Source organism: Camellia sinensis, chromosome 7 (assembly GCF_055761805.1).
Source record: "Camellia sinensis isolate YWXY chromosome 7, ASM5576180v1, whole genome shotgun sequence".
NCBI lineage: Eukaryota > Viridiplantae > Streptophyta > Magnoliopsida > Ericales > Theaceae > Camellia > Camellia sinensis.
The window spans coordinates 174,764,294-174,908,472 of NC_138967.1; the positions used below are offsets into that span (position 1 = coordinate 174,764,294).

At 39.5% G+C, this 144,179-nt stretch overlaps 3 protein-coding genes across 3 annotated transcripts; 1 reads left to right on the forward strand and 2 right to left on the reverse strand.

The window, feature by feature from the left end:
• Positions 1-21,791: 21,791 nt before the first annotated feature.
• Positions 21,792-32,243, forward strand: LOC114299702 (putative bifunctional methylthioribulose-1-phosphate dehydratase/enolase-phosphatase E1 1). Its single transcript, XM_028244504.2, has 12 exons — positions 21,792-22,133; positions 22,879-23,015; positions 25,335-25,430; positions 25,958-26,077; positions 27,705-27,794; positions 28,853-29,029; positions 29,149-29,304; positions 29,707-29,856; positions 29,935-30,036; positions 30,784-30,893; positions 30,996-31,114; positions 31,930-32,243. The coding sequence occupies exons 1-12, from the start codon at positions 21,899-21,901 to the stop codon at positions 32,019-32,021; spliced, it is 1,584 nt and encodes a 527-aa protein (XP_028100305.2). The 5' UTR covers positions 21,792-21,898; the 3' UTR covers positions 32,022-32,243.
• A 3,908-nt stretch (positions 32,244-36,151) lies between these two features.
• On the reverse strand, positions 36,152-37,178 carry LOC114299696 (VQ motif-containing protein 4). The gene has a single exon (XM_028244493.2). It carries the CDS (start codon positions 37,024-37,026, stop codon positions 36,334-36,336), a length of 693 nt encoding a protein of 230 aa, XP_028100294.2. The 5' UTR covers positions 37,027-37,178; the 3' UTR covers positions 36,152-36,333.
• A 33,017-nt stretch (positions 37,179-70,195) lies between these two features.
• Positions 70,196-77,663, reverse strand: LOC114299684 (dynamin-related protein 5A). Its single transcript, XM_082879887.1, has 9 exons — positions 77,283-77,663; positions 76,099-76,290; positions 75,786-75,992; positions 73,863-74,291; positions 73,498-73,725; positions 73,226-73,421; positions 72,006-72,708; positions 70,529-70,835; positions 70,196-70,436 (listed from the first exon to the last, which is right to left on the reverse strand). The coding sequence occupies exons 1-8, from the start codon at positions 77,622-77,624 to the stop codon at positions 70,649-70,651; spliced, it is 2,484 nt and encodes an 827-aa protein (XP_082736013.1). The 5' UTR covers positions 77,625-77,663; the 3' UTR covers positions 70,196-70,436; positions 70,529-70,648.
• Positions 77,664-144,179: the final 66,516 nt, after the last annotated feature.

Consider the following 144,179-nt stretch of genomic DNA (forward strand, 5'->3'; position numbering starts at 1 on the left):
TTCAGAAAAAAAATATTTTGATACAAATGGAATTCATGATTTTTGATAAACTTGATTAACACAAATGATGATTTAACTTCAAGTTGAGAATGCAACTCCTTTTTTTTTTATAATAACTTTGAAAGAAATTGCTTTTTTGAGCTTTTTACATAAAATCACACACAGTGACAAAAAAATTCATCAACCATTAACAAATTTGTTTATATTTGGTTTTCAATCGTTAAAATTTTTTACGCATAAAATATTAAGACTCAAAATCATTTTTTCATTTTAAAAATCAATTCCCGTGAATCACACAGGTCACGTACTAGTATATATATAAAAGTATTGTTTTTCTTTTTCTTAGATGACACATTCTAAGGCTTACTTTTTTATAACAAAATCACATCAGCATGCATTTTTTATTTCAAAAATGCTTCATAGCTCGAAATTGTTGAGGCTTGAAAGGACTGAAATGTTAAAACGACGTCGTTTTAACACTTTTTTTTTCCCCTCTATTTTCTCTCTGAAACTAAAAAAAGGAGAAAGATAGTAGAAGAAAAAAAGAGAAAGAGCGGACGCTGAGAGAAAAATAGAGAATAAAAAGGAACAGAAGCAGAAGAAAGGATGCCGAAGATGGGAAGCCAATGGGGGAACAAATTTGAAGCAAACCCACTTTCTCTCTCTAAAATTCAAGCCATAAATTCACAGTGTTGAATCTCCATAGAAAAGAAATAAATCAGCTTCTAGTTTCTCTCTCTCATATCTCTAATTTCTTTTTCTTTCTTAGCCTTTAGTTTCTACGTAGCTTTTTGAACATTACACTACCCAAATGTTTTGCATTTTCTTTATGGTTTTGTTGCTTTTGTGAAAATTCTTGCTTCATATATCTGGATTTAGGTTTGAGGTAAATAATTTGATGATTTGTGGCTTCAGTGTTCATGGGCATTCTTTGGAAAAAGAGGATGACCCAAATTCATGTGTTGTGAAATTTTTAGAAACCTCACTTTGATTGTCTCAGTCTCTCCTTGAATTTTCTTCAATACCCAAAATGGAGACTACAACTTCATTGTTACCCACCTTCTATGGAAACTACTCTGTAACTGTTAGCATCAAATTGAACACTGGGGTTTGTTAGTCACCTCTGTTAGTCAAAACCACAAACACTTGGAGTGCAAAAGGTTGAAACTTTGAAATATTCCTGCAAAAATGGACAACTGAGTTGGGAAGTAGAAAGGAAATGAAATTGAGTTGGAAAAGTTGCCAGTAAGCTTGAAAACCTTGCAATAATTACTCAAATCTGTAGTTTTTCTGGGCAACCAAACACAACGATCTCTCTCTCGCTCGCTCGGTGCTCTTTTCTCTCTATTCTCTATTTTATTTTATTTTTTTTAAATGAAATGTATGGGTTCAATCGAGCAGAGAAGATGAGTTGAAAAGTGATTTCGAGCCATTCAAGCCTCACTTATTTCAGCTACCTAGCGGCGTTGTTTTTATTTATAGTTACGATTCAGATCACTAATAGACGAGCTCTAAACGCAGCATTACTTACGTGGCAGCCAACAAGGGATGTAAAACCATACCTTCATATTACAGTGCGTGTGTTTCATGCATTGGACAAAAAAAAAAAGACAGATGTAAAACCACACCTTCGTCACTGAGAGGGTAATGTATAAGTAAATTGAGTCAAGCTAAGGGATTGACTTCTTTGTAAATTGGGCTGCATGTTGGGGCGGAGTAAGAGATGATATAGCCAGGTCTCAGTGCTAATTAAGTGGGGCTTAGCTGAGGTTTGGACCGAGCTAAACATCACACATAGTCGCGCCACGATAATGACGCCGTTCTGTATAGTTAGCTCAGTCCTCATTTTTTAGCCTAGTTGGAGTATGTCAAACTAGTGTGTGAGCAATGAAGGGAAGAACCGAGCTAGTTGGAGCTCAATCATTTTTGCCGATTTAGCATGGCCATGTTAGCCCGGTCATTTTGTCATACTACCGAGGTAAAACCATCTCACTTGGTTTAAGCAGTGAGGGGGTTGTTGAAGGGTAAGCATTATCTTTGAAAAGTGTGATTCCTAGGAGGACTCTACATGGAAGAATAAGAGTCCTACTAGGATTGTGCCACACGGAACCTATAAAAGCTCACAACATCACCTAGGGAGAGGTAACACAACTTTGATTCTCGAATACACAGAGCTTTTGTCTATTTGTTTATTTTGCTGACTTAGGCATCGGAGAGATATCCGGCACACACCCGCTGGCTAGCTCACGTTTGTGTTTTTAGGGAGTAAAGCGACGACATTTGGAAGAGCGCAAACTTGATCAACAGGATTATACGAGAACATTATTTATTGCTCGTACAATTGGCACCGTCTGTGGGAATTCCAGAAAGAACAAAACCTCTTGATCGAGTTTTCCTCGCTAGTTGAAGTAATGGCGCACAATGAAGACTTACTGCAATCTGCCATTAATGGGCAAACCCCGGAGGGGGGTGAGAGGCGCGAAGGTCTGCCCTTTATCCCTCATGTGGCAGATTTAGAGCCCCAGCGATAGAACCCCCGGAGGGAAGCAAGGGGGAGGCAGGCTAACAGCCCTCGTCGCTCTCAAAATCCTGAACGACAGAGGCGGACGTTAGACCCTCAAGCCTTGGAGGATCGCGTAAAGGAATATGACGAGTTAATAAGGAAGATGGCGGCAGACATGGAGTTCATGAAGTGCCAGATAAAAGGAAAAGGGTTGGCGACAGAAGAGGGGTGCAAAAGCAACACGCCCCCTCGCCACTCGAAAGATCGCGGTAAGCATACCACACTATCGCAAGCAGGGAGTAGGAGCCTTAGAACAGGCGACGCTCAAACAAGGACGTCCAGGACTCGTTACTCCAGGTCTGAGAGAACGAGAACTGAGAGGTCATATACTGAAGGAAGCACCTATCGGCCCTCGCGCACACACCAGACGTCATCCAGGCAGACGGAGTTGCTTAGATCATCCGATTTGCAAACTGTGCTTGAAGAAAGGGCACGATGGAAGGAGGACACCAGGGCACGTGACCCGCGCAGAGTTTTAGCCTTTCAGTGGTTGGCTCATCGGACGCATGAGAGCGTCGAGGTAGGAATGCCAATACCGCGCCTTACTTACGAACCAACAGACAAAGCATTAGCAAGGCTACAGACCTCGCCGTTCATTCCGACAATTGAGAACGCACCACTACCTTCGGGCTTTCACCAGCCCAAATTCACCACTTATGAGGGGAAGACGGACCCCTACATGCACTTGAGCCACTTTCACCAGGTTATGACAGTATACCGGCGAAGCGAGGCTTTAATGTGCATCATGTTTCCATCCAGCCTAGGTGACCTAGGTCTAACTTGGTTCGAAAGGCTACCAGAAGGTAGCATCGCCTCCTAGGCACAATTGGCAGAGGCGTTCGTAACAAGGTTTAGAACGAACATCAAGACACCAGTGGAGATCGATCAACTACTCTCCATTGACATGGGTGACAAAGAAACATTGAGGTCTTACAACAGTCGCTACTGGAAAACTTTCAACCAAATAGGAGATTGTCCTACAAACCTCGCCATCGCACAATACAAACGGGGCCTGTCAGTCGGTAAAAAATTGAGGGATTCAATTACTATGACGCCACCTCTCACGATGGAGGCCTTAATAGAGAGAGTGCACCAACATATTCATGTGAAAGAGGATGGCGCCCGTGCTAAAGCAAAATCTGGCACAACAGCAATACTAAATAAAAAGACTTCGGCAAAAGTCAACACGGTAGAACGACCAAGCAGGAATGGGCGAGGCAGACGGGCCAACAAAGAGGATCCAGACAAAAGGTGGCTAAGAGTTCGCACTGTTATTACCACAGTGTTCAAAAAACCAATCTACCGAATTCTCAGTGAGATATGCGATGAACCTTTCGTCCGATGGCCAGCTAAGTTGGGAGAAGCACAAAAAGACTATGACGAAGGATCCCGGTGCACCTTCCATAATGAAAAGGGGCACCGCACAGAGAATTGCACGCTGTTGAGACAACATTTGGAGGAGTTAGCGGTAGCCGGGCACCTAGACCAGTACATAGAAGAAGGAACACAACCAGTCCCCTAGAACCACGACAACCCAAACGGAATGCCGATCGACACCCCACCTCAAGGCGTGATTAACATAATACATGGGGTATTCGAACCTGAGCGGGTATGTGAACTCAGTGGAATGATCAAGAAGACTGAACACTTAAGGGAGGTATTAAGTGCACAACCTGCCATCAAAAGGGGGAGAACAGAGGCTACGAATGTCATATCTTTTTCAGACAGAGACTTGGCAAGGATATATTACCCTCACAATGATGCACTGGTTATCACTCTCTGCGTTAAGAATTTCAACATCAAGCGGATTTTGATTGACCAGGGAAGCTCATGTGAGATAATGTATTACGAAACCTTCAAACAATTAAAATTGGAGGACAAAGACTTGGCACCTGCAACATCTCCCCTAATCGGATTCAACTCAATGCCAGAGTGCCAAATAGGCAAAATAATCCTTCCAGTCAGAGCAGGAAGCGTGACGAAACAGGTAGAATTTTGAGTATTGAAAGTCCCTTCCACTTACAACATAATCTTGGAAAGGACATGGTTGCACGCCATGCGATCGGTAGCCTCAACCTACCATCAAGTATTGCAGTTCCCCAACGAAGTCGGAGTAATTAAAAAGGTTTTGGGAGACCAGATTATGTCCAAACAATGTTTCGTCACAGTAAATGACAGCCGCGCTGCCAAAGGATATGTACAGATGGTGAAAGAACCTGAGAGCAATGAATTGTTTGCGGATGTTGGCAAGGCCGCTGAACAGAAGGCAATGGAAGACTTGGTACAGGTAAGGATAGATGAAAAGAACCCGGAAAAGTTCTTTTTGCTCGGCTCATCTATGTTTAGCACTGAGAGAATAGAGGTCATGGAATTCTTAACCTCTAATATCGAAATATTCGCTTAGACGCCGTATGACATGCCTGGCATTGACCCAAACTTCATCTATCACCAACTAAACGTCCACCCAACTGCCAGACCAATTATACAGTGCACTCGTAGATCAGCACTCCACCGCGCCGAGATAGTAGCGGAAGAAGTGAGAAACCTTCTAGAGGCAAGAACCATCAGAAAAGTGTACTATCCCAAGTGGATATCCAATACAGTAGTGGTACCAAAGAAGAATGGAAAATGGCGTGTCTGCGTGGACTACAAAACAGTCAACAGGGCATGCCCAAAAGATAGCTTTCCCCTACCACGGATAGACCAACTGGTAGACCTGACGGCAGGACACAATCGACTTAGTTTTCTCGATTCGTACAGAGGTTACCATCAGATCGCTATGTATGAACCAGACCAGGAGGTCACATCCTTTACAACGCCTAGAGGATTGTACTGTTACAAGGTCATGCCCTTTGGCCTAAAGAACGCAGGGGCAATATTCCAACGGATGGTCACCAAGATGTTCGAACCATTGTTAGGCAAAACAATGGAGGCTTACATCGACGGCATAGCGGTCAAGAGTAAGGATGAGAAGGACCATCTTAGGGACCTAGATGAAATGTTCCAGATTCTGAAGAAGAACAAGTTGCGCCTAAATGCATCCAAGTGTGCGTTCGGCGTAGGATCAGGCAAATTTCTAGGCTTCCTGGTGACCAACTGAGGTATTGAGGCAGACCCCTCTCAGATCAAAGCAATCCAGGATCTAGAGAGGCCCAACTCAGTAAAAAAAGTACAGTATCTCACTGGCATGGCAGCTGCACTCAACCGGTTCATAAGTCGGTTGTCAGACAGATGTCGACCATTCTTCTAAGCACTAAAGGCCAAGTTTGATTGGGATGAAGAATGCGACCGCGCCCTAGAAAGCCTGAAAGAATACATGTCTTCTCCACCGTTGCTAGTAATCCCAATACCTGGAGAAGAGCTCTTTTTGTACCTGACAGTTTCACAGCACGCAGTCAGCGCAGTGTTGGTCAGAGCAGAAGGAACCCAACACCTACCCATCTTCTATGTTAGCAAGACTTTGCTGGGAGCAGAAACCAGGTACTTACCATTGAAAAAACTGGCCTTAGCCTTGATGATGGCCTCAAGGAAGCTGTCGCATTACTTCCATGCCCACACTATAATCGTCCTAACAGCTTTTTCCCTAAAAGCTTTGTTTGAGAGGGCGAACTTTTCTGGGCGAATCTTGAAATGGGCGGTGGAATTGAGACAGTTTGATATCAAGTTTCAGCCCAAAACTACAATAAAAGCCCAAGCTTTGGTAGACTTTGTGGCAGAGTTCACACCAGGAAGTCATCACATATGCCCAGTTGACTTGACTGATACAATTGAAGTAGGGACGGAAAGTGCCGCAAGAAATGCGCAACCCTTAATACAAGACACCCCGCCACATTGCAAACATTATAGGCTTGAGGATCAGAAGGAAGGAATAAACCATGCCATTCCTAGTGAGGATTCATCCGTAAGTAAAAACTTGGGGCAGTCAGACAGTGAAAAACAAACCCCAACAGCAGGCAGGGACTTGGAAGAAAACATAAGCAGCATGCATGACCCCAAGACATCATCCCACTTGCTGGAAGCTATTCGTTGGAGAGATGTGGAAGCTCTTTGTGGACGGAGCATCCAACAGGCACGGTACAGGACTTGGCATAGTCCTCATCTCACCAGATGGCTTAGTAATGGAACAAGCAGTCAACCTTGGCTTCCCAACATCAAACAATGAGGCGGAGTATGAAGCACTTTTAGTAGGCCTAAAATCAGCACTCTTCATACAGGTCACCGAGCTAATGGTTTACAGTGACTCCCAGATGGTAGTAAACCAAATTTCAGGCGACTGCGAAGCAAAAGATGAGAAGATGGCTAAGTACCGAGAGTTAGTCAGAAAGGAGATCATGAAATTCAAAGTAGTACGGATAGAGCAGATCGGCCGAGAAGAAAATAGTAGAGCAGACGAACTAGCAAGCTTCGCTTCGATGGCAGATACATCCATTCCACATCTATTATTGATCGACTTCCTACCAAGAGTAAGCATTGAAGAACCCGAAGCAGCTGAGGTATGTTGTGTCGAACTAGGCCATTTATGGATGGATCCCATTATAGTGTTCTTGAAAGACGGCACCTTAGCTGAAGAGAAGAAAGAGGCCAACAAAATAAGAGCAAAGTCACAGCGATTTTGACTTTCCCCATCGATGGCCTTGTACAAAAAATCATTCACAGGACCTTACTTGAAATGTGTCCATCCTAGCAAAGTCGAGGCATTCTTGTTTGAGATACACGAAGGCGTATGCGGAAGCCACCAAGGGGGAAGATCATTGGCTTACAGAGCAATTTCACAAGGATATTGGTGGCCTTACATGCAAGCAGATTCAGAGAAGCATGTCAAGAAGTGCGAGAAATGTCAGAAGTTCGCACACCAAATACATCAACCAGCTAGAGAGCTTCTACCATTAACTAGCCCATGGCCCTTCGCAAAGTGGGGCTTGGACATAGTAGGACCACTTCCAATGGCACCCGACAACAAAAAGTTCTTTCTTGTAGCAACAGACTACTTTACGAAATGGTAGAAGCAGAAGCACTCGCCTCAATAAAAGAGAAAGATGTAAAGAAGTTCGTCTGGAAGAATATTATCATTCGGTTCGGCATACCCAAGGCCCTAATATCGGACAACGGCACTTAGTTCGATGGCAAAATTTTCAGAGGCTTTTGTGAAGAATACAAGATAAAATTCTACAACTCTACGCCAGCATACCCCCAAGCAAATGGCCAAGCAGAAGCATCAAACAAAGTTGTCTTGGATGGATTGAAGAAAAGGTCAGAGAAAGCAAAAGGAAAGTGGACTGAAGAGCTTCCTAATGTTTTATGGGCTTACCGTACCACACCTCGGCGATCAACTGGAGAAACGCCATTCTCCTTAAACTACGGCATGGAAGCAATAATCCTATTGGAAATTGGCCTCCCTACCATCAGAAGCGAAAACTTTGACCCAGAATTAAATGGAGAAGCCATAGCCTTGGAACTCGACCTTGCAGAAGAATTAAGAAAAAGAGCACTGGTTCACATCGCCTCATACCAACAAGAGTTATCCAGAAAATATAATAAGACAGTACATCCGAGGCAATTTAAGATTGGAGATTGGGTGCTGCGCAAAGTAATGGGAAACACCCTGGTACCCGGAGATGGCAAGTTAGGGCCTAATTGGGAAGGACCTTACAAAGTGGTTGGATTAGCAGGAAAAGGGGCATACCACTTGGAGGATGGAGACAGCAAGGCCATTCTCAGGTCGTGGAACACTGCCAATCTCAAACTATTTTATTTTTAGCTTTTCTTTAAACATACTTGTAGTTTTTCTTTTTCTCAATAAAACAAGTAGTCTCTTTTTCAGCATAATATGTTTTCCTCTGTAAAAATAGTTTTAGTGAACTAGGGGCAATGAAATCAGAGTTGACCGAAATAACCAACTTTGACCTCTCTTCAGCTAAGATCAGGATATGGATTGAAGAGGTTGGCTGGAAAAATCAACACTTCTCCTAAGCCAAGATAAGGATCGAGGCTGCAGGAAGTTTGGTAGGAATAACCAAACACTTCGCTCTAGGTTGGCAGGACTAACCAACTTTGAGCTCTCTTCAGCTAAGATCAGGATCTGGGCTGAAGAGATTAGCTGGAAAAACCAACACTTCTCGTAAGCCAAGATAAGGATCGAGACTGCAGGAAGTTTGGCAGGAGTAACCAAACACTTCGCTCTAAGTTGGTAGGACTAACCAACTTTGAGCTCTTTTCAGCTAAGATCAGGATCTGGGCTGACGCGGTTGGCTGGAAAAACCAACACTTCTCCTAAACCAAGATAAGGATCGAGACTGCAGGAAGTTTGGCAGGAATAACCAAACACTTTGCTCTAGGTTGGTAGGAATAACCAACTTTGAGCTCCCTTCAGCTAAGATCAGGATCTGGGCTGAAGAGGTTGGCTGGAAAAATCAATGCTTAGTACTCTTCAGCAGAGATAACGATCCAGGCTGAAGAGTGGTTGGCTGGAAAAATCAACACTTAGTACTCTTCAGCCGAGATAAGGATCCAGGCTAAAGAGTGGTTGGCTGGAAAAACCAACACTTAGTACTTTTCAGCTGAGACAAGGATCTAAGCTGAAGAGTGATTGACTGGAAAAACCAACACTTATTACTCCTTAGCCGGGATCAAGATCCAGGCTGAAGAGTGGTTGGTTGGAATAACAACTTTTTGTAATCTTCAGCCGAGGTAAAAACCTAGGCTGAAGAGGTTGACAGGTATGACCAGATAGGTCTCAAGGTTAAGACCAAGATAGGTATATCGGCTAAAAAATGTTATACTGCATTGGTATTACAATTGGAAAGTAAATGCAAGCATGAAAGTAAACTAAACAAACAGTTGAACAAAAGAAGATTTCATTGAAAATTCAAATCAAAGGTACAAAAGATGGGGCCTTAGCCCGGTTACAGGTTCTCTCCAAGAAATAAAAAAAATAAAAAAAAGTACATGGTCAAGCAAAGAGATCATCTAAATCAGCATCCAAGTCAACCCGGGCCTCACCAATAGGTAGCTCGGTATTGACGGGTAGGTCGGTCTCCACCACGTCGTCAACTACAATGGGCACCGATGGCTCTACCCGAGCTGATTGGACAGCTTGAAGACCGGGATCAGTAGTGGCGGCAGGGGTTTCTTCTTTTTCTTCCTCAACTTGAAGAAATTTTTGTTGAATGGCGTGGGCATACTTCGCTATGAAGCTCGGTATGAAGTGCGGAGGAGGGTTCAGGAAGACCTCGATTTCTGAACCGTAGCCGAGTTGTGCCACGGTCGCTTTCCACCCACACATAAAAAATATATCCTTCGCAGCCTTACACTGTTGGATATAGGTGACTTCGCCCTCCTTGTAACCGCGGTCTTCCGCGTCGTCTATCTTCTTCTCCAGCTTGGTTATTTCGTCGTTCTTTTTTTTCTCGAGCTTGGCCAGCTTGCGCAAATATTTGTCTTTCAGCACGGCCGCAGCCTTTTACTTATCCGCTTCAGCCGAGCTGACAAGACCGGTCAGGCGGGCCACCTCGGTATGTAGCCCGGTCATTTTCTTCTTGGCATCTTCTAGCTCGGCCGATTTAGCATTGGCCTCTACCACGGCCTGCCTTGTGGTTTTTCGAAGCTCCAACGCGTGCTTATAAGCGACGTGGTTCTTCTGTAAGGCCTACAAAAGGAGAGAAACAATTTTGAGATGAACCGAGCGAAAAGATGAAGAAATTTGGAGAAGGAAAAGAAGAACTTACCAAGACCATTGATTTTGTTGCCGAGCGAATGGCCTTCAGCTCGGTGAGGTGATCGTGGTGCTCCATATTGGCTGGAAGGCAGACGCTCTTGGCAAGATTAAAGGCCAACGAATGGTCTTTTTCTGCGACCACTGAGTCGGAGTCAGTGATAGCACGGTTCTTGTAGGTGATCTTTGGCACCCACCCAGAGGAGGTAACTCGGTCAGAGCACTCCGATTGTGGGCTTGGTGGTAGGGTTTGGAGAAGGATGGTTTCATCTTCGTCGATAAGGCGTGGCTCGGTTGTGGAAGTCCGAGCACGCTTGCTTGGCCGAGATGATGACGGCTAAGAGGTGGGAAGCGCTACCACGGCCTCGTTTGCCTGGCCAGCTTGTGGTACCTCGGGCTGGTTTGTTTTGGTGATAAGAGCTCTTATTGCTCTCTTTTTGGCCATCTCTTGTTCTGCAGTCAATGAGATAAGATTGATTCGTGGAAGGGTTGGATCAGGTTCAGGAGAGGGCTTCAAGAGGAAGTCTGTCACCCTGGTCTTTCTCCTGCTACTGTATTTGTAGGTCAGCTCGAAGTTGAGTAGCTCAGCCCAACTTTGATTGGGATATCTTAGTGCGGCGCGGAGGGCTTCAAGATTGGGATAGTTGTACAGCGACTTTAGACGGTTCAAGTCTGTATAAAGGAAAAAGACAACGGTTAGTATGGTTGAAAATAAGAACAATGAAGTAAAGAAAGCACAACACAGAGTCGAGGTATTTATACCAGCAACTCCTTTGTTCCAGTTAATTCGGTCGCCCGGGATCTGGGCCTCCCGGTCTTCAAAATTCCCAGATACCCAGAAAAAATCGTCATTGTTTACATCTTTATCTGGGGTGTTTTTTATTATTTTTTCTCGGCGGCATCTTATTCTTAAATAATATACCCAACCGTCTTCGTTCTGGCCTAATGAATATTGGCGGAATAGTTCGGCTAAACCGAGGTTAAGGCCAAGCCGGTGGTTTAGCTCGGTGATACCGTTTATTATTCGGTATGAATTGGTGCTAAGTTGGGTTGGACGTATCCTAGTTTGCCTAAGAAATTCGTAAAGAAGGGGTTGAACTGGGAATCGGAGTCCGGCTTCTACAATAGATATGACATTGAAAGGGACAAAGCCCGTTTTTCCCCAGGGAATCGTGTCTAGTTTGGCTAAACTAAGGTGGACATCATCAGGGATGTTGTAGTCCTTACGGAATTCGGCGATAGCCCCTGGGGAATTTACTAAAAATCTATACTTCCCCATGTGGACTTAAATTATGTATAATTTAGCTGGAGTATTGGCTTGGTGGTGAGATAACGCTAAGTAGCTCAGTTGAGAGTTCAAGGGAGTGCCTAGCCAACCTAAGTCTGCAAAGTGAAAAAGAAAGGTGTTAAGCACAGATCGTTGGACCGTGCTAAAAGTAACAAAGGTAAAATAAGTAGAGTCCTAGCTCGACTACGTGGGATACTATCCGTTCTTAGCCCGGTTGGAGCTAAAGACTTTAGCTCAGTTAAGTGGAACGAGAAGTTCATAGCCCGGTTGAAGCTTATGGTGCAGCATTCTTAGTTCGGTTTTGACTAAGTGAGAGAGCTGGTTTGGCCCCATGTTATAGCTCGGTCGGTGGTTGAAGCTTTCTAGCACGGTATTGCGCAAACCTAATACAGCTCGCTAGCTCGGCTAAATAAAACAGAAGGTACTTAAACCTATTGAAACTACAAGTATGGCGTGAAGTTTTAGTTCGATTGTTTAGTTTGGCTAGGGTCGCACCTAATTCAAACAACTTTCTAGTTCGGTTGAAGTATTATTTTGGATCAAAAGCATTGTTTCCCAGATTGTTCGTCAATCTAGTGGTTCTATTACACGATTTTTTCCCAGAAAAGTAAAAGCTAAAAAAGTATGTTTTGAGAAACATATGAATAATATGCTATGTATTGCAAAACAAGTGCGAAATCAACGGAGAGGAAACAGATTTGAGTTATATACCAGTTCAAGATGAAGGAACTGAAGATGGAAACAATATCAGCAAAAACATGAGCTTTGCAGATGCGGTGTTGAGGAGAAATGGAAGCTCAGAGAGTGTGAGAGTGAGGGTGAACAGGAGTGTCTTTGATTCAAAAAAGAGGTTTTTCGTATAAGGCAGAGAAAAGGCGGGTCTGTTCAAAAATTTCAGAGTACGAGGGCGGCGTTGATAGTTGTGCTCAACTAGTAAGGGTCAGCCACGTGTCTGCAAATAGCAAGCGATTCAGATGGCAGCGTGCCTGAAGGGACGTTTCTTGACTGAACCAGTGGTAGCCTGGCTGCATTTTAGCTCGGTTGAAAGGCTAAAGTTTGTAGCTCAGCTGGTAACAGGTAATCCCAATCATGCTGCGTAGATGGAATTAAGGGACAATTGAGAGGGTAATTTATAAGTGAGTTGGGCTAAGCTAAGGGATTGCCTTCTTTGTAAATTGGGCCGTATGTTGGGTCAGAGTAAGAGACGATATAGCCCAGTCTCAGTGCTAACTAAGTGGGGCTTAGCTGAGGTTTGGACCGAGATAAACATCACGCATAGTCGCGCCGCGATAATGACGTCGTTCTGTATAGTTAGTTCGGTCCTCCTTTTTTAGCCTAGTTGGAGTATGTCAAACCGGTGTGTGAGCAATGAAGGGAAGAACCGAGCTAGTTGGAGCTCAGTCATTTTTTGCCGATTTAGCATAGCCATGTTAGCCCAGTTGTTTTGTCATACTACCAAGGTAAAACCATATCACTTGGTTTAAGCAGTGAGGGGGTGTTGAAGGGTAAACATTATCTTTTGGGAGTGTGATTCCTAGGAGGACTCTACATGGAGGAATAAGAGTCCTACTAGGATTGTGTCACACGGAACCTATAAAAGCTCACAACATCACTTAGGGAGAGGTAACACAACTTTGATTCTCGAATACACAGAGCTTTTGTCTATTTGTCTATTTTGCTGACTTAGGCATCGGAGAGGTATCCGGCACACACCCGCCGGCTAGCTCACGTTTGTGTTTTCAGAGAGTAAAGCGATGACGTTTGGAGGAGCGCAAAGTTGATCAACAGGATTATACGAGAACATTATTTCTTGCTCGTACAGTCACCGTCTTCTTCTCCCTCTCTGTCTTCCTTCTTTTCCTCTTAAAGCATTTGCAGATTTGTACCAAGAGCAATATACAGAACAGAGAGAGAGAGACAGATTCTTTTTTTTTGTAAGCCAATTGCAATTTCTTCTAACCAACAAAACGTGCAGCAGATAGAGACAAATATATATATATATATATATATATAGAGAGAGAGAGAAAATAATGGATAGAGAGAGTGAAATGAAGCAATCCAAGTTCAAGAGGGTTTGTGTCTTCTGTGGGAGTAGCCAAGGGAAGAAAAGTAGCTACCAAGATGCTGTTATTGAGCTTGGCAAGGAATTGGTATATTATTGCTTTCATGCCATTAATGCCTCTGTTTCTTTTATGGGAGTTTCATGGTGTTCTTTCTTTGGGACCTTTATTCACTTGGGTTGTTGACAAATGTTGTTTTGTCTCATGGGTTTTGTTTGAAATGCGTTTCTCACACTTTTTATCTATTGGATTTGATGTGGGTTTCTCTTGAAATCATGTAAATCTGTTTGTAAGTTGGTTCATAGGTCTTTTTTCATTTAGAAATTTTGATTGATACCTTCAAATGAGACATTTTGGTACAGCTTTGGAAGTTTTCAGGCAAAACCTTTCATGTTAATCAATGTTTTCAGCTCTGTTTCTAAACAACGCTCTCTTTTTCTCTCTCCGTGTGTACCTCTTTCTTTTTAACAGAGCTCTCTCTCTCTCTCTTTTACAGTTGTGATGTGTCGACGCCGATCTCTCACTGTCGAGTGTGAGCGAAGAAAAATGATGAAAGAGAGAGGTCAGAGAGAGAATCAAAAATGAGAAAAAAGAGAGAAAATGACGAGTTAGCAATAGTGGGCGCAATGGGTGCCGCGTCATTTGTGCTTGCTCTAGAGCTCTCGCTCTAGTACTCCAAAGCATTTTTGTTTTATTTATATATAGAGTTTTATACAAATTCAAATCTAATTTAAATTATATTAACTTTACTTATTTTATATGGATTCTATAAAATAGTCGTTGAATTTATTTTATATAATTGATATTTTAATTTAATTGAGAGTGTTTATTTTATAATATTATAATTTAATATATATCATATAAAATCATTATATGATAACCCAATTATAACATATTTTTACATATTTTTATTTTCCAAATAAATATAAAAGAAAATTAAATAGTTAGAATTACTTTTAATTTTTCTATTACTTATTCTTCTTATAATTTAACTATTATTTTTAATATCAAAATAAGTATTTATTTTACTATCTTATAATTTAATATATATTATGCAAAAATATTATATGATAATTACACTTTTATAATACAATAGAACTAAATTTATTTATATAAAAAAATAATTTAACTAAAATTAATATATATATATATATATATGTATTCAAGTAACACTTTTATAGAATGATATCGCCAATATTATCAAAATAAATAATTAAAATTATACCTAAATTTTAATTTTAATTTTAAATTGAAATTGAAATTATTTTTTAATAATGCCCATCGTACCATCAAATATTTTTTTTGCACGTGCATTGTATAGATCAACCGCTAATTATATACAATAAAGTGTTAGTGATACATTTTGTAAGACTTCTAATACATTATTTTGAGAAGTTGGTTAAAAGTTGACCTTTTAACTTTTTTCTAGATTTTTTTTAAAATATATATAAAAAAATAGAAAGATAATATGATTCAAAATAAGTTAAAAGATTTGGCTTTTAGCCACCTTCCCAAAAAAGTGAATTATTCATTTGATGTCACTCATTTTTTCATTCAAAAACCATTTAATAAAAAAAATTGTTGTAAGATTCTCACTATTCAAAACAAACAAAAATTAATAGTCAATTGTATATAAAATATATTTGTGACACTATTATAATATTTTTATTTTAAACCAATAACATTGAGCATGAGATTTGATTAAATTGATTCTAACATAGTTCTAGTGACATAGTTATGAAATTAAATAGATGAAAGTTTGAACTTTGACTGAATTAATTGAAAAGTTTTTCGTGGAGTTGTTTTTTGAAGTCTTATAATTATTTTCAAAACATGACTATAAATTAAAAGCATGTCTTTAATATCATAATTTTTTATTTTCAAAATACCATTTAGAGTTTGAAGTCATGTTTAAAACACAACTTAAAAAAGAGAAATAGTTTCAAAACAATTCATATTTTAAAACTAGACATATTACATTGATCTCCTTTGAGATTTTTAGAACTTATATTACATCTTTCAAATTTAACATGATTATATTAAATTTTACTAATATCTTAATTTATACAACACGTAGTTAAATTTTTATTCGTAGTTCATTAATCATGTTAAAAAACAATGTTATCAAATAATTTATATTTAAGAATATGTATCTTACTTAATTTATTTGATTAAATTACAAATGCATAAGTTGAAATTTATTTAAAATATGAATTGTTTTCAGTAGTTTTAGAAATTATTGTTTGGTTTGTCTCTTAAGAGACAAATTTGAAGAAAAAATATCAAAAATTGTTTGATTGAAAGTTTTTGAAAAAAAATCCAAAATCAATCTTCTCTCTATTATACACCAATTAATCATTTTTTCTCTCTCTCCTCGCATTTTCTTGCATCCTACATATCAATCAATCAATTTTTCTCTCACACTCATCTATTAAACTACAAAAAAAAAAATCTCAAACTCCAAAACTATTTTCAAAATATACAACCAAATAAAATTTTAAATTTTATAAATATTTAAAAAATTTAATTTTCAAAATTGTTTCACAAATACAAACTAAACATGATCCATTTCATTAATAAATCAAATTCAATTAATACTTTTAATAACGTCATAAATATATTTTATTAAAAATTCAAGTAATTTTATTATCTTATACTCCCTCCGTCCCAAAATAATGGTCCTTTTTGGGGAATCCAACTTTTTTTTATAGTACAATTATTGCATTTGAAAAAAGTTAATTTTTTAAAATTATCCTTTTGATAGTACATTTTTTGAGAATATCAATGCATAATTGTACTTTTTATGTTGTTTATTAATTTAAAAGAAGGGTAAAATAGGAAATTTATATTATTTTTGTACTTGATTTTTGAAAAGGGACTAATATTTTGGGACAATGAAAAATAGAATAAGGGACTAATATTTTGGGACGGAGGGAGTAGAAGATTAGTTATTAATTTTGTTAAATAAAATTTTTTAATAAAAAAATATTTATAATTTCTAAAATTATAGAAGATAATCTATATTTTGAACAAATTTATGGATGCATTTATAATTTATCCTAATTTAGAAATCGTTTAAAAATTAACTATTTTAATTAATTTTTAAATTTTTTAGAAAAAAACTTATAAAAAGTAATAAAAATTGTGATTGAATGTTTTGATTGTATTGGACCGCGTATTTGGATGGAGGTTGTTCCACCAATGTTGGCCCCTTTAATTTTGTCTGAAGTTGCTGTGGAATAATATATTCCTTCAACCTTCTAAAACCATCTCCAATTCAGACTTAAATTTTCCATCAAATTCAAATTTAATAAAAATTTAACAAAAACGATATTTTAACTATTTTATGAAATTGATATTAAATGAAGAAAACTTAACTTTTTTTTATCAAATCAAATGAACGTTTAACTTTTTATCAAATCTCGCAAATGATTGTTGGTGGATAACCGGATAAATGATCGGCTAGACATCCTCCCGGTTGGCCGATTGTTTGATAAAAATTTAAAATTTAACATTGAAACACTTGGTATCAAATAAAATTTTTAACCAAAATCTTTATTCTAATTTGATAAAAAAAAAATTAAACATAGTCTAAAAAAAATTATTTTAACAAAAAAATTAACTTCCCAAACTGTCACGATCCGCTCCCCGTACTCAAGGGTTAAGTATCGTGATGGCCAGTAACTGAAGTTGCCTACGGCCAATTTTAAACAAATCAATAAACGTGAGCGGAAGTAGTATTTAAATGGGGGTACCAAAATAATTATCGGAACTTCTATTTTTATTACAAAATTTATTGACCAAAAAGGCCGATATTTACATATAAAAATATCATAAAAGTGTTGTGTGTGTCTACTCCGCAACCCAATTTTCCCAAAGCTAATTCTGAATTGCATTGGTTCCTGAAAATTAGTAAACAACTATAAGCACATGGCAGTGTGAGAAATATTATACCAAGAGTATAAGGGACACAAAATAACCATGGATAGTTAATTAGGCCAAAACATTTAAGATAACTTAGTCTGAACAAATAATCCTTTTTTTTTTTGATCAGCAAAGGAAAATTTCATTAAAAGCATGAAATTAAAGGTACAGGAAGATGACATGCATCGAGAGAAATTCAGAAGTACAAAATACCCCTACTATTGCTACTCGCATCCATACAACCAACCCCTTGGCCTCACGAATTTTTTTTCTTTGAACAAAAAAGTTAAGAAGAACTTAACCAGAAAAAAATACAATAAAAATACAATAATCCCCACAAATCAACCCACAAAACCCAAAGACAAAGCCAAAACCCAAGAGCAAAAAAAAAAAAAAAAAAAAAACACTAAACTATGCCGCCCACCTGCAAATTTTGAAATCTAAATCATACACCTATGCAGCTTCAACTCCCAACGTCCACAGCTACGCCCCACGGCTGACAACGTCCACAGCTTCAACTAAATCATACACCTATGCACGCAAGCTGCTACTGCTACTGCTAAACCTTACCCCAACCTGCTGCACGCACTTCTGCACCTACCGAGGAAGATCGCTGGCCGAAAAAACTCCATAGCCACCATCTCCATGGCTGGAAAAACTCCATTACCTGTCATCACCAAGCTGCTAAACTCCCAAAGCCTCCCAATGCCCAGCAGAAACCCACATGCGACTAGACTCTCAACACCCAGCCAAGACCCACTCCGGACAACATTCTGCTACACCAAACCGAGAAAACACCATGACCACCCATCTGAACACAGCTTGGTCACCATGCCAAGACCCACTTCCAGGGACGGAAACTTGTTTTCAGATTCAAAACTCCGAACAACACCTAAACAGCTTACTCCTCTTATCAACAAACCACACATACTAATCAACCCGATTAATTTAATCACCCATGCTGCTGCCCACCAAACCCAAGACACCCGCCACCGAAACCACAACATCGAAACACCGCCGAGACACCACCATTCAACTGGATGAAGTTCACCCCTCAAACTCCCACTCGAAAGGAGCGCTCGAATGAAAACTTAGACAGATCTGGATCAACTACAACACCCTCGTTCTCTCCAAACAAAAGCACCGAAGCAACTCCAAAGATCCGAAACCGAGCTCATCCCTCAAACTCCTACTCGCAAAAGAGCGCCCGAATGAAGCTCCAACCAGGTCTGGCCATCCTCTATTCCGGTCCAAAACCGTCCTCCTTCTACTCTGTTTTGACCCTAAAAATAAGCACCCCTGTTGAAACAAAAACGAGCAACCCCATAATAAGCACCCTTGATGAAACAAAAAAGAACACCAAAGTGGAAAGAAAATGTGGGAATCAAGTTTATTGAAGGCATAAAACCGCACACAAACACAAAAGAGAGCTGGGCCAGCCGACCGCCATAGCCAATGGCGGCGGTTGGCCGGCCAAAAGTGAGGCCCGGGGGTGGAGGTTTTTAGAGAGAGAGAATTTGTGATGACTTTTAAACTGAGATTATGTAAATAAATCATTGGTAAACAAATCATTTAAGTGGCAGAAACTGAAATACAGAATTAATGTAAATATATAACCATAACCATGGTACAGAACAGAACAGAGGTCACAGAAGTGACAGTCAGAACAGAGGTACGGATTTAAAAGGTGGCTCGTACGGATTCTAGAGGTGGTTCCCGCAATAGTGTAGCACTTTGCTCTGCACAGCACTTTACTCCGCACAGAATAGAGGTACGGATTCAAGAGGTGGCTCCCACAATAGTATAGCACTTAGCTCCGCACAGAACAGAGGTCAATGGATTCAAGACAGACAGAGGACTACAAAGTGGTCAAACAGAGACCGATGGTTATTTAGGTCCCCCAAGGCATGGGACTCCCGTGGTGGTACTTACAAAACATAATTGTATATAAGGTCATAGTCAAATATTCTTTAAAATATAGACAAACACATCCATGGGTTTCCTTTTCAAAAATAGGTTTAGAAATTAAACCATGTAACTGAAATATTAATATAGTTTAATATAATTTATAAAACATAATTTATATAAAATAAGTATGGTAAGTCAAAACATACGTAAAATACATTTTGAAGACTCAATGTATAATATAACTCTATCTTAATTTTAATATCTCACTCTTTCTTTTTATTAGTAAAGATATTTTTAACATCCATTATTTTTTTTCCCTTGCTTCTTTCTTTTCTTCACCCAGAAACGCCTCCCTATTTATAGGGAGGTGAGGCCATCCACAGGCAACACGTGGCTAGGCGACGTTTTCTCTACGATTTAATTATAATTATATAAATTTATTTTTATCCTTAATAGATATTTAAGATAATTATCTTTTAACTTAATATTTTAATATAATTATATAAATAAATTAATTCTTAATTAAATTACACTCTATCGTATATTAACATAAATTAATTATTTATTTTACTATCACATCTATTATTATTATTATTTATTTATACTTGGACTCCTAAATTTATAATAATTACATTATTTTACAAAATTACACATAATAATATATAATAAATTATATATTTTCCTAACTGTAATTAAATAATATTAGTATAAATTCTACAGAATAATTAAAAATCTGGATTGTTACACAAACAACCATTCAGTGTGTTTGGTTTCAATTTTTCGGATTCAATTTTATGAAAATTGAGTTTTTTTTTGTTTTTTCGTGTTTTTTTTTGTTTTTAATGAATATTTTTAAAATTTTAAGTAATTTTTTTATATTTTTTTAGATGTATATTACCTAAATGTATCTCAAAATAAAATATTTATAAAAAAATATTTTAAAAAATCAATAAATACATAAGCAAACAAAAAATATATTGAATTCTTTTTTTTTATTTATATTTTTGATATTTAATGAATTTTTAATTTTTTTTACAAATATTATACTTTTTAAATGTATTTATGTTAGATATATTTAAAAATTAAAAAATTACTTAAAATATTAAAAAATTTAATAAATTTTTTTAAAAATTGAATTCAAACCAAACGTTGATTAGTACTTGTGAGTTGTAATGTAACATCACGATTCACAAGGGCATTCCTTAGATGCCACGTGTTTCAATCAACTTCTAAGTTTCATCACGATTCCATGTCACTTCTTTTAATTTTTATAAAAAAATAATAATTATAAATTAAATATCACTTCTTATTTTATTTAACTAAAATATTCTATCTCCAGCCTTCATTCCAAACGGGACTAAGGTCTAGTTTGGGAAGACTAAATAAGTGTACTTTTTGATTTTTTATGAAATATGGGTTGAGTTTGGGTGGGTTTGAAGTGATGTGTTAGAGAGATGATGTGACTTAAATAAGATGAGATGACTTAAATAGGATAGTAATTTTTGACTTTTTATTTTTTTTCAATCATGCCAAACTTGGCCTAAATTTATGTACCTTTGGCGACATTTGAAAAGATGGTTAAGTTGGGTTTGGAGTTATTTTGAGGCAGTGACTTTGGTCCAGTTTAAGATCGGACTTGCTTATGTTGTTGGATTCGTGAGAGTCCACCACGGGTCCCGTTTTGATAATCTGAATCGTTGAATGTGTAGAACTCGTCGAGTACTATATGCTTGTAAAAAATCACGTTAATAGGATATCGATAGCTATGTGAACAAAACAGTTTTTTATCAACCGTTAATTTTTTCACCGTCTATTCTTTTTATACAAAACTGATTTGATCATATAGCTATTGATATTTGATCAACGTGATTTTTTACAAGCATATAGTACTCGACGAGTTGTATACACTGAACGATTCATATTATCAAAACGGGTCCAAAAAATGGACCCCATAGGCCGGACTAGACGGGTCAGTCTTGATCTCAACTTTAGACAAGTTGGACCCTTATTTTAATTATAAAAAGATAAAATAAATTTTTTAATTTAATAAAATAAACAGTAGTATTATATGTATCAATTAGTATATTAATTAATATACTAATATTAAGTCACATTATTAATTGATATATTAGTTAGTATATCAATTGATATATATAATATTATTTTAAAATAAAATATTATATCTAATTTATAATTATCATATTTTTTCACACAAAAAATTAATTTTTTTTTTCTAAACGAAAATTTTTAACTCCAAATTACAATTATTATATTTTTTCGCACAAAAAATAAAAAAAATCTTTTTTAAACGATAATTTTTAACACCAAATTAAAATAGTATCGAAGTGAACCCTGTGCTCACTCTCCAAACGCAGCCCCCGTTTTCTCTGTCTCTGTCTCTGTCTCTGTCTCTCTCTCTCTCTCTCTCTCTCTCTCAACCAGAGATGGCAGCAGCTTCAGCAGCAGCATCGATGGCTGTGAACGGAGCAAAAATGGCGACAAGTTCGCAGGCGTATATAGAAAGCAATCCGGTGAGAGAAACAAAGGCCTTGATATCAGAGCTCTGTCGTCAATTCTACAATCTGGGTTGGGTCTCCGGGACTGGCGGTAGCATCACAATTAAGGTCCACGACGATTCCATCCCCAAACCCCACCAACTCATCGTCATGTCCCCTTCCGGTACACCCTCCTCTCTATCTTCACTTGTATATACTTTATATATATGTATATGCACATGTGGGTATCTCTATGTTGTGTTGTGTGTAAATCTGTTTAGATTTTTTGATTCAGGATCATATTCATGTTGTTTATTCTTTGAATTTATCTGGGTTGTTTGTTATTGTTGTAGTGGCTTCAGTTCTTATCTTCACTTGTGTACTTATATATTTGTATATGCACATGTGGGTATCTATGTGTTGTGTGTAAATCTGTTTTGATTTTTTGATTCACGATCATATTCATGTTATTTCTCATTTGATTTCATCTGGGTTTTGTTTGTTATTGTTGTAGAGGCCTCAGTTCTTATCTTCACTTCTATACTTATATATATGTATATGTACATGTGGGTATTTCTATGTTGTGTTGTGTGTAAATCTCGTTTGATTTTTGAGTCAGGATCATATTCATGGTATTTATTGTTTCATTTCATCTGGGCTTTGTTCGTTATTGTTGTAGTGGCTTCAATTGTTTTTGTTTGTGGACAGGCGTACAAAAGGAAAGAATACTTATACATATATATATGTATATGTATATGTATATGTATATGCACATGTAGGTATTTATGTGTTGTGTCTAAATCTGTTTTTATTTTTTATTCAGGATCATATTTTTATGTTATTTCTTGTTTGATTTCATTTGAGTTTTTTTTGCTTTTTATTTTTGTAGTGGCTTTAGTTGTATTTGTTTGTTTTGTGTGTGTGGATAGGTGTGCAAAAGGAAAGAATGGTTCCAGAGGACATGTACGTGCTATCTCCAAGTGGGTCTACACTGTCTTCGCCCTTGTCGAAGCCATACCCTTATAAGCCTCCTAAATGCTCTGATTGTGCTTCTCTCTTCTTGAAGGTATGCTCTTACTAATGCTATATGTTGCTAAAATCATTTACCCACAGATGGTTATGTATGTTTTATCTGTTTTTTGGGTTATCATTAGGTCTCTCTAATTTCATTTTTATATTTTTGTTGGTCTTGTTGAAGGGGATTTGTATTATTGCTGCGCACAATAATTTTATGATTTCAGTTATTCTCTATTATGGTATAAAATTTCATTGTGTTTTGAATAGTTAAACCAGTCTATAATTTTGGAGTTCTTCTAAAGGATAGGTTATTTTCAAATAGATTACTGGCTAAAATTTCCATTCAATGGTTGAACTTGTTTATTTTAGAATGAAAAGGGACTATTTTTGGGTAATTTGAGTAGTCTCTTGTGTCTAACATTGCATATATATATTTAGAATATTGTTAAATGTGGTGCTTTGCAAAATTTAGTATTATGGTGGTAAATCTACTTTAGAGTATAGGAGCAACAGGTCACTAATGACTGGTAGGTAATGGAGAAATCACTATTACAAGGAGTTAGATCACCCATATAATATTTGATTATGGTATAGTATAGCTGGAGGTTTTATTTTTGAATGCTTTTGTATTTCTTTCACTTATTGTCCAAACAAAACTACCAGAGTATAAGAATTCTGAATGTTAATGACTATTGGATTGCTATTAAAATATATTTTTAATGTAATTGGCTTGTAAAGGTAAATGGTTGAAAAGGAAAGGAAAGGAAAGAAATAAATCTGGAATGTGCCTATCCTTAAATGTTTCTTCCTTATGGATTTGTGAAAGAGAGGACCAATTAGAACCTAGCATTCTATGAAGTATTACAACCCATGCATGAAGGTATTTGTTGGGAACTATTTTACATGGACTCTTCAAAATAAATCATATACCCACCTCACACTTGGACAAAGGTGTGGGATATGTGTGTGGTATTTTCCATTGGACACTTTTTATATGTTTTGTATATAACACTATCATTATATGTGTATATTATTGTATAGTAACTATCAAATGAGTAAAATGTCTTTTTGACACCATATGTTACATATGACATCATATTATCTTACAAAATAGATTAAAAAAAATGACCATTTTTTACCGAGTTTGCATACTTTTGAATTTGAGGTTTGATAGGTCCAATCTCTACATACGTATCCACACCCAAAACTTGCAACCCAAGTCCATGGTGCTTTACATGACATAGGTTGGGAACTTGGGAGGTTGCCATAGTGATTTATTCCTTTTTAATTGTAATTTTTCTCTTTCCTTAGGCCTTGTTTGGGAAGTTGGCTATTTTAGTAGGCTATTTTAGTTTTAGGCTATTTTAGTAGGCTAATAATTTTGTGTTTGGGAAGATAGTTGGATTTTTTGTAGTTAAATGTGATGTTTGTGAGAGAAAAAGTGAAATAATTATGGGTTTGATATGATATTTTGTCTTATTGGCTATTTTAGCCTATTTTGTCTTTTTGTGGATTTTAATCTAAAAAGCCAATTAATAGCCTTTCCCAAACAAGGCCTTAATCTCGTATCTTTTTCATTGTATTGGAGACTGTCTCCTTTATCATTTGTGTCTATTTGAGGAAAATTCAGAACTAAGTTGGTGACAATAGTTAAAATTTGAAATTGAGTAATGCTTTATGACATGCTCTTTCTCAAAATTAAGTTTCATAATTTTCATTTTTTAAGCTTGAATTTTATAGCTTTTATATGACACAGGAAATCAGGTTGAGTTATTTCTTTTTTTTCCATGTTATTGCCAAATCACTTCACTATCAATATTAATAAATTTTAAAATTTGTAGTCTCATTGGTTTTGTTGTGCTTCCATGGAGGTGACCAGAGAGAGAGTTTCAACAGCTTAGAGGCTTAGAGCTGTATGTGCACTAGGGATTGAGAATGCATTGTCTAATTGTTAAGGAAACAGGGTCAATATTATCATGCATGCAGATTAAAGCAACATTTATTTTTACATTTTATATAATTAAAAAAATACCATTTGCTTGATCTCAAAAAGAATTAAGTGTATGTCTTCCATCTGTTGCTTTTTTTTTTTTTTTTGGTTTCTCAACTTCCTATATGTTATCATGTTTGAGCCATCTTAAATTATTTGAAATATTGCAATTGGTGCATGTGAATGTCCTCTGCATCATGATCCCTAGTATTACAACCTTAGCATTGCCAAGCCCTCAATGCCCAAGGTGTGGGAAACAGAGTTTTGATGTTTCAGGGGGTGTAGCCATTCAATAAATCTAGGTTCATTTAGGTTTTTTCTTTCATTTTTATGATTTTCTTTTGCCAAGTAAAATAACACCTTTGCTTTGTTTTGCAGGCATACGATATGCGTAATGCTGGTGCTGTTATTCACAGTCATGGAATGGAATCTTGTCTCGTGACAATGATAAATCCTTTAGCAAAGGAGTTTCGAGTAAATTTTTGAACTTTAGCTCTTGTACTTGAGTATAAACAATTAAAATAACTTTTCCACAATCTATTTTTTCATATGTAATCCCCAATCTAACTCGATTATTGCTCTTAATCAAGGAATCCAGGTTCTAGAGTAGAAATGTCAACCCCTGTAGGGGATTCCTGCACCTAAGATGGGATTTATGTGCCACTAAAAAAAGAAAAAAATTCAATTCGTACCACTCCTGGGAACATTTCTCCCCAAAAATTTAGAGCATCTACAAGAGTTTTATGGAAAATGGAAAAGAATTTTCTCCCTGTAATATATATTAATTTTTGGGTTTTAGAAATGGGCATCTTCTTTCATTGCAAGAGAGTTATTCTGATAACTGTGGTTGGGGAATTATCTCATTACCAAATAATAATCGAGGCTATTTTGACAACAGCCAGCGTTAACAGATGGTTCCATCAACGTGTTGAAAATTGACTTTTGTTTGGTCTTGATTGGGTCTTCCATCTCATTATTGTGCATTTTTTGTTTGATTACAGATTACTCATATGGAAATGATAAAAGGAATTCAAGGGCATGGCTATTATGATGAGCTTGTTGTCCCAATAATAGAAAACACCGCTCATGAGCGGGAGCTGACAGATTCTCTTGCTGAAGCTGTATGTTCTGTTTATTCATTTAACTTAGCAAATGCATTACTTTTTGAGTTGAAATGCGGATTTTGCATGATGTTGAGTAAAGAAAAAGAAAAGAAAAGAAAAAGATATCTGCATGGGTTTCAATTTGATTGATGGACTTAGATCTGAACAAGAATGACATGTGATTGCATGGGTTTGTAACTTTGTATCTCAGAATACTATCAGCTTCTTTAAAAAGCTCGCTTTGCTTACTTAGCTTTGCTGAATTTTTGATATCTGTGCAGACTAGAAACTATGAACAATTACAAACGATTGTGTAAATGTGTATGTATCTGACAATTATATCAGCTTCTTTTCAAGTGTTGGTTTGTTTACATAATTTTTAAGAATTTTATTGCTTTGGTAGTTTATTGCGAAATATTAAACAATTCTACATATTGAAAATTGAAGTGCAAACAATTGATAATAAGAATCATTTTTTAGAATTGTTTAACATAGGCGTTGGCCATATGCATATAAGCCTCTTGGGCACCCTCCCTTTGCAAGCCGATTTTCAAGGGTGAGTTCTACCCAAGGGGTACGCATCATTTGGTATCGGGGCCAGCCACCACGTCAAGTATGGGATCGGACGCACCTATGCCAGTGTGGGATCGAATGGGTGCGGCTTTCCGGTTCAAACCGTGGAGGGGGCGACCTATAGGCTGGATTAAGACACCTAAAAAGGTGTCGAATGCTGATAGTTGAGTGAAGCTACCAGAAGGGAAAAGGCTACCACCAGGTTAGTGTTGATAGAGTGGGCTGCCGTGGACGTTGACTGTGGAGTGTTGTGGTATGCTACGATCCCATATCGGCAAGGGCTGCAAAATGAGCCGAGCTGAGCCGAGCCGAGCTTTAGTATGTTTGGGTTTGTTTATTAAGATTTTAATGAGTTTGACCTTGAGCTTAATAAAAACTTAACGTACCGAGCTCAAGCCGAGTTGGCTTAGGCTTGACTCGAGCTCGAGCCTGTTCACGAGCCTTAACGAGCCAAAAAAATTTATAAATTCATACTTGCGTATGAGATTAAAGTTACAATTAAAACTTTGATTATACAATTATATATACAATATATATAAATATACTAAAAAAGTCAATATTTTACCAAAATAATAATATATACTGCCACTATTATATAAATGTACTATTTATAATTAACTATTATTTACATTTATATTTTTTCAAGGGTGAGTTCTACCCAAGGGGTTTGTATCAAACTATTGCTTCTATGATCCCTTTATGTTATGCTTTTAATGCATGTTGCCAATTCTTGTTGTTTCCTTCTTACCAAAACTGTTCTGTTGCGGTGAAGAAACTTCAAAATGTCATGATTGCTCTTTCCTGTGTTCATTTGCTAGTGTCCAGAAAACATTGTATGTTTTATGCGGTGAGATCTTTTGGTTGTTTTCTAGTTGTATATGTATGCGAGTATTCGCTAGACTTCCTTTTTAATTTTGAAGCACAGAATTGTACTCAAAACTAAGAGGTGAAAAAATGACGCCAAACATGAACCTCTGGACCATTAAAATGATGTAGAGAATTTCTGATTCTATGTTGTTGTTCTGAGTGAATATTGCTTCAGACTGATTGAGCTTTTCCCATTGTGGTATAGATTGAAGCTTATCCAAAAACAACAGCTGTGCTGGTTCGGAACCATGGCATATATATATGGGGGGATTCTTGGATCAGTGCTAAAACCCAGGTTTGTTTTATCTAGGGGAAGATATGAACAATATTGATCAGTTGCAAAGAACTTCATTTCAGTTCCTATATTTTCTTGAATATCATTTAAATACTGGCTTTTAATCACATTTTTTATACTGATCAAATGATTTAGTGTTCTTAAAATATTTCTCTTCTTGTAAGCTTAAAAAATATAATATGGTCTCAAACAACAACACCGCCTTCTTTCTATGTTTCCCCCCCTTCTTTACATCCCTTTTTCCTGCCATGGATTGAAAAGTGTTAGCAGGCAGAAAATTAGGTCCCCATAATATTATCATTATATTTATAGGCTGATTTACTGTGGGTTTAATTTGGTATTGATGACTTTTGCATTTGCAAGTTCTGATGAAGTTAACTCGCATTCCATTCTGAAATCACAACATGTATACAACTTGTAGATGCAAGAATTAGGAAAAGAATGCAGATAGGAGCATTCATTTGAATGGGATGTTCCCAAATTTTGAAAAATTAATTGTATATGTATAAGAAAATATTGTATTGCAAAAATGAAAAAACCCCAAAAGGGGCACACCCTTTGTACAAAAACTAACAGGGATTAAAAAAAAAATAAATGACACAAAAATTGAGCTCAACTAAAAATACTATGGGAAGAAAAGAGAACTCACAAAAAATAATTATGCAGAAGACTCATCTCAAGTTTTTGTATCTGTAACTCAGATTCTTCATAAGTGTGTCTATTTTTTCCCTCCACAATATAACACAAAATGGAGCAACCACGAAGGCTTTCTTCTTTCTCTTCCATTGAAAACTGTTTCCCCAACACTCCAACAAATCCCACACTGAACTCAAAATTTATTGGGACTGTATTTGTATAATTTAGATAACATGGAACTGATGTGTGCATACTTGTACAATTTTTTCCCCTTACATTATATTTTAAAACCAAATCTCCATGAATTGACTTGTTTGTCCTTCTATAAGGAATGCTCTTCTGTCATGAAGATGAAGGCACTTGTCATGGCTTTAAAGTTTATTTGATATGCTTTATCTCCAATTGACAACTTAGTCTTCCAGGCTGAATGTTACCACTATCTCTTTGATGCTGCTATTAAACTTCATCAATTGGGCCTGGACTGGTCTACCCCTAATCATGGTCCCATTTCCAGAGGAGTTTTAGGTGGTCACCAGAATGTAGCCATGTCTGTGAAGGCAGGGTCTCTTGTATCAAATAATGGCATTGAGCCATCACGAGTAAGTTGTTGATGATTGTCAATATTCTCCCTTTCGCTAGAAAGGTCATGACTGATGACATTCTTCAATTCTGGTTCAAATTCTAACTTGTATTGTTTATTTACTAAATTTTACTGCAGCGTTGCATTGTTCTGGACATTGAAGGGACCACTACTCCCATATCATTTGTTACTGATGTTCTCTTTCCATATGCCTGTGACAATGTGGGGAGGCATTTAGATGCAACATATGACACTGCAGAGACCAAAGATGACATTAACTTGTTACGATCTCAAGTGAGGCCTTTTCCTTTCCTTTTTCTTTCGAGGGAGGTTGGGGTGTCGAGGATGCTCCAAATAAAAAGAGTTAACTTTCATTTATCTTCAAAATGTGCAAAAGAATATTCTGAGAAATTTTTCACGCAACCTTTTGGTGAATTGTTGTTTTTCTTCATTATTTTACTGTAAATGATAATTGGACATTTAGAATTCAGACATGAAAGTCGGGTATTTAGTAGTATATTCACCAACATGCACATATCTTTGTTCCTGTGGATTTTGGGAAGCTATCATGAGCATTATTTTATTTTATTTTATTGGGTTGGAGTCTGAAAGTCATCTCTCATACATTTCACTGGAGTCCAAATTTACTTATTCAAACAAAGATAATGAAGTGTATGAAATTCTATGTTCTTGCAGGTACAGGATGACTTAGAACGAGGAATTGCTGGTGCTGTGCCCATCCCCTCTGATGATGCAGGGAAAGAGAAGGTCATTACAGCTTTGATTGCCAACGTGGAAGCAATGATAAAAGCTGACAGGAAGATTACTTCCTTAAAACAATTGCAGGTAAGCAAAATGGAAATTACAGCAAAAATACTCTCTGGGAATTATTTCCACAATCTGGCTAACATTTGAAGGATTCAGGGTCATATGTGGAAGACTGGATTCCAGAATAATGATCTAGAGGGTATAGTTTTTGATGATGTGCCTGAAGCTCTTGAGAAGTGGCATGCTTGTGGCATCAAGGTCATTTTTATGTTCTTCTTTTCCTTTCCTTTTGTTACTGGTTTTCCCCTTGGATATACCTCGAACCTGTTTTATTTTATCCAGCATTGTTTTCTCGTGTGGTTCTGTGCACATGGAAAATCTGGTACGGTTTTGCAATTATTAATTTCCAAAGATAAAAGAATACTACTTGAAATGCTTTTGTTTTCTGTAATATTTGGAATTGGTGATGCTATGATAGGAATGAAGCCTTCACTGATATAGTTTGTAATTATTTGTCAAAACTTGACACTAGGTGCTATTTGGTGCAGTTTATTGCGCTACTTATAGTTTTTTATTTTTAATTTGAGCGTGTGTGACAGCTTGTTTGCTTATGAAGCAAAAATAGCTTAAATTTGAAAATAAAGCTGATAATCTGGAAGCTGGGGAAGGAGTGCTTTTAGTTTTTGCTTTCTAATTATCAACTTTCAGCTTGAGAAAAGCTGCCCCCAAACAGGCCCTTAGAAGGCATCTGTTACTGCCATATGGAACTGTGGAAATCTTTAGATTTGCTGATTGATACTATGAAAAGGAGATGGTTTGATGATCAACATACTTATTATTATCTCCTCCTACGCTCCCTCTTGATTCTATTATTGAAGGACTCTCCAATACAGATCCCCTTTCCATTAATTTTGTGGGATAATTAGCTGGGAGCGGCATATAATCTTGTCATGTGAAGGTTCTTAAATGATCTTGTCTGATTCTCAACTTCTTCCCTTTCCTCAGGTGTACATATATTCCAGTGGTAGCAGATTGGCACAGAGGCTCTTATTTGGCTACTCAAATTATGGGGACTTAAGAAAATACTTGTGTGGATTTTTTGATACCACAGTGGGGTATGTTATACAATCTTTAAATGCAATTCTCTGCTTTAAAATGATTTTTTCTACTACCATTTGATTCTAAATAAACCGTCATTTAACTTCTATTACTTGCAGGAACAAGAAAGAAACAAGAAGTTACATTGAAATCTCAGAATCAGTGGGCGTAGATAAGCCATCACAGATCTTATTTGTGACCGATGTCTATCAAGAAGCTGTAGCTGCCAAGGCAGCAGGTAATGTGCATGTGATTTCCATTTTAAACCTTGAATTCTTTTGATTTTTTTTGGCAAAGGGAAGAACATCATTTCATCCATTAGATAAAAATGTACAGTAGATAGTTCAAAGAAGAGAGGCATAAGAAAATACATACCTGAGCACCAGACCAACCTAAGAACTAGCAAAACCTAAACCTTAGTAGCCGGGCCTTGCCCCATAATCCCAGACTTCACTCCCACCTTCAGCGCCCGCTTCTGCTCCCATCCTTAAACTCTTCTATTGGGCCCTTGCTCCCCCATCCATGTCCCCACTCCTGTTTTGTGCATCTATGACCTAATCCAAATCACACAAAAACAAGTATTGAAACAAAGGTGTTCATTTTTTCAAAACTGTTTTATTATTGGGTCTTTAGTTAACTTTTTTCATACACCTAATCTAGATGTATCTAAAAGTAAAAAAATAAAAAATAAAAAATTGAACAAAATATGAAAAAACTTCACCATAAACAATAGAAAACCAAAAGTAAAAATAAGAAAAGCCAGCACATTTCTGTGTTTTTTTTGTTTTTTTTTTTTTGTCTTTTCTGAATTTTTTTCCAGATTTCTTCACATATACTTCACTTGTTAGGTGTATCAATTTTTTTTTTAAAAATAACAAAAAGAGACTAAAATATGGAGAAAAAAATTCACCAAATACAAAAAAATGCGATTAAAAAGAAGTGAGGAGAACATAGTTTTTGAAAACCAAACAGTGACTAGGCTGAATAATTGAAATCTGAACATGGAGAGCTCAGTTTTGAAATTTGATATTTGAATTGGGATAAATGTTTCAGGTTTGGAGGTGATAATTTCTGTGCGGCTGGGAAATGGACCTCTACCAGAGAATCATGGGTTCAAGACAATCAATTCTTTCTCAGAAATCTAACGCTGGATGTGTTGTTCCTCTGTAATCTTGCAGAACATGACATAAATTCATGAAGATAAATAAAATCTCTTCCTAATGGAACTTGACAGTGAATTCATGTTTTGTTGCAGTCTGTCTCTCTTGGTTTCCTTTGCAGTTAATGACTTGTCTGAAAGTGTTTATCCTTGATATTGCTCGCATGAGCTTGTTTACCCGATTGAATGCATGTTCTGTTTACTGGCACTGATGTGAGTAAACATGTCAGGTACAAATTAACAAAGTAACAAATTACTGAAGTGTTCTTATTATTAGGGTAACCTTGGCTTTTGCAGGGGTAAATTATGGTGAATGGGCAAAAATGGCTTGCTGAGAGAAGTTATTTGGTCGTATTGGAGCATTACTTCACACCACATATGTTAGGACAACTGTTCTCTTATCTCCTAAAAAATGACAAAACAAAAAAGTGGTCTGGTTCATTGTTTTAGACAATAAAATTCAAATTGGGATGCCAATTGAATTTATCCCATCACCAAACCATAATTTTGTCATGTTGAGATACTCTGAGGAATTGTGAAATTGGAACCTTTTGTCTTGTCTTGTCTACCACACCACCAAAAAAAAAGCAAAAAAAAAAAAAGAAGAAAGGGCCATACAGGAGCTTTGGGTGATTTTAATAGAAAAATGCTTGGGAGTACTAATTAGTGCTCCCACTAATTAGGTGGCAGTGGGTCCCGCCATTAATGATGTGATGTTTTGGTCTTGGAGTTATATTTTTTTTTTTTTTTTTAACTTTTTTAATGCATTAGTGCTATTAGTGGTGATGTTTTTAGTGGGATGAATCATTATTAATTTTAATAATCTTTTTACACTCACCATAATGCTGAGTATGCCCCCATCTGGATGTCCATCACTTTTCAAGCCATAACTCTATCCCACCCCCAACCACCACCTTTGGTTGCCACTGTTACTATCGCCACCATCTCCACTTTTGACTGCCAACCCCTAGCCATTTTCCATTGTGACCCTCTCCCTAGCCCACCCGACCCGCTACAACCCTACTCCCTAGCCCCTCCAATAAAATCCCCCTCTCTATGCTCTACACTGGTGCGACAGCCGGTTTAGTCTGTATTTTTTTTTCCTTTCATTTTTTTCTCAATTTATTAAAAAGAAAAAAGAAGTTATGTTTAATTTTGTAATCAAATTATGTGCACAGGAAAAAATTGATATATGCACTGTGACAAGATTACATTTTCATATAAAAAAAAAAGAAAAAAGAAAAAGAAAAGGTGTCCCCATTTCTCTTTAGGCTAAATTTGATCATACTCTCTTTTACTTCTTTTTCAATCACCATCATAATAAGTCCCACTTTCTTTTTCTCTCTTTTTCTCTCTCCTGGATACCCTCTCAAGTCAGAAAGACACTTCATTACAACTTAAAAGCTCTAATATAGAAAAATATCTTGAATGAATTTATTTTATTTCACAATTAAATTTAAGAAAATAATCAATTATTGGAAAAATGATATGTATATTAATTAGTCATAACTGCTCTTACAACCGTTGATGGTCAAAGAATTGAAACTCTATTTTTTATGGTTTTGTTGGGTTATTAATGTCTTTCACGCATGGTTCAATAACTACCTCATTAGAGCATCCAGCTGTTACTTTGAAATTTTATTTTTATTTTATTTTTGGATTTAGAATCTAAAAAAATATTTGGTGATTTCTAATTAGTTATTTTTTGTTACTGAAAATGTGATTTTTTAAAAGTTTTTTTAGTTATTTTTTCAGCTTAAGACAAATAAATTTTTGATTTTTGACCTATTATTTAAAAATAATAATTTTTTTAACCCTTGCCAAATGGCGCCTCGAATAAGGCCAAGTTTGACAAGTTAAAAATAAGTAAAAAAAATCAAAAAATTATTCAAAAAGTTAAAAAGTTATCACTATTTACCAAAAGTCAAAAATTACGGCTGCACAACTTCCAATCCTAATTTTTCCCTACACACTAATTTATACAATTTTTTAATACACATTTTTCCATAAAAAGTCAAAAAGTTAATCCAAACATTCATATTTTTTTCTCAATTTTTTAGTCTAAAAAGATAAAAAGTGTTCTTATTTAGGACACCCTAAACAACCCCTAAATCTTGTTTGCACATTTTATTTTTTTTAATCATTTTTTTTTAATTATTGTTTTTCCTCCATAACATTGTTGTTGTGAGAGGACTTGAATCCTCCACCATTCCTTTTTTGCAATGATGTAAACTTGAAATATTATCTTTTTATTTTAAATTACATGCTCAAAATGATGTCATTTTACTTTAAATTTAAGTTTGAGCTATTCGATTACCATAATAAGATCATCATGGTTGTGGGTTTAAATGAACCCACTGAAATTTTATAGATAAGTGGGGTTTATTTAATACTTTAACTAATACTTTGTAATATCATGAAATAAATTTAAAAAATCACTTGATATTTTGGAATTTCATCAAAATGACCCCCACTAAATTATATATTATTGAAGAGGATGCCAAGTTTTAACATGAAAAAGTTCCTTAAAATGTTATTATTACTGGAAATTTAATTCAAAATAAAAATGAAATAGCATGTTTTTAGCTTTTTTGTATTTTTAAATATATATATATTTAAAAATAAGTTGATTCTTATATAATGTATTGATTGCTAATTGAACCCATTGTTAATAAATTCTGGCTCTGCCACTAAAAATCATTACAAAAAAAAATAAAAATAGAGGATTCTGATTAGTGTTATGAGAAACAACACTGACTTTGTTACATCCGCCTATTAAATTATTAATTTTTTTACCAACTACACAACACATGTAATTAGTAGAAAATTGGTAATTTACAACTAGTTTGGCTTTGGCTAAATAAATTATTTTTGGGTAAAATTTTGGCTTTACTAAAAAAGGTAACATTTTTACAAGGAAAAAAATAACTTTTTTAACAATTATTAAACACATCAAATTTAAAAATAAAAATAAAAAGCAACTAGAAAGAAATTGGCAAACCTATATCTTTTTCCCATACACAAACTTCCTTTGCTAGTTGTGTGTAATATACTAATATGTGGTGTGAATATGAATTGGATACCCTACCCATTAACATTTTCATGTTTATCAATTGTGTATGTGAATATATGCAAAGCATATGAATTTAATAATTCCACCCATTAGGTAACCAATGGCAATGATACTTTAATGACCTTTTTTCTTGGTTGTTGAAAACACAACAAACAAAGCAATGCAACATAAAGGCAAAAACATTTCTCCTAAAGTCCATGTTCCACAAAATTTCATTCATATGCTATTGTTGCCAAGAGAAGAGAAGAGAAGAGAGAAACACAAAAAATCAGGTGATGTTAAAAGAAGAAAAAGAAAAGACAATTCATTACACGAAATTTCCACAAAGGTCAGATTGAGTAAGGCAAAATGTACATGATGTTATCCCTATTTATGCTGTGTTTAGTTGGGGGATTTGGAGAGGGATTTGGAAAGAGAAATGGAAAAGGTAGGTGAAATGTGAATAAATCATGCCTATATTTCACAGTTTCACACACCTTTTCCCTTTCCCTTCTCCTTTCCAAATCCCTCTCCAAATCCCTCAACCAAACACACCATTAAGAAAATGCCATTTTCATGACTTCAACTTATCGATCAGAGTTGTTAATAAGAAATCGAGCAACACTGGCTCAACAAAAAACTTACACACCACTCATGCTAAACAGATATAGAGAGAACAAAATGTAGGAAGTCTTACTTGTATTTAGAGAGACTATTTTTGTGGCCACCAAGATGCCCAAAATGCCTTTTTGAATCCAAGCCACTTATGATAAACCCTAATGACAAGTAAGGCCAAATACACAAAAAAGAGAACTTACACGTGACTCTTACTTAAAACAGGTATAGAAAAAAATACAATGTATATTCTTTTTTACCCGTTAGAGAGATTGTTTTCATAACTTTAACCCATCCACCAAGATCACTAACACAAGTCAGACCAAACCAACATCTTTCCATTTTTTTTTTTTTTTGGAACAATGGAAGAAGAAAGATCAAATTGTACCATTGAACCAAATATGGGGAATACGTAAGTGAGAGTTGAGGAAAAAAATTACAAATACATGGAATGGAAGGGGTGCAAGAGACACTTACACCCTACCGTCTTTCATTTGCATCTCATCACAGATACATTTACATCCTCATATATTTGTAAATTTTTTTCCTAATTCCCACCTCCCAACCAAATATCTACCCCTCTCCCCAAACTATCCAACATAAAATTACACGCAAATTAACAATTTTCTCATCAAGTAGTAGTGTCTGAGACTCTTGGAGATGTCAATGGAAACAGTGGCAAGAGCTGCGGCTCCGACCCTCTCGGAGTCGCAGTTCTCGGCGATGGATGCAAATAAAACCCTTTCTCCGCAATCGCTTTCTCTTCCTCCGCCAACGACGAAGAAGAACTCCCCATCGACCTGTCAAACGGGTCTTCGATCAATGGCGTCACCGGACTCAGAACCAGCGCCGGAAAATTGAGTATACTCGGTGACAAGCTCTCCATCGCCGTCGTCTTCATCGGCGAAAACCCAGAATTCTGACCCAAATTAGGGATCAGAGGGCTGATCATGAGGCCATTTTTGAGGCTGTTCCTTCTCTCATAAAGCTTGAATCCCTGTTTTTTTTGACCTGTGCTTTTGATTGGTGGGATGTAGGATTTGGAGGGCGGCGGATCTGCGGCGGAGGACGGTGGTTTGGAGGCTTGCTTGGCAGTTTCCGACGACCCGGTGAGCATTTGGACGACTTGTTTGAATGTGGTGGTGTCGGCTTGGACGAAGGTTGTTGGGTAGGGGTTGGATTCAGATCTGGAGAGAGGGGGTTTTGGGGTGAGAGGAGGGGTTTGAGAGTGGAGGACTCCATTGCTGTTGGTGCTGCTGGTATTGGGGGAGTTTGTGGGAGATGGGTTTTCTCTCTCTTGAGGTCTAGAGGTGATGATCTCCATTGATAGGCTTGTGACTCTCCACCAATGGAGAGAGAGAGAGAGAGAGAGAGAGGGTTGGGTTAGTTTTTTGGGTGGAGAAGAAGAGATGGATGAGTGAAAAACAAGGCTTTGATGATGAGAAGGGGATTGCTTATTTGCTTTTGTTTTGTTGTTACACTTGTGTTTTGCCACTCCCTCCCTCTCTAGACTTTAGTTTTCTCTCTCCTCTTTTTTTTTTTTGTACAAATACATTAGTTGAGGTGGAGTTTTTTTTTGTCAAAAAAATATGAATTGTTTTATATAGTTTACAAAATTAAAAATACTTTCTTGTTAATATTTTTTTAATAAAAATAATTAAAAAAATAAATTTTTTAGCTATTTTCCTATATAATGATAAAATCACTTGAATTATTAACTGAAATAAAATTTTAATATCATCAAAAACTATTAATTAACTGATGATTTATTAATAAAATGAGTCATTTGTTATAAAATTAGAAACTTCAAAGGGCGAAATGTAATTTTTAAAATCACATGAAATAAATCGTATTTTAAACAAATCTAATGAGGGTGTTATTATAATTTATCTTTTTTTTTTTTTAAGAGTCAAGTAATTTAATTAGAGAGTTATTGTTTAGAAAAAATGATATATTGAATAGAATTTTATACATAATTTAAAATAATATGGTAATGACAACTTATAGTTATATTCATAATGATGAATCTTGTGTTTTTAAATGAAACAATCACAAGAAAAGGCACATCATTATGTATAATTTTTATGTTTGTAAACATTATTCTATTATTTTTGTATATTGACTCCACTTTAATGATTTTAACCATTTATTTCAAATTCATCCAATATTGATATAATCAAATCACATTTATTTACAAAAAAAAATAGTGATTATATTTTTAAAATTTTACTGGTCAACTTTTAAAAATAAATTATTCAAGTGGGTCTAAGATGGGCTCATCCAACCCTAACAAAATACTTCTCCAGTTTGATTGCCAACTAAAAAGAAACTCCTCTTTTTAAAAGACAACTTAAACACAATGACAAGATTTAATGAAAACAAACTCAATGAAAATAAAAAATAAAATTGCTAAGAATTTCAAATAAATTATTAAATTTTTTATTAAACCTTTTATATAGGTGTTGACTCACACAAATCACACGTGTGTGGATTCCACACCCATATGAGAGATTTGATAAAAAAATTGATAATTTATTTAGGATCCATAATATTTTCCTTTTCCAATTGCATATATCTTACTCTTTCAGCCTAATTAATTGCTTTTATTTTGTATTAATTGCATTTATTTTGTGAATATTGTTAATAAATATCTTAAAATATTAATTAATAAAGTTTAAAATTAATATAGACATATATATGTGTATTATTTTTTTTTGACAAAATATAAGAAATTCATATATAAAGGAGGAAAAACATAACGAGAAATATTGAAAGTTTTTTTATTTTTTTATTTTGAACGGAATATTGAAAGATTAACATAGGTTAAAAACCTAAAGATGGAACATTAAGCACCACCACCAATCACCAATCACTTTTTCAATTATTTTCAACAAGTACAATTACAACACTTATTAATTAATAAAAAATCCTTTTTCTCATCTTTTTGGTGGGGTTGGGGGGTTGATTGGTTGATGAGAAAATACACCCCAACGGTCCATCAGACAATAGAAAAAAAAGATGAGAAATGGGGAATTTGGGGCATCATTATCGAAGTGGGAATTAGAAAGAATTTTCCAATTTCTATACATTTAAGCATTGACTTCAGAGCCATGACTGACTCTAGAGGGAGCCCTCTGGTGGTGTGATTGTGATTGGGATTGGGAGAGAGATTGTCCACATCTTGATGACTAGTACGGAATCACTTTTCCATTTGGGGAAAATTGCATTGAGAACATCTTCTCTGGTTAAGAATGGGATTAGACAGTATTGTTGAGTTTGAAGGGTTTAATTTTAGATTTATTTTGATAATTTAAATTATTTAATGTGTATAATTTGTTAAGTATATAATTCTTACAAAAATTGTAAAAAAATTACATTGATCAGATCGTATTTTTGTTTGCGATCTATTTTTAAAATTATAATTGTCTAAAACACATATAATATGATCAAGTAAACTATCAATATTTAATTAACATAATTTTTTACAAAAATGATGTACTCGACGAGCTCTATATGAAATGGTTTCGATCAATAGCATTGTTCAATCTAATTTTGGACTAGATAGAAGGTGCTTTCAATTACATTTTAGTGAAATAGTGAAAAAGTAATTTCATTTTTATGGGGACACAAGATTTTATAATGCAAATCTATTCATGTGTTTAACGCAAATTTTTTCTACGACACATTTACACACAAAAGAATTTATTCATGATGCAATTATTTGATGACTGTTTAATTGATTTTCAATTTCCTTTTCCATTTGTGGGTGGGTCTGCTACCAACCTTTCAATGGTAATTTTCCTAAAGTGAGAATCCTTTCCTACATTTTTTCTTTCTTAGAGTGTGAATTTTCCTACATTTTCTCATTGTTGTCAACTTCCTCCTCATCCTGTCCTTTGAATTTTGTAAAAGAAGAGAAATGTGGTTTGGGTATGATTTATTTTTTTGACTTTTTTATTTATTATGAAAATATATGTAAAAAGTTAAAGAAGTAATGTGATAGAAATACGTTAATAAATCAATAAACAACTTATTTGGTATATTGCCAAACTCAATTTCTAACTTATATTTCAAGGGTTATTTTTGGTGCAAATAAAATAAGACAAATATATAACTTAGATTATCTCAAGGTAAGAATAATACACTTTATGATGAAAGTCTTATTCAGTAATAAATCATTTAAAGTCACATTATGAGCGGAATATAAGAATCATTTTAGCTATAAATAAAATACTTAGATCTCCTAATGTATGTAAAATAATTATGTAAATTTTATAATACTTATAGATTATCTCTTATTAACTGACCAAAAAAAAGGAGCAAATTTCATGATATTTAATACTTATAGATAATCTTATAACAAGAAAAACTTATCTAGAATTGCAATTCAGTCATTGTTTTCAAGGTTCATTTAGCAAATGTAGTATAATGATGGAAAAGGCAGCATAATGGTCCAAATCCACTAATTTTCAGAGGATTCTTTGTTGCATTAAATTGGGAGAGCATAAAGTTGGAAAAAGAATCAAATTCTCATTTATGTTGGAAATGAAAATCATATGGAGAAAAAAAGTAGGGGGACCAAATGTCCTCAAAGCACTAATACCATACACCATCTTTTCAATCTCAAAATTCTGCTACCAACACCTAATAAAACACAGAATATACATAATTAAATAAAAATTTTCAATGGAACTCATTTTTTAAAAATCTTATCCATCCCCATTTTATAATTATTTTTTGTATTCCTAAACTTTCTTTCTTTCTTTTTGTTTTGTTTTGTTTTGGATCTCTCTCATTAGTCAATATCATTGTTGAATTTTTCAAAGAATATAAAAAATTTCACAAAATAGACTATATTGGATAAATTACACCATTAGTCTCTGTAATTTAAGCGAAGTGTTGCTTTAATCGATATAGTTTCAATTCTAATAATTTAAATCTCATACTTACAATTTTATTTCAATATTGTGGGGACATATTTCTTGAATGACAGCACGTAATCAATGTGGCACCGAAGTGCCAGCCGAGGTGCCACGTGTCTTGGTGATGGTGCTGAGGTGATCTCAGCTAGGCCGAGGTTATCTGCGGAGATACGGGAATCTGAGATGAACGGATAAGGGACAGGAGTCCGAGGATGGGGGAGGACCTTGGCTTGGATAAGGATAAAGCTTTTAAGAAGTTTATCTTTATCTAGTGGAGAGTCCAGGATAAGCATTGAGCCAGAATCCAAGAGGAGCTAGGCTTCTACAAGGATCAGGTTAGTGCTGGTTATAAGGGAGGGCACCATTGTGGGTCTAAGGTACGCTTTTATATTTTGGCATTGTGAGTTAAGCACAATTGGTTATCTTTGAGAGATATTGATTACTGACTTAATTGTCGGAGTGTCCCGGGGTGGAAGAACCACCGCCGGAGTCTTTTCTTTCTATGACAAGTCGTTCGGGCGCAATCTATTCTGCCAGTGTTCTCCAGCTGAGTACCTGTTTGGCAGTGTGGTCAGAAAATAGCACACACAATTTGGTACCATCTGTGGGAAAGAAAGGAGAATAGATGGCCAACGACGGACAGAAAGAAAAGATTGGGGACGACATCTCTACTGGAAGTGGTAAACATTTTGATCCCAACGTAGAGGAGGATAACTGCAATGAAGAAACTCGAGATCAGAATCTCGGAGAGAAGGACGTCGGCCAGGAGGGAGACGTACCAAATAAGGCAGACCGAGGCGGGTATTATAACGAGAACGATCTCCAAGTATGGAAAGATAGATGCCTGCGGAGGGACAGAGAGATGAAGGAAATAGAAAATAAATTAGCGGACCTGCAATCAGTCGTCAATTTCATTATGCAGAACAACATCATGCAGCCATCGTTTCCGTTACAAGATACACCGATTCTAACGGCCAAGAACAATGCCCAGAAAGGGGGGCAGAAAACAGTCCCTACAGTTCCCCAGCACACCAGGACCAAGGAACACTCTCACCGACCTTTAAGGGAGGTCGAGCGAGGAGAGTCAATGAAGGGAGATTCTCGGAGGATGCATCGTACCAAAGAAGCTGATCCCAAAGAACATCGGCATGTTCAAGGGAATGAATTGTGTTTCGACGCAACTAATGGAGAAAGATCCAAGAGGACTCATAACGATACTGGGAGTAGCGCACCGAAAAGGCTGAAATCCGTTGATAGCCGAGCTCCTGGACGGACCAAGGAGGATCTGAGGGATTACCTCTAGAGGAAACGACAAGATGCTGAGGTAACATTACCGGTCAAGCCAAGAATGCCGTTCTCGGTTGAATTGGACAAGTTTGAGGCCTCGAAAAGGTTCCACATGCCGAGATTCCAGATATACAACGGTAAGTCTGACCCTAACTTTCATGTCGGCTTGTACCTGAACTCAATGGCGTTATACACCGGGAACAAGCCGTTGCTCTGCAAGGTGTTCCCCTCATTCTTTGGGAAAATCGCATCAGACTGGTTTCCCAAGTTACCGAAAGGAATTGTGAAAAGTTGGGAATGCCTAGCCGAGATGTTCGTGGCTAGATTTGTGACAAACAAACTACAGCCATTGAGGGTGGAATCCCTGATGGCTCTAAGAATTGGCGAGGATGAAAGCCTTAGGGCCTATGCCAAAAGGTATTATGAGGCGTTCAACCGAATACCAGGATGCAATCAAGAGGTGGCAGTCATGTCTTTTAAGAACGACTTGAAAGATGATTGTCTGCTTCGAAAATCAATGGCAAAGACATTACCAAAGAGTATGGAGGAACTTATGGCCAGGATAAAAAGTATGCCAGGGCCGAGGAGGACACGCCGGGGATAAAAGCGTCAAAACAGGAGAAGAGAAACAACTCACCCAAGCGAGGCCGAGGTAATGGAGAATACAATAAACAGGAGACAGGACTAAGGGCTGCCCAGACAGTCACACCGTATTCCAGTTTACAAAGTATTAGACAGAATCCAGAATCAGCCCTATTATAGAGCACCAGAGAAGCTTCTAGGTGAATTTATGGGAAGAAGTCTGGGGAAACACTGTGCTTACCACAACGAGGATATGCATCTAACTCAAGGGTACAGAGCCCTAAAGGCACATCTGGAAGACCTGGTAAGACAAGGTCATCTAAGGGACCTGGTAGATGAAACTAGGACAAGAGAACAGCAAGTGAGACTCCCTCAGACATCGGCAGCACCACCTCCACCAGCACCGCAACCGCAAGCAGGCGGACCTCGAGTGGTCAATGCGATTCACTCGAAGGTCAATGAGAACGAGATACGTGGGGAAACTCGGAAGGTAAAACATTTGTAACATGTGTATCAGGTCCGACAGAAGAGACCAAGGGCAGACGGGTGCCAGGGACCAGTGGTGTCCTTTACTGAAGACGACCTAAAGATGGTACAACATCCATACAACGATGCCTTGGCAATATCCCTCCAGATTAGAGAGTGCCAGGTAAAGCGAATACTGATCGACCAGGGCAGCTTTTGTGACATCATGTATGTCAGGTGTTACAAGGAGCTTGGCCTTCACCAAGATGATCTGGAACAATCCAATGGTTCAATGGTCGGGTTCAATGGAACGCCGACATAGCCCCTGCGAGTAGTAAGTTTGCAGGTACAGGCTGACACCAAGAAGGTAAAAACTGAGTTCACAATAATTGACACTCCCTCCCCTTACAATGCTATCTTGGGAAGGCCATGGCTGCATGCGATGGGGACTGTTTCCTCAACATTGCACCAGCTGTTGTGATTCCTAACAGAGCATGGAATTGAGGAGGTCATAGGGGATCAGGTGCAGGCAAAGAATTGCTCCATGGCAGCAATGAAATCTACCTGTAACATACGAGAGGCAGAAGCAGCAGAGATTGAAGATGAGGACATGGAAGTCCTTGAGGACGTCGGCAAAGAACCAGTCGAGAAAAGTGAGGAAACCCTGAAGAAGATCTTGGTCCAACAAGGGAACGAAGAGCGCTTCTTCCTTCTCGGCTCAAGCTTGGCCGAAGATGAGGAAAAGGAATTAGAGGTGTTTTTGAGAGCAAACCTTGAGGTGTTTGCCTGAACACCATACGAGATGTCTGGCATTGACCTCGAGGTCACTTGCCATAAACTGAATGTGGACAGGTCGGCCAAACCTGTCATCCAGCGAGCAAGGAGGCCGACGTTGATGCATATGGAGGCAGTAGAAGAGGAAGTGGATAAACTTCTGGAGGCCAGAGCCATACGAGAGATAAACTACTCGACATGGTTATCAAACACGGTTGTTGTGAAGAAAAAGAATGGGAAGTGAAGGGTCTGCGTGGACTTCACCAGCCTGAACAAGACTTGTCCCAAAGACAGTTTCCCATTACCCAAGATTGACCAATTGGTGGATGCTACTTCTAAGCATGGAAGGATGAGCTTCTTAGACGCTTACAGGGGGTACCATCAGATAGCCATGTACCCTCTAGATGAGGAGAAGACTACATTTATCACCCCAAAAGGGTTGTATTGCTACAAAGTGATGCCTTTTGGGTTGAAAAATGCAAGAACAACTTACCAGAGATTGGTGACTAAGATGTTCAGACATCTAATAGGCAAAACAGTGGAGCTATACATTGATGACATGGTCGTGAAGACCAAGGAACCTGAAGACCATCTGGCCGACCTGAAGATAGTCTTTGACATCCTAAGGACATTTCGGCTCCGACTCAATGCATCGAAGTGTGTATTTGGAGTTGGGTCAGGGAAATTCCTGGGATACTTGGTCACCAGAAAGGGTATTGCGGCAAGCCCGGATCAAATCAAGGCCATCTTGGAGTTAAAGAGCCCAACGTCGACAAGGAAGGTGCAGATGTTGACTAGAAGGGCTGCAGCCCTAAATAGATTCATAAGCAGAAGTTCTGATAAATGCAAACCTTTCTTCAGTTTAGTAAAGAAAGCCACAAACTTTTTATGGATAGAGGAGTGCGAAGTCGTCTTGGTCGACTTGAAGAAATGCTTGACCACAACTCTAGTTCTCTCAAATCCAGTACCTGGAGAGGAGTTGTTCTTATACTTGGTGGTCTCAAAGCATGTAGTAAGTGCAGTGATAATCAGGGAAGATAAAAGAGAACAGAGGGCAATTTACTACGTAAGTAAAACCCTAGCAGATACAGAGACCAGATAGCTGCCCTTGGAGAAGTTGACACTGGCTTTAGTAATGGCCTCCAAGAAGCTAAATCACTATTTTTAAGCCCACGAGATTGTGGTGTTAACCGAGTATCCTTTGAAGTCCCTGTTGCAGCAAGGAGATCTGGCAAGTAAGATAGCCAGATGGGCAGTGGTGTTGGGGCAATATGACCTGGAATTCAGACCCAGAATAGCAATCAAAGGCCAAGTTTTGGTCGACTTCGTGGCCGAGTTCACACCAGGCGCCATCATACATCGAGCTCTGTTGAGTCGAGGTATACGATGTCCAGGTGAATAAGGAGAAACCCAGTCGGGGATAGCCAAACAGAGGAAAGAAGAGAAACTCAGGCCCTGCAGTATTTACGTCGGCGACTCATTCCGACTGTTTGTTGATGAAAGTTCAAACCGGCAAGGAGCGGGAACAGAAGTAGTGCTAGTATCGCCGGATGGACAGATGCTAGAATAATCCATTCATTTGGGGTTTAAAGCCTCAAACAATGAAGTAGAGTATGAAGCACTGATAGCAGGATTAAAGTTGGCAGCAGCAATAGAAGCCGACGAGGTAATGGTCTTCTGTGACTCTCAGCTTATCGTTAACCAGGCAACAGGCGAATACGCTGCCCGAGATGAAATGATGGTGGCCTATGTAAAGGAGATGGGCAAACTGATAGCATTGTTCCAAAGTTGCTGACTACAGCAAGTTAGCCGAGATGACAACAACCATGCTGATGCCTTGGCCAACCTAGCTAGTGCAATGAAACCAGGAGAGGTAAGGACAATAATGGTTGGCTACTTATCTGGTCCAAGTGTAGAACTACTGAACACAGAGCATGAAGCAATGCGTGTGGAGATGGGACCAAGCTGGATGGATGCAATAATAGTATTCCTTAAAGATAGAAAATTGCCAAAAAATCATAAAGAAGCACACAAGATCAGACTTAAGTCGACAAGATTCAGTCTGACAACAGAAGGGCATATCTACAGAAGATCTTTTATTGGACCCCTTTTGAGGTGTGTGCATCCTTCACAAGTTGAAGACTTCTTATATGAGATACATGAAGGAGTATGTGGAAGCCACACTGGGGCAGGTCACTTGCTTATAGGGCCATTACTCAGGGATACTGATGGCCCTATATGCAGAAAGATGTTGAAGCTTATGTCAGAAAATATGAAAAGTGTCAGAGGTTTGCACCTTTGATACACCACCCAGCAGCAGATCTGAACCCAGTGTCCAGCCCTTGGCCATTTGCCCAATGAGGCATGGACCTTTTTGGACAACTGCCAGAAGCGACTGGACAAAGGAAGTTCCTACTAGTGGCAACAAATTATTTTACCAAGTGGGTTGAAGCTGAATCCTTTGCAAAGATTCAAGACATTGATGTAAAAAACTTCATATGAAAGAATATCATCATCAGGTTTGAGATCCCAAAGGAAATAATAGCAGACAATGGTACGTAGTTTGACAGTAAGCTAATCAAGAGTTTCTGTGCAAAGTACAAGATCAAGAATTATTACTCAACTCCAAGCTTTCTTTAGAGTAATGGTCAAGTAGAAGTATCCAATAAGGTTATCCTGGATGGGATTAAGAAGAGGTTGGAAGCAGCAAAAGGTAAGTGGGTGGATGAGTTGCCCAGTGTACTCTGGGCATATCGGACTATGCTGAGAAGATCAACTGGGGAGTCCCCATTTGCCATGGCTTATGGCACAGAAGCAGTAATTCCACTGGAGGTTGGCATCCTAGGGATCGGAACCTAAGGAGTAGAAAATGGCACCAATGAGGCATTCTTGGCCCGAGATATGGATCTGTTGGAAGAAAGAAGGGAGAAAACAGCAATCCAACTGGGGGCATACCAGCAGCAACTTGCCAGGGCTTACAATAAAAAAGTCAACCCACGAGAGTTTCAAGTTGGGAACCTCGTCCTGAGAAAGGTCGTCGACAACAAGAAGGATCCTAGAGAGGGCAAGCTTGACCCAAATTGGGAAGGACCTTATAGAATCATCTCGGTCTTGGGCAATGAGGCATATTGACTTAAAGATAGTGAAGGCAAAGAGTTGCCAAGACCTTGGAATATTTGCAACCTAAAGTTTTTCTATCATTAAGATTTCCTTTTGTTTTTTAAGTTTTTCTATTATTAGCCGAAGTAATTAATAAAATTTTAACTCGATTTTTTCAAACTTGTGTAAAACGATTGACCAGTCACTTAGCGATGTTTCTGATTGAAAGATGATGAATAACTTAGACTTATTATATGGCAGAGTTGAATTATACTTGCATATAATAGAGTTGAACTAAGTTGTCGATATTTCTGATTGAAACATGACGAATAACTTAGACTTATTATATGGCAGAGTTGAGTTATACGTGTATATAATAGAGTTGAACTAAGTTGGCGATATTTCTGATTGAAACATGATGAATAACTTAGACTTATTATATGACAGAGTTGAATTATACTTGTACATAATCAAGTTGAACTAAGTTGAATTAACCTAGATTTGCTGTGTCGACAGAATGAAAACTTTGAATGACACTAAAATACATAACAATTAGATTAACAGAGACCGAGGTTGATAACCTCGGTCAGTCTCTGTTTGAATCTGATCTCAGCGACAAGATCATAGGTACATACTTAATGTGAACATTTTAAGAAAAATTTACAAGTTGAAGTTAAGCCAAGGTTATGTTGAAAGAAGTATCTACGTATTGGCCGAGATTACCATATTGCCAAGACTTGGAGAATAATGGAAGACAAAAGTTTTGATAACTGAAAGTGAAGTGGCAAGTTTTAGCTAAACACTTGTGAAAACTTTCTTACAATGTTTTTTAAGTGTTAAGACAAGGCCGAGATAAACATTCAGCAGATATATCCGAAGTATTTTTACCTCGAGGAAATTGCACAGTTAAGGTGTACTTTGAAGACATGCAAATTATTCTAAGTGTGGAATCATATACAAGACAGTAAAGGAAAGACAAGCATACAAAAATATCAAGGTAAAAAAGACTTGAAAGCAAGTAAAAGAGACACTTGGCTCTTATCATCTCTCTCTCTGAAAATTGTTCGGCTTAGGAGATAGAGGTGAAGGTCATCATCTAGTGGGAACTCCTAGTTGCCCGAGACGATGAAGTAATCGTCTCCAACACCCTTGTTGGAGTCTGGGAGGTCGGGGACAAGTTTGTATTCCGTTGATCTCGGCTTAAGGTATTAGATATAGCCCTTTTCTGACTTTAGGCCGCACATGGTGTAACAATATTGGATGTCGACAAGAGTAACCCTAGCGTTCTTTTTTTTGGTTAAGGCAATTATACCATTGATAACTCGGTAAGAGTTAATGGCAAGCAGCATTGGGTTCAGTTTGTAGTAGTGGAGGACTTCTCGAAAAAGGATGTTAAGAAGGAACCTAAGTCCACACACTCTATGAAGGCTAGCACTGGGAAGGGCATGGAGTCGTTTTTGGGCATGATGGAGTCCTCGTCCACAGCTAACCTAAGATGAACGTCGACAGGGATGACAAACTCCTGCCTAAAGTATTCTAACTTAGTTGGGGTGTTTACCCTCCATCTGAACATACCCATGACGTCGGCTAAGTGGGGAGGCTGTTGGATTTCAGAAGGAAGTGGTTTGTTAAGGTTTAAAGGACCTCGACAAAACCTAAACGTATGTTAGGATAAGAGTTTTTGAGGATCTAAAGAGAATTTGTTTCAATTTTTCCTAAAATTTGTGAGTTCTACAACAAATCCCAAAACCTAAGACTATGCAAACAAGAATTGAAGGCAGAAATCTGGAGAACACAACAAGAAAACAGAAACAAGAACATGATTCAGAATCAAGAATAGTGATGAACTATCAAGAACACTGTAACAAAGTGTAACAACCCTCGTACTGTTTACTGATTTATGACCGATTGATTACCGTTAATCACCGATTACTGTTAAACGAAACTGATAATGACTGATAACTAACTGATAATCGAACTGAATGAAATACTGAACCGACTGACTGAAATTGAAACTGAATTGACTGAGTATATGTTAGTTAATTGCATTCTATCTGTTTGATTGTCTGATTATCTGTTCATGCTTATATGTTTAAACTGCTAATTGAAGGCCTTATCGGCGGCCGAACTAGAAACCGATTGATGTTCCGTGACCCTCATAATTAATATGATTTTATGGTATAATTATCGGAAAACTGATTAGGTGTGATTAAATTAGATTAAAATAAGCCAATTGAAGAGTTGGACTTAATTACCGTTTTGCCATTGAGTGGGCCACTATCTCACACACATACTTGAGCCAAGAACAACATTTCCTCAGCCATTTTCCTTCTCATTGCCGACCAAGAGGGAAGAGAGGAGAGAGAGTGAGAGGAATTGAATTCTACCTTGGGTTTTGCTTGGAGAATTGAAGGAATTGAAGTATAGATTGCATATTTGAGCTCCTAGTCTTCTAATTCAAGCTCTAGGTAAGGATCTTATCTTCTTATTGATGCTATTGAACTAGTTCTTGCATGGTTCATGCTTCATTGTAGAACTAAGTCATGATTTGGGTCATTAATGGTGAATTGAAGCTCATTTCTTGCATGCATGGTTGAATTAATGAGTTTTGAGTTGAATTCATGGTAAATGGTTACATGCATGTCCATGTTGTAAGAGTAGACCATGTTTTCATCTTGTTTTGAAAAGAATGAGCTCATTTGAACAAGCTTTGAAGCTTTGATTTGGTTTAAATCCTTGCATGTTTGCATGTTCTTCATATTCTTGAAAATGGGTTTGAATATGGTTCTAATTGACTCACCTTTGGGGCTTGAATTCATAAATTGAGCTTTGAAACTTGTTATACATTGAATTTAGTTATGTTTTCCAGAATTTGGGCCCAAGAGGTCGAGTTTGGAGTGGTAGAATGCTTGGTTTGAGCTTGGGAGGCAGATCTGAAAATTCCAGATTTGGCTTCCTCGCTCGAGCGAAGGATTCCCCGCTCGAGCGAGCACCTTTGTCCAGGGCTCCGCTCGAGCGACCATCGAGCGACCATCGCGCGTAAAATTTCAGCATCCAGTACTTTTACTGTTTTGCAGACCGCTCGAGCGAAGGATTACTCGCTCGAGCGAAGCCTTTGATTTTGGACTTACGCTCGAGCGTAGAAAGTCTCGCTCGAGCGAGGCTCCTATTTTCAGCAAACTTTACGAAATGTTTTCTAAGTGTATTTTTGCATCCGCATCCCATCCTAGGCATTCTTAGGCCTAGTTTAAGGCATCTTGATGAGGATATCATTGTAGAACACACCAAGGCAAATTAGGGATTAAGTTATGAGATTTCCCAACTGTGTAGCTTAGTGTGTGTTCAATCTGTTAACTGTATAGGGTTGGCGACTAGGGAGACACGCTCTAGCATACTGTAGCCCAGAACTCTGTGAGTAACAATTGTGTAAAGATATGTTCAACTGATTATCTTCTGAATACTGAACTGAACTGTTTACTGAACTGGTATTATTTACTGAATGAATGTATGTCCTTTATTTCTGAACTGTACTGTGGCATCCTTAGTATCTACGGTTTACTGTTACTGTTACTGTCACAGAGATCTCTGTCGGTTTCCTTGTGGAACCACTACTGTTTACTGACTGATGGCCATCATTACTGTTCGGTCTTTTAAGACCTACTGTTACTGTTATGCTAATGGATGTACCACATATGACTGTTTACTGTACTGAGCAACTGAATTACTGATTGAAATGAACTGTTTTCATTACTGTAAGGACATTCATTCTAAACCCCTTTACGCTTTATGTTATTCACTGGGCTTTAGCTCACTGCTCATATATATATGTAGGTGTACAGGCACCAGACCGCAGCTAGAGGCGTCAGGGTTACTCCAGTTTTGTCAAGCCAGCCTTCGTGCCTCACTGCGAGGTTCCGAGTTGCCATGCTATGGCTTGGGGGTGTTTTGTTGGTTTTCCCCCGCCTGTCTTCTGTACTGTCTAACCGTTCTGTATAGCCTGACTGTTTACTGTACTGTTGTACAGGGATTAGGTCCCTGTACTGTGTGACTGTAAATTTTGTATAGACCGTACTGTTTTGTACAGACGGAATGTTTTCTGTACTGTTCTATAGGGTTGAGTCCCTAGTTTGAATGGATGTAAATATTGTACTTACTGTTCTGTACTGTTTATGTGTGAATGTATGAAAAGCCTTTTTGCATACAGACTGTCACAGCTCAATGGACACTATTTAATTACTGTATTGGCTTCCGCCAGGCCCTGTACTTTGTTTTACTGTATTACTGTTCTGCAGGCCTTCGGTAATCTCGGATTACTGGCCGGTTACGGTGCTAAACCCATGGGGCCGGGTTTGGGTCGTGACAGAGTGGTATCAGAGCGATACTTACCACGAGTTATACCGCACACACGTGTCCAAATGAGCTATAGGGTGTCCTAGAAAAGTCATTAGGGCATCTCATGAGCATGATAAGTGTGTGGTTATGTTATGACTGAATGCATGCTAATGTGGTAAACTGTTAAACAAATGACTGCTTATGTTTAAAAACTGTTATAACTGCTTATAGTGAAATGGACAATGCAAATGAACCTGAATCCTCGTCTACCGAGGCAAGAATGGAAAGAATGGAAAGAATGATAGAACTGATAACTGCTAGACTGGAACAACAACAGAACCAACAGCCCCCACCTCCTCCTCCTCCGGTACAGCCGGAACCTAATGTTAATGTGGATGATGGGGATATTATTGCTCTCACCCATAAATTCAGTAAGATGAAACCGCCATCCTTCCAGGGAGGCCTTGAACCGTTAAAAGCTGAAGCGTGGGTGCTTGAGACAGAGAAATTATTTGAGGTGTTCCCGTGCTCTGAAGCGAATAAAGTACTGTTAGCTACCTTCACCTTACAAGAAGAAGCTAGAAGGTGGTGGATGTTAATCCGTGAAACAAACACTGTTATGACTTGGGCTCAGTTCAAGGAGTCCTTCTTTGAAAAGTACTTCCCTCAGTGTGTCAGGGATAGAAAAGTGACTGAATTTGAACAGCTGAAGCAGGGCACAATGTCCGTTGCAGAATATGAAACCAAATTTACTGAACTTGCCCGTTATGCACCGCACATGGTGGATACTGAATATAAGAAGGCCAGAAAATTTGAAGGTGGCCTTAATGTGGCAATACTTGACCGGATAAATGTTTTGAAATTACCGAATTTTGTGGGTGTTCTCGACCGGGCATTGATGGCCGAGTCGAACATTGCAGCAGTGAAACAATCTGAAACACCAACAACTGAATGGCATGGAAAAAGGCAGAGTTTCAAATTTAAGAAAGGCAAGCACAACCCAGCCAACAAGAAACAGAATACGGGGTTGACAACTAGCCCCAGCCAAGGGAGTGGTTTCATACCACCCTGTTCTGAATGTGGCAAGAAGCACAAAGGGGTTTGCTACAGAATATCTGGAGCCTGTTACAGGTGTGGCAAGGTGGGCCACATGGTTAAAGACTGCCCCTCTGCTCCACAAGCCAGTGGTAAAGCTGCACCAAGCGCAGCAGTATCAAATGCTCCACCAAAGCCTAACCCTAAAGCTACCGGGAAAGAGCCTACGAGGCAAGGCCGAGTGTTCGCACTAGTACCGGGAGATGTGCAGAATACCGAGACCGTTGTGTCAGGTATTCTCTCTATCTGTACTCAAAATGCATATGTACTGATTGATTCGGGGTCTACGCATTCTTATGTATCATATGCTTTTTCACGGAAATTGGATAGACCCTTAGAACCCATGAACTATCTGCTAGCCGTATCATCACCCGTAGGGGGATCCATGACATGTGCTTATATGTACCCCGCATGTGAAATTATTGTTGGGGATATGCATCTGTTTATTGATTTACTGCCATTGAACATTGATCATTTTGACGTAATATTGGGGATGGATTGGTTACAAAAATATCATGCCACTATTGACTGTGTGACCAAGCAAGTTGTTTTCCGTCCACCTGGTTTGCCTGAATTTGTGTTTAATGGGAGTGGAGTAGTACCTCCTCCGTATTTGATTTCGTCAGTGAAAGCTGTTAAATTAATTAGAAAGGGTTGTAAAGGATATCTGTGTTCTGTACTGACTGTGTCTACTGATGATAGTGTTAAAACTGATGTGAATTGTATTCCTATAGTCAGGGAATTTCCAGATGTTTTTCCAGATAATCTTCCAGGAGATTTGACTGATAGGGAGATTGAATTTACCGTTGATGTGATTCCCGGAACACAACCAGTTTCTAAAGCTCCTTACAGAATGGCTCCAACTGAACTGAAGGAACTGAAAGTGCAATTGCAAGAACTGTTAGATAAAAAGTTCATCAGACCTAGCACTTCGCCATGGGGTGCTCCTGTTTTGTTTGTCAAGAAGAAAGATGGCTCACTGAGACTGTGCATTGACTACCGTGAACTGAATAAGGTAACTGTAAAGAACAAATACCCTTTGCCACGCATTGATGATTTATTTGATCAGTTACAGGGTGCACAAGTGTTTTCTAAGATTGATCTCAGATCGGGGTATCATCAACTGAAGGTTAAACCGGAAGACATCGATAAAACTGCTTTTAGAACGAGGTATGGACATTATGAATTTTTGGTTATGCCTTTTGGAGTCACGAATGCACCAGCTGCTTTTATGGACCTCATGAACAGAATTTTTAAACCATACCTTGATGACTTTATTGTTGTATTTATCGATGACATATTGATTTACTCCAAAAGTATAGAACAGCATGAACATCATCTGAGACTTGCCCTACAAACCTTAAGGGAACAGAAACTGTATGCTAAACTGTCTAAATGTGAATTTTGGCTTGACCATGTTATGTTTTTGGGGCATGTTGTTAGCAAAGATGGAATTTCTGTTGATCCGCAGAAAATTGAAGCTGTGGTGAACTGGCCTAGACCAACAAATGTGACTGAAGTCCGAAGCTTTTTGGGATTGGCTGGATATTACAGAAGATTTGTCAAAGATTTCTCCAAAATTGCCCTACCATTGACTCAGTTAACTCAAAAGGGGACATCATTTGACTGGACCGACCAAAGAGAATCTGCTTTCCAGGAGTTGAAAACTCGACTTGTGACTGCACCAGTTTTGACTTTACCCTCAGGTACGGATGGTTATACTGTATTTAGTGATGCTTCTCATAAGGGTTTGGGATGTGTTTTAATGCAGAATGGGAAGGTTATAGCTTATGCTTCCCGACAACTGAGACCACATGAAAAGAATTACCCGACCCATGATCTGGAACTTGCTGCAGTAGTATTTGCACTGAAAATTTGGCGTCACTACCTGTACGGGGTGACATGTGAAGTATACACCGACCACAAGAGTTTAAAGTATTTCTTCACACAGAAAGAACTGAATATGAGACAGCGGAGATGGCTGGAACTGATTAAAGACTATGACCTACAGATATTGTACCATCCGGGAAAAGCCAATACCGTTGCCGATGCATTGAGCCGGAAATCGATTGGAAACTTAGCCTGGTTGCTTACAGGACAGAAAGAGTTGCTTTGTGACCTTGAAAAATCTGAAATAGAAATTGTTTTGAGAGAACAAGGTGGAACCTTAGCTGCTATTTCTGCTCAACCGGCGCTGATTGAGGAGATTAAAGAGAAACAGCAACTGGATGACTTCTTGAAAAAGATCATCGAAGAAAGAGAATCTAAACCGAGACCGGGATTCAAATGTGAGAATAATGTACTGAAATTTCAAGAAAGACTGTGTGTACCGAATGATACTGAACTGAAAAGAAGAGTTCTGCAAGAAGGCCACAATTCGAAATTGTCTATCCATCCGGGGAATACGAAAATGTACCAAGATCTGAAACAGAATTTCTGGTGGCCGGGAATGAAGAAAGAGATTGCTGATTTTGTATCCAAATGTCTTCATTGCCAACAGGTCAAAGCTGAACATCAACGACCTGCCGGACTATTGCGACCCCTACCCATACCAGAGTGGAAATGGGAGCACATCACGATGGATTTTATCGTTGGGTTACCTCGCTCCAGAAAAGGTATGGATTCAATTTGGGTTATCGTTGATAGACTAACCAAATCTGCTCACTTCTTACCTGTCAAGACAATCTATAATGCGGACAAATTGGCTGTTATCTATATTGATGAGATTGTAAGACTGCATGGAGTGCCTGTGTCTATTGTTTCTGACAGGGATTCGAAGTTTACATCGAGGTTTTGGCAAAGCCTACAAACTACACTGGGTACTGAACTGAGACTGAGTAGTGCCTATCATCCTCAGACAGATGGCCAATCAGAAAGGACCATCCAAACTCTGGAGGATTTACTGAGAATGTGTGTCCTTGATTTTCAGGGAGACTGGGAAAGTCATCTGCCATTAGTTGAATTCGCCTACAACAACAGCTACCATTCGAGTATTGGAATGGCGCCTTTTGAGGCATTGTATGGCAGAAAATGTAGATCTCCAATTTGCTGGGCAGAAGTTGGAGATGGGCCTTTGCTTGGGCCCGAGATTGTATATGAAACAACTGAAAAAGTGAAACTGATACAGCAAAGATTGAAAACTGCACAGAGTAGACAGAAAAGTTATGCAGATGTCAGAAGACGGGACAGAGAGTATGAAGTGGGTGATCACGTTTTTGTGAAAGTGACACCAATGAAAGGCCAGACTTGTTTTGGAGTCAAAGGCAAGTTAGCACCGAGATACGTCGGACCTTATGAGATTATTGAGAAAATTAATCCGGTGGCGTATCAAGTTGCGCTCCCTCCTGAAATGGAACACATGCATAATGTTTTCCACATTTCTATGTTAAGAGACTATCTCCGGGATCCCTTCCATGTAATAGAGCCTACCCACGTAGTGTTGAGTGATGACTACACATACGAGGAACGGCCTATACAGATTGTAAACAGACGGATCAAGAAACTGAGGAATAAAGAGATCCCGTTAGTGAAAGTTGACTGGCAAAACCACGGTGGCGCGTATGCCACTTGGGAAAGGGAAGATGACATGGCCAAACGATATCCTGAACTGTTTCCACTGAATCCTGTTTTCTTCCAGAATGAAGGTAACTCGAGTTTAGAGGACTAAACTCTTTATAAGGAGGGGAGACTGTAACAACCCTCGTACTGTTTACTGATTTATGACCGATTGATTACCGTTAATCACCGATTACTGTTAAACGAAACTGATAATGACTGATAACTAACTGATAATCGAACTGAATGAAATACTGAACCGACTGACTGAAATTGAAACTGAATTGACTGAGTATATGTTAGTTAATTGCATTCTATCTGTTTGATTGTCTGATTATCTGTTCATGCTTATATGTTTAAACTGCTAATTGAAGGCCTTATCGGCGGCCGAACTAGAAACCGATTGATGTTCCGTGACCCTCATAATTAATATGATTTTATGGTATAATTATCGGAAAACTGATTAGGTGTGATTAAATTAGATTAAAATAAGCCAATTGAAGAGTTGGACTTAATTACCGTTTTGCCATTGAGTGGGCCACTATCTCACACACATACTTGAGCCAAGAACAACATTTCCTCAGCCATTTTCCTTCTCATTGCCGACCAAGAGGGAAGAGAGGAGAGAGAGTGAGAGGAATTGAATTCTACCTTGGGTTTTGCTTGGAGAATTGAAGGAATTGAAGTATAGATTGCATATTTGAGCTCCTAGTCTTCTAATTCAAGCTCTAGGTAAGGATCTTATCTTCTTATTGATGCTATTGAACTAGTTCTTGCATGGTTCATGCTTCATTGTAGAACTAAGTCATGATTTGGGTCATTAATGGTGAATTGAAGCTCATTTCTTGCATGCATGGTTGAATTAATGAGTTTTGAGTTGAATTCATGGTAAATGGTTACATGCATGTCCATGTTGTAAGAGTAGACCATGTTTTCATCTTGTTTTGAAAAGAATGAGCTCATTTGAACAAGCTTTGAAGCTTTGATTTGGTTTAAATCCTTGCATGTTTGCATGTTCTTCATATTCTTGAAAATGGGTTTGAATATGGTTCTAATTGACTCACCTTTGGGGCTTGAATTCATAAATTGAGCTTTGAAACTTGTTATACATTGAATTTAGTTATGTTTTCCAGAATTTGGGCCCAAGAGGTCGAGTTTGGAGTGGTAGAATGCTTGGTTTGAGCTTGGGAGGCAGATCTGGAAATTCCAGATTTGGCTTCCTCGCTCGAGCGAAGGATTCCCCGCTCGAGCGAGCACCTTTGTCCAGGGCTCCGCTCGAGCGACCATCGAGCGACCATCGCGCGTAAAATTTCAGCATCCAGTACTTTTACTGTTTTGCAGACCGCTCGAGCGAAGGATTACTCGCTCGAGCGAAGCCTTTGATTTTGGACTTACGCTCGAGCGTAGAAAGTCTCGCTCGAGCGAGGCTCCTATTTTCAGCAAACTTTACGAAATGTTTTCTAAGTGTATTTTTGCATCCGCATCCCATCCTAGGCATTCTTAGGCCTAGTTTAAGGCATCTTGATGAGGATATCATTGTAGAACACACCAAGGCAAATTAGGGATTAAGTTATGAGATTTCCCAACTGTGTAGCTTAGTGTGTGTTCAATCTGTTAACTGTATAGGGTTGGCGACTAGGGAGACACGCTCTAGCATACTGTAGCCCAGAACTCTGTGAGTAACAATTGTGTAAAGATATGTTCAACTGATTATCTTCTGAATACTGAACTGAACTGTTTACTGAACTGGTATTATTTACTGAATGAATGTATGTCCTTTATTTCTGAACTGTACTGTGGCATCCTTAGTATCTACGGTTTACTGTTACTGTTACTGTCACAGAGATCTCTGTCGGTTTCCTTGTGGAACCACTACTGTTTACTGACTGATGGCCATCATTACTGTTCGGTCTTTTAAGACCTACTGTTACTGTTATGCTAATGGATGTACCACATATGACTGTTTACTGTACTGAGCAACTGAATTACTGATTGAAATGAACTGTTTTCATTACTGTAAGGACATTCATTCTAAACCCCTTTACGCTTTATGTTATTCACTGGGCTTTAGCTCACTGCTCATATATATATGTAGGTGTACAGGCACCAGACCGCAGCTAGAGGCGTCAGGGTTACTCCAGTTTTGTCAAGCCAGCCTTCGTGCCTCACTGCGAGGTTCCGAGTTGCCATGCTATGGCTTGGGGGTGTTTTGTTGGTTTTCCCCCGCCTGTCTTCTGTACTGTCTAACCGTTCTGTATAGCCTGACTGTTTACTGTACTGTTGTACAGGGATTAGGTCCCTGTACTGTGTGACTGTAAATTTTGTATAGACCGTACTGTTTTGTACAGACGGAATGTTTTCTGTACTGTTCTATAGGGTTGAGTCCCTAGTTTGAATGGATGTAAATATTGTACTTACTGTTCTGTACTGTTTATGTGTGAATGTATGAAAAGCCTTTTTGCATACAGACTGTCACAGCTCAATGGACACTATTTAATTACTGTATTGGCTTCCGCCAGGCCCTGTACTTTGTTTTACTGTATTACTGTTCTGCAGGCCTTCGGTAATCTCAGATTACTGGCCGGTTACGGTGCTAAACCCATGGGGCCGGGTTTGGGTCGTGACACAAAGTGTGTACAAGGGTGCGAGACCAAGATCAGTAACAAAAATAAATAAGTATGTGAGCAGTGTATGTATACTCAGGAGAAGATTGGGTAAAAGTAAAATCATGAGACAAACATACCCAAATACATGATAGAATTCAACGCACAAATTTATAATAAAAAACATGAACGGGTTGGCGATGGCAGCAAATAATGCAGTGGAGTTTTTTAAGGAAAACACAGATTGAAAAGAGGGAAAGCAGTGACTTACCAGAAGGAAGTGACGCTGGTGTGAGGTACGCCGAAGTTGAACCCTAGTGATACGAGTGGCAGAATAGTGGATACTTCGCCAGTGAAGGTGAACGGAAGTGGTTGCAGAAAGCTTTGAGAAGATGACAATGGTGGATTAAAGAGAGAGAAAGCTTGAAGCACAGAGAGAAATAAGAAAATGTGAGGTGAAAAGGCGAAGAGAGAGGGAGTGTTTTTGTTAAAACACGAAAAGGCGGCAAATCGCAATTAGTGTGCCTAGGACGACATGCTTGTCAGACGGTGCACGCAAGAGCGATGCGACTTAATGGCGCGTGTTAGGTACGGTTCAATGGGGGAAGAGGCGCGTAGCAAAAACGGTTGAATTACTATGCATAACAGCTCATACGTGTGTAAAAACTTTTAGAGTTCTTGATTTAATGAAGTAAAGACCTCGGCTTGGGAGATGATCTCGACTAGAGAACTTGAAAAAACTTGGTTCTTGGTTCTAAAGTATTGATGCAAACACACTGAAGTGTTTATCATATGGAAGCCGATGAGTGATAACCTCGGTAATAAAGGGTAGAGCAAGCTTAGCCGACGTGCTCTATGGTCGAAAGGTTTAGGTTCCATCACCTCAGGATCACGAGGTAATAGAACCTAGGAGGCAGTTGTGGGGACATATTTGTTGAGTGACAGCACGTGGCTAAGGTGGCACCGAAGTGCCAGCGGAGGTGCCACGTGTTTTGGTCATGGTGCCGAGGTGATCTTAGCTAGGCCGAGGTTATCTGCAGAGATACCGGAATCCGAGATGAACGGATAAAGGACAGGAGTCTTAGAATGGAGGAGGACCTTGGCTTGGATAAGGATAAAGCTTTCAAGGAATTTATCTTTATCCAGTGGAGAGTCTAGGATAAGCATTGAGCCAGAGTCCAAGAGGAACTAGGCTTCTACAAGGATCAGGTTAGTACTGACTATAAAGGTAGGGTACCCTCATGGGTCTAAGGTACGCTTTTATATTATGGCATTGTTAGTTAAGCACAATTGGTCATCTTTGAGAGATATTGATTACTGACTTGATTGTCGGAGTGCCCCCGGGTGGAAGAACCACCGCAAGAGTCTTTTCTTTCTGTAACAGGTTGTTCGGACGCAATCTATTCTGCCAGTGTTCTCTAACTGAGGACCTGTTTCGTAGTGTAGTCAGAAAACAGCACACACAAATATTATCCATCCGTTATGAATTAGCATTTGGATAAAAAAGATCACATGCAAATCTAGAGTGACCAAAATTCTAACTTTACATATGGTCTTTTTTCGTTTAAAATTCTAACAATATTATCAGAGAAATTATATGCAACAAAACTGAAAGTGTAAGATTTAAATTAAAATTAAAATTACAATGACCAACTTCATTACTAATCAGGTAATTTATTCAATTTTATTTTATTTATTTTATTTATTTATTTATTTTTTTTGTGTGGTTCATTCTCTATTTGTAACTTTATTAATCATCATTTTGACTTTGAGATCAATCATCGAGTTCCAAACAAACCCTAAACAAACATGTAAATTAATTAAACAATGGACTAACCAAGATTGACTCGCACAAATTTGATTATTATGAAGTTGATTATGAAGTTGTTCCTTCATAAGAAATGACAAAAAAAAAAGTTACATGCTTGCTTACGTGTCTGGTGCCCATTCGTTTGTTTCCTCTAGTAACTAGTGAACCATATAGAGATAACTTTAGCTATGCAATGGCCGGCTTGACTAGCAAGTCTCTTTTAACACTTACGTCTCGTTTGGGGAATAGATTTTTTTAGTAATTTTTTAAATATTTAGTTAAAATATGATTTAAAAAAATTAATATGTTTGGAATGATTTTTTGATTTTTTACGAAAAGATGTGTAAAAGTAGAGAAAAAATGAAATCTTTATTTTTTTGATATAAGTTGTTGGCTTTTTGATTTTTGTAATAACTTTTTGAGTTTTTAGCTACAATAGCCACTTGCCAAACGAGGCCTTAAACAATGTTTGCATTAGTTGGCAATTTAGATATTTCTTAGGCTTGAAATGAGTGACTACATTAGGAGAATCCTACCTTAATATTGAGTAAATTTACATATACAATATATATATATATATATATATATATATCACCGCATTTATTTAATCTATTCATTTCATTTCTTATGTGTATTCATATAATAAATTTTATGTGTATATGTATGTTTAATAAATAATGAAATCATCATACCACATTAGATTACATACAAAAAGTGAAAAGTTTCAGTGATATATTTTAGGTGATATAGCAATCCTCATAGAAAAAAAAAAAAAAAAAAATCAAGATGCAAATTATTTGCACGATAGGATTTATCGTAATACTAATGTTTACATTTAGAAAAAAATTATTATTTTGTAATTAAAAATGTGCATGCAGAGACTAGGGTTATAAAATGAATCAAATTGTGTTCAGCTAGTTAAAAGGTCGTTTGATATTGACTCATTATATAATTAAGCCAAACTCATCAAAAGTTCAAGACAAACTTGAACAATTATTACTCGGTTAGATAAGCTTTATATGTTTTATAAAAAGTTAAGCTATGCTACTCAACTAATTTAAATCCCTAATATAGACACTTTTGATGTTGCTGGACCTATTACAGTAATGTTACAAACTCAAAAATTTTACCTCGAAATTTGTCCAAAAAATCCAATATGTGATTCACATTCATTATAGATGTAAGTGCATCGTTCAAGAGTTAAATCTGCACCATATATTAACCTTCTATGTAAAAAATTGGACTTCAATTCTGGATGCTTAACTTCTTTTAACTTATTAGAAAATGAATTCATTCATGCACTAAAAATTTTGAGCAATACACAAATTCTCGTTTGTCCAATATAATAAATTTTATATTCAAAAAATGTATTGATGCTACCTAAAAGTATAGACATCATAAAATCAGACTTGACCTATTAGGGTTGGCTTTATGATCAGTCTAATACCACCTATCACAGCCAATCGATGCAATGTAATGTTTCTGCACAATGTTTCATTAATCAAACACGGCACTAAATTCCAAATCAATTTCAATGTGTACTATTTTAAGCATAGATTTACAGGGGTAAAGATAGTACCAATGCATTTACTGGTTACAGTTTTTTTTGTTGAATTTTTTGTCAGTAGTACTAACAAGTTTTGGACTTGCAAAAAGATGTCATAGTGTCAAAGTTTGATTAATGGAGTTAGTAATAAAAACAAGGAATAAATTGAGATTGGTCATCTTGGAGATTTACTTATGCAAATATTTCATTATGCTGTGTTTGGTTGGGAAATTTGAGGAAAAATTTAAAAAGAGAAATAAAAAAGCTAGATAAAATGTGAATAAAACACATCTATATTTCACTTAATTTTACACACTTTTTTCTATTCCCTTTTCAAATCTTTCCCTAAATTCTCCGATCAAACACAGCGTTGGAAAACAAAACAAAGGGAGTTTCTTTTTTGGTGCGTGCTTTGTTTGGATTTGATCATTTCATTAAGAAGTGAAGGTAGGTCCTTGACTTTGTGTTAAAAAATATTTTGCTTTTAAAATTTGAGAGAGAAAGATTTTGATTATTATATAAAAAAAATATTTTTTTATTTAATTTTATTTAATAGTCTTATTAACAAGTGTATGGCAAGAATGGCATTCATGTGCTCCAAAGGACTATATATTTTCTTATTAACATGAGTAATTGAGGAATGTACACTAAACGCTTTACTAGAAGTTATTTAAACATTGGGGGTTTAATTTGAAAAATAAATTATGAAAAAATAATCAATGTATATTTTAAGTTTATTTAGAAATGTGAGATTTCTGGTTAGTTTAAAAAAATAATTTCAGCTTAAGTAGGTAATCAGTAATTACTTTCCCACTCTAAATTGTTCCAAATGATGAAATCACATTCTCATTGTAGACCATCGTTAGTTAAAAAAATAAAAAATAAATAAAAACCTTTTATTACTAACACTTTTTTTTAATATAAGTAAAAGGTTTGGTTGGTGTAGTAATAGAACCCAACAAAATAAGTACGGTTCTCAAAATCAATTCAGAGTACATTAAATTCTCCAAGTTATGGTTACCAAATATAAGAAAAGGAAAATGTTAGAGGTCCCAAATTTTCTACCAAATAAATGATCAAATGTCTCACATGGGTGTGAGGCCCACAAAATTGCGGACCCTACACCCATGTGAGATATTTGGTCATTTATTTGGTAGAAAATTTGGTGTCCCTAACATTACTCATAAGAAAATGGTGCCTTACGCAGCTTTGAAGGAGTCAGGTGCTCACCATTACCATATCTATCTATATATTATACAAGTAAATCTTATGGAACTTCGATACCTCAAACTAAAATTTTTAATTTTTTAATTTTAAATAATTAAAAAAATTCTCTATTGCTCTCATTTAAGAGATTTTTTTTTAATATCTCTTAATTTATGACTTTCAAATAGAAAGTATATCAAATATATAAAATAAAAAATAGAAAATATACTAACCCAGTTCAAAATTCAAATTTGAGGGATACTAAATATGAAAAGCATTCCATTAATTTAAATTTAAAATTATAATAATTTATCCCAAAATATATAAGTTTTAAATAATGATCTATTCCAGGATTTATCTATATATCTATATACTATTATAATTGCAAAATATTGTTATTTCATTAAGGTTGAAAGTTGTGATTCTTTTTTCTCATTTTTTTTTAAAAAATTTTGTTTAATTTTTGTTAATTCGTGTTACAATATAATTGGTCTATAAATTAATTTTATATTCTTGAAATAAAATTTCAAATTTAGATTCTTACTTAAATTATGTTACTATAATTGGAATGAGATCAATATTCATTCTTTAAAATTTCAAATTTAAAATTTTCTTTAAATTATATTATTACAATTGGAATGAAATCAATATTCATGTGTTATAATGATGTGTCATAATATTATTAGTTTAAATATAATTTGTTTTAAATATATTTGTTCAAATTATTAATCGCTATTAATTTTTTTTCTTTTTTTGTTTTAAATTTTATAAAAAAATTTATATCCTTCTAAACTATAAGGATTTGAACAATAATATTTTTTAATATAAATTTTTTTAACAAAAGAACAAAACCTAACTTTTTTAGCACTTATCAAACATGGTAAATTCTATTTTATATATCTATATATTTATCTCAATTGTCAATTAAAGAAATTAAAATGAAGAATAAAGATATCCTTGGCTCAAATTATTAAAAAGTTACTTTTGCTAAAATAAATTAGAAAGAAACGTTAATTTTTTTTTTATTTTTTTATATTAAAAGTGATAGTTCGTTAAACTTTTTTTATTTAAAAAAAAGAAGGTTATTGGTGATAATTTATTATTCATCTAGAATTATTTTCAGATTAAATGAAAGTACCATTTTAAATTTTCTTCTTACCTTTTTTTATTCAAATACTTTTATTTTGTAAGAAATTTGTTTTTATTCTATTTAATATTTTATCATAATTTTTAAATTAAAAAGAATTTCTAAAAAATCATATTCAAATTATTTATGCCCTTAATTATAAAAGGTAAATTTTTTTAATATCAACTCAGTGATAGTTTGGGAAGTGCCAAATAAATATACTTTTTTACTTTTTATAAAAATATATATAAAAAAGTAAAGATGTGATGTAACCTTAAAAAGATAAAAAAAATAAAAAAAATGAGCTAATATGACACTTTCCAAACAACCCTTTATTGGATGATGCCTTTCTAAAAAGTGTTTTTTTAAAAATATTTTCAAGAAAAATTCTATTGAAAATCTTAAGTATATTGTTTTTTCTTTTGTTCATTAATATTACATTTTTAATTAATTTTATTTATTATTTAAAAAAATAAATTTGCAAATAATTTATATATTTATATATATAATTTTGTTTTGATAGCTCAGATTATTAGTATTCCTATTCAAGTCCACTCAAATTTAATATGAATTTCTAAATTTCAGCATAAGTTCTCACTTAATTAAAAACTATGTTATTCAATCTTTAAAAAATTTTAAACTTGACTCAAGTTGTTTAGGTTGAGCTCACCTAAGTTTACAATTCTAAAAAGGAGGGTTGAAAGTTACATGATTAAATTTGTGACAAATTAAAAAATAATAAATAAAATGTGAGAAAATTGTAGGACTTAAATTATAAATTTCAATCTTCTTTGTTTTCACAACTTGCATACAAAAATATATTATATATATTATTAATTTTTTTGTATAAAAAAATTGTAGGATGGTTTACCACTAGTGTATATATATATATATAGTACAGAAACATACGTTTTAGGGTGTGTTTGATTGGACGGACTGAAAAATGGGGGATTAGAATCCTTCGGACTTGAGTCCTGGGACTGTGAATCCCCCGGATTATTTGGTCGGATTGGATATGTATCCTGTGTTTGTTTTTCCATGAGATTATTTGGTCGGATTGGATATGTATCCTGTGTTTGTTTTTCCATGAGATTAGATGTCTGGATAGGACTATTTTCAGTGAATCCAACATTTGGTTGGACGGACTGGATAGGATAAATGAACAAAAGACTATTTTACCCTTTTTCAATTGTTTACTAAGTAATAGCAATATTAAACATATCTTTAATATTTTAATTATTTTTAATTAAATAAATTTATTTTTTTAAAATAAATAAATAAATAAATAAAATATCAATAAAATTTGTTTTAAATCATTACTGTATAACAAATCATTATTTTTTTTACATGCAAAACTTTACTGTGTTTGTTTATTTACACAATTAAATAAATTTATTTTTTTACACAATTAAATAAATAAATAACCACTAAATTTGATTTAATAAAATACTGTATAACCTGTATAAAAAATTTATATTATTTTTTTAATTAAAATTTTAAATAAATTTTAAATAAAACACATATTAAAATTTAAATAATGAAATTAAATAAATTATAAACAAAATTTTAAAATAAAACATCAATAAAATATCTATAAAAAATTATTTTAAAAATTTAAATAAATAAAACATCAATAAAAGTTAAATAAAATTATTTTATTTTTAAATTGAGACATTTAAATTTCATTGAATTTTATTAAATATAATACATAATTAAATAGTAGAGGGTCAAAATGGTCATTTTCGCATCTAATCCCAACAGTAAATAGTCCCCCACATTCTATCCCACCCCCCTAGGACACAATAGTCCCCCATATGGGGGACATGGAGTCCGGCCGGACTCCATGTCCGGCGAACTAAAAAAAATCAAACGGCGGATAAGGAACACTATTTGAATTGTAATCCAAATAGTGGATAGTCCCCCCCTCCAATCCCCCCAATCAAACACGCCCTTAATGGCTTCTTTTTTTTCTTATACACTTACCTATTATAAATGAAAAATGCTATGAACCTCAAATAATCTATCAAATTTTTTATCAAACCTTTCACATGGGTGTGGGATCCACACAAACCCACATGTGTGTGTGCATCCCACACCCAGTAAAAAATTTGATAAATTATTTAGGATCCTTAGCATCACTCATTATAGATATGTTACCATAATGCTACAATCACCACATTCTTATATCACATTTGATTTACTTTATAAATTGTCATTACCATATTAAAAATTAAAAACTTACATAATATTAGAACTCATTCAACCAATGCATATCCTCTGTTTTCTAATCCAGTAATGACAACTCATATAATAAATCAAATGTGATATAAAAGTACCTATGATGATTGTAATATCATTTAATGTGTTTGGTTTGAGTTTTTTTAATTAAGTTTTTTGAAAATTGAATTTTTTAGTTTACATATTCTTTTGTTTTTAGTGAATATTTTTAAAATTTTAAACATTTTTTTTTAATTTTTTAGATGTATCTTAGTTAAATGCATCTAAAAAGTAAAAAAATTGTAAAAAAATATTTTAAAAAATTAATAAATACATAAAAATACAAAAAATATACTAAATTCTTGTATTTTTTTTATAATTTTGGTATTTAGTGAATTTTTAAAAGATTTTTTTTACAATTTTTTACTTTTTAGGTGTATTTATGTTAGGTGTGTCTAAAAAATAAAAAAATTGCTTAAAATATTAAAAAAATTCAATAAAAACAAAAAAAATACGGAAAATAAAAATGTAAAATTTACTGAAAAGTATTTCCAGAAAAATAAAAACAATCAAGCTGATTGTATTTATTTACCCCCAGTAAACAAGCAGTTTGACATCAGTGACTGAACCAAGAGCTTGAACATAACAGTATATGTGCGGTGACAATTCAAATCTGAAGAAACTGAACTTGCAACCAATGCTTAGAGTTCTTCTACTTAATACAGAAATCAATCATAAAATTAGAAACAATTCTTCATATAAGTGTAAGATTCATCTCATGGGAGAGGGTTATATCCAATCTATGACCGATTTGTGTTTCTACATTTCTCAAATCATTATATAATATATTCAAAGGGTGCTACTGACCTGCTATTGTAAATTCCACACAAACTATATAATGTGAGTGTCTGGAAAGTGAGTTTTTTTTATAGATTTTTTTAATTGTAGGATATTATTAGAGAAAAAAAAAAAATTTGTAATTGGAAAGATAATTGAGTTTTTTTGTGATTAGATGTGATGTTTGTGAGAAAAAAAAATAAAATGATTATGAAATTTGATATGATATTTTATTTAAATTTGTTTTTTTTTTTGATTTTGGAACAAATTTGTCTTTTAATGAAAAAAACAAAAAAAAATCCAAAAAATTTGTTCCCAAACACCGCCATTGGACTAGGTCCTGGTGGTGTTAGGGACTGGAGATATAAGGGATGTAAGAGGGACCACTTCAGTTCATGTATTACGCATCACATAGTTCTTGAATACTTTTACAGGGTGTGCTGATTTATAATATATTATAAATAGATTAGCTGTCTGTTTTTGTTTTATGCTTCCTTTGTGTTCTTCACTAGCCTAAATAAATTATAATATTTACGAGTAACATCTGAGAAAGTTTCCACCCTTCCTAGAATCACCTAAGCAGGCTGTGCCAAATCTGGATGCTGTGTGTGTGTGAGAGAGAGAGACGGAACATTTCCATTAAGGCCAAGTTTGACATGATTGAAAAAAGACAAAAAGTCAAAAAGTCACTATCCTATTTAAGTCAAATCATCTTATTTAAGTCACATCACCTCTCTAACACATCACTTCAAACCCAACCCATATTTCATAAAAAGTCAAAAAGTACACTTATTTAGTCTTTTCAAACTAGGCTTAAATATCATACTCGAAAAAAAAAAAGGGGGAACAAAAACCCATAAGTAGATTGTGGACAAAAATGTGTGAAGCGAAATTCTTTATCGCCCAAGTGGTGGTGGTAGGGGGGGGGCCAAAAACCCATAAAGCCTCGTTTGGCAAGAGGCTATTTTAGCCAATTAGGTAAAAAGTTACTAAATTAGTTAAAAAGCCAACAACTCATACCAAAAAGTTAAAGATTCTCTTTTCTCTCTACTTTTTGCACATCTTTTCGTAATTAGCCAAAAAGTCATCCCAAACATACAAGTTTTTTTTACCTACCTTTTTAGCCAAATAGCTAAAAAGTTACTAAAGTAGCCTGTTCCCAAACGAGGCCTAAGTAGATTGTGTACAAAAATGTGTGAAGCAAAATCCTATATCGCTCAAGTACAAAAATAATATTAAGCATATAAGTGTGAGGTAGGCCTGTAAGTGGATCGGATTCGGATCGGATTTGTCAAAATCCAAATCCGATCCGATTAAGACAAACCTGAATCCGATCCGAATCCATTTAGTCCATATCCAATTATAGATATCCGAATCCGATGATTTCGGATATCTGATCCGATAATCCGATCTGATCCATTTATTTATTTATTGAGCTATAATTTTAGATAATTTGATTTTTTTATTTTTATTTTATTTTTTAATTTTGTGTTTTTTTCATTCAAATTGAGAATAATCAGATCGGATTATCGGATTATCAGATCGGATCGTATTTTTTCTTATTCAATCCGTTTAATAAACGGATTAAACGAATTTGGATTATCGGATTGGATTTTTTATAAACGGATTCGGATTATCGGATCGGATTCGGATTAAATCTGATCCATTGACAACCCTAGTGTGAGGGCATCCTTACCTCTTGAATTAGCTTTTAGGGTTAAGTTCTACTCAAGATTGTGTAACATAATATCAGAGCCGAAGTACTGATAGGGGTGGACCTACTAGGACCAATCCGTACCGAACCAAACCATTTAAATAAGATTCTGAATTACATATTGACTTTCCTACTAGAATAAAATAGTGATGCATTGAGCAAACAAATAGAAAATTGACCAAATATACAATACATGACAAATGGTCCAGATTGATTCTAATCTGGAACCGTGAACTGAATACTAAAATCAATCCATAAACCATGATTCCTTAATTTTCCAATCAAGAACCGAGCCGTACCGTGGATTTAAAAACCAAACCAAACCTACCGAATTGGACTGGATCGGTTTGGTTTGCGAATTATACGAATTCCTTACTTAGCTCTACTTAGGGATGGGTAGGGTGCATATCCTTGGCCTACATACCACAAGCATTGAGTGAACACGTTGGGCGTGACAGAGGATGTGAAGTAAAGTCACATCGCCTGATTATTAACTTACAAGTTATTTGAGATGAACTATATAAGTGCACTTTTTGACTTTTTACGAAAAAATGTGTATTAAAATATTGTATGAAATACCAAAATTACCTTCCTATCCTTCTAACAGTGCACTGAGTACACCTTCCTACCCTTTTGACAGTGCACTGAGCACTAAGCCCTTGCCACTTCCCCTCTCACAGTGCACTGAGCTGCACTGGTGCATTGTTTGACTTTTTCTTTTTTCTTTTTTTTTTTCTTTTTTCTTAAACAGTCGTGAGCTATGCATGTCAGTGAAGGGCAAAAATGTCTTTTTGCCCTATGAGTACTCAGCCCCATTTTCCCACCCAAACATTGTGAATAGTATAATTTTTTTTACTTTTTTAAGTGACTTTTTAGCTTTTTGTATTTTTTAAATGATGCAAAACAAGCACTTAATATTAAGCATATAAGCGCGAGGACACCCTCACCTCCTGGGGGTAAGGAAGGGTGTAAAGCGAAGTCCCATATCACCAAACTACTAATTTAATATTAAGCATATAAGCGTGAGGGCACCTTTACCTTAATAGCTAGCTTTTAGAGTGAGTTCTACCTAAGACCGTGTAACAAAATGATCATGCAAATCAATTGATGCCACAACTTAAAGAAAATAGTAAAAGAAACCAAGTATTGATCCACAAATAACAAACTTGTTTGGCAAACTGTTTTCGGGAATTTTATTTATTTATTTATTTTCAAAATAACTCACTTTTTAAGAAAACTAAAAGGTGGATTCTGTACAAAATTGAAAACAAAGGGTGTTTTTGTACTTTTTTTGTTTTGTTTTTATTTTAAAAAACATGAAAATGAAAATGAAGAAAATGAGAATGCTATTTTTCTTTTTGACATTTCTTTTCATTTTTCTCAACAAATTCAAGAACCAAACATATCAAGAACAATCACAACCTGTATTATCATCTATAATGAATCAAATGAGAGTAACTCAACCTGAGAAGAAAATTCCAGATAAAAATTAAGGCCGAGCTCCCTAGATGTGAAACCCGTGCAGTCAATTCCTGTGGTTTGGTAGCAATTTATAGAGCATAATCTGCACATACGGCAATCAAAATCATTTTAATATCCAATCACAATCAATAGGGGTAAAAAGTCTAATGAACCAAATGAAAGCAACTAACTCACCCTGAGAAAGAATGTTGTGAAAACTCACACTTCAACAGTTTAACATAAATGTTCACAAGATGGTGCACCTATGAACTCTTAGTGGTGTCAATGTAGTTTTGTCTGACGGAAAGGCGTCCATCAAAGTGTACATGCCACGGTTTTGAACTCATTCAAGCAAGCGTGCAGTATTTTCTGGCGCTTTTGAAGAGACTGCCGCTCATTTTGTAGGATGTCAATTGCTCCAGGTGCAACAAACATGTCCTTGAATTTCTCATCATTGACCGCAAACAAGTCCAGTCCAAGTGCTACCACAAGCCTTTCCCGGCTGTGTAAATGAAAGAGAGCAAAAATAGTAAGTTGCAAAATCAATGTAAACAGCATAACAGATACAGAAAATTTTAGTTCACGGAGTTTGGGCATGGGTCCCATTGGCAATCCTATTGATTGGTTCAATTTGGTTGAGAAAAAAGAAGACAAGGACACAAGGCTTGCAGCCTAGATGTCTCAACAAAAGGCATTTTCCTGTGCAGATAGATTTAAGTACTCATTTCTTTGCAGGATTCATGGACCGATGTCTAAGGGTAATCTCTTTCTCAATCAATACAATGGCACACTCAAGCCAACATTTGCATACATTCTACAGAGAAGATCAATGAAGAATGCTTTGTTCAATCCCTTAAAACGTGATTAAACGAGTGGGAAGCAAGAAATGAGGATGGTGCATTACTGTTTGGTCTGAGTGCGTAGATGTATTCCAGACATTTTCCACTGTGCTTATAGGCTGTGTTTGGTATGTAGGAATGAATTGAAGTGGGAATGGAATGAGAGAATGAGAAAAGAAAATAAGGTTGAATGGAATGGAATGCACATTCCCATCCCACTCTTTGGTTGCCAATGTGGAATGATGTAGGACTGGAATGACGTAGGAAAGGAATGACAAGGGAAAGGGAATAAAAAGCTGGAATGAGCAATCAGCCCAATGTGCTCATAATGTGAACAAAAAAACAACAGAAAAAAATGCTCCCCAAGCATGTTGGTGAGACAAATACATATACATAGGGGGTGTTTGGGAAGAAAAAAAATAGCTTAATTTAGGCTAAAATTCACAAAAAGACAAAATAGGCTAAAATAACTAATAAGACAAAATATCATATCAAACCCATAATCATTTCACTTTTTCTCTCACAAACATCACATCCAACCATAAAAAAATCCAATCATCTTCCCAAACACAAAAATTTAACCTACTAAAATAGTCAAAAACTAAAATAGCCTACTAAAATAGTAACTTCCCAAACGAAGCCATAGTGGACCAGTTGGCAAATCAATTGATACAATTAGGTTTCTATTGAACACAACATAGCTAAAGAACATCTTGACATCTATGAGAAAAATATAAAAGAACTGTGATCATCATGAGCACCTTGTTTCTAGGGGACATGCATGCCCCTGTGGATGCAAATAGGTCCTACTAAGGAGAAGGTTAGGAACTTACCAAGGGGTTAAGAAACCAGAGTTTAAAGTTGATGTCACGCTCCGCTCAACCAAAACTTCACGTATCCGTGCAAAATGCTGTGCAGCTAAAGAACAGATCTCTGAGTAAGCTGACCTTGATCTTAAACTGTTATTATCCCCACTCCTGAATAAAAAACCACCACCATTTTGGGATTGCAAATGATCTGAATTTCTGCTATTGCCCATTATTCTAGGATGCCATTTTCTTGCTCCTATCTCAATGCAGTTTCCAAGTTCCTTCTTAACAGCTCCAATATAATTTTCTTCACTTGGCTGATCTGGTGAAGGAGTCTCGGGTATAGTCATTTGGCTTTCTCGAAGAGCTTCTCTGGCTTCTGGAACTTTTCCTGGTGTGGTTTGCTGGACAGTCTTTTCTGGTGGTATATTCTCTTGGTCTTTCGTGGTTTCACCTCTCAACGCTGCCTCCCCATCAGATAGCTGAAGAGTAAACGAAGCCGCTGAAGCTTGGTTAAATCTATAAATGGAGTTTGCACCCGAGCCATAAGTCCCTAGGAAGTTATTCTCGTAAAAGACTTCAGAATATGGGCTTGTAACTGAATCAAGGTGGTGCCGAACTAATCGCTTGCACTGTTTTGCACGATCCTTTATAAAGCTGCTGTAAGAGTGCCTTAAAGCAGCATGAAAACCAACATACCCGTCCATATCTCCAGTTTTACACCCATCTGCAGGATGAAAGAATAACCAATGTTTCTATTAGTTTAAGAAGAAAACACGTAAACTAATGGATTGGGATTCTAGGATGGAGAAACTTTTCAGGCATTTGATTTTCACTATTTATTTTCCATTTCTTTATGTTTCTTCCCTGGAACAGGTAATGCTACCCTAACATTAGCTTAAGCTCTGCAGCATGGACGCCATAAGAAAGACATCACCTATTGAAGTTCTGAGTTTGATAGAGAATAGAAGAGTGAAGGTGCATTATTTACTAAAGCATAAAATAACTGGAAATTCAATCACATACTTGCACTGCAAAAAAATAATAATAATTTAAATTTGTCATAACTGGATGATTGAATCACTAGTAGCTAATGTCATTTCTATTACCTCCAGAAAAACCATATTGAAAGAGATTAAGAAATTTAAGATGTTACTTCCCTTTATTTTTTATTTTTTCATTCAAGGGAAAGAAGCTATCAGTTAATGGAAAATGTAAAGTACGAAAACTGGATAGCTTCTTACAGTCCGAGTCTTGACAATGGTTTCTCTCCACAGCAAGATCAAAGAGGTTCCCCAAAACAAAGGCAAGCCGATCACATGCAGTGTCAAGAAGAGGAGAAAGCCATGACCGGGCAGCAGCTCGTGCAATCTCCGCAGCTGCCTCTGTTACTCCTCTAATCCCACCACGGCCAGCATGGGCAAGTAATATATTTGCCACCTGTATGGCTTATGTTATCAAATCTACTATATTCTAATTTCCATTCCAAGATAAACAGTCGTTGGAGTAAACTTACCTTCTCCCTTGATACTGGGGGGCATTCAATGGAATATGTAGCACAGCGAAATTCATGCATAACCCTTTCAAAAGCAGCTCCTCCATACAGACGAAGGCTGGCATTGGGAGGTTTTATATCTGCTGTAACACTAGGCCAGCTCCCAATACCACTTTCTGATTGTTCCTCATCTGTTGTTTTCCCCCATTGCTCTGGGGCAGGATCAGCTGCTCCATCAATCAATGCCCCCTTTAACAATCATACAATAGCAACCATGTGTGTTATTAATTCACGCACAAAATTACATGTTCCACTAGGTATAAATAGGAATTCAGCAGCTCAGTATACAAACTTAGTTGAACATAAAAATGTCAAAAATTACACACCACGTGATTGCAGATAGAAGCAGTGTGCAACATTGCAGATCTCCGAAGATGTGCAACATCAGAAGTAGCCTGTATTTTGGAGTCCATTCTGGCCAATTCAGCGGTGACTTCACTGCAGCGCTGTTCAAGCAAAGCTAAAGTTGCTGGTGCTGCTTCTTTGTATCGCTTTTGAAGCTCAGACTCCAAATAATCTCTGAGACGGGAAAAACCAATATAGGACCTAAACTTTTCTTCGTCAAATCCCCCCCTAACACCCTCACGCAAATGGCGTAATACTTCAAGGTCCACCTGAGATATTTGCCTGCGAAATTCATCATTTGAAACTGTGCTCCTGTCCTTCGGCAGAGCAACAAAAAATGGTCTAGTATTCTCTCCAAGGTAACCACTTGCACTCAAATAATGATCCACTTCACACCGGTCACTAAACTCCTGAAATTAATTTTCTCAAATCAGAAATTTAAATTGTAAATAAAATAAAATAAAATGGGACAAATCATTTCATTAAGACAAACTATGAATTGTCAAAGCATTCAACTTTAACCAATTGACAATAAGTGAAGAGGCCTACAAGGCTCATACTAGATTAGGAGGCACTATTATACACAGGCATGTGACACAACGTAGACACGCCGACATGAAAATGTTCAAAAAACGTACGACACAAGATGTAAGGACATGCGTAAATTATGTAGTTTAAATATTTATTATTTGACATATAAAATGATAAGTAATTATTATATGTCATATATATAATATTTATTAAAAGATAAAAATAATAATTTTTTAAGTCTAAAGAAGAAGACTAGATATAATTTACGCTGTTTTTATTTTATTATTGGATTCCAAGTTATTTTATTCAAACTTATAATGTGTTTCTAAGCGATAGACATGTTTTTCCCTAGTGTCTAATGCATAGTCCATAAAATTTTTTACAAAAATAATTGGATGTATTTGGACGTGTCCGATAGGTGTTGGGAAGTGTCTAACGAGTGTCGTGTTGTGTTGGCGTCTGACACAGCATACCACCTACTTAGAAGTGTATATGCTTCACAGCCAATGTGGGACAAGCTCTAAAACCCACCTCACAGGTGACCCTACTCACATTTGGAAAGGTAGACAGAAGAACCAAAAGACTTTTGGGAATAACAATATCTGATGGCAAATTCCGGCTCCAGCCCCATATTGCAAGTCAACTTGAGCATTTTCCTGACAGTGATCTTACTTGCAAGCAAATTCAACAGTTTCTGGGTAATGGGAAGATCAAAATCATCTTCAGAAGAGAAGAAGGAGCATTGAACAGAAGTGGAGGAATCAGAGAGAGCCACAGCCAAAGACATAACAAATGCATCTATGACATGAACGGGGGGAAATGAATCGCTAAATCAATGAAACTGAAACTGTCTTGCCCAAAACCTTCGAAAGCCCAACTGTGAGACCATGGTAAAGCATCAAACTCAAAACCATTTTGACAATAAGTGGAGAGACCCGCAAGGCTCGTCTACTAGTGTAGGAGGCATTGTTATAGTGAAGTGGGGCATGCTCTAACCTTAATTGATCCTAGTTTTTCTAAAGAACTACTAAAGCAAACTCAAAAGCAGGAGGCGAAGTGGTAATCATTTCCATTTTCTTGCAGCAATAAAGAAGTCATTCACTAATGTGTATATATCATCCTCCATTACGCCAAGCAATTCTTACAACCAGAATTAGAAAATTAAATACCCCCAGCATAAAATTTTAAAAAGACCAATCGCAATGCTATGTATCTCAAACCATCAGTCATTAAATGTGTGTAGCTATTAAATTATCCCAGCTTTTTTTTGTAATTTAGTGAAAGATAGCATTTGGCATTGCATTATAATTCATTTCTGCCCATTAAAGAACATACAATACAAAAACCACCAAAGAAAAGTTATGCATTTGTACCTTGAGCCGATTATCAAATTTGGAGACGACAATTACTGTCCGTCTAAATGTTGGATCAATTTCGCGAATAGCATCCAACCACAATGACGAGCACCATTCCACACTACTCTGTTGAAGGAACAAGAGGATGCGATGCGGTGGACTAGCCAATGACTTCACCATTGACAAAATTCCGTCTGGTGTGTTCTCTGGTTCACCCTTCTTTGCCTGCCAATGTAATTTCAAACTATTATTCCAATGCAAACAGAAAAAATATATATTTATAGAAGTCCCAAACCTTTCTTCATCATATCTTCATTCTCTGTCCACTTACCTTCAGAACAAAACCTGGCGTATCAATAATGGAGAGATTTGGACAATGGGCAAATTCTGCTCTCACGACAATTGGCTTCGAAGAGACTGCACTTTTAGTCTTCTTCAGAAGTGCATCAGTTCGTGACTTTATGATATCTGCAATTGCAGATGCCAAAACAATAGGGCTTCCATATTCCTCAGAATCCTCCTCCTGTTTAGGTTATCTATTTCAATATGTTGGGTATAAATGCAGTGGAGCTGTGCTTTTATTCATGGGAGTGTGGTAGTGAGTGTAAAGCTAAAAATAAAACTTTATGCTAAAGCATAGAGCAGATAATGCATGAATCCATTAGCATAATCTCTAATTACATCTTAAAAGTAGCTCAAAATTAAATCAAATTAATTGACCCAATTATTTGCACAACACTTAGTTGATTTGGCCATCAGAACCAAAACAACTGCAAACTAAAGGATTCAACTTTCACTTTCATTTCATCCACTTTGAAGGCAAGCAAACTGATTATCAAAGTACAGGAATGAAACTTTATAATGATACTACACTATACCCATTCTATCTATTCTTGTATTCTATATTTTCTATCTGTTGTATTATATAAAGCAAACGCCCATTTGGGTCACGCTTTTTCCTTTTCCAAAAATGCCCTCCACTTTCAATAACTATCACATTCAATAACTAGAAGACCTAAGCACACAAACGTGTGCAATTGAAATTCTAAGGAAGATCATGGGTTAGAGTAGAGAGTTGTGGCCAAATTGCATACATCAGTTTTTATTGGCTGGTTTTTCTTTTTAATCCTTAAAGTAAATAAATATTTATCAAAAATCTAATAGTGTTGGGGTTATTTTTGGATATCACAATTAGGTGATATAGTTCATACCAAGTGAGTTGTGTGCTTTATATAATAGAATAGATACATAGATTGATTGCTAAACAGTTTTTCTCATTCATCAAACTACCCAAAACTGTTACAGTTTTCCTCGTTTAAAAATTGTTAAACGGTTTTCCACATTTATCAAAATGCCCAAAAATTTAAATGTCAAATTGCAATTTATATTCCAAAAGTAGCATCAAACCCTGACTTTCCAAAATTTCACAACCAAAACCCCAAAATTCACAAACACTATAAACCCTAGATAAACACACAGAAATTCATTAAAAAAACTAGAAATCCTTGGAAGAACCTGAAACCGACAGCGAGGCTCTAATGCTGTTGAGTCATGGACCATTTGGAGGATGAGAGGTCTTCTGGTGCCCATTTCGACCTCACGAACGTTGAATCGGAACCCCAGAAGGGCTTCGAGGAGTGAACTCTTTCCATCGGACTGGCCTCCAATGGCGATGATCTCAGGGATTGGGAGTTTCTCCCCGAACGCCACTGCCGCCGCCTGAAGACGATTGTAGGCTTCAAATCGGGTCTTGAAATCGGAAGCCGATCGATCGTACATTGATGGACCTGTTGATTGGTGGTGCTTTCTGGAAGGGGTTTTGGTAGGGGTGGTCATTACGGTGTTTGTGGTCGTCATTGGAGAAAAAACTCAGTGCAGAGAGTGAGGAGGAGGGAATTGAATTTGAATTTAAATTTAAATGAGTTATTTACAAGAATGCCTCTAAACTATTAAAAAATATCACTTTTAAGTCCTTAAATAATAAAAATATATAAATAGACCTTCTAAATTATTAAAAAGTAGTGTGTTTGGTTTGAGTTTTTTGAATTAAGTTTTTTGAAAACTAAGTTTTTTGGTTTTCGTGTTTTTTTATTTTAGTGAATATTTTTAAAATTTTAAATAATTTTTTTACTTTTTTATATGTACCTTACTTAGATATATCTAAAAAATAAAAAAATTGTGAAAAAATATTTTAAAAAATTAATAAATACATAAAAATATAAAAAATATACTAAATTCTAGTTTTTTTTTTTTTGGTATTTAGTGAATTTTTAAAAAGGTTTTTTTTGTAATTTTTTTTTTTACTTTTTAGGTATGTTTATGTTAGGTATGTCTAAAAAATAAAAAAAATTGCTTAAAATATTAAAAAAATTCAGTAAAAACAAAAAAATACGAAAAACAAGAAAGTGAAATTTTTGAAAAGTATTTTTGGAAAAGAGGAACCAAGCAAAGTGATTACTTTATTTTCTAAATTACTAGTTGTTGGATACGTGCATTGCATATTACATATGATTTTTCATCAATTGTTCTTACTGTAATTATGCGCGTCTCTTAAATTGGTATGTGATATGTATACAAAGTATAGAGACTTGTATGAGTAGATTGATCCGTATCCAAAATACAACTAAGTAAGAAATAAATACATACTCAGCTAAATAATTTAAATGATAATTGGTAAATTTTATAAATATAAACATTAATTTATAACTAGATTGTTGAGATTACAATTTTATTTTAAATAATAAACAATAAACATGTTCTTTAGATTTGTTTGGGATCACTTAAAAAATACAAAAAGTCAAAAAGTCACATGTGTCGTTTGGGAAGAGCTCATTTGGGCTCTTTTGGCTCTTTGAGCCACAAAAGACAGAATAGGCTATTTGACCCATAACAGACAAAACATCACATCCAACCCATAATCATTACACTTTTCTCTCACAAAAAAAGTCAAAAAAGCTAAAAAGTCAAAAAGCCCTTCCCAAACCAAGCTTTTGAGCCCAGGCTCAAATAGCCAAAAAAAGTCAAAAAGCCAACCCACTTCCCAAACGGAGGCTATAAAAGCTAAAAAGTTTATATTATTCACAATTTTTGGGCGGGAAACTGGGGTTGATTAGTCAAAGAGCAAAGGGATTTCCAACAATGCAACTTAGTGCAGCACAGTCCAACACAATACCTTTATTGACATGCACAAAAAGTATGTCAGTACACAGAAGGGTAGTTCGATAATTTTGGTATTTTATACAATATTTACTATACATTTTTTCATAAAAAGTCAAAAAGTTATCCCAAACAATCATCTTTTTTCCTTTACTTTTTTAGACAAAAAGTCAAAAAATGTACTTATATAGTTCATCCCAAACAATCCACTATTACACAATTTTTTTTTTATCGACTTCCCATTTCAATTTTCTCATAATCCGTACCTGTAATATAATTGAAGGTATGAAATTAATTGCACAATTACACAATTTTGTTTAATAGTTCATTTCATAATACAAATTCATTGAACCCACTATTGCATATTATTGGTGTAAAAATGCATTAATATTAATATGTAATATATTGTTATACATCAAAAGTTGTGAAGTTTCATTTTCTGTGCCACGAATATCTTATATGATGAAAAATATAACATTAGTCATTAGTATATTTTCATTTATGTAGAAAATGTAGAATAGTTTTTTTTTTTTTTTTTTTTTAAGAAAATTGAATGATATTGTAGTTTAATATTTCGATCGATATAAGAATTTTATAATTGTTTTCACGATATTTATAGATTCATACTTATAAGTGTTTGTAGGATCACTTTCATTAAACTGTCAAGTTATATAATTTATTACGTCATTTGTAAGTAATCAGCATATGACAAAAATTGATTGAAACTTTTTATTTGATATACTTATTTTCTGCATCATTGAGTTGCTATAAGAATGTTTGGGTATCATTTGATTTTTTTTTCCTTGTAATTTGACTAAAATGTGTGTATGAGATATATTATTTTTTTTGAACTTCACAACAAATAAGACAATTCCTGCTTCAGCTCGCTTAGCTTTGCTTGGAGAGCATGTTGCAATAGATTTTCTGTAATTTTTGTTTCACTATTTTCATATTTTTTTTCTTACTCACCATTATAATTCATTGTAATAAAAATATTTTGATGAGAGAGTTTGATGCGATATCATATTATTATAAATTTCAAAATTCATTTTCCAATAATGTGTTTTTTTTGTGAGGGAAAAAAAGTACAATTATTATCGTGATGGAGGTGTTTTGCAAAGTCTTGATTTGTTATTAAAAATGTTTATTGTGAACACTTGTTTGTATGACATGTATGCATATATGTATTGAATATAAGTTGATAGGAGAACAATATACAATTCTATAATTTTTTGTAACAAATATAATTATATTACTAAAGCAATACATCTTAGAAAATTAAAATATCTGATGGTAATATAGCATTACAGATTGACAATATATGAATACAGTAACATATATGAATTTACATTTATATATATATATATATTTTATATATTTATATATGTAGACATTGATATATATATATATATATATAGTATCACAAAAGTAATATGTTAAATCTTTTGCAACAATATAATACAGGTAACAATGAGAAATTAATTATTCATAATTAAATAATTGGTCATAATGTAGATGTTTAGTGTTACATTTTTGTGTGTATGCACCATTTTTTAATTAGATTATTAAATTTACATAAAAATTGAAAAGATTTTGTGAATGATTTATGTAAAATTAGAATTAGCGAAGAAAGATTTTAAAAAAGAGAAGTATATAGTGTTTGGTTTGGTTTGCTTTTTTAAACTTTTTATTTTGAATTTTTTGATATTCATTTTTTTTTTGGTTTTTGACACTGTTTTTTTTTATTTATAAAAATCCTTTTATTTTTTTGTTTAAATTCACTTAATTTAATACTTTTTTATTTTTAATTTTACTTTTGGATTTAAATTTACTTAATCTAAATACGCTTAAAAAATAATTAGTTGTGTATTCTTTTTGAAAAAAATATTAATATTAAATAATAATAATAACAAAAAAATATATAATAATAAATAGTATCTATAATAATAATAAATTATTAATATTAAATAATAATAATAACAAAAAAAAATATAATAATAAAAAGAATTTATAAATTCTTCTACCAATATTTTATTTTTTAAAATTCTATTTACATTACTAGATATTATATTTTCAAGTAAAAGTATAATTTAAATGTAAAATATGAAGAAATTTTAGTATCTTTAATCACCAAAACTGAGAAAATATGAAAAATCAAAAACTGAAAAACAGATTTAAAAAATAAAACCAACGAAAATGATTCTTGTTTAGAATTTTGATATCATACCTTGGTTATTAAAGTACCATGTAAAATGTTACAGTCCATAAAATATAATTTAAACAAAAAGAAAGTGTATAAAGATAACCTGCGAATTTTTGAGATACAATACAAATCTCTATTTTTAAAAACGCATTCACTTTTCTTTGTCTAGATTCGAACGAATGCAAACAACTTTAAGATTCAACTAATATTATTCACAGTGATTTATCCACAATGGACAATTGTAAATATTATGTATATCGATATAAAAGCATACACAAAAAATAAGAAAGAGTAATTATTTTTCATTCTTTAATTATCATCAATGTAAAAAATATGGAAGTGACTTTGTTATTTTTTTATTTTGATAAGAAGGGAGACGGTTTGTTTATATTTATATAGGACTCTTGGAAGCAAATATATCATTTTTTGGTGTTCAACTTCAAAAATAGAGAGATAGGTGGTTTATGTAGGACTCTTCATGACTTTTAGAAAATATAGTAGATTTGAGAGGGTAAAATTGAAATTTTGAAAAAGTAGAAAACATGGCATGAGAGATGGTTTGTTTATATTTACTAGTGGTTGGGCATGTGCATTGCACGTGGCACGTGATTTTTCATCAATTGTTAATACTATAATTATATGTGTCTTTTAAATTAGCATGTGATATGTATACAAAATATGGACACTTGCATGGGTAAATTAATCTGTACCCAAAATACAGCTAAGTAATAAAGGAATACTTACTCGATTGAATAATTTAAATGATAAACGAGAGATTTTATAAATATAATTATTAATTTATAATTAGATTGTTGAGATCACAATTTTATCTCAAATAATAAACAATAAACAAGTTATTTAAATATATAGTGTTACCCAAATCATTTTCTATCAACTTCTTACTTCAATTTTTCATAATCTATATCTGTAATACAATTGAAGGTATGAAATTAATTACACAATTATACAATTTTGTTTAATAGTTCATCTCATAATACAAATTCATTGAACCTACTATTGCATATTATTGGCGTAAAAATGCATTAATATCAATATGCAATATATTTTTATACATCAAGAGTTGTTGAGTCTCGTTTCCTGTATCACGAATATCTTGTATGATAAAAAATATAATATTAGCCATTAGTATATTTTCATTTATGTAAAAAATGTGGAATAATTTTTTTAGAAAATGGAATGATATTGTACCTTAATATTTTGATCGATATAGGAATTTCATAATCATTTTCACGATGTTTATAGATCCATGCATATAAATGTTCACATGATCACTTTCATGAAACTATAAAGTTATATAATTTATTATGTCATCTGTTTGTAATCAACATATGACAAAAATAGATCGAAATTTTTTATTTGATATACTTACTTTCTACATCATTGAGTTGTTGCGATAATATTTGGGTATCATTTGATTTTTCTTTGTAATTTGACTAAAATGTGTGCATGAGGTATATTGTTTTTTCTGAACTTCACAATATATAAGACAATTTCTGTTTCAGCTCGTATAACTTTGATTCAAGAGCATATTGCAATAGATCTTCTATAGTTTTTGTTTTATCATCTTCTTATTTTTCTTCTTACTCACTGTAGGGACGTATTTTGTGAATGATAGCATGTGGCTAAGGTAATGCCGAAGTGTCAGCCGAGGTGCCACGTGACTTGGTCATGCGCCGAGATGATCTCGGCTAGGCTCAGGTTATTTACGGAGATACCAAAATCTGAGATAAGCAGATAAAGGACAAGAGTCCTAGAACAAATGAGGATCTCAGTCTGGATAACGCTAAGACTCAAAAAGAGTTTTGTCTCTATCTAGATGAGGGTCCAGGATGAGCATTGAGCCTGAGTCCACTGAAGTGAGGCTTCTAATGGGATCAGGTCACTGCTGGTTATAAAAGCAAGGCACCCTCGTCGGTCGAAGGTAAGTTCTTTCTTGTTAGATTAAGCACAATTTGTTATCTTTTAGAGACATTGATTATTGACTTGATCGTCGGAGTGCCCCCGGGTGGACGAACCACTGCCGGATTCTCATCTTCTTGTGCAGGTTATTAGGCTTAATCTATTCTGTTGGTGCTCTCCAACTGAGTTCCTTCTTTTGGTTATGTGGTCGGAAATCTACACCCACAATTTGGCGCCGTCTGTGGGAACTTAAGGAGAATAGATGGCCAACAACGGACATGAAAAAAAGAATGGGGACATTAACAGTTGAGAGTTGTAAACATAGAGATTCTAACGTCGGGAAAGAAAACCTTAATGAGGAAACATAGGATTTGAATCCTGGGAAGAAGGATGTCGGCAAAGAGGGGAATGCCCCGAAGAAAGCTAGCCAAGATGAGTACTACAACGAAAGCGACCTCCAGGTATGGAAGGATAGATGGCTGAGGAAGGACGGTGAGATGAAAGGGATGGCGAACAAGTTGGCAGACCTACAGTCGACTGTCAACTTCATGATGCAGAACAACGTGATGCAACCACCGTTCCTGTTGCAGGACATGCCGGTACCAGCAACAAAGACTGACGCCCAGAAAGGGGGGGCATAAAACAATCCTAGCAGTCCTGCAGCGTGGCAAGGACAATGAACGCTCACATCGGCCCTCACGGGATATTGAGCGGGTAGAGTCAGTGAGAGGTGAGTCGTAGAGGACGCCTCGTACCAAGGGAACCTATGTCAAAGAACCTTGGCATGTATAGGGAAAGGGCCTGTGTTTCGATACAGTGAATGAAGAAAAGTCCAAGAGGACACACCACGACGCCGGAAACAACGCGTCAAAAAGATTGAAATCTGTTAATAGCCAAGCTCCCGGTCGAACGAAGGAAGATTTGAGAGATTACCTCCCGGGGAGGCGATTCAACGCCAAGGTCACATCTCCCGTCAAGTCGAGAACGCCGTTCTCAGTAGAGTTGGATAGGTTTGAGGCCCCAAAAGGCCTAAACCACCAAACCTATGAGGACCATTACACTACAAGCATACTATACAAAACATGAATGAAGTTAATTCATAAAAAACAGTCCTAAAATAGGCTAAAATAGTGTTGGAATTGAAGTCAAAAGAGCTAAAAGAGTAAGCTACAACATGGAGCAAGTTAAGCTAGCAAGCAAGCACAAGGAGGGGAGGCTGCCCCCTCCATTTTTGGGACTTCAAAACATGATTTTAGCCTTTGAAAAAACCTATGAGATTCAATAGTAAAAAGCTCAAAAAAAGTTGGTGAGAAGGTGGGAAACACAAGAACAAAGGCCTTAGAAGCAAGGTACAAAAAATGGTGATCCACCCTTTAATGGCCTTAAACCAAATATTTCAGCCTAGAAATTCAGTGTGAAAACAGTCTAAAAACAGTAGAAAAAATGGCAAATAAAGAAGGGAAACAAGTTAAGAATTATACCACTTGAAGAGGGATACCTTTTTTGAGTTACAAACCAACAATTACACACCCTCAAGAGCTAAATGCAAGCTCAAAAACACCTCAGCACAAATACCACAAGGTTTGGTTTAGAGTGTATAGGTAAAGAGTGAAGAACTTGCAATAGAGAGAGGGAGAGAGAGAGAAAGAGAAATATTTTTGCTCCCAAATTTTTTTCACCTTTTAAAATGTGAGAGAAGGTCCTCTATATATAGAAAAATATGAGACCACCTCAGAAATATCTATACAGACATGTATGGATTGGTGCATGCATCTATGAAACAGCTGGCATAGTTGCCAAAAAGATCTGAAAAAACACATAAGGGGTCTGCAGGCCACTAATAGTGGCCGACAGTCCACACTAGTGGGTCTGCAGGCCTCAAGATGTTTAGGCTTGAAAAACTATTGTTTTGATCCAAAAACAAGGCAAGAGCTTCATAGGGTTTTGAGGTTCAAAGCTGAGGCATTCTGCTGAGGACTTCGAGCATTTGACAAGTATATATAAATTCATCATTGGGTGTGCAATCAGTGGCGCCCAAGTCATAAGGGCAGTAAAAAATGGGGTGTCTACAGTTGCCCTTCTTTGACAGAGCTCAAAGTCATGACATGACGTGAGTGAATTTCAAACCCCGAAGATGACCCATTTTGATAAGGCCGTAAGACTTGGGAAAATAATCAAGACATAAATAAAATTGGTTGAGCTTGCAAGCTGCCTACGTATCCCTTTGCAGGGAATCAAACCAGTGTAGTTCTGGGGCAGGATGCAAATGATATGTATGAAAAATGCTTTGAAAGCTAGACACATACGTTACGTGAAGCCAGGAATTTTGAAAACTCATGATTAGTCACGATGATGTAATAAGCAATAACAGATGCGATAAGTAATAACGGTTGCAATCAATTGCAATAAGCAATAAAAAATTAACAACATATGAATAAGCCTCAAGCTTAAACCAAAATAGGTTTCACACGGAAAAGCAAAACGCGCACTCTAACCATACCAAAACCATGAAAAGAGGAGAGAAAAAACACCGCTCAGGGTCGCGTTTCACACATCCTAAGATACTCTAATTACGCTGAAATCGTGAGAAGAGAAGAGAAACCGCTCGGGGTCATGTTTCATGCGTCCCGAGATACTCTAATCACACTGGAAATGCAAGAAGAGAAGAGAAAAACCACTCAGGGTCGCGTTTCATGCGTCTTGAGATAAAGACCTCTTAGAGTCGCGTTTCACGTGTCCTGAGGTAAAGACCGCTCAGAGTCGCGTTTCATGTGTCCTGAGATAAAGACTGTTTAGGGTCGTGTTTTACGCATCCTAAGATAAAGGAGAAAGGTAAGAAATTGTACAATAAATACACAATGTAGTGAAAGTGTGCGATAGGTGCATGAGGTGAACATGTGCGATAGATGCACAAAGTGAGTAAATGCGATAGATTCACAAACTGAACAAGATTACAAATCAATACAGTGACAACACATGTTCCATGCATGATAGACAACCGTCGTATGATGTTAATTGAAAGCATGTTCTATGCAAGAAACAAGAGCATATTTTATGCAAAATTGAAAGCATATTCTATGCATGAATCGTGAACGACGTAGGGCACGCGTGCAACATAAGTATATGTGAAAACGCATATTCTATGCAATAGAAGAGAACAAATATAAAATATGACAAAATGAGCAAAAGTGATGTTTAACGACAACCTCTACTTACCTCTCGGAGACTTTGCAACATACTCAAAAAAGATGCACCTCATTCATATTGGCAAGTGGGGCACATCCATGCGCTGGAACACAACGGGTATTAGGAACGGCGCAATCGGAACACAGTTTCAAGTTTCTCAAGAATCAATCTAGACCCAAAAGAGAACCTCTCATACAATGGCAGGGAAAAAGAGGAACAAAACCAACACCAGGCCACAAGAGAAGGCTGCCAGCCACCAGTGTGGCCTGCCGGCCACAAGTGAAGTCTTCCGGCCACTAATGTAAAAATCGGGGCAGAAATGTCTTTTCGGCATGGGTCTTTATATACACATCACCCCACCTCATTTCCTCAGGCACCCAAGTCCAAAATCCTTTCCTCTCTCTCTCTAAGTGCTTCCTCTCTCTAGATTTGTGCTTGATACACGTTTTCCAACGCCCCACACAAACTTTTTTTCGTAAACTCTCTTTGACTCTCTACACTTTGAACCGATCAGATTTTGTTTACGTTGATTTTTTTGCAGTTTCACCACTTCGGGCTTGTTTCCCTTGAGTTTCTCTCGGGTTTTGCAAATTTTATCGGGTTTTGACTTTTTCTCCCATTTTCTCTCTCCTAGGGTTGACTTTTTCCAAGTTTTTCCTATTTTTCTTCATTTTCTTCACTTTTCACCAGTCTTCTCCCACTTTTCAGATGACAGATGATGTTCTATATGATGATGCTCCTCCTGAGGTTCCACCTCCATTATCACCCCCTGCCGAGGTCGAGGAGCCGATAGTTGCCGAGGCCGGCGAGGCGGCAGAGGGCATTGCGGCTGATTTTGAGGCAAAGTTCACTCCAAGACTTGAGCCTGAGCCGCTACCACTGAGGATACGCCCTTTGATCCAGTCATTTATCATTCTCACACGTGTATGTTAGCGATTGGAGGCATGATGCGTTTTGACGATTTTGCTGGTGGCATGCCAGAGGACATTTTGTTGAGAGAGCCTCACTCCCACCTTTTCTACGGTGCTTCTAAGGTATAAACTTTATTTTCATGTTTTTTTGCCTTTTATTTGACTGTATTTCTTACACTTCCTTTCATCTGAATGCTTTTTTATCACTGTCTTTTGTCTGATTCACTCTTTCTTTGCCATAGGGGGACTCTTGTTCTTATAGGGGATATGGGGTAGTGACAGTGAGAGACTGGTATTATGAGCTCCCTCTCGAGGTTCGTGACCTTGTTGACAAGACCAACTTCGACTTATTCTATACCAGACTATCACGACATATGGCGAGCCGGGCTCTACTCGGAGCGTTGGTGGAGAGGTGGTGGGACATCACCAACTCTTTCCATCTCTCTTCCGCTAGGGAGATGATGATGATTCTCTACGACTTTTCCATGATCACAGGCTTAGGAGTAGGGGATGATCCGATCCCCTTCAACATGGATATGGGCGAATGGGAGGCGGCTTGGATCTACCTGCTTGGAGCGCGCCCACCTCTACATAGGCCAACGATGGTGAGGTATAGTTAGTTCCCCGAGCACTTCTGCGGGAGTGAGCTTGAGACACCGGAGGAGGTAGAGCAGTATGTCCGAACCTTCTTGATGTTCCTACTTAGCACCACATTGTTTGCGAACAGGTGGAACACCATGGGCTTGTACTTACTAAGCGCCCTTGTGACCTTGCCCTAAGTCCAGTTCTACGATTGGGGTAGAGCTGGCCTCACGACACTTTATGGCTATATGAGTTCCACTTCCCATGTGAGGGGAGAGCGGGTCGGAGGCTACTGGAGAGCCTGGGAGGTATGCATCATACCTTTCTACTTTTACACTTTTTGTTCAATATCTGTTCATAACTTGTGCTTTGTGCTTTGTGCTTTCTACTTTTTACTTTATATTTGTTCGTATTGTTGATAACACTGCTGCCTTTTCCTTACAGTTATGGGTTTATGCCTATTTCCCGGCTTTGGCTCCAGAGCCAGTGGATGAGATCCATCTTGCCGTGCCTTACTAGCAACGATATAACGGCTAGTGCCAGTGTTGGAGCCGTGACAATATGACCTTCGCCTTCTACTGCTGATACTTCGATACAGTGGTTGCCCATGAGGTAACCCAAAACTCAGTCATTTTTACTTTACTACTGTTCTGATTTATACTTTGACAACGGACAGCAACTAACAATCTGTACATTCTCTGTTTGCAGATCATGTGGCAGCCCTAGGCAACGATGTTAGCTGGAGTGAGAGACCAGTATGCCGGGGCATGGGCCACATCTCGATTCTGGATTTTGCTAAAGGGTCCAGTTTGTCAGGCGTGGTGCTTGGGTGAGCGTTTCATACACTAGACTCTAGGCTCACCTGTTCTAGTAGTTCCTATGCCACCTCCAGCATCCATGAAGATAGCCGATAGCCTCTCGGCTGGGGCCATTATTCAGTTTATGGTGGGGCTGGATGCCGACTACTTTAGAGCGGAGGGCGATTATGCGACTTTTATCCAGATTCATCTCATGCCCCCTCTGACAAGCGTTCACGCGGGTGATGCAGTAGGTGCTCCCTTGGCGAGTGAGGCTGCTCAGGAGACTGAGAACGATATTTAGGGGGGGCCCTCCCGTTGTGCAGGTTACTAATTGGCCAGTGATTTCCACTGCGAGGACACCAGCAGCAGCGGTCGACCGGGTCAGCTTATTAGATTCTGATAGAGCCACTCGAGGCAGGGCATGAGTATGTCAGAGCCTGTGGCATACCTCAGGTATGAACCACAGTTTACAGTTTGTAATCACACTTTCCCTTTCCAGATATTATTCTTCCCGATACTGATCATTCAAATGCACTTGTAGGCACCGACTGAGTACATAGAGAGCCTGTTCCAACTAGTTGCTTCTTTGATTAGCATGGTGCAGAGGAAAGAGACGTTGTTTGATCTTTACGGTATCCAGGTATCTTTTCTATGTTCTACATACATTTCAATGCTACCTCACACTGTTGTGCACCACACTATCACATTCCTATTAGTACACTGATACGTATACCGTAACATTCACACCACCCTACACTGCACTGATTTACTACACTAACACACTATACTCATACTATACCCTTTTGCACTCATTCTGTATTCATACACTGTATCTGATATGTCGACACTTGTTTTCTAGATCCCATATGTACTGAGGACACCAGTAGCAGTGGTACTTTCTCCGCCGGCAGGGAGGAGAGGTAGACAGACCCTAGCATGCGGTCGAGATGAACGCCAAGGTCGAGGCCGAGGTAGGTGTGCTCAGAGCCAGAGCAGCGAGTCCGAGCCCGTGTTGAGCAGAGACGATACAAAGACCTGTGACGCTGAGGAGGCAGTGAGCTGACATTCTGAGTCGTCTGAGAGCGGGAGTGATGATGTTGGCTCGGGGTCCTTCTTGTCCCTAGTTATAGCGGAACCAGCATTCGGTTGATCGAAGTGGCCCAATGTTTGAAAGAAGGTAATAGTTGTATCGGTTTGACGCTGGCCGAGACCCTGATGGGCTTAGACGCTTTTTATCAGCGAGAGACCACCAAATTTGTGGGGAGTCCCCTACTTACTCAGGTATTTGTTTTCCACCCTTTCTGATATATGCCTTACACATCACTCGGCATTCATGCTCTATTTTCTCTCAAAGTCTTTTCTTTACTTTTCTTTTCACACACATCTTTCTATTCTTTAATCGCTCATATTTTTCATCCCTTCCCAGGTATGGCTCATGGATAAGATGAAGGTGGTGGACCCTTGTCCCGAGTATTTAGCTTGAGCTTATTTCTTCCGCCAGCGACTAGTGAACTTTACCAATGAGGGATGGTGGTGCAATTGGATGTGTAACAGGTCTGCAGCTGACATAGCTTGGCGTTGCCCTTGGCACAATCTGGCTGATATGAGTTATAGCATGTCTCGGCAGCTTGGCATATAGTTGATTGGCCTCACGCATTGCGTGTTCTACTTTTCCTTCCGGTTCAGACGCCAGTTCAAGCATGATTAGACCTGCTTAGAGGAGGGAGTAGAATATCCGGCTTCATTCCCGATTCGTGCTTCACACCTAACTCGGTACCTTGCTGCTTGGAGGACGAGAGAGCTTTTGGCCCCTACCTCTAGTTTCAGTTATGCCCTTTCTGGTGAGTGCTTGGCTTGGCTCGAGGATGAGGCATAAGCTGGGCCCACTTTGGCTACAGAAGCTTCCGCAAGCGCGAGTAGGGGACACAAGAGCACCTGACTCGCCTATGCCCCTAGTTTATTACTTTAACCTTTCTTTTCAAGTCTTATGATGTAAAAGCAACTTTGATTTGTATCAGAGAGTTGGAGAATGTATTTTGTGTTGAAATTAATGGAATTAAAGTTGTGAGCACTAAAAATTTTCTTTTTGGTCCCAAAATGGTCTAAGTTGTAAAAGGTAAATTTTGAACAAAATCAACTTCTATTAAAACTTTTCAAAACCATTTTCGAAAATGATCACTACCTGACATGCACAGAATCAAACCTCAAGATGTACAACCCCAAATCGGCAAATCATAACTGCCATTGTCACAATGAAGATCACAACCAAACTAATAGATGATGAACAAAGATGACCTGATAAAAAAAATGATAGGACAATTGAATTAGAGATAGTTACGGCCGAACTTTAGGATGGAGTTGCCTATGTATCCCAAAGATGGGAATCAGGCCTTACGTAGTTCGGTTCAAGTTTACTTGAGTATTAACTCTCTCCTTTTGCACTCTAACTTTTGTCAAAGTCGCCCTATAGGGTTTTCAACCTTGCGAGCTTAGTTTTTCTTTATTTCTAATTTTTCATTCTCTAACTTTTGCCTAGGTCGCCTTTTCGGGTTTTCGACCTAGTAAGCCTCTCAGGGGTAGTATTTTTCAACTTGTCCACATTGATCAGCTGTGAAAATTCCAGACCATTTAAGTCCATGAGAATAACTGCCCCTCCTAACCAGATAGCTTAAGAGACCTAGTAGATGAAGCTAGAATAAGGGAAGAGCAAGCAAGGCTACCCCAGGCACTGGAAGCACCACCTCCACCACCGCCACCACAGTAAGCAGATGGAACTCGGGTGATCAATGTGATTCACTCAAAGGTCAATGAGAATGATGTACGTGGAAAAACTCAGAGGGTAAGGCACCTATAACATGTGTACCAAGTCCAGCAAAAGAAGCCTAGGACAAATGAGTACTAGGGTCCAGTGGTTTCTTTTACTGAGACAGACGTGGATATAGTGTAACGTCCACAGAACGATGCCCTGGTGATGATGTTGAAGATTGGAGAGTGCCAGGTGAGGCGCATATTGGTTGATCAAGGCAGTTTTTGTGACATTATGTATGTTGAGCTTGGCCTTCACCTAGATGACCTATAACAATCCAACAACCCGATGGTTATATTCAATGGAACACCAACGTGGCCTCTAGAAGCCACGAATTTGGAGGTACAGACAGGCATGAAGAAGTTAAGCACGGAGTTTACAATGATTGATACCCCCTTATAATGTTATTTTGGGAAGTCTGTGGTTGCACGCAATGAGGGTTGTCCCCTCAACGCTGCACTAGTTGTTGCAGTTCCCAACGGAGCATGGAATTAAGGAGGTCAAAGGGGATCAGGTGCAGGCAAAAAATTACTCCATGGCAGTAATGAAATCCACTTGCAATGTGCGAGAAGCAGAGACAGTTGAAATTAAAGACGAGGACATGAAGGTCCTAGATGATGTTGGCAAAGAACCAGCCGACAAGAGTGAGGAGGCTTGAAGAAGATTCTTGTCCAGGAAGATAATGGAGAGCGCTTTTTCTTTCTCGGCTCAGGCTTAGCCAAGGAGGAGAAAAGGGAATTGGAAGCTTTCTTGCAAACGAACATAGAAGTGTTTGCCTGGATGTCCTATGAGATGCCAGGCATCGACCCCAAGGTCACTTGCCATAGGCTTAATGTAGACAGGTCGGCTAAACCTATCATCCAGTAGGCAAGGAGGCTGACATTAGTACAAGTGGAAGCAGTTGAGGTGGACAAGTTGTTGGAAGCCAAGGCCATTGGGGAGGTGAACTACCCAACCTAGCTGTCCAACACAGTAGTTGTGAAAAAGAAGAATGGCAAGTGGAAGGTCTGCGTGGACTTCACCAGCCTAAATAAGGCTTGCCCCAAAGACAGTTTCCCACTACCTAAGATTGATCAATTAGTAGATGCCACTTCAGGGCATGGGAGGATAAGTTTCTTGGACGGATACAGAGGCTACCATCAGATAGTAATGTATTCTCCAGATGAAGAGAAGACGACATTCATCATCTCGAAAGGACTCTATTGTTACAGAGTAATGTCTTTCGGGTTAAAAAATATTAGGGCAACCTACCAGCGGTTAGTGACCAAGATATTTAAGCATCTGATTAGGAAGACAGTAGAACTCTACATTGATGACATAGTCGTGAAGACCAAGGAACCTGGGAACCATCTATCGATTTGAAGGCAGTTTTTGATATCCTAAGAACATGTTGGCTCTGACTCAATACTTCGAAATGTGCATTTAGAGTCGGGTCTAGTAAGTTCTTGGGGTACTTGGTCACTAGAAGGGGCATTAAGGCAAGCCCAGAACAAATCAAGGCCATCCTTGATTTAAAGAGTCCAACATCGGCCAAGCAGGTCCAAATTTTGACTAGCAAGGCAGCAGCCCTGAATAGATTTATCAGCCAAAGTTTTGATAAATATAAACCATTCTTTCAATTGTTGAAGAAGGCCACAAATTTCTTGTGGATAGAAGAGTGCGAAGTCACTTTGGCCGACTTGAAAAGGTACCTGACAACAGCTCCAGTTCTGTCAAATCCTATACCTGGAAAGGAGTTGTTCCTATACTTGGCAGTTTTAGACCAAGCAATGAGTGTAGTGGTAATCTAAGAAGAGGAGGGAGAAAAAAAAATGATATACTATGTGAGTAAAACCCTAGTAAGTGCAGAACTCAGGTACCTGCCCTTGGAGAAGTTAATACTAGCCTTGATGATGGCTTCCAAAAAGTTGAATCACTACTTCTAAGCCCACAAGATTGTGGTGCTAACTGAGCATCCCTTGAAGTCCCTGTTGCAGCATGGAGATCTGATAGGCAGAATGGCTAGATGAGCAATGGAACTGGGCCAATATGACTTAGAATTCAGACCTAGAATGGCAATCATGGGCCAGGTTCTGGCCAACTTTGTGGCTAAGTTCACTCCTAGTGCAATCCCAAGGTGGGCTCTGGTGAGCTGTGTCTTAAGATGTTTGGAAGAGTTGAAAGAAACTCAACTGGGGCCAAAAACCCCACACTAGCGGCGCAGAGAAAAGAAGAAAAACCAAAACCCTGTGACATCGACATTGGCGATTCCTTCCGCATATTTGTTGATGGAAGTTCAAACCATCAAGGAGCAGGGGCAGAAGTGGTTTTGGTATCGCTGGAGGGGCGAATGATAGAGCAATCAATCTGTTTGGGATTCAAGGCCTCAAACAAAGAAACAGAGTATGAGGCACTAATTGTTGGACTAAAGCTAGCAGCAGCAATGGAAGCCGATGAGGTGGTGGTCTTCTGTGACTTCCAGCTTATTATGAATCAAGCTACGGGTAAGTATGCAGCCCGAGATAAAAGGATGATAGCCTATGTCAAAGAGGTTTTCAGGCTACTAGCACTATTTTAGGATTGCCAGCTACATCAGGTTAGCCGAGATGATAATAGTCATGCTGATGCCTTGGCTAACCTGGCTAGTGCAATAAAGTCAGGGGAACCAAGGACAATCATGGTTGATTATTTGACAGGACCAAGTGTAGAACCCCTCAACACAGAATACGAAGCAATGTGTGTAGAGATGGGTCCAAGTTGGATGGATGCCATAGTTGTGTTCTTCAGAGATGGCAGGTGCCAGCTGACAAAAAGGAAGCACACAAAATAAGGCTGAAGTCGGCAAGGTTCTGCTTATCAGCAGAAGGCCATCTCTATAGAAGGTCCTTCACTAGGCCCCTCTTGAGATGTGTGCATCCATCCCAGGGTGAGGACTTTCTATACGAGATCTATGAAGGAGTTTGTGGAAGCCATGCAGGGGGCAGGTCACTTGCCCATAGAGCCATATCCTAGGGATACTAGTGGCCATACATGCAAAAGGATGCTGAAGCTTATGTCAGGAAATGTGAGAAGTGTCAAAGGTTTGCACCTTTGATACATCAACCAACAGCAAATCTGAACCCAGTGTCCAGTCTTTGGCCATTTTCCTAGTGGGGCATGGACCTAGTGGGACCACTACCATAGGCAACTAGATAAAGAAAGTTCTTGTTAGTAGCCACAGACTACTTTACAAAGTGGGTAGAGGCTGAACCTCTTGCAAAGATTCGAGATATTGATGTAAAGAACTTCTGGAAGAACATAATAACCAGGTTCAAAATCCTAAGGGCATTATAGCGGACAATGGCACTCAGTTTGACAGTAAGCTGATTAAAAGATTTTGTGCAAAATACAAGATCAAAAACTATTACTTTACTTCTAGTTTTCCTCAAAGTAATAGTCAGGCAAAAGCATCCAACAAGAACATCTTGGATGGGGTCAAGAGGAGGCTGAAAGCAGCCAAAAGAAAGTGGATGGAAGAATTGCCCAATGTTCTGTGGGCATATCGGACTACACCGAGAAGATCAAGTAGGGAGTCTCCTTTTGCCATGGCATATGGCACTGAAGCAGTCATCCCACTTGAGGTTGGCATCCTTGGAATCAGAACCCAGGGAGTGGAGAATGGAACCAATGAAACATTCTTAGCCCAAGATATGGATCTATCGGAAGAAAGAAGAGAGCGAGCAATAATTTAACTGGGGGCATACCAGCAACAGCTTGCTAGGGCTTACAACAAGAAGGTCAACCCAAGAGAGTTCAAGGTAGGGGACCTCGTCCTGACAATGGTTGTCGGCAACAAGAAGTATCCTAGGGAGGGAAAACTTGGCCCAAATTGAGAGGCGCCATATAGAATCATCTCGGTTGCCGGAAATAGGACATATCGGCTTGAAGACACTGATAGCAAAGAGTTGCCAAGACCTTGTAATCTGAAGTTTTTCTATCATTAGTTTTTGTTGTTTTTGAGATATATGTTATGATTTTATTAGCTGAAGTTTTAATGAAGTGATAGTTTGATTTTGTTTTTACGAATTTGAAAGTTGTGCGATGGGACTGAATAGTCTTATGATGATATTTCTGAATGAAACATGACGAATCACTTAGACTTATTGTATGGTAGAGTTATACTTGCTATATGATAGAGTTGAACTAAGTTGACAATGTTTCCAGATGAAACATGACGAATCACTTAGACTTATCGTATGGTAGAGTTAAATTATACTTGCCATATGATAGAGTTGAACTAAGTTGGCGATGTTTCCGATTGAAACATGACGAATCACTTAAACTTATCATATGGTAGAGTTGAATTATACTTGCCATATGATAGAGTTGAACTAAGTTAGCGATGTTTCCAATTGAAACATGACGAATAACTTAGACTTGCCATATGGTAGAGTTGAACTAAGTTTGATCTCGTTGGATTAACAGAGACACCGAGGTAGAATACCTCGGCTAAAATTTGTTTGAATTAGACTTTGGTAAAAGTTGAAAATGCATGTTTAATGTGAACATAAGTGGTTCTTAGGTTCACATCAAGGGGCAGGAAGTAGGAATGAGGAATAGGCTTGACACTTGTTGGAATTTTTGAAAAATTTACAAGTTGGAGTCAGCCAAGGTACCCAGATAAAGGACACTCGAACTGTTTGTTACCTGAGATCACCAACCAGGTTGTCAAACCAGGAAGGGTTGGAAGGGTGAAGTCTTAATAAAAGACAGCAAGTATAAGTAAAGAAGTAACACTTGTTAAAATTTTTTATGAAGTGCCAAGTGGCCGAGATCACATCCATAGATGCATCCGAGATAAGTCGGCCAACGTGACTAACTAAGGTTGGACCCGAGGTGATATTGGTCCGAGGTGCTCTAACCCGAATCGATCACACAAGAAAATTGTACTTAAGAGAAGTGCCAAGATATTGCAAATATGGAAACATACAAGACAATGAAGACAGATAGAGCTTAAAGAGACAAGCATTCAACATTTAGAAGGAAAAGTGAAACATGCATTCAAAAGAGAAAACTTGTTCAAATACAGAGAAAAAGACACTTTGGCCTAGAATAAGAGGTAACTTGTTCGGATGCAAAAGAGGCACGTCCACCAAAAGCAGAAACTGTTCAAACATAGAAGATTACAAACAAAAGAGTACAAAGAAAAAGTAAACATCCTAAGTATTTAGATCTTTAGCATTTTTTTGAGACGACTCGACCTTGGCAAGTGGAATTGTTGCAACCTCGGAAGACAACTGTGCAGACTTTTCAGTTGCAATCTCATCATCGATTTCGAGGAGGGTCTGGTTTAGACTCTTCTCGGTTCGAGTGACCTCGGCTTCGGAGGTTGTTTTGGAGGAGATAGTTTTTGAAGCCTCGTTTCGTTTATCTTGAGTCAAATATAGGATTTGCTCATTCAGAATAGGGGACTTAGCCCCAGCAACGACCTCAACCTCAACCCCTTCGTCAGCCTCGGCCTCTTCATCATCACCTTCTTTCTCGGACTCGACTGGAGAAGGAGGGAAAAGAACCTTGAGTTGGCTGATATCGTGCAGAGGAGAATCATCGGGGATCGATAGTTCCTTAAGGGCATCCATCCAACCGAGATAATAGCCTTTGTTACATGCCAGATTAACTTGCTGCTTGTACTGGTCCCGAACATCAGCTTGCCCCTCAGCGTAGGCCTTCTCATCGGCCTCTTTGATCTCAGCTTCTTTGGAAGCAAGTGCTTTCTTGAGTTCCGCCTTTGCTTGGGCTGCCTTAGCTTCTGCTTCCTTGACTTGAGCTTTGGCGACCTTGGTGATGGCTTCTATAACTTCGGCCTTCTCCTCGGCTTGACTTTGAGCAGCTTGGACAGCCTTAGACTTATCCATAAAATGATGGGCGCGTGCCTCGGCTTGATTCAGTGAAGATAGGAGTTTGGTAGCTTCCTTAGTCTTTTGTGTCAACTCTTTTTTCACCTCCTCGGCTTTGACTGCGAAGGAATGAGCATGTTGGATGACCTGGAAGAAAATGAGCAAGTTAGAAAAACTTCTGGCTAAGTACAAAAGTAAATAAGAACTGAATGGAAAAATCCAGGATAAAGACTTACCAGAACAGAGTACTGCATCATGAGTGCAAAGTTCTCATACTTAGTTGTGGGGGCCGAATAAAATCAATTAGGAAGAGGCCAAGGACTTTGATCGACATCTGACTAAAGTAATTCAGCCTTGACCAAGGACATAAAGCTGAATAAACGAGTCGGCCGTATAAAGAGCCGAACAAGAGTCAACACTCAATAGGAAGGCCGAATAGGTAACTACGTGCGAGATCAAGAGTGGGCCCGACCCTTAGGCCCAGAGGTAATATAAAAAGGGAGGAATGTCAACTAAAGTAGGTGTGTGAGAATAGATGACATAACTTGAAATGGAAGTAAACTAGAGAGAATACTGACTTGTCCGTCGGAGTGCTAATTCCGGCACCCCCGACCGGAGTGTTCATCCATTTTTCAGGTAACGATCAAAGGATCAGGGACGTCTAACTGAATTTAGGAGTATTTCCAAACCACTTCTCCACAATTGGCGCCGTCTATGGAAATAGTCAAGTACATTCATGGTAGGCGTAACAAATGATCCTTCGTTCGTTGCTGACGATGTTACAACAAGAGATGATGTTACTCCAAGAAACATACTTGGACCGGAGAATATCACAACGAGAAGGGCCCTAAATTTCAACTCAGTAGCTCAAAGCTCACCCTCGACCTTAATACAGGAGACTATGCATATGATCATGGATTAAGCGAAACGAAATGAGCAACGCCTTGAAGATATGATGGCCAATATTGAGTGTTTACGTAAAGATTGGCCTTAGAGGTAGCCAAATCCCAACAGGCCACATGCCTTAACCGGGGTTGATCCCCAGGAAAGAAGGACGATCGACGACGTCGACTTCGAAAACACAGTAATGGCAGCGACTTTGACTCACTATCCCATGAGCCCAGAAAGAAAGAAGGGACGAGTCGATGTATCCAGCTCATCCGAAGGGAGTCCATATGTAAGGCACAAACAAGGGAAAGAAAGTGAAGATTCGGATGAAGAAGACAAGCATGACCTTTTCGTATGATGCATCGCAAGGGCTGTGCTGCCTAACAAGTTCAAAGCATCGCCGTTTACCCTGTATGACGAAAAATCGGATCCCACTAACTATATTCGTCATTGTAAACAAGCGATGATGTTGCATGCTGATGACGAAGCCCTCATGTGTCGAATGTTTCCACAGCCTAGAATCGTTGGCCGTCAGATGGTACTATAAACTGGAGCCGGCGTTAATAAAACGCTTTTACCAACTCCAAAAATCCTTCAGGGCAAGATTCATTACCAACAAAGTTTAGCCAAAGCAAGCCGACTCTTTTTGGGCAATGTAAATTAAACCAAAAGAAACCCTCCGTGAGTATTTGGCGCGATATTGGGAATGTTTCAACCTGGTGGATGATGCCTGTAATGACCCCATGGCCATTACCGCCTTTAAGATGGGATTACATCATGATAGTCCTCTACGTAGTTCATGAACCAGACGGCTCCCCAAAATAGTTTCGGTGTTAATGAAAAAAGTCGAAGAATATTGTAAGGTGGAAGACAATGTCCTACGGGTCGAAGCCAGACAGAAAGCTATTAAGACAGCTCCATCTGGTGTCGTTCAACTGATAAACGTCGTACCGTCAAGGAGCCCCAAACTGTAGAATCAGGCTAAACGAAACAAAAGGCGTGATTCGCGCCGTTCAAGTGATCAGTGTTCACACAGATCAATGAACAATATCAAGTGGATAACAAACGCACAAGACGCTCAGACAAGAAGTACACGAAAAAGGCAGAGCCAATCAGCAAGATCTTATCGAAAGTCCAACACCTTCCGTTCTTTAAATGGCTGTTCAAAATGATAGGGCCTCCTGATACAAGGAGAAAGGATAAGCGGTACGAATATCACAAGGACCATGGCCATGATACCGATAGTTGTTATGCACTGAAGGACCACCTAGAAGAGTTGGTACAAGACGACCGGCTGGCGCAACACGTCTGAAAGAACAATCCATCGAACACGGTAGCCCTACGGCTGGATTCACCTCCACTTGGTGTAATTCACATGATATACAGCTTGCCGTCGTCAGCCGGGGTACATACAATTCAGTTGCAACCAAGCTTGCATAAGCCAATCACACCAGCCAAACGACCTCATGAATCTGGAAGGATTAGCTTCGATGACACCGACTTAGTTGGAGTAACTCTCCCCCATGTTGATCCCTCGTCGTCGAGCTACACGTGAACAGATTCACAGTCGAACGTGTTCACATCAATCAGGGAAACACTTCGGAAATAATGTATTACAAGATATTTGTTAAACTCGGCTTCACTGACTTGGATTTGTTGTCGGCCGATTACCCATTATTTGGCTTTGTGGGAGCCGGATAATTGGAGGAGTCGGAAGCGTACTCTGGAAGATAGATACTACTTGGCTCTATCCTACACGATCTGAATGCCGAATAATACAGATTGGCCGAATAGATATTAAACTATGGAGCCGAGTAAATAAGAGGATGATGAGTGAAAAGTGGGCCTGGTCTCGAGGCCCAGGGAACAAGTATAAATAAAGGAGCAACAGAATAAGAGAGGTATATGAGAATTATTGTGCTTAACTTAGAATACAAGCATTCTTGCATGTGGAGACTGACTTGTCTGTCGGAGTGCTAATTCCGGCATTCCCGGCCTGAGTGTTTATTCCTTTTCAGGTGACTATCAGCGGATCACGAGCTCCCCCCGAGATCAGAAGAGTATTTCCAAACCACATCGCCACAATTGGCGCCGTCTGTGAGAATACTCAAACACATCCATGCGGGCGCAACGGAAGACCCTCCGATAGCCATTGATGAAACAACGCAAAGAGACGACCTCACTCCATTAAACATGCTTGGACTGGGCACCGTCCTTGTAAGACGCGCTCTAAACTTCGCCTCACCCTCGACTCCAAAGCATGAAGCAATGCAAGCGATCATGGAACAAGCAAAGCAAAACGAACAAAGGTTAGAGAACATGATCGCGGAGAATGAACGTCTTCGTGAAGATTTGGCCTTGGAAGTGGCGAAGTCCAAACAAGCTGTACGCCTAAATCCGGATCGATCTTCGAAGGCAGGTGGTCGACGACCTCGAGCCCGACAAGATGACACTGATAGCAGCTCCGGCTCGTTATCCCCGGAGCCCAGGAAGAAAGGACAGCCTAAAACTACCAGTTCTTCTGAAGAAAGTCCCCGTATAAGGCATAAGCGAAGAAGGCCCAGTTCGGACGAAGATCAACACGATCCCTTCGTACGACGGATTGTAAAGGCGGTGCTACCCAAGAAATTCAAAGCACCGTCATTCACCTTGTACGACGGCAAATTAGACCCTACCGACCACATTCGCCACTATAAGCAAGCCATGACATTGCATGCAGATGACGAGGCCCTTATGTGCCGAATATTCCCCAGCAGTTTAGGACCATTGGCCGTTAGGTGGTATTATAAACTGGAGCTAGCTTCGATCAAAACTTTCCACCAATTACAGAAATCCTTTAGGGCCAGATTCATCACTAACGAGGTCCAGCCGAAACAAGTCGACTCTCTCTGGGCAATGCAGATCCAGCCAGGAGAAACACTAAGGGCGTATTCGGCACGATATTGGGAGTGCTTTAATCTTGTTGATGATGCCTGCAATGACTCAATGGCCATTACCGCCTTCAAAATGGGATTACACCCAGACAGTGCCCTCCGCAGTTCCCTGGCAAGAAGGCCCTCCAAAAAAGTCTGGGCATTGATGAAGAAAGTTGAGGAATACTGCAAAGTGGAAGATGACGCCTTGCGAGTTAAAGCTGGACAAATGGCCAACAAAACGGCCCCTCTTGAAATTGCTCAGCCAATAAGTTCCGTACTACCTCAGAGTCCTGAACCACGACAACGAGCTAAACGAGACAAGAAACGGGATTCTCGTCGATCAAGTGATCAATGCTCACACTGAGCAAATGAGAAACTGCAGGTTGATAGCAGGTGCACAAAACGCGCCGACAAGAAGTATACGGAGCTGTCAGAGCTAATCAGCTCAGTTATGTCCAAAATCCAACATCTTCTGTTCTTCAAATGGCCGTCCAAAATGGTTGGGCCCTCTGACACGAGAAGGCGGGACAGGTGGTGTGAATACCACAAAGATCACGGTCATGATACGGACAGTTGCTATGCTTTGAAAGACCACATTGAGGAATTGGTCCAAGATGGTCGCCTCCAGCAACATGTCCGAAAGAGCGCAATCAAAATAGTTGCCCTTCGGCAGGACTCACCTCCACTCGGCGTTGTTCATATGATATATAGCCTTCCAACGCCACGTACCGTACACGCAATTCAGTTAGCCCCCCAGAGGCAACGCATACCCAACAAAACAGCCCCACGAAGCTCTGAGTGTTATCTTCGACGATTCCGATCTTATCGGCATAACACTCCCCCATATTAATCCATTGGTCACTGAACTACACGTAAACCGATTTATGGTTGAACGCGTCCTCATAGACCAGGGGAGCACTTCGGAGGTTATGTATTACGAGACCTTCATCAAACTCGGTTTCAACAAGTCAGACCTGTCTCTGGCTCCTCACCTATTATTCGGCTTCAACGCAAATCCAGAGTACCCATTGAGGAAAATCACACTTCTCGTTCGAGCGGGCTCCCAAACAGTGGATGTGGAATTCTTGGTCGTCAAGCTCCCTTCGCCGTATAATCTCATCATGGGGTGCACTTGGTTGCATCATATTCAGGCCGTACCAAGCACCTATCATCAGCTGCTACGCTTCCCGACCGAACACGGCATTGAGTAGATCCGTAGTTCCCGGTAATCCGTACAAGAATGTTATCTACTTTCTAGAAAGACACCAACGGAGTCGCAGGTCAACTCCACTGAAGTGCCAAATCGAAACAGCCTTGACGACGTCGGACGGCTCCCTAGCGAAAAGCCACAGAAGCTCTAGGCGATACCAGCGGCAACTTGCTAGGACGTATGATTAACGCGTTCAGCCGCGCCGCTTCACGCCGGGGAAGTTACTTCTGAAGGTATTTCCGGATGATAGGAGACCGGTTGAAGGAAAATTAGGGACGCGACATTGCTCCTGAAGCACTCATGAAAATTCTATCATCAAACCTGACTTGTGGGGAATGATCCTAGTTCTAAATGATTCGCCATGTACACATTCCACCTTTGTAATGGAAGGATTCTTGTTCAGAAGCTGGATTCTTGTTTAAAATAGCGCTCCGATGAAAAAGCTTCTGGATTCGGAGCACCTTTCGTGGATATCACGATTGGCCAAAAAGTTTCTGTATTCGGAGTCCTATCGACGCATGACGTCTTTGGGCCGATAAAGCTTCCGGATTCGGAGCGCCCTTCGTGGATATCACGATTGGCCAAACTAAGTCTCCGGATTCGGAGCCCCATCGGCGCATGACGTCTTTAGGCTGATAAAGCTTCCGGATTCGGAGCGCCCTTCGTGGATATCACGATTGGCCAGAAAGACTCCAGATTCGGAGCCCCATCGGCGGATGACGTCTTTGGGTTGATTAACCCTCTGGATTCGGAGCGCCCTTCGTGGATATCACGATTGGCCAGAAAGACTCCCGATTCGGAGCCCCATCAGCGGATGACGTCTTTGGGCCGATTAAGCCTCTGGATTCGGAGCGCCCTTCGTAGATATCACGATTGGCCAAAAAGACTCCAGATTCGGAGCCCCATCGGGGCATGACGTCTTTGGGCCGATAAAGCCTCCAAATTCGGAGCGCCCTTCGTGGATATCACGATTGGCCAAAAAGTCTCCAGATTCGGAGCCCTATTGGCGCATGATGTCTTTGGGCCGATAAAGCCTCCGGATTTGGAGCGCTTTTCATGGATATCACGATTGGTCAAACTAAGTCTCCGGATTCGGAGCCCCATCGACGCATGACGTCTTTGGGCCGATAAAGCCTCCGAATTCGGAGTGCCCTTCGTGGATATCACGATTGGCTAAAATAAGTCTCCGAATTCGGAGCACCCTTCATGGATATCATGATTGGCCAAAAAGACTCCAGATTCGAAGCCCCATCGGTGCATGACGTCTTTGGGCCGATAAAGCCTCCGGATTCGGAGCGCCTTTCGTGGATATCACGATTGGCCAAACTAAGTCTTCGGATTCGGAGCCCCATCGGCGCATGACGCCTTTGGGCCGATAAAGCCTCCGAATTCAGAGCACCCTTCGTGGATATCACGATTGGCCAAAATAAGTCTCCGAATTTGGAGTGCCCTTCGTGGATATCACGATTGGCCAGAAAGACTCTGGATTCGGAGCCCCATCGGTGGATGACGTCTTTGGGTCGATTAAGCCTTCGGATTCGGAGCGCCCTTCGTGGATATCATGATTGGCCAAACTAAGTCTTCAGATTTGAAGCCCCAGCGGTGCATGACGTCTTTGGGCCGATAAAGCCTTCGAATTCAAAGCGCCCTTCGTGGATATCACGATTGGCCAGAAAGACTCTAGATTCGGAGCCCTATCGGCACATGACGTCTTTGGGCCGATTAAGCCTCCGGATTCGGAGCACCCTTCGTGCATATCACGATTGGCCAAAATAAGTCTCCAAATTCGGAGTGCCCTTCGTGAATATCATGATTGGCCAGAAAGACTTCGGATTTGGAGCCCCATCGGCGCATGACATCTTTGGGCCGAAAAAATGTCCGGATTCAGAGCCCCATCGGCTACAAGACGTCTTTGGCTGATAAAGCTTCCAAATTCGGCTAACTAGATAGTGCCCCCGGGCGACGCCCAAGGGCCGAGTAATATTCTGAATTCGGAGCGCCCTCCAGAATGAAAACATTTACACATCAAGGCAGGGATATGTAGGTTGAGCCAGTACAATTGCATGAACAAGACAAAACGTGCCGGCATTCAAAATAAGATGCTTAATTAAGCATATAAAAATTCAGAATGAGATAAACTTTTAAAATGAAATATTTTATTCGATTAAACAGTAATTACAAAAACGCAATCCGCGTTTGAAGCATTACAATATCTATTCTCATACGGTGTCGCGTTGGTACAGCAACAACACCAAATCAACGCCCGCTGATCGGAGAGCATCCGCAACTTGAAATGCCTTGATCTGACCATGCTTGAATCCATGATGTTCACACCGGCGAGACAATCACTCTCAAGGTGGAGAGCTTCGACACCATAGAGAACATCAAGGCCAAGATCTAGGACAAGAAAGGAATTCCCCACAAAAACAGTAATACTCAACGGTCGCGGCGCTACGTCTGCCTCATTTCTTGGTGGCGGTTGCGGAGAACTCCCCCATTGCTGTTTCTCTCTTTGGGCTGATCTGCTTCGACGACTTAGAGGCTGACGTTTTTCCCATTTTTTGAATGCCTTACCTCCCACACGAGTGGGTTCTCTGCTGCGATTCATTGCAATGTCAAGCTCAGCCAAAATCGAAGTTTCTCCTCTGCTACTGAAGAAAACTCCATTTGACATTCACACTTACCTAACCCCACGCAACAAAATCATTTTAAATCGAGTCTGAACACAGTAAGCGAAGTTACTAGAGCGAAAAGTCCGAGGCAATTTATTTCTAAATCCTTGTAGCGACCTTGAGGCGATTTCATTAACACAACCCCGAGCGATATTGGCCACAGCCACTCCATGTACTAATTTTTGGCTTTTTTAGAGTTAAAATGGCCTAATTATATAAACGACAGTTATAGATGGGCTGACTGTCTTTGGATTCGGAGCCCCTAGTGCATGACACCTTTGGGCCAGTTAAGCCTCCGAATTCGGAGCCTCATCGGCGCAATGGACCGTGCGTGACACATGCCAAAGATATATTTAATGAAGAATGCTCATGACAAGCCGACATATAACCGTTCGGAATTAAAATGCCTAGTTGACTCGGGCCGGTCAATGTTTATACAATGAAACACATGCAAACACGTGTGTGCCGAATGCAAATTACAATGAAACATTTTATTCAATCAGACAACAATTACATAGTTATGAATGCGATCTGCGTTCGAATGTTACATTGAGTGTTTTTACACAACGTCGCCCTCATCCTTACTCTGCTCAACTTCAAAGGCGGAAAACGGAAAATGGTTACGTTGGTACAGTGGCGATGTCGAGTCGACGCCGGCTGCTCGGAGAGCTTCTTCGGCCTGAAGCGCCTTGATCCAACCATGCTTAAATCCACGATTTTCGCATCGGCAAACTTCCTCGGCGAGCTTTTCCTTGGTCTTTTTTATCCCTACTTTCCGACCTTCGTGGAAGCCTTTTTCATAGGCCCTCCCCTTCGCGGATTCCATTGCGAACATGCTCGCCGTATCGCGATCGGCGAGCGCGGTACTGATAAGCCACTGGGTGACCCTTTCTTCCACGATTGGGTTAGCCTGTCCGACGGGTTGTGCCTGAACTGCCTTGACCTTCCTTAGCTCACGCTTAGCCGCCTCCGCGCGAGCCTTCAAGCTTCGGATGTGCTCATCCCTCTTCTCTATTTCTCGGCGGGCAGCACGGGGACGCATGTTGATTTCGTAGGCGGTGTAAAGCCCCTTCACCACACCGTGAATACCTTCACGAAACACTTCGAAGTCCTACCAACCTACCATTGACTGCTGGACCTCGGGAGGAAAAATCTGTCGAGCAATTTCGGCTGCTACACTTGAATCTCGAACGATCGAGTCCGCACCTGTCATGGGTCTATTCCCCACGAAGACTACAAAACTCAATAGGTGTGGATTGGCACCGGGCTCCCTTCCAGAACGGGGTTGCAGGGATTTGCCTTATGGCTCCTTGTCCCTTTTAGGTGACCTACTTCGACGACGAGGAGATTCACGTCTCTTCCGATCCCTCGAAATCCTACCTCCCGCGCGCGAAGGTTTGCCACTTCGATTCATGTCTCCTCCCAGCTCAGCTAGCGTCCTCACTTCCCTTTTGCTGTTAAAGAAGAGTCTGTTCGACATTCGCACTTGTTTATTCTCCGTCAAAGACCTGGACTGAGTTGCTCACTGAGCACATAGATAGAACCTTCATTCATTTATTTCCTACGAGGGCAGTGCCACCGAGGCAATCTCATTAAAATCGAAACCTCAACCGCCCAGCGCCGACCGAGTCGTGCCCCCATCAAACACTATTATTTGGCAGTCTTAACTTCCACAAGGGCAAATTCGCGAACTAGCTGGGGCAAGGGCAGATTCATCAATCTCTTTGGCTAGAATGCATCAATCTATTCGGCTAGAATGCCGCAGCCGGTTCACGAATCGACTTATCAATATTGTCTAATTCAGCGTTTAATGTTCATAAAACAACTGGGGTAAGGACGGATGCATCAATCTATTCGGCTAGAATGCCGCAGCTGGATCACGAATCGACTCATCCATATTGTCTGATTCGGCGTTTAATGTTTATGAACTAGCTGGGGCAAGAGTAGATTCATCAATCTATTCGGCTTGAATGCCGCAGCCGCTTCACGAATCGACTCATCAATATTGTCTGATTTGGCGTTTAATGTTTATGAACCAGTTGGGGCAAGGGCAGATTCAACAATCTATTCGGCTTGAGTGCCGCAGCCGCTTCACGAATCGACTCATCAATATTGTTTGATTCGGCATTTAACGTTCATGAACCAGCTGGGACAAGGGCCGATTCATCAATCTATTCGGCTAAAATGCCGCAGCCGGTTCACGAATTAACTCATCAATATTGTCTGATTCAGCATTTAATGTTCATGAACTAGCTGGGGCAAGGTCAGATTCATCAATCTATTCGGCTTGAGTGCCGCAGCCGCTTCATGAATCGATTTACTAGTGCTATTCGGCATCAAGAGTCGATTTACTTGTTCGGATAAATTAAAGTTTAACTAATATAATTGCCAAGATTACACTGCTATCCAATCGATAGTTAGAAGGCACAACGGACAATAATCCTTTTATCCAAAGTAGTGGAAGGCAAAACTCTTCATTAATATCAAAAACCGCGTACAAGTAATAGTGAAACGGAAAGGAAATTTTCATTAATAAATTGAGCCCAAGTAGTAACTAATTTATACATGAAAATTACCTTGAACTAACAAGAATCACTGAACAAAAACGTACATTGAAATTGAAGATACCTAATAAAACTAGAATGTCTCCCAGATCAATCCTCGGGATCAGACTCAAGTGGCTCAACGTCCACTTGCTTGTATGGAATTGGCAAGGCCAATGTAACTCCGGCGGCAGCAAGGGCTTTGAGCCACCCCTGTTTGAATCCCCGATTCTCGAATTTGGGGACCTCATCTACGTATTCCTTTAAGGCGGCGCTCTTCCCAGCCTCTAGCACCGTAGAAGCTTTAGATTCGGTTTTTTCCTTGGCCACCTTCAATTCTTCTAACTTGGCCTCTGCCTTCGAAAGCGCCTCCTGGGCTAACTTGAGCGACTCCTCGCTCGCGTGCGCCCTATCCTCGGCTTCAGATCTGAGCTGGTCGGCAGTCCAAGCCCTCTCCTTTTCAGCTTTGGCTCGAGCACTTTCCATTGTGGCCCTCATCGCCTCAAACTCGGCCCTGCTTCTTTCATCTTCAGCTTCAAACTTTAAGCGGCCAATTCTTTTAATGGCATCACGCTACCGGTGGCCTAGTTCAGTTATCCTTCCAACCGTCTACAAAACAAGTTTGGATCACCACACCAAGCAATATCGTATGCAAACCAAACCAAACGAGCAAAAAAGAAAGTATCGTATATATACCAGAAGGGCCGACTGGACAACGAACGCTATAGCTACCAAATCTGGCTTTTCTCGAAAGGTGGCCTTGTCAGCCGGTAGCGAAACTGAGGCGGCCAAGCTCAATGCCACGGCTGGATCCTTCATGGAAGATGCGTCAGAGGAAATTGGCGTGTCTTTGATCTTCGGTTGAACAACGAAAGGGACAACCACGTCGGACTCCTCTAAGCGAGGCCGTTTGTCAGCAGGGCTATCCTCTGAGCTGGCCTCTCCCTCGACGGAACGTTTTTCGCCCCGCTCTTTTGAAACCAGCCGTTCTTCTGTAACCTGCTGTTCAGCCCCTCCATCTCGGCCACAACAACTTGAGCCGTTTCTTCTCCAATAACTGGTTGTAAAGATTCAACCGGGGCAGGCTCAGAATGAGCGGCCTCGGCTTTCTTTCAGGCGGCCATTCGCTCGGCATTTCTCTTTCTTGCCATCTGCGTGAGATTTTCCCTAGCCATGCCTTCAGAAAAAGCGCCAGGTAGATCTCCCAAGTTTGTAAAAATATCTCCGAAGGAAAACTCCGCTCGACTCGAAGTGGATAGATAGTTAGGCTGGTTAAGATTGGCTGCCGCAAACGCTAATTTCAGAGCTTCGTTGACCTCTTCGGCCTCCACAGCGAACACAGTTGATTCGGTAACTACTTCGACCATTGGCTCTAAGTCTTGCTCTGAATCAGAAGCTTTGAGACCAACTTGCTTAAGGGTCTTGAAGCTGGGGAAGACAAGAGCCGTAAGGTGTTTTTCGCCGGTTGGGATCAGAATGTCGTCCGCGGCCGAGAATGTAGTATAGGTAGGCACGTACCGCAGGAGAATATGGGCGGCTCTCCCTTGCTTATGTACGTTTGGACGGCCAAAGTACTTTAGTGCAGTCTTGATTTCCACAAGGACTTCGTCGTCAGCCGAGGTCAGAATCCTCTTCAACTTATTGCTTGTAAAAACAAAGGGTTAAACTTCAGGAAAAAGCCGAATAAAAGAAAGATCAACAAACAAGGAGTTATACGGTAACCTGTTCACCCCTCCATCTGGGAATAGGGTCTAGGCGATCTTCGCCTTCACCGAATTCCCAGTTGCCTCGGACATTGACCATTACATCATCAACTCGTTTGCCAGAGCTGGCAAGCATCGTTTCCAAGTGATGGTCGGTGTCCTTAGCCCTGAGAAAATAGTGCCTGAGCCAACCGAAGGATTTGGCTAAAGCGTAGCAGTGCCGAATCGTCAGAATACCAAGATTGATCCCGAGACGCCGGTTCAACTCTACGATTTCCATTACAATTCGAAAAAAATTCACATTGGGTTGTGAAGGAATCAAACCCCAATAGTGAAGGACGGCCCTAAGAAACGGGTGTAGGGGAAAGCGAACTCCGCCCTCCGCAATGGATATGAGAGGAAAGATGATTGTATTTTGGTCGTCCCTCTCCATATCAAGGGTATTGTCCGTTACTAGAGATAGATGGACATCATCGGGGATAGAGAAATGTCTTCGGAACCCAGAAATTCGACCCTCAGAAAGGAGGTCTTTCAAATGCTTAGCCATTCTAGTAAGGACCCAAGGATATTCTAAAATCAAAGATAAATACGGAAAGTAGGGTTGCAAAGAGAAGAGAAGAAAACTTACGAAAGGCAAAGGAGAAGACAGAGAGGAGTCGCAGAAAACGCGTTGGAAAAGAGACACCGACTGGAAATCTAGGAGGTTCAAATATTCGAAAAAAGCATGCATTTGAAGGGACTAAAGTTTTAAATTGTAATAAATGCGAGGGAAGCACGAATGAGGCAGGAAATCGTTGCAGTGACCAAAAAGCATGTATGTGTTCTGATGCACATCGGGAAGAGAGTTAACCGTCAAATTTTTGACTGCCCAGACTAGAAGCCAAACACGTCGACTCACTGATGCTAGTGGGGTGTTTGGGGGGTAATTGTGGGAGCCGGATAATTGGAAGAGTCGGAAGCGTACTCTAGAAGATAGATACTACTCGGCTCTATTCTGCACGATCAAAATACCGAATAATACAGATTGGTCGAATAGATATTGAACTATAGAGCCGAGTAAATAAGAGGATGATGAGTGAAAAGTGGGCCTGGTCCCAAGGCCCAGGGAACAAGTATAAATAAAGGAGCAACAGAATAAGAGAGGTATGTGAGAATTGTTGTGCTTAACTTAGAATACAAGCATTCTTGCGTGCGGAGACTGACTTGTCCGTCAGAGTGCTAATTCCGGCATCCTCGACCAGAGTGTTTATTCCTTTTCAGGTGACTATCAGCGGATCACGAGCTCCCCCCGGGATCAGAAGAGTATTTCCAAACCACATCTCCATAGGCTTCAACGCTAACCCCGAGTATCCCTTGGGTAAGATCACACTACCAGTTCGGGCGGGCACCAGATCTATAGATGTAGAATTTTCGGTTGTCAAACTTCTGTCACCATATAATCTCATCATGGGAAGAACTTGGTTGTATACTATGCAAGTTGTGCTGAGCACCTACCATCAATTACTCCACTTTCCAACTGAGTATGGCATTGAACAAATTCGGGGTTCTCAGAAATCGGCACAGGCATGCTACCTTGTTGATGTTGTAAAGAGGCCAAACGAACTGGAAGTGAATTCAATTGAAGTACCGGATTGGGAGAGCCTCAAGGACATTGGGAAAATCCCCAGCGAAAAGGCAACTGAAGACCTAGATCAGATTGAAATCAATGGGAGTCTTGACAAGTTCTTCATGATCGGCACTTCCTTGAACGAAGTTGACAGACTCGAGCTTGTATCCTTCTTACTCAGCAACCTCAACGTGTTTGCGTGGACACCATACGAGATGCTGGGGGTGGATCCATTTGTGGCCTTGCACCGCTTAAACGTTGATCCAAAATGTAAGCCAATCATTCAGAAAAGTCGGCGGTTAGCTGCGGAGCATACTTCGGCCGTTGTTGAAGAAGTTGACCGATTGCTTGATGCCGGGGCAATTCGCGAAGTAACTTACCATACATGGTTGTCCAATACCATGGTTGTAAAGAAGAAGAATGGATCTTGGCGCGTTTGTGTGGATTTCATGGACTTGAACAAAGCTTGTCCCAAGGATTGTTTTTCCCTCCCCAGAATCGACCAACTCGTAGATGCAATGGCACATCATCAACGCATGAGCTTCTTGGACGCTTAGAGAGGATATCACCAAATTGCCATGCATCTGGAGGATCAAGAAAAGACCACATTCCTCACCCTAAGAGGAACCTATTGCTACAAGGTCATGCCTTTCGGGCTGAAGAATGCGGGAGCAATTTACCAGAGACTAGTTACTGCCATGTTCAAGGAACAGCTCGGCCGCATTATGGAAGTATACATCGATGACATGGTGGTGAAATCCAAGAAAAAGCATGCCCATCTAGCCAATTTGGAAAAGACATTCGGCATTCTACAAAAGTACAATATGAAACTGAACGCCTCAAAGTGTGCATTTGGTATCGGATTCGGCAAATTTCTCAGCTACATTGTCAACCATTGCGGAATAGAAGCCAACCTGAGGCAGATCATAATAATTCTAGAACTTGGCTCTCCTCGGTCGGTCAAAGAAGTTTAGAAGCTGATGGGAATGGCCGCCGCACTCAATAGGTTTATTAGCCGTTCCATAGATCGCTGTCGATAATTCTTTCACATACTTTGGTAGGTCAAAGCTTTTGAATGGACCCCAAGTGCCAGGCCGCTCTGGACGGCTTGAAAACTTACCTTTGATCAGTACCACTCTTGGCAACCCCTAAGGCATGCGATCCGCTCATTTTGTATCTGGCGGTATCCGACCGAGGGTCAGCGCCGTACTTTTAAGGGAAGAACTCGGGAAGCAACGACCAGTTTACTACGTAAGCAAGGCAATGGTTGACGCCGAAACACGTTATCTACCATTGGAAAAGCTCATCCTTGCTCTCGTGATGGTTGCAAGAAAACTGATGCATTACTTTCAGGGGTATACCATAAGGATACTAACGGATTATCCCCTCTGGTCAGCGCTCCGTAGCGGAAGCGTCGGGGCGAGTTTCGAAATGGGCATTGGAACTCGGCCAGTATGATATCCAATTTTTGCCTAGAACTGTCATCAAGGAGCAAGCGCTCGCCGACTTTGTAGCTGAATTCATGGGATGCCATGTTGACTTCAAGTTTGATCAAATGCAACCTAAACCCAACTGGCAAATATATGTTGGAGACATTTGGAAAATGTACTGTGACTGGTCATCCAACCAACGTAGCAGTGGGGCAGGCGTAGTAATCATGACCCCCGAAGAGGTAATAATCGAGCAGGTAGTCAAACTGGGCTTCGATGCATCAAACAATGAGGCCGAATATGAAACATTGCTAACCAGCCTTCGTAACGCACTTCACCTTGGTGCGTGGCGGTTGCTTGTTTTCTGTGACTTGAAACTAGTCATCAACCAATTGAAAGGGGAGTATGTAGCTAAAAATGACCGCATGACAACCTACATGAAAACGAAAAATTCCTTGCTCACGAAATTCGACCACTACGAATTGAATCAAATAACTCGGGATCAGAACACGCATGCGGATGCCCTTGCTTGCCTAGCCTCCGCTATTAACTCAGAAGTCAAATGAACAATCGAAGTAGGATTCATTCCAGAGCTGAGCATCACCTCTTCTGAACCAGTTTAGATTAACATCATTGAACCAAGACCAAGTTGGATGGACCCTATCGTTGCATTCCTTTCCTCAGAACAACTCCCAATGGATAAGAAAGAAGCCCACAAACTGTGAAATAAAGCCCTGCAATATTACTTGAATCCGCAGGGAAAGCTTTACAAAAAATCTCTTTCTGGGCCGTACTTGGAATGTGTTCACCCAGATAAAGTTGAGGAACTCTTGACTGAAATACATGAAGGTAGCTGTGGTGCCCATTCTGGAGGACACTCATTGGCCCACAGAGCCATAACACAGGGGTATTATTTGCCGACCATGCGAACATGTGCCGAGAATTATGTCAAGACGTGTGAACAATACCAGAAGTTCTCCCCTTTAACTCATCTGCCTGCTGAGGAGTTAAACTCTATCACTAGTCCTTGGTTGTTCATTCAATGGGGAATTGATATCGTTGGACCATTATCATGGGCTCTGGGGAACAAGCGATTCTTGATTATCGCAACAGATTATTTACAAAATGGGCCGAAGCAGAGGCATTACCACATATTCGAGATGTCAATGTTAAGCGTTTTGTATGAAAAAACATCATAACACGATTCGGCATATCGGGAGCACTTGTCTCAGACAATGGCACCCAATTTGATTGTGGCATCTATCAGGAATTATGCAAGACGTATGGTATTTGGCCCTACTTTTCCTTGCCAGCATATTCACAAAGCAACGGTCAGGCAGGGGCCTCCAATAAAGTGATCCTGGACGGCATCAAGAAACGGTAAGAAAAAGCCAAAGGTAGATGGGTTGAAGAATTGCCCAGTGTGTTGTGGGCTCATCGCACTACTCCAAGGCAATTTACTAGAGAAACGTCGTTCGTTTTGTGCTTTGGGACACAGACAATTATCCCTCTTGAAATTAGCTACTGAAATCTAAGGTTTTTGATATGGACCGTAACGACATGATAGTGGCCCTAGGTCTGACTTTGATTAAAGAACGCCGAGATCGTGTTCTTGCGTACATGGCGCAGTATCAACAGCAGCTGACAAAGTCATACATCCAGCGCGTGTGTAGGTGCGCCCTTGGGCTTCATGCTACAGTTCGGACTCAAATGTCACGGTTCTTAATCTGATCTCACAATATGAAATGTGAGATTAATAAATCACCAAAGAGTCCAAATCCGGCAAATCGTTTTGGAAAACTGATTTTTTTTTTTGTATAGAAGTGCCAAACATGGACTACTTTGCCAGATACAGAGTCGCCACCTAAATATTTTATTTTGGGAGGATTTAGGAAACCCTGACTCGCGCCTAAGGCCACGTGTCCATCATCACCAAAGTTGTCTAGGCTCGAGAACTTGGGTACGAGAGGGGAAGGTCATCTATGAGTACCCCCACTCGCTCGATCAAAGATCGGCCTGTACTAAGCATGATATCTTGTTTTTGAAAACACATGCGTTCTTATTCCGGTTAATTAGCTAGAATTACTATGTAATGCGCACAACAAATAAGTATAGACTAGATCGCCTAATTTGGAACAAAGCATCGCATATTCGTTTGTTTGGAAAATGGTTTGAAGTTTGCTACTCGCAAGTAGGCTAAAATGTGAGTTTTAATGAATTGTTCCAATTTAAGTAATCCAACCTTCACCCACAGGCATTCAGGCAGTTATATCACATAAGCAACTAGCCTCATGGCAAGCATGCTACCATGGCAAAACTCACACTCATGCAAGATGCTAAAGCGTAAACACTTACAGTGTACTCCGAGCCAAAATAGAGAACTAGTTAGAAATCAATGCATGATCCTAGTTCATGTTAAAATGGGCGCATGCAAAATGCAACTAGAAATAGGCTCGGCTATTCTAAGATGGCATATGAGATGCGACAATTCGATACATGTATTCAAGTAGGAATTGAAATACAATGCAGTTAGTATGATGCGCCGAGCCCGATGCATGCAATATAGATGAATGATGTAAACATGCATAGTATAAGGATGCTAATTGAAATATGCCCTAAAACTAACCATCGTAAGCGGTTAAGCAAAAGGGAGAAAGACGCGGGGTTGGAAAATATGCATCACACACACGCACGCTTATTACAAAATTTGCCCTCTAGACGGAGGGTCCGAAAGAATAATACAAATTAACTAATTAACTAACTAACAAGCTAATTAATTATTACACAACACTTAACTAATTAAACGAATCAATTAAGCTATGAAAACAATAAAACAGCCTCAGGAAGAGAGATACATGCATGTTCGGTCAGCTTCGCTTGGAAATCCATCGCCATGCCACATGTTGCCTTTGTTTGCACTGCTTTGCACCTTTGAAAACTGCACAAGTCTCAAGGATGCTCCTGAACCACTCCCTGAGTGTTGTGGGAGGTCATCGGCCAAATGGAAAGGCCACCGACCAAGATAAAAAGGTCATCGACCAAAAATAAGGCTCTCGGCCAGATATTGTTAGTCGATCAGCACTGAATATGGTCGATCGGCCATTTCTTCCTGCAGAATGCTGTTTTGCTGCAGCACAGGATAAACAAAGCATGGCAATGCATTTTCAAAACAATGTATGCACAACCACCCTCCCTATCATGTCATGAGCTCAAGGGAGTATGGTTCTCAACCCTCGGGCCACCAATCACGCATTTCCATGCATGATGGCCAAAGGTGCCAAGTGTGCAATTTATATAAAATGAAATGCACACAACAATAAGGGGCCCTAACCTCTATCATGCTTGATCAAGAGGCAAGGGATGCATGCATAATGCTATGCAACCTAGGCATGCAAGCAAGCTAATGCAACATGATCATGCAATGCAACTAATGTGTAATAGGCATACTACCTAAACATGTGAAGATACATGGCATGCAACAACATGCAAAATGAAGCAAGCATGCAACATGCAAGACAAGCATGCAACAACATGCAAAGATGGACTTAAACTAAAGTGGACAACTTTTAAATGTGCCCAAATCAGTGGCCTAAGTCATGAATTGGAAGCATTAAAATACAAAGCAAATATGCACACGTAAATGGTCCAACACCTAGGCATAAGAGGGCAACTTTCAAGAGCACTTACAAGAGGACAAACATGGACATGTGACATATATTGTAAGCTCTGAAATCATGTTAGGAAAGGTGCCAAACCAAACAAACAAAACAAGCAAAACATGCAAGAAGGCTCAAGGCTCAAGACTAGCCAAGGGGTTCAAACCAAGGCCATGCAAGACAAGCCCCAAAGGGCCAAAGGGACCTAAAACAGTCCCAAGGCAGGTCCAAACAAGACCAAAAACATGCTCGAAACGAGCCAACACAAGCTAGACCACAATGCCAAAAGCATGAGGCATGCAAGGCTACAAAAGGGATGTTACACTACACCTATCAAAACCAAACATGGCATGACTTAAACCAAAATCAGAGTTATGGCATGTTAGAACAAGACCAAAAACACATTGAAATGGCATCCTAGAGGCCTAAACATGGAGGCATACACAATGGTCCATTCATGAGGCATAAGACATCAACTCTTTAAAACATTAAAGGAGTGATAAGTGCAAGTATATGAGCATACTATTGTAGACGTCTCCGAACGTCCCGGGAGGGAATCCCGTTTTGTTCATTTGGGCTCACTACAGTTCAGGACTCAAATGTCACGGTTCTTAATCTGATCTCATAATGTGCGATGTGAGATTGATAAATCAACAAAGAGTCCAAATCTGGTAAATCGTTTTGAAAAATAGATTTTTAGAAAGAAGTGCCAAACATGGACTACTTTGCCAGATACAGAGTCGCCACCTAAATGTTTTATTTTTTGGAAAATTTAAGAAACCCTAACTCGTTGCCTAAGGTCACATGTCCGTCATCACCAAAGTTGCCTCGGCTCGGGAACTTGGGTATGATTGGGGAAGGTTAGCTATGAGCACCCCCGCTCGCCCGATCAAAGATCGGCCACTACTAAACATGATATCTCATTTTTGAAAACACATGCGTTCTTATTCCGATTAATTAGCTAGAATTACTATGTGATGTGCACAACACACAAGTATAGACTAGATCGCCTAATTTGGAACAAAACATCGCATATCCGTTTTGTTTGGAAATGGTTTGAAATTTGCTACTCGCAAGTAGGCTAAAACACGGATTTCAATGAATTATTCCAATTCAACTAATCCAACCTTCACCCACGGGCATTCAGGCAGTTATATCACATAAGCACATAGCCTCATGGAAAGCATGCTGTCATATTAACATTCACACTCATGCGAGATGCTAAAGCATAAACACTTACAGTTTATTCCGAGCCAAAACAAGAAACTAGTTAGTAATCATGCATGATCCTAGTTCATGTTAAGATGCTAAAGCATAAACACTTACAGTGTACTCCGAGCCAAAACAAGAAACTAGTTAGTAATCATGCATGATCCTAGTTCATGTTAAGATGGCTAATGCAACGTATGCAAAATGCAACTAAGATAGGCTCGGCTATCCTAGGAATGGCATATGAGGTGCGACAATCCAATATATGTATTCAACTTGGAATTGAAATACAATGCAGTTAGCATGATGCGCCGAGCCCGGTGCATGCAATACAGATGAATGATGCAAACTTGCTATCATAAGTATGCTAATTGAAACGTGCCCTAAAACTAACCATTGAAAGCAGGTAAGTGAAAGGGAGAAATAAGTGGGGGTTAGAAGACATGCACACACTCACGCACACTTATTACAACATTGCCCTTTCTCGGAGGGTCCGAATAAATAATACAAACCAAATAAATAATTAACTACTCTAGCTAATTAAATATTACAAAATACTAATTAATTAACAAATTAATTACAAAAGGAGGTGGCCGCAGCCCTGCCTCGGAATGATGGGACGATGCATGCTTGATTCGCCTCGCTTGGAAACTCGTTGCCATGCCACATGTTGCCTCTGTTTGCACTGTTCTATATTTCTGAGAATTGTCAACATCTTAAAGTTGCTTCTGAACCACCCCATGAACACTTTGGGATGCCATCGGCCAAGAGAGAACAACACCGGCCATAGGGATGTGGCCATCGGCCAAAAATTGGATCACCGGCTGGGAACCGATGGTCGGTCGGCACTAAAAGTGGTCGGCCGATCATTTCTTCCTGTAGAACACTGGCTTTGCTGTAACAGAGGACAAACAGTGCATGGCATAGAATTTGCAAGCCAAATTTTACGCATGACCACCCTCCCTATCATGCCATGAACTCAAGGGAGTATGGCTCTCGACCCTCGGGCCATCAATCACACATTTCAATGCATGATGGCCAAAGGTGCCAAGTTTTCAAATCAATGTAAAATGAACACAATGAAAACAAATGAATGCTACACACTCTATCATGTTGGGATCAAGAGTGTCGGCGACCGAGATTTGAGGCGTATTTCGTCACTTTAAGTACGAACACACCTCATGCCTCATGTTTGGTTTGACACCCCAAACCAAACATAATGCAATGCATGTATGCAATATGGCTTAAATATGCAAAATGGTTCAAGTATGCAATATGGGGCTAAGTCAGCAAAGCATGTCAAATGCGATGCAACCTAAACATGCAAATGTAAAATGTGTTAAGCATGCGAGATACAATACAATGCAACCTAACATGCAAGCCAAGCTAATGTAACAAGAACATGCAAACATGATATAATGCAAGCATGCAAATGATGTAACAAGATGCAACATGCCAAACATGCAACCATATACAAGGGTGGGCTTAAACCGAAATGGGAGGCCTCGACCATGCCCCAAAACAGTGGCCAATAATGATGTAACAAAAGCACGAATCACACATGTAAGCATGCATGCACCAAGGTGTATCACTTAAGGCATAAAAGAGACAATTCCAAGCACACTTAAAAGAGACAAACATAGGTATTTTACAAACATGCTGAGCTCTGAAATCATGCTAAAAGGAATTCTAAATCCAAACACACAAGTGAAACATAGCATGCAAAGGGGCCCAAAGCTTGAGACCAACCAAAGGGTTCAAACCATAGCCATACCAACCAAGTCTTAAAGAGTCAAAATGACTTAAATCAGTCCTAGGGCAGACCAAAACAAGACTAGAACATGCATGGAACATGGCCAAAACATGCTAAGAAATAGGCACCAAAACAAAGGCATTCAAGACTACAAAGAGAGCACTCCATTACAACTATCACGACCAAGCATGGCATGGACTTTTCAACAAAAAACAGAGTTATAACATACCAAAAGGTGCCCCGAAACCCATTGATATGGCAGTTTGAAGACTTAAACAAAGAGGCATGCACAATGACTCATTTTTAAGGCACAAAAGAACAACTCTTCAAAGCATTGAGAGGATGGTAAATGTGAGCATACAAGCATGAAGTATGGATTGAAATAGCATGATAAGTAATTCCAAATCACTGAAAAGGTCCAAGTAAAGCATGCTAGAGACTCACACACCCAAGGCCAACAAGCTAGATTACCTGGTAGCTATGTAAAACAATGCAAGCATGACCGAAAGGACCAAAATTTGAGCTTAATCATGTCATAACAAGGCTAAAAGCTTCAAGGAATCAAACCAAAATATGTAAGCATGGTAGTCCACATGCTAGACACATGTTTAAAGCAAACAATGGGATTACATGGCATGTATATGATGCATGTAAGGGACCACTAAACCAACTCAAAACAGAGGTATAACATGACAAAATAACTCCGAATACCCACTGAAATGATGCTAGAAACAAATAAACATACATGCTACCATATTAAGCCAATAATATAAGCAAATGAGACAAAAGGGGAGAGGGGTGTCCCTCCCCTATACATGACCTCAAAACCACTTCTCCACCACTGAAAATCCTCTGGATTTCAATGGTGAGAAGGTCAAAATAAAGGGGTCCCAAAGCTCAAAGAGAAAGGCACAAAATTAGGCCAAACAAGGCCTAAGAGGGGGTGGACAACCCCAAACACAAAAGAGACCTTAATGAAACATCTTAAACATGAAAAATCAGAACTTTTATCAGTTATACACAAAGCTCAAAACAGCATGCAAGATAGGTTGAAAGCTTGTACAAAAATGGGGAATATAAAGCAATAGTGCTCACCCTTGAAGAACACTTCAAGAACACCAACCCCAGCCCCTTCCTCTGATCAAAACCAACCTAAAAACTCTGAAACCAGTCCCTCAACACCTCTGTAACTGAAGTATGGTGTAACACTAGGTGCCTTAGTGAAAAAATAGGAACAAAAACACACTTTTGAACACTAATACACACACAGTCTAGAGAGAGGGGGAGATATAAAGAAAGAGTGATATATGTGATATATATCTCTGATATATATCTTTAATTTGATTAACCCCTCTAAAGGAGAAGGGAGGCCCTCTTTTATAGAACAAAAAGGGCCTAAGCTTTTTGGAGAAGCTAAGACAAAGGGGTCAAGCTTCCTCAAGAAGCTAGAACAAAGGTTCAAGCTTCTTGGGGAAGCTAAGGCAAAGGGTTCAAGCTTCCTCAAGAAGCTAGAGCAAAAGGGTGCAAAGGGTGCAAATCCTCCATACACGTGTATGGAGGACAGGTATGTGTGCTCCAGCTGGCACAGCTGGCATGCAAAATGCCTGAAAAAGGAAAAACAGAAGTCCCGGCCAGAAAATATGTCCGATTGACCAAACAAACGGCCGGCCAACCAAAAACAATGCCGACCGGCCTTACCAATTGCCGGTAGCAACAAAACAGGGCCGGTGGCCTCAAGCCAAGGCCGGTGAGGTGTGGCGATTACCAACAAGCCATTCTCTGCCCTCAGAAGCAAAAGCACAAGTGTTTGGTATACAACCAAGCACAAACAAGTTGAGAGGTCTTGAGGTAAGGCGCGCGACTGAAACCTCCGAGAACTCAAGACGAACATGAACAAGGATGATCATCGAGTGTTCAAACGATGATGTCCAAGTCTTGAGGACGGTCAAAAATGGGGTGTCTACAGTTGCCCCTCTTTGACAGAACTCGAAAGTTATAACAATGACGGGAGTGAATGTCAAAGCCCAGAGACGACCCATTTTTGACAAGGTTGAAGACTTAGACAAGCATGCAAGATAGCAAGATATGTGCCCGAAGGCAGGGGCAAGATGCAAGAACAATGCACAAAGCCGAACATAACTTATAATCATGCAAAGAAAGCTGTAACGAAGCAAATACATACAATAAATGCAACAATTTTAAGCAAGCCAAGAACCAAACTACATTACAATGCAGAAAGGATGTAAGAGAATTATGTAATTCTCACTACGTTTGACGCGGAGAATACAGTACCTGTGCGGTTCGTCTGGTCGTACCAGCTTCAAATGAACTGTACATACAATATCTGTAATACCCCTGTTCCGTAGTATGCTAATTGGTCCCTAATACGTATGTGACTATATGTTTTGATATGATTTTTGTGTGCCATTATGTGAATATATGCGACTTTGGAATTCTACCTGTTCACCGTAGGAATATCTGTTTGAATAATCCGCTTTGGAATTAAATCGAGGGCCTTATCGGCCATAGAATCCGAAATTGATTACGCCATTGTGATTGGCATAATTTTTAGAGCCTACGGTGAAATTTAATTGAAAATTGATTCTGGTCAATTTAAACTGATTAAATTGATAAATTAAGTGCCCCATTATTTTATATTAAAATATTTGTTAGTGGGGCTTGTTGTATATTTGCATTGCACTCTCCTTTAGCTCTCTCAAAAACTCAAAATCTGAGTTAGACACTTGAGAGTGAGAAAGAGGCCGGCTATAGAGAGAAAAAGGAAGAGACTTGAGCAATTTTTGGCTCTAGCTTGGGGATTTGAAGATTTAACTCAAGAATTGACTAGAATTTGGAAGATTAAAGCTCCTAGGTGAGTAACCAACCCCTAACTCATGAGTTTGAGTTGTGATTTCGGGAATTGAAGATTAATTTGTGATCTAGAACATGAAAGGAGTTGGTTTTGATGAATTTGAAGACTATATGTGCATGCATGTAAAGAACTCCTGTGGAATCACAAAATCTAGCATGTAATTTGTGAAATTGTGAAAGATTGGTAGTGTAATCCCACATGCAAGCATGTCTTTGTTAAATTTTATGGGAATGAGCACTAATTACATTATTTGAAGTGAATATGAAGTCAAATGGGCATGCATGTCTGAATAATTGAAGATGGGAGCTTTGAATGCACGAATATGTATGATAGAATTGAGTTTGGTGTCAATTTGAGACATGCAAGTGTTTAATCCTTGAAATTGAGCTCCATAATAAGGTGTTTTGGTGTTTATACCTTGTTAGTATACTTATATGTGATATTTGAGCTACAACATGCATGATTTGTTGGTTAAAAGTTGGAATGGAGCTCAAGAACTCAACCTGGGATTCCCAGATTTTCGTCGTCCGCTCGAGCGGGTGAAGTGACGCTCGAGCGGAGAAATCGAGCTCCCAGCATTTTCTGCAGACATGGTTCCCGCTCGAGCGGGGAAGTTTACGCTCGAGCGGGGAGCTATGTAGACAGGCAGTCCGCTCGAGCGGCCGAGTTCACGCTCGAGCTGGAATTGAAGGCAACCAGTACTTTCGCAGACCTAAGGGTCCGCTCGAGCGGGGAAGTCCACGCTCGAGCGGGGACCCTATTTTCTGAAATCCTGTTTTTGTATTTTGTGTTCTGTTTTCCGTTCTCTTTCACTTGCAAGCACTCTTAGGCATATGTTAAGCGTTGTAAATGAGTTAATGAGATGATAATAAAGCCTAAAGAGGAATATGTGAATTAAAGAACGGATTGAACTGTTAATGACCCTTTTGTGTTCATGAAACGTGTAGGGTCAAGCTCCAGGGCAAATCCACAAGCCGATCACTGTGAGTAATATCGATATTTGAATGCTTGTAAATGTCCAATTGTTTACTCCCTTTGAAGCTTTATGAATTGCTAATTGGGATTGTGGGATTGTGGACGTAAGTCTGATATGAACGCATAAATGGACCCAAGGTCGTTTCGATAAGCATAAGTGGGCCAAAGGCCGTTTTGAAATGAATAAATGGGCCAAAGGCCGTTTTGAAATGAATGAGTGGGCCAAAGGCCGTTTTGAAATGAATGAGTGGGCCAAAGGCCGTTCTGAAATGAATGAGTGGGCCAAAGGCCGTTTTGAAATGAATGAGTGGGCCAAAGGCCGTTCTGAAATGAATGAGTGGGCCAAAGGCCGCTTTGAAACGAATGAGTGGACCGAAGGTCGTTTGACATATATAAATGGACCTAAGGTCGTTTCGACGTGAACGAATGGACCGAAGGTCGTTTTGATATGAATAAATGAACCGAAGGTCGTTTTGATAGAAATAAATGGACCTAAGGTCGTTTTGACATGAATGAGTGGGCCGAAGGCCGTTTTGACACGAATGTATGGGCTGAAGGCCGTTTTGACGTAAACGAATGGGCCGAAGGCCATTTTGACGTAAATGAACGGGCCGAAGGCCGTTTTGACATAAATGAATGGGCCGAAGGCCGTTTTGACATGAATGGAAATTTAAATGGGCCAAGGGCCAGAATGTTTAGAACTACAGTCACTTGGTTTGAATTTCGTATAGTTATATATCTGTTAAATAGAAATAGGAATTGGGCCTAAGGCCGTTTGGAACGTGTTGTGCTACATTGTTATGTAACTTCTGTATTTGATTTGATATTATTCACTGGGCTTTCGCTCACGCTCATTCATGTGTTTGTAGGTGAGCCAAGAGAAGTCCAGACCCAGCCTCAGAGAAGTCTGTATGGAACCACTAAGGTTTTGAGAGAGTCAGCCCTTGTGTCTCACGCATGAGACCCGCCTTCGCCTTTTGTTGTGTATTTGCATTTTGTCAGGTTGGCGAGGTTTTGTATATGTCTGCTTATAGTTTTATGGGTTGACTTAGTTTTGGATGATCCTGTCGGTACAGAACCTATATCACTATGTTTCTGTTGTGAGTTATTAACGTACATATGTATGGTTGTTTTGATGTGCCATGTAAGCACAGCTCTATGGACAAAGTTTTAAATTTTGCTTCCCTTTTGGCCCCCTTTACTCTGATGTGTTAAGTCTGTTTTGGTTTGAGGCCGTAGGTAATCTGAGGATTGCTGGCCGGTTACGTCCTTAACCCATGGGGGCGGGTTTGGGGTCGTGACAATATCGTTCCTGTCTGGTTTGTCTGGTCGTGCCAGCCTCAAATGAACTGTACATACAATATCATGTCTGAAAAAGAAAGAGAACTTAACAGGTACAATATCGTTAGATACATGCATAGCAATGCAAGTGAAAAGTGCGTGACAACGCGAGTGAGAGGGTGCATGACAATGCAGGTGAAAGGGGTGCATGACAATGCAACCCGAGTGTGTGCATAACAATGCGATTTGGAACAAGCATAACAATGCTATGAAGGCACAAACACATAAAAGTAAAGTACACGTGATAACGTGTACAATGTGTGGAGGTGAGGAATAGTATACACATGTAAGTAAAGCACATGCGACAACATGTACAATGTGTGGAGGTGAGGAAGAGTATACACATGTAAGTAAAGCACATGCGACAACATGTGCAATGTGTAAAGCGAAGAAAAAAATGTACACATGTAAGTGAAGCACGTGCGACAACATGTACAATGTGTAAGGCAATTGATAAGTATACACATGTAAGTAAAGCACATGCGACAACATGTACAATGTGTAAAATAAGGAAAAAAATGTACACATGTAAGTAAAGCACGCGTGGAAACGCATGCAATGTGTAAAGCATTAATGAAATGTGCACATGTAAGTAAAGCACATGCGACAACATGTACAATGTGTGAAATAAAGGAACTTGAACACATATAAGTAAAGCACACGCGACAACGTGAGCAATGTGTATAGGAACTTGAACACATATAAGTAAAGCAATACGCGACAACGCATGCAATGTATATAATAAGAACTCGAACACATATAAGTAAAGCAATACGCGACAACGCATGCAATGTGTATAATGAGGAACTTGAACACATATAAGTAAAGCACGACGCGACAACGCATGCAATGTGTATAGGAACTTGAACACATATAAGTAAAGCAATACGTGACAATGCATGCAATGTGTATAAAAGAAACTTGAACACATATAAGTAAAGTACGCGCGACAATGCATACAATGTGTATAAAAGAAACTTAAAGGGGTGTATAAACACATGTAAGTAAAGCATACGTGGAAACGTACGCAATGTGTAAAGCAATGCGAAAAGGGTGGATATTCAACTGAAGCATGGTAAAGGCATGTTACTCATGATGTTGAGATGCAAATTCAAAACAAGACGAGGCAGCGCTCAACGCAAGACGCGTAACGAGCGTGCTCTATTAAAGCCAAAACGAAGCAACATAATACAACATAATTGAAGCGATTTGTGAAATTCGCAGGATACAAAAAGGATACGAGAAAGGATGCTCCTCGCAGGTACCGAGTGTTGCTCATAAAAGACACGGTCTGTGGTCAACACGAAGATCTATTAAGGTTTCAAGAGTGCAATTCCTTGCATTGTCCTGAGTAATGAAGGTGCCAAACCACATAATTGGCCTGAACAAGGACGTGGGAGGTGTATCGACCATAAAAGGGGGGCACCGGTGTTAATCCAGAGACTCTGCTGCCCTATCTCCCTTCTCGTTTTATTCTTCCTTTTTCTATAGGTGGTTTAAACACATTGCACTGCCTCAGGTAGGTTTTACTTTCTCAAAACCACGTATTTTTGCAAGAGACATGATGGAAATGAAACAGCTATTTTGTTCAAAAAGTGTTCATCGTTCGCATCGCATCGCACCACATTACATTGCAATGTAAATGAAATTTGAACCTTTGTTTGAAAAGTAAGCATTTGCCTTGTAATAATCAGGTAGTGAACCAAGTAAGGAAAAAAACAACTCGATAATCAAAACAAAGAGCTCGATAAGTTAACCAACTGTAAATACAACTCGATAAGCAAAGCAAAGACTTAAAGGATGTAAAATACAACTCGATAAGCAGATGTACAACAACTCGATAAACAAGACAAAGTAACAGGTGTTAGTTCGCAAAAACATCATCAGAAGGCATTCGAAGTGGCATCAATCACCAGTTTTTCAGCATGCTCAACACCTATTCGGCTTAGAGCACAATTAGAGGCCATCGGCCAAAGGGAGACATCACCGGCCGAAATTAATTGGAGTCGGCCAATATTTTAGCCGATCGGCCAAAATAGATGGTCAGTCGGCACTACTTTTGGTCGACCGGCCAAAAATGGTAGGGACCTCCAGAATGTTGACACCTGTCTTCCACTCAACACCTTATCCTCTACAAAAGCTTCAGCCTCGTAGTTTTCCTCATTTCAACACTAATTTACACCAAATGGAGGAGTTTTTTTTCCCAAAATCTCACAACTTGGATTGCCTACTTGGATGGCTCGAAAAAACTGAATTTCCGGGGCTTTGGCATAAATGCACTATTCACGTTGAGTCGCACTCCGCTGCACTTTCCGTTTCTCTATGCCGCGACAAGGTTTTGGAATCCGGTAACTCATGTCTTTAGCTTTGGCGGGCAAGAGGTGTGTCCTACCTTTGAAGACTTCCAAGTTTTGATGGAATCCGAGTGCAACGAAGAAATCTTGCCCCAGCTCCGCTTCGGCCACGCCCAAGCTTTGAGTCGAATGTGTGAGCTCACTATGCACGACGCCCGATCTTTGATTTGTGACAGAATGCTGGATATTCTGAGTTTGATTTGTCGATTTTTCGATGCCGGTGACCGCGGTGACCATCATTGGCAAGGCTTTCGGCGACATGCCCTTTGTTTGTGCAAGTTGTCTCATTTCTTGCTTGCCTCAGGCTCTAGAGGATCTAGCGTCCGGTTGATCGAGGTTGCCCAAGGCTTAAGGGAAGGAAAAAGCTGCATTGCCATGTCATTGGCCGAGACATTGATGGGCTTGGATGCCTTCCATCGCCGGGAGCGACCAGATTTGCGAGGAGTTCACTACTGCTGCAGGTAATGTTCCCACCCTTCCTCGCATATATGTTGCTCACATCACTTAACCCTCAGGCTTGATTTTTCTCTCAAAACCCTTTCTCACTTTTTTTTTTCTCAACATACACCTCTTCATTCTTTAATCTCTCATTTTTCATCCCTCCCCAGGTGTGGTTGATGGACAAACTGTAGGTTGTGGACTCTTGCCCAGCGTACTCAGCTCGCGGCTACTTCTTCCGATGTCGCCTAGTTGATGCCCTTGATGAGGGATGGTGGTTCGACTGGATGTGCAATTTGTCCGCAGACTGCATTGCTTGGCGGTGCCCTTGGCTCAATTTACCGGCAATGAGCTACAGTATGTCCCGGCAAACCGGGATTCAGTTGATTGGCTTGACACACTGCGTGTTCTACTTTCCTTTTCGGTTCCAGTGCCAGTTCGGCCATGATCAAACTTGCCCGGCGGAGGGGATAAAATACCCTGCTACATTTTCGGTCCGAGGCACACAGCTTGCTCGGTATGCCACAGCATGGCGGACTAGAGAGCTCCTGGCCCCCGCTCCCATTTTCAGTTGCACTTTGTCTGATGAGTGCATAGATTAGCTTAATGAAGAGGCGCAGATTGGGCCCAGTTTGGCATCAGAAGCTTCGACCAGCTCTGGGAGGGGACGCAGGAACACCTGACTATGCCCCTGATTTATTTGCTTTAATCAGAACTTTCAAGTTTTCTTTATGAATGTAATGAAAAGCAACTTCAATTTGAACGCAAGAGCAAGAGAACTATGTATTGAAATCAATAAAATTGAAGGTTGTGGGTACTGAAAATTTTTCGTTTGGTCCAAAAACGGTCTAAGTTGTAAAAGATTAATTTGAGCAAAATCAACTTTTATTAAAACTTTTCAAAACCATTTTCGACATGGATCAGAACTGGACACGCCTGAGATTTGTCACTGAGATGCACAACCCTGGATCCCAGCAACTGGAAAGTTGCCCCTAGTCTGAATAGCACTGCACCGGAGATCACGACCGAGCTTTTGAATGTCGAATAGACAAAGATGACCGAGATGATCAAATGGACAAAGTTGATCGTGGAAAAGTTTATGGCTGAACTTCAGGATGAAGTTGCCTACGTATCCCAAAAATGGGAATCAAGCCTTACGTAGTTCGGCTCAGGGTCACTCGTGTATTGACCCTCACCTTTTATGCTCTAACTTTTGCCAAGGCTGCCCTTTGCGGGTTTTCAACCTTGCGAGCTCAGTTTTTATAATTTCAAAAAAATTTTATGCTCTAGCTTTTGCTTAGGTCGCCCTTTCGGGTTTTCGGCCTAGCGAGCCTCTCAAGGGTAATATTTCTTCAACTTGTCCATGTTGATCGGTTGTGAGAACTTTAGGCCATCTAGGTCCATCAGAACGACAACTCCTCCCGACCAAATAGACTTAATGATGTAAGGACCAGTCCAATTGGGTCTAAACTTGCCCCTAAGGTCATGGATGGGGGCTCGGTTGTCTTTAAACACCAAATCTCTTTTTTTCAAATTTTGGGACTTAACCTTTTTGTTGAAAGCCCTGGCAATTCTGCACTGATAACCTTGAACATGGTACAATGCTTTCAGTCTTCTTTCATCAAAGAGCATGAGTTCTTCAAATCTGCTCTGCTGCCAATCTGCTTCGGCTATCTAACACTCAGCCAGTACTTGTAATGACAGAACCTCAATTTCGATAGGTAGAACGGCCTCCATCCCATAAACCAACGAATACGGAGTCGCTCCAGTAAATGTTCTAATTGAAGTCCGGTAGCCCCACAGAGCAAATGGTAGCTTATCTGGCCAGTCCTGGTAGGTTTCCACCATCTTCTGTAAAATGTGTTTGATGTTCTTGTTGGCGGCCTCAACTGCTCTATCGGTCTGAGGCCGGTATGTGGACGACTTATGAAAAGCCACGTTGTATTTCTCCAACAAGTCAATCACTTCTTTCTTGAAGTGGGAACCATTATCTGAGATAATTTCGTTCGGGACCCCATAGCGACAAATGATGTCGCTCCTGATAAACTTCGCAACATGTGAAGCCTTCAACACTGCATAAGATTGGGCCTCAACCCACTTTGTGAAGTAGTCTATCCTGACTAGAATGAACTCATGCCCATTGGACCCCTTCGGAGTGACAGCCCCGATCATATCGATTCCCCAAACTGAAAATGGCCATGGCGAAGTCATATTGTACAGCTTTAACGGCAGAATGTTCATGCGGTTTGCATGGATTTGACATTTGTGGCATCGTCGAACAAAACCGATACAATCCTCCTCTATGGTGGACCAGTAGTAACCCTGTCTGAGGATCTTCCGTGCTAGCATCACCCCGTTCATGTGTGCTCTGCACTCTCCTCTATTGATGGCCTCCATCAGGCACTTCGATTCTTCGGCATCAACACACAGCTTATGCATCCCCAGAAAACCCTTCTTATACAATTTACCCCCGTAGATGATGAACTGAACGGCCATTCTTCTGATTGCCCTTCTATCCTTGGCATTTGTCCTTGGTGGATACGCCTATTTTCCCAAGAAGTTCCAGACATCGTAGTACTAGGGGTTCTCATCTTGAACCTCATCTATGGCAGCAATCGACCCGTAGGCTGGCGTAAATTTCTGGTCAATGATGATCGGATGCATCCGGACTCCAAAAGGGATGTCTATCACGGAAGATAGAGCTGCTAGTGAATCTGCGAACCTGTTGTTTTCTCTTAATAGATGAGCAAAGTTTAGTTTCTCAAACCGAGGAATTAACAAGTCGAAGGTCTGGTGATACATTATCATCTTTCTTCTTCGACTTTCCAATCTCCTTTCGCTTGAAACACAACAAGGTTCGAGTCCCCGATGACGTCCAACCGTCTTGTCCCTAGTTCCAGGGCTACTTCTAAACCAGCAATGCATGCTTCATATTCTGCTTCATTGTTCGAGACTTTGAACCGAAGTTTGAAGGCTATAGGGATACGAGAATTGTCGGATGCTATTAGCAACACTCCTATCCCATACCCGTATTGATTTGACGCTCTGTCAAAGTACATCGTCCAAGTTTCGTCTTCGATATGCAAAATGACCTCATCTGGGAATAAGTACTCAACCGCTTCACCTCCTTCCACTGGATGATCGGCTAAGAACTCCGCTACCGCTCTTCCCTTGACTGACTTGCGCGTCACATATTTCAGATCGAATTCGGAAAGCAAAAGCAACCAACGAGCTAGCCTACCTGTAAGTGCCGGTTTCTCGAAGAGATATTTGATGGGATCTAATCTTGAAACCAACATTACAGAGTGAGCTAACAGGTAGTGCCGCAGCTTCCTGGTAGCCCATACCAAGGCTAAGTAAGCCTTTTCCAATGGTGTGTAGCGGGTTTCATACTCCAGCATCTTCTTGCTCAGATAGTAGATAGCCCTCTCCACTTTGTCCTCAGACTCTTGTGCGAGCATGCAGCCCATTGTAGTCTCGGTTACTGAAAGATACAAAATCAACGATTTCCCCGGCTCGGGCGGTGACAACACGGGTGGTTTCTGTAAGTATTCTTTGATCTGTTGAAAAGCAGCTTGACATTGGCCGTCCCATTGGAACTTCTTTCCTTTCTTCAGGAGACCAAAAAGTGGTTCACAAGTCAAGGTTAATTTTGAGATAAACTGTCTTATGAATTGCACTTTACCCAGAAAGCCTCGCACTTCCTTTTCAGTCCTTGGTGGTGGCATTTCTAAGATGGCCTTGATTTTGGAAGGGTCGACTTCGATACCTCTCTGTGTAATCAGAAACCCCAGCATTTTTCCTGCTGTAACACCGAACGTACACTTCTGAGGATTTAGCCGCAACCGAAATTCTCTGATCCTTTGGAAGAACTTTTGCAAGGCGGTGAAGTGGCCCTCTCTTTCTTTGGACTTGACAATCATGTCGTCCACATACACCTCAACCTCTTTTTGGATCATGTCATGCAATATTGTGGTCGCGTCCCGTTGATATGTAGCTCCAATGTTCTTCAACCCAAATGGCATCACCTTGTAACAGTAAGTCCCCCACGAGGTGGTGAATGCAGTCTTTTCCCCGTCTTCAGGTGCCGTCACTATCTGATTATAGCCTGAGAATCCATCCATGAACGAAAGCAAAGCATGCCCCGCTGTGAAGTCCACTAGCTCATCAATAGGGAAAGTCGTCCTTCGGACTGGTTCTGTTCAAATCCCTAAAATCCACGCATACTCAGATCTTGCCATCCTTCTTCGGCACTGGAACGATGTTGGCCAACCAAGTTGGGTATTCAGATACCAGCAGGAACCCTGCATCAATTTGCTTGGTGACCTCTTCTTTAATCTTGAGGGCCCAGTCCGGGCGGATCCTTCTGAGTTTCTGTTTAACGGGTCAGGCCTCTGGGTCAAGAGGGATCCGGTGCTGTACAATCTCAGGATCAATTCCAGGCATGTCTTCGTAGGACCACGTGAAAACATCTTTGAAATCTTTTAATAAAGCGACTAAGCGCTCGCGTTCCTCCGAAGACAACGTGGACCCGATTTGGACTAGCCGCAGGTCCTCCTCAGTACTAACATTAACAGTAGTGATTTCATCAATTAAAGGTTTAACAAATCTTTCTTGCTCTTGATCAATTAAGCGTTGCAAAATCGGAGGAATTTCTTCCTCGTCGTTTTCATCAAAATTTTCAAAGTCCTGATGTAGACGTCCCCCGAACGCCCCGGGAGGGTTAGCTCCCGTTCTGTTCATTTGGGGTCACTACAGCTCGGACTCTTAAAATGTCACGGTTCCTAATCTGAACCAAAGAGTCCAAATCCGGCAAATCGTTTTGAGAAACTGATTTTTGAAAAAGTAGTGCTAAACATGGACTGCTTTGCCAGATACAGAGTCGCCACCTAAATATTTTATTTTGGGAAATTTAGGAAACCCTGACTCGGTGCCAAAAGGCCACGTGTCCGTCATCACCAAAGTTGCCTCGGCTCGGGAACTTGGGTACGATTGGGGAAGGTCACTTCGTGAGCACCCCCGCTCGCCCGGTCATAGACCGGCCTCTACTAACCATGATATCAATTTTTGAAAACATTGTGAGTTCTTATTCCGGTTATTAGCCTAGGTTACTATGTGATGCTCACAGCATATAAGTATAGACCGGGTCGTCCAGATTGGAACAAAGCATTTCATGCTTGTTTTTGAAGATGGTTTGCTACCCGCAGGTAGGCTTGAAACATTTGATGTTTTATTCCAATTCAGATAACCCAACCTTCACCCACAGGCATTCAGGCAGATATATCAGATAAGCACATAGCCTCATGGTAAGCATGCTATCATGGCATTCACTCACACGCATGCAAGGATGCTAAAGCATAAAGCTTACCGAGTACTCCAAGCCAAAAACAGAAACTACATTAGAAATCATGCATGAATCCTAAGTATACAAAAATGTCTAATGCAACACATGCAAAATGCAACTATAGCAGGCTCGGCTATTCTAAGATGGTATATGAAATGCTACAGCTAACATGTATTCAACTTTCAAATCGAAAATACAATGCAGTTAGTATGATGCGCCGAGCCCGGTGCATGCAATACAGATGAATGAATGCAAACATGCTGTCATACTGTATGCTAATTTAAATATGCCCTAATCTAACCATCAAAAGCGGATAAATAAAAGGGAGAAAGACGTGGGGTTGGAAGACATACAACACACACACGCACACTTATTACAGTTATGCCCTCGCGCAGAGGGTCCGAATAAATATACAGTCCAAATATTACAGTCCCAAATAAAAGAATATTACAGTCCAAAATATTACAAAATTCTAATTAATTAAAGAATTAATTAAGAAAGCAAATAAAGCTGGCGTGCAAGCCAGGGACTGCCTTGCTTCTGATGGATGATGCATGTCCGGGTTGTCTTGCGCGGAAATCCACCGGAATGCCCCAATTAGCCTCTGTTTACACCTGTTCTTGGAATGCGTGCCAAGCCCCGAAAAGTTGCTGATTCTTCGTTTTGCTGCAACAGAGAGCAGAAAAGGGGCATAGCAATGTATTTGCACAGATATATGCATGTCTCGATCCTCGTGCCACCAATCACGCATACCGAGGCATGATGGCCGAGGAGTCGAAATGCACAACTCAATATAGGATGAATGCACATGAAACTACAGCTAAAACCTAACTCCATCATGGATAATCCGGAGTGTCGGTGACTGGGGAATTAAGACACATTCCGTCACTCGGAGTATGAAATGCACCTCGTTTCCCGTGCCCGGGCTAACTATTATTCCGGACATGATGCAATATGCATGATATGCGTGAAATGCAACTAAGATACAATCCTAACATATACAATGCTATGGAAATAAAATGCCTCGAAATGCATGCACACAGGCACGCAAACCCAGATGCCTCGAAATGCGTGCACACGGGCACGCAAACCGAGATGATACATGAATGCAATGAAAATGAGACGCCTTGAAATGCGTGCACACGGGCACGCAAACCGAGGCAATGGTAAAATGCTATGAAAATGAGATGCCTCGAAATGCGTGCACACGGGCACGCAAACCGAGGCAATGGTAAATGCAATGAAAATGAGGTGCCTCGAAATGCGTGCACACAGGCATGCAAACTGAGAAAATGACAGAATGCAATGAAAATGAGATGCTTCGAAATGCGTGCACACGGGCACGCAAACCGAGGCAATGGTAAAATGCAATGAAAATGAGTAAAATGGCATGGAAAACATAACATGGACTTATACTAACATGAGGGAACCTCAGCCACACTCACATAAGAAGCCGGTTGATGAAAATGAAGTGCCTCGAAATGCGTGCACACGGGCACGCAAACCGAGGTAATGGCATACGCAATGCAAATGACATGGAAACATGATGTGGGCTTATACCAACATGAGTGAGCCTCAGCCACACCCACATAGGATGCCGTCGGATAAAAATGAAATGCCTCGAAATGCGTGCACACGGGCACGCAAACCGAGGCGGTGGCAAAATGTGATGAAATGATATGAAAACATGATATGGGCTTATACCAACATGAGTGAGCCTTAGCCTCACTCACATAGGATGCCGGCGGATAAAAATGAAGTGCCTCGAAATGCGTGCACACGGGCACGCAAACCGAGGCGATGGCGGAATGCAATGAAATGACATGGAAATGACAAATGGACTTATACCAACATGAGTGAGCCTCAACCACACTCACATAGGATGCCGGTAGATAAAAATGAGGTGCCTCGAAATGCGTGCACACGGGCACGCAAACCGAGGCAGTGGCAAAATGTGATGAAATGATATGAAAACATGATATGGGCTTATACCAACATGAGTGAGCCTCAGCCACACTCACATAGGATGCCGGCGGATAAAAATGATGTGCCTCGAAATGCGTGCACACGGGCACGCAAACTGAGGCGATGGCGGAATGCAATGAAATGACATGGAAATGACAAATGGACTTATACCAACATGAGTGAGCCTCAGCCACACTCACATAGGATGCCGGTAGGTAAAAATGAGGTGCCTCGAAGTGCGTGCACACGGGCACGCAAACCGAGGCGATGGCGGAATGCAATGAAATGACATGGAAATGACAAATGGACTTATACCAACATGAGTGAGCCTCAGCCACACTCACATAGGATGCCGGTAGATAAAAATGAGGTGCCTCGAAATGCGTGCACACGGGCACGCAAACCGAGGCGATGGCGGAATGTGATGAAATGACATGGAATGGATGGCAATCATTCTAACAGAATTTCAGCAATAAAATATGGGGGAAAACAGTCCCGAAATGAAGCGAAATGATACCAAATGTAAGGAATCGTCCCGAAATGCAACATTAGGCACCCGAAATGGCCTATAGCTATGCCAAACATGCACAATATGGACATGCAATGCAAAGACAGAAGCTAGACAGTCCCAAAAAAGGTACTTTCACAGTTATAAACATGGCCAAACAGCAAGCATAGGTATGGAAAAAATGGCATACAAGAATAGGGGCCAAAAGAGGGGTAATGAAGCAAGTGATATAAGCAAAACCCAAACTGAAAAATTTCCTTCTACAACATTGAAGAGGGACCAAAAATATGAATATTTACAGTATATGGCAGCCTCAAAATCAGTATAAAAACATGATCGAAATGTGATGCGAAATAAGGCTCAAAAGTGGCTATAACACGAGGTATACAAAATAATCACCAAACAGCCAAAGACCCTTAATAAAACATGTAGAATGGACCAAAATAAGCACTTTTCCAGAACTGTAAAATGGCCAAAAACAAAAGCATGGTAGGCTAACTAAACATGCAAGAATGGGGAATAAAAGAGGGATATAACATGAAGTGACCTATGGAGGCCCCAAACCATGAAAGGACCTAAATGAAACATGAATTATGGACCAAAATAAGAACTTTTTCAGAACTGTAAAATGGTCAAAAACAAAAGCATGGTAGGCTTCCATTGCATGCAAGAATGGGGAAGAAAAGAGGAGTATAAAGGTAGGTACAACATGGAAACCCCAAATGGTGTTGAGTCCTTCTTCAATGTTGAAGAGGGGCTCAAAATAAGCCTAATATCAGTTTACAACATGCTCGAAAATAAATTGCTCATGGGCCAAAAATAGCATGCAAAACTATGACATACAAGAGGGTCAATGAAGCAAGTGTGTCATGGAGGGCTCAAACAGGGTTGAGCCCTTAATGAAAAGTGAAGATGAGCTCAAAAGAGGGCCCTTTTCAGTTAGGGCCGGAGCTTGAAACAAAAAGCAAGTGGGGCTTAGAAATAGATCAAGAAAAAGGGTCAAAAGGGTAAAAGTATTACTTACCCTTGAAGACTCAAACTTTTGTTGCTTCTTGGATGAATTTGCAGCTTCTTTGGCCTTTGAGAAACCTTCCTTGTTTCTGGAAATGAGGTAGTGGTGGTAGAGCTTGGTGGTGTAGAAGGAATGATGGTTAGGGACTTAGGGTTTTTCAAAGAATTGAGAAGGATGAAGATGGAGTTGTGTATGGAGGCTTGAAGGAGAGTTTTTCTAACCCCAACAAAGGAGGCCACCAGCTGGTTATAAGGGTTCAAAAGGGGGTGTAAAGGTGGGGGAAAAGGAGAGCAAAATTCCCCTACAAAATATCCCTCGGGTAAAGATCTTTTCTGGGGGATATTGCCCCACAGCTGTAAAGTGCACAGTGCAAGGAACACGGCCGGCCTAGTACTTTTGTTGCAGGTGGCCGGCCGGCCACACCCCCTAGCCGGCCGGCTAGGGGTCAAAAGGTTCAATCATATTTTCTGGCCGGCCAGCAACTGGTGAGGTACTCCTATGTGTGTACAACACAACCATGTGGTTAAAATTCCAAGAAAGTGGGTCCAAGGGGTTCAACATTAGCTCGGAAAGAGGGGGTCAAAAGGGTCAAGTTGAATTACTGGCCGGCCATGAACTTTTAGGGTCCTCTCATGTGTGTACATCACAAATATGTGGTTCAAAGTTCAAGAAAAAAGGTCCAAGGGGTTCAACATTAGCCCGGAAGGAGGGGGTCAAAAGGGTCAAGTTGAATTACTGGCCGGCCATGAACTTTTAGGGTCCTCTCATGTGTGTACATCACAAATATGTGGTTGAAAGTTGGCAACACTAACCCTAGGGTGTTCAACATTAGCCCGGAAGTTGGAAAAAGGGCGCCGGGAGGCTCCGGAGGAGAGATAACTGGTTGTTACAACAATTACTAGCCTTCCACCCTTCCATGACCTTCCTAGTGATGAAACAGAGGTACCTGCCAAAAATGAGCAAAAACCGATGCAAAACGAATGATCGGGGGCCAAAACACGCAGTTCGGGATCCCGAAAATGGGCTGTTAAGCACCGAAAATGGCGTTCAGCCACGAAGTGGGTTTCCGGGACCCCAGTGTCCCTCAAAAGGGAGCAAATAGGAAGTATTCCAAAAACCGGAGCAAAAGGAGATGGTTAAGCGGTCCCGAACCGAGGCACACGGCCTGACGGCCCCGAAAACCGGGAACCGGACTCCGAAATGGGCAAAATGGCCTACGGCCACCAAATGTAGCCTACGGACATTGAGAGATGGTCTACGGGACCTCTCCCTCCCTTCAGGAAAAGAAACAAAGAAAACCGAGTCTGGTTCGCAAACCGAGACAAGGCATAGAAGAAGGTTCGGAAGTCCGGAGGCAGGGCTCACGGCCGCGACTCTGAAACTTCTGAACGAGCACATTATGCAACATCACCAAGCACTCAATCGGTGACGTCTGAGTCTTAAGGTCGGTCAAAAATGGGGTGTCTACACCTGATTAATACAATAAATCAAGGGCACAGAAAAGTACTCAGAAACCACATCCATTCTGTTCTCATTAAGCATTTCTGAATCGTCAGATTCTTCTGTTACAACAGACTCAAAAGAGAAAGAAAAAGACGACTTGGACAGGACTGTGGCATTCGGGTTATCACTCCCAGGAATACCGGACTCAGACTCAGTCGAGCTGGAACCTGATTCCGACTCAACAGACTCGGTGGAATCAGATTTCGGCTCGCTACCTGACCCGATGCTGCTTGATAAAAATCCCTCCTCGTACTGCCAAATGAGAGAGGGTGCGATGGATGCATCCAAAATGTTTGATTGTAGGCCCGCAACCATTTCATTCCCAATCATGGACACCGAGAAGTTATCCCCCAAGCACTTATGTACGATCGGAGGATCTGAAAGTAGACAAGCTAGTGCTACCCCCATTTCAATTTTAGCGTTCTCGGAATCCACATTTTTACTCTGCTCAACCTCAGCTGATGGGTCTGTCTGCTCCTCGACAACATCATCCCCGGATAATTACAGGTCAAAGAAGATCTCAAAACCTGGCACGTGCTTCCTCTCCGCATTCAACCATGGCTCTGGGAAGTCGCAGAATGGAAAATCCTTCCCCTCCCGGACAAAGCGTCCATTCAGGGTACCTTGAATGGGTCGGTGCATTAACTCATATGGCTTCCCCGCCTTCTTCGCTCTGGCTCTTCCAGCCATTTCTTTGCCCTTCCACACCCAGTCCTCTTTGGTGGACAGATAACCCAAGCCAAAGGTATGCGGGTTGTGCGGCACTTCGGCCGATACTGCGATGCCTTTTCGGCCACTCTTTTCCAATCCCATCCCGGGGATGTGTTGAAGCTTGCTCATGAGGTATATTGATTGCGCGCTGACATGCACCCCCTCATCAACAGCCAAGATGTTTTGCACGACTCCAGTCTCAGCCAGAGTAAACCCCGATAAGAACACATCCTCCGTGCCGTGCTCGATTTCCAAGACTGGTGCCTCCGGCGGCGGATGGATTGATGAGTTTCCAAAAACTATAGCTACCCTCTTCCCGTGAGGGTATTTCAACATCTGGTGCAAGGTGGAAGAAACTGCCTTTACCTGGTGCAACCACGGTCGCCCCAAAAGTAGGTTAAAGGTTGCGGGAACGTCCAAGACATGGAAATCGATCTCGTGTTGTCCTGGACCAACCTGGGTCTGAATTTTGACAGTCTCCATTACCTCCCTGCTCGTGTTATCATACGCCCGAATCACTTGGGCAGTTGGCACGAAGTCCGCGGGCTTTAACCCGATTGCATATGCCGTCCTCGACGGGCACACATTAATGGCGGATCTCGTGTCGACAAGAACCACCGGTACCCACTTGCCTCTACATTCCACAGAGATGTAGAGAGGTTTGTTGTGATTTGCGTCCTCAGGCGGTAGTTCTTTGTCAGAAAAGGTCAACATTGGGGAACCTCCTCCCGGAAAAACCAATCCAACTAGCTGCTCTGGCGTGGTGTCTATTGAGAGTTTGGCCTTGTCCATGGCTGAAAGGATGGCCTGTCTATGTACTCGAGAAGCCATAAGCAGTCCCCAGATGGAGATGTCTGCTTATATCTTTTTCAACTGTTTCAACACAGCCTCTTCTTCGAGTTGCTTCTCTTTCTGTTTATCTGTCTCCTTGTCCTTCCCGGACACCTCTGGCTGATCTAGGTGTAGGGGCTTGAAATACTGCCCGCTCCTAGTCATATGGTCGACTTCGTCGATATACCAGGTATCATCTGGTTGATTGTTCCCCCAGTCCTCATCCGTGTGGGCAAGACATAGATCATCGTCTTCCCACCACATTTTTTCCGCAGCTGACAGACACCTGTCCAGCTCCGGAATGACTGTCCTTGTACTCACGATACCTTCTGTCCATGTGTTCGCAGCACCCTCTGTTCTTGTGCACTCAACACTTTCAGTCCCCACAGGGGGCTTGGCTTTTTTGGCTCTTTCAGAGTCTTCAATTCCTTCCCGTTCTAGCTGCGTCAATGCAGTCTGCTGTTCAGAATTCCCTGTATTCAAAATGCCCAAATCCTAAGCGAAATTCTTGGCGCCGGTGCTCTCTGGCGATGCATTTTGGTCCTCGGCCCTTCCGGCCACAACTAATGTCCTTGTCCCTAACAAGCCCTGTCCCGGCTGAGATTCCTCAACAACATCTGGTTGGTCATCAAGCCACCCCGTAAGATCTGTTGACTCATTAAAACCAAACCAGTTGACTGTTGAGTCTTGTCTTTTGAAAAACTGAAGGTTGGCCACGTCCTCTTCCAAAGCTGCTAGGTCGTCTATCCTCTGATCAGATTCATCCCCTCGTAGTACACAAATTTCTCCCCCTATCGGTAATTCCAGATTCGGCCCAGCTTGACCTGCTGACACAATGTAATCACTCGGATTATATACCTCCTCAGCAAAACTCCCAGATTTCTCCGATTCTGAACCAACAACCCCATTTTCTTCCGAAATCATCCCTGTTCCACCTTCGATGATCACCACTAATGGTTTGGGTTGGGCTCGGGAGATGTCCAACATGCACAAGTTTGTGTTGTCAGGAAGGAACACCTCCGGCTTAGGTAGATGGGAAGGAGTGATGTATATGCTGGGATCGTATGCCGTAACCCTGGTTTGGATAAAGTTGATGCGTTTGGGGAGTGGAGCTTGGTTGTGTGGTGGGAGAGAGTTGGTTGTGACATTGGGTTTCTCTGGAGGCACGATCACCCCATTATCAATGAGATCCTGAATCTCATGACGTAATCGGAAGCACTGGTCAGTGTCATGACCATGCTGTTGGTGAAACGAGCAATATTTGGCTGGGTTATAGGAGGGGGGAAGTTTCTCCGGCAATGGCCGCGGCTCTAGGGGCTTCAAGTGCCTTTTTCTGATTAAAACCCCAGAGCTTTAGACAGGGGCATATATAGTGGAGCGAAGGTTCTTTGGCTTTTGGGTGGGTGTTTGGCTATTTGCGAGCTACTACCGGATGCACCGGTGAATGGCGTAGCTGCAAGGGTTCTTGGGGTGTTGGTGGTGACCATGCTCACTTCCTGAGATCTGGCAGCTGCGGCACTGCTTGTGCCTGCATTTGTACTGTGGTTGTTGAAGGTTCTCCTGGGTTGCTCTCTGTCATTGTTAATCAAGCCCTGCTTCAAAGCATCCTTGATCTGTACTCCCATCTCATGTAGATTTGGAAAGGTGGGAAAGGGGAGAACAATCATTTTCTGCATGAGCTTGGGCTGGAGATTGCGCACAATCATCCGAATCTAATCTTTGTCTGTGGTCCTTGTGGTCATCATTGAGGCCTTGGCCCTCCATCTGGTTACGAACTCAGAAAAGCTCTCCTTAGGCTCCTGCTTGGTCGTCTCGAGATCTCGGGTTGTGATCTCGATTTGTGTATTATACGAGTACTGAGCGACAAAAGCCTCGGCCATCTCATCCCAACTCCTTTTAACATCGTCTTCCAGTTTTGCGTACCAGATGGCCGCCACACCCGACAGGGTCCGTCCAAATAAAGAAAGCTTCTGTAGTCTGGTGAGGCCCATTGGCCTTAGAATGTCTGAAAACAGTCGCAGGTGTGCCATGGGATCCCCGGATCCATCGAATCGGTCGATATGCGGCATCTTAAATCTGTCTGGCAGCGTCACGGCTGTGTCAGTATACCCATCCTCAATGTCCGGGATGGACTTTACACCCTGAGATTTCTTGAACAGCTTTTCAATCTTGCTTACTTTTAACGCTGTGGGATCCGTCTCGAACTCAAAAGGGGAGTCCGGTAGGTTGGTGGGTGTTTTGGATAGCTGGGGTAGAACTGGGGGCGGAGCTAGCCCTGTCGGAATAGGGGTGAGCATGGTCCGGATTGGATCGGATTGGGATAAAACCAGGACCAATCCGTTATCTACGGTTTCTAAAAAATTGGAACCAATCCAATCCGTTTAAATCATGGAACCAATCCGAACCAATCCATTTAAATACGGATTGGATCGGTTTAGGACCACGGATTCACATAATTAAATAACAAAAATATATTTATAACACTTTAATTTTATAAAAATATAAACATAGCGCTATATTAGTTCCACAATAGCAACATATTTTTCTATAATAGCGACATACTGTTCTAAAATTTAAACAACAATGAGAAAATTTGGTTTCACTATAAGTATTTAAACCATTACAAATTAAAACTAAAAACCAACAAACAAGAGTAATTATACGGTTTTAGGTTTGAGTTTAGATTTTATATAAAATTAAAAGAAGATACTATGGGAGAGGATGTATAATAAAAATATAGACTATTTGTATACGGTTCGGATTGGTTCCAATCCGAAACCGTGAGATTCAATCCGGAACCAATCCGTAGACTACGGATTTTTAATTCTTCAATCCGGAACCGAACCGCGGATTCAAAAAACCAATCCAAACCTATCGGATTGGACTGGACTGGATCGGATTACGGATTTCACGGATCACTTGCTCAGCCCTATGTCGGAATGTCCGTCTCTCCCTGGACATTTGGTGCCTCCCCGGGTGTCGGAACTCCTGGTGGGGGAGGAACTTGGTGCGAAGCAGATGCTCCGGTTTGCTGCTGTAGCCGGGTAAGTAGCTCTGCTTGTTGGGCCATGACAACGGCCTGCTGTTTGGCAAATGCTGCTTGACGAACAGCGTCTTCCTGCATAGCTTTCATGCTCTCCTAGAGCTGACGCACCATGTCCTCTATCTCTGACATACTGCCCTGATTTATCTGAACTGCTGGTGTATCTGCCTCTGTAGTAGACTCGAAAATTCCATCCTGACTGTTCAAAGACCACTGATCTGGCAATCTCGGTACTGATGCACTGTGCCTCACTGACCTTCATCTAGCAACCGGGGGTAAAGAATAGAACACTGGTTGTTCGTCTGCCAGATCCTCAGATCGATGGAGTCGGCGACCTCTAGTCCAGAATGCTTAGGGAATATCCGCTTGGTCGGAAGCAATTGTACAAAACTACCTAGCAAAAAGATAAATAAAGTAATAATAAGAAAATAAACAACCAGACAAATGGACAGCATGACAGCGTAAATAAACACACAACACATAGTTGGGCATCACAACACACAGTTGATAAGCTGAATACACTGTTCTCAAACACTGATCAGTGTTCCCAAATTACTGCCCCCAAATCTGAATCTGATACCCGCAGATGACTGATTCCCAAAATACCGATACTGGTGCCCTCAGGCCTGATACCCAAACTTGTAAATTGATACGTGCGTTCCTGTAGAGACACACTCCAAAAGCACATAGCAAACAAGTGAGAGCCAAAACGCCCCTATGTTAGGGTAGGGCTTCCCTGTCCTATTTTGTTAGGAGCTAGGGTTTCACTACACACGCAGCGGTTTCAAACAACCTATAATTAGGTAAGCAACTTGTCCTAGTTTGGAATAGTCACTATGGATTCCGAATATGCACTAGGTTGAATGGTCAAAAAGGGTGCCCCGATAAAAACTGGGGTTTGTGTTCCCATCGTGGCAGAGCCCGTAACCGGTCAGCCTTATGGCACACTTCTCAGAGCAAGCCTCCGGCAAATCGTTCAGGAATAGCAGATGGCAAACACAGTGTCCTAGGCGCACCAATGCACATGCTATGCAAAGAAACACATGAGTGTAGTCAAAACAAGATATCATGAGTTCGAGCCAAGTTCTCTAACTCCCCAGCAGAGTCGCCAGAAACTGTAGACGTCCTCGAACGTCCCGGGAGGGAATCCCGTTTTGTTCATTTGGGCTCACTACAGCTCAGGACTCAAATGTCACGGTTCTTAATCTGATCTCACAATGTGCGATGTGAGATTGATAAATCACCAAAGAGTCCAAATTCGGCAAATCGTTTTGAAAAACAGATTTTTAGAAAGAAGTGCCAAACACGGACTGCTTTGCCAGATACAGAGTCGACACATAAATGTTTTATTTTTGAGAAATTTAGAAAACCCTGACTCGTTGCCTAAGGCCACATGTCCGTCATCACCAAAGTTGCCTCGGCTCAGGAACTTGGGTACGATTGGGGAAGGTCAGCTATGAGCACCCCCGCTCGCCCGATCAAAGATCGGCCACTACTAAACATGATATCTCGTTTTTGAAAACACATGCGTTCTTATTCCGATTAATTAGCTAGAATTACTATGTGATGCGCACAACACACAAGTATAGACTAGATCGCCTAATTTGGAACAAAGCATCGCATATTCGTTTTGTTTGGAAATGGTTTGAAATTTGCTACTCGCAAGTAGGCTAAAACACGGATTTCAATGAATTATTCCAATTCAACTAATCCAACCTTCACCCACAGGCATTCAGGCAGTTATATCACATAAGCACATAGCCTCATGGAAAGCATGCTGTCATGTTAACATTCACACTCATACGAGATGCTAAAGCATAAACACTTATAGTGTACTCCGAGCCAAAACAAGAAACTAGTTAGTAATCATGCACGATCCTAGTTCATGTTAAGATGGCTAATGCAACGCATGCAAAATGCAACTAAGATAGGCTCGGCTATCCTAAGAATGGCATATGAGGTGCGACAATCCAATACATGTATTCAACTTGGAATTGAAATACAATGCAGTTAACATGATGCATCGAGCCCGGTGCATGCAATACAGATGAATGATACAAACATCCTATCATAAGTATGATAATTGAAACGTACCCTAAAACTAACCATTGAAAGCAGGTAAGTAAAAGGGAGAAAGAAGTGGGGGTTAGAAGACATGCACACACTCACGCACACTTATTACAACATTGCCCTCTCTCGGAGGGTCCAAATAAATAATACAAACCAAATAAATAATTAACTACTCTAGCTAATTAAATATTACAAAATTCTAATTAATTAACAAATTAATTACAAAAAGAGGTGGCCGCAGCCCTGCCTCGGAATGATGGGACGATGCATACTTGATTCGCCTCGCTTGGAAACCCGTTGCCATGCCACATGTTGCCTCTATTTGCACTGTTTTATATTTCTGAGAATTGTGAACATCTTAAAGTTGCTTCTGAACCACCCCATGAACACTTTGGGATGCCATCGGCCAAGAGAGAACAACACCAGCCATGAGGATGTGGC

What these genes read in the sequence shown, in the direction of transcription:
- LOC114299696 (XM_028244493.2), bottom strand. Translation starts at nt 37,026, where the DNA reads ATGGAGATCATCACCTCTAGACCTCAAGAGAGAGAAAACCCATCTCCC.
- LOC114299702 (XM_028244504.2), top strand. Translation starts at nt 21,899, where the DNA reads ATGGCAGCAGCTTCAGCAGCAGCATCGATGGCTGTGAACGGAGCAAAA. An exon ending in GGATCAGTGCTAAAACCCAG is followed by an intron (nt 27,795 to 28,852) that starts GTTTGTTTTATC and finishes TTAGTCTTCCAG; the next exon opens with GCTGAATGTTACCACTATCT. An exon ending in TTAACTTGTTACGATCTCAA is followed by an intron (nt 29,305 to 29,706) that starts GTGAGGCCTTTT and finishes ATGTTCTTGCAG; the next exon opens with GTACAGGATGACTTAGAACG.
- LOC114299684 (XM_082879887.1), bottom strand. Translation starts at nt 77,624, where the DNA reads ATGACGACCACAAACACCGTAATGACCACCCCTACCAAAACCCCTTCC. An exon ending in AGCCTCGCTGTCGGTTTCAG is followed by an intron (nt 76,291 to 77,282) that starts GTTCTTCCAAGG and finishes TAACCTAAACAG; the next exon opens with GAGGAGGATTCTGAGGAATA. An exon ending in TCTGGTTTCTTAACCCCTTG is followed by an intron (nt 70,836 to 72,005) that starts GTAAGTTCCTAA and finishes TCATTTACACAG; the next exon opens with CCGGGAAAGGCTTGTGGTAG.